Raw genomic sequence first — 144179 nt, 5'->3', positions numbered from 1 at the left:
CAACTCCTTGGCCTAAGTTAATGGCATCCGTAATTACTTAACTGTTTACAGTTAGACAATGATGTCAACAAATTGAGTGGTTAGTGGCCAATATTCTGGAGACATGCCTGAACCTGGACATAGCCCACAGCTGATTCCTCAGTCATGACCAAGGGCACATCAGAGAAAAATGACCAGATCTTTTTTTTTTAATTGAAGTATAATTGCTGTGTAATATTTTATAAGTTATGGGTATAATTTATAAGTCATGGGTATACTATATAGTGATTCATAATATTTAAAGTTTATAGTCCACTTACAGTTATTATAAAGCATTGGCTATATTCCTTGTGTTGTATAACATATATTTGTAGCTTACTTTATACCTAATAGTTTCCCCTACCCCTATATTGCCCTTCTCCCCTCGCCTCACCTCTGTCCCCACTGGTAATCACTAATTTTTTCTCTGTATCTGTGAGCAAGCTTCTTTTTTGTTATATTCTCTAGTTTGTTATTTTTTTAGATGCCACATATGTGATAACATATAGTATTGTCCTTCTCTGTCTGACTTATTTCATTAGCATAATGCCCTCCAAGTCCATCCATGTTACTGCAAATGGTAACATTTCATTCTTTTTCACTCCTGAGTAGTATTCCATTGTGTGTGTGTGTGTGTGTGTGTGTGTGTGTGTGTGTGTGTGTATTTTTATCTATTCATTTGTTCTGTTGATGGACATTTAGGTTGCTTCCATACCTTGGCTGTTGTAAATAGTGCTGTTAAAAACACTGGGGTGCAGATTTTTTTGAAACAGTGGTTTTGTATCTTTCAGATATGTATCTGGAAATGGAATTGCTGAGTCTTATGGTGGTTCTGGTTTTAATTTTTTGAAAAACTTCCATACTGTTTTCCACAGTAGTTGTACCAATTTACATTCCCATCAACAGGGTTGGAGCATTCTCTTTTCTCCACATCCTTTCCAACACTTCTTTTTGATGAGAGCTACTCTGACAGGTGACAAACAGCCAGATCTTATAGGGTAAATTCTTTCTTTCTTTTTAAAAAAAGAATATTTTTTTCCTGCAAAATTCCTTAAACTGCAGTAAATTTGATACTGCAGACCAATAGTTTAGCACTTGAATCACCCAGTCTCCCTGACTCCTATCTGTTCTTTCTAACAGACTCCCTGACCCTCATTTTAAATGTACGTCTATTCCTGCATTTTACAATGGTTCCTATAACATTTTGACAAGAACTTTACATCAAATGTGCAATTGAAAGATAACTGCTGACATCAGCATACTTAATAGATCTTCCTGAGCCTTCACCTTTAGGAATAGTCAGAAGTGTCTAGGGACCTCCCTGGTGGTCCAGTGGTTAAGACTTCACCTTCTGATGTGGAGGGTGCCAGTTCAATCCCTGGTCAGGGAACTAGATCCCACATGACTTGTGGCAAAAACAACAGCAACAACAACAACACCACAAACAGAATGTAAACAGCAGAAGCAATATTGCAGCAAATTCAATAAAGACTTTAAAAATGATCCACATCAAAAAAATCTTTAAAAAAAAAGTCTGTACCCAGTAGAGGGTCTTTCCCATTCCATGCGCTTTCTCCTATTAATGAAATGGGCAATGCCGAGGAGAAGGCTGGGGCCAGGATATTCCAGCCCCTGACCACCTGCCCTAGGTTTCTCCCTGTGTCTGCAACAGAGCAGCCACCTCCTGGCCCCAACAGCAGCCTCTTCCTGTGGGAATTGTTATTCTTTCTAAGGAAATGTCACCTTTCCTCTTAGTTGCCCTGTTGTCACTAAGAGACCCAGGGACCTCAAATCAATTTGGAAAAGGTAGGAATTAGCATACATCAAGTAAGACCGAGGAGAAATGACTGCCTGCATGAATGGGTTAAAAACAATCATACTGGGTCCCATATTTATGTCCTGCCATTTGTCAGACACTTTCAAGCCTCTACTAATGTTACTTTAAAAATGTCTAAGTGGAAATACTATTCCCAGCCTGCCTGGAACTTGAGCCTGTAGCCGAGAAGAGGTCTTCCCATTCTCCCAGAACAAGCAGACAGTTATTAATGGACATGCTCACCCAGTTCATGTACATACTAGCAGCTGTTAAAATTGCATTTGTACGGGATTGCATGAATGATTGATACGAGAACATATCCCACTTTGGCTAAACACAGGCTCTTATGATTTCATGACGACGCTTCCCAGAGTTCTAGCTTATAACAATCTAACTTTGAAAGCAGTCTCCTCTCATCCTGAGCTGACTGTACAGAAGAGGTTTTCCATCGAAACAATCTGACATCGAGAGTGGAGGGTCTCTGGCAGTGGAAAGAGCTGGAATTTGTGGCTGGGATTTCTTCAGCGCCTCCTGAGGCAGCTGTAGCCTGAAAGACAGGGTGCTATACTCAGAAACATTTTCTCTTCTAGTCTGGAGGTGGTTAGTTTTACTGCCTGAGGAGGGCAACTACAGAAAAGCAGGGCATAGAGGAAATCCTGATTGTCTTGCTTGTGCATATCCCCAAAGAGCATTCTTAATGCTCTTGAACTTCCATTCACTGACTTGAACTCATGTTCAAATATACAGCAGCAGCTCAGAGTGCCAGAGCTGGGTCAAGCCTCCGCTATTGTTGAATCTGCATCTATCCTGTCTTTGCTTTTTCCGGTACCATCTGCGCATCCCTGTCCGTAGTCTGTTTCACTTTGTTTTTGTGTTAGGGAATCTTAGTAGGAACTCTAGACAAATTGGTGTTGCAGGGGTGGGGGTGGGGGGTCTTCCCGAGGGGTGCCTGTGGTAAAGAACCTGCCTGCCAATGCAGGAGACACCAGTGGTCCACGTTTGATCCCTGGGTTGGGAAGATCCCCTGGAGAAGGAAATGGCAACCCACTCCAGTATCCTTGCCTGGAAAATTCCACGGACAGAGGAGCCTGGCAGGGTACAGCTCATGGGGTCACAAAGAGTCTGACAAGACTGAGTGACTGAGCACCCTGGACAAATTGAACACTGTTGTAGAGTGAGGTGACTCTTAACAGCTTTCTCTTCTTACCTACTTAGAAAGACATTTTGGAGAGGGAGCAGAGCAGAGGGCTTTGTTGTGTTATTGAGACAGAATTATTATTTTGTAACCTTCTTGCTCCTAAGGAAAGGCATCTTCGCTGGTGAGTAAAGAATTTTGTCTGTGGGATTTGGTACAAGGAAGGGCCCACTAGGGGGCGCTGAGAGCCTCAGGATAGTTCGTCTCTGTGCAGAGAAGGCCGGTTGCCAGCCCTGGTGCTGGGAGGCTTAAGAGGCTGGAGCTGCTCCTGGAAGGCCTTCATCTGTCTGTTAATGGGTTTGACAGAGAAGAGCGCTGCCAGCCCCGAGATGGGAGGGCGAGGAGGGGGATTCAGAGAAGGGAAGGGAGGATGGGCAGGAAGGATGATTTTTATAGGACTGGGGTGCTCCAGAGACCTTGGGATGTGATATTTTGGTGGACCATATTGGGAAGCAGGGAGGAGATAGGGAAGGAAACAGGTATGAGCTGAATTAGAAGACCAGGATGTGTGTCCCAGGTGCAGGAGGTCTCAGGCATCCTGTGGGCCTGGCTGTCCGGATCTCTCCAGGGTCCTTCCAGGCCTCTGCGTCAGCCTGCCACCTCCCTGATTTTTCTGTTGCTTTAGAGTCACAACTTGCCTTGCTCACGCCCTCCTCCTGGAAAATAACAATGACCATTTTGACTTCCATGCGTGCCTGACAGAAGCAGGACATGAAGATGGAATCACATGTAGTTATTAACTCCAGAGGCTCTGGAGCTGCTCCTGGAAGGCCTTCATCTGTCTGTTAATGGGCTTGACAGAGAAGAGCACTGACAGCCCTCTTGAGAATCACATGTAGTTATTAATATTATGGACAGTTTTGAGCCACAAGATGAAGAACAAGGAAGGAATTTTATTTTCCTATTTTAAAATGTTTGAAGGACTTCCCTTGTGGTCCAGGGGTTAAGACTCCATGCTTCCACTGCAGGGGGTATGGGCTAAAAAAAAAAAGTTTGAGACTCATAACAGTTGCTCTTTCTCTGCTGCAGGAACTGTTGTTAGCATCTAAAAAGGATGATACCAGTTCATCCTGGCAGCAACCAGATGAAGGTGTATTGTAGTCATTCATATTTACAAAAGTAAAATGACTCACCTGGAGTCACATGACTAGCAGGCAGTGGAGCCAAAATTATGACCCCAGATACTCTGACTTTGGAGCCTGCCCTTATGCAACTTACCAAAAATCAAAGTCAGTTTGGTGATGGAATTTGAATTTGAATTTAGAACTTTGAATTTGAATTGAATTGAATTCAAATTGAATTTGATTTTAGAACTTCCTGTTGTATCCTATCCACCACCATTCCACAGAAGTTTTTGCCTCAGAACCTCTTTGCAGTCTAATTACTGAAGGTTTTAAAGAGTAATTGTTTCTGTAGGTTATATTAGTCACCATTTACTGTGCTAGAAATTACAACTGAAATTCAATTATTTATTGGTTCATTAAAAATAATAGTAATAAACCCATTCATGTGTATAAAGAACATATTTTTACCAAAAATATCTAGTTTCTGAAATAATTTTAAATGTTAATAATAAATTTGTAACTATGTGAGGTGATGAATGTTAACAAACTTATTATATATGTATGTATATGTTACATTGTACATCTAAAACTAATAGAAAATTCCATGCCAGTTATATCTATTTAAATATTATGAGGAAATTTCAATTTTCTATTCAATATAAAGGTAATATTATTGATACAGAAAACTTTGTGATAATAGAAAAGCACAAAGAAAAGGAAAAAAGCAAAAATCCCTTGAAACCCCACCACCTAAAAGTGAGCTACAGTGAATGTCTTTTGTATAGTGTTCCAGTCTCCGTTAAAGACTATAAATTCCAGACATTGCGTCTTCCAGACATCAAAATAGTAACATAAATTTCACCAATTAAGAAATTCATACAAAATCAGAGTGGGATGTCTCAAGGCTAAGCTAAGACCTATAGGGGAAAGTGAGTGACTTTTGACCACATATTTCTCCATAAACAGGTTGGAATCACAGACCCATCATTTACAATCTAAGTGACCCTGAATTGGATAGGTTATCTAAATTCCCAGCCTCAGGTTTCATTTCTACAGGGAAGATAATAGTACCTTCAGAGAATTATAACTATAATTAAATAAGGAATGTATACAAATGCCTAGAACAGTATCTGGAATGTAAGTATTCCAAATGTTAGTATTATCGCCATGTTAAATGATCCTGAAACCCTATATATTCCCTATTAAATCATATGTTCCCTTTGGCTTTAATATCTGTTGTGTTGTTGTTGTTGTTTCTTAGTTGCTAAGTAGTGTTCAACTCTTTTTGCAACCCCATGGACTGTAGCCCGCCAGTTTCCTTTTTCCACGAGATTTCCCAGGCAAGAATGCTGGAGTGAGCTATCATTTCCTCCTCCAGGGGATCTTCCTGACCCAGGGATCAAATCCATATCTCCTGCATCTCAGGCAGATTCTTTTACCACTGAGCCAGGAGGAAAGTATATTGGCATGTTTATTGGTGTGCTTCATCTTAAATAATCAGGCAATTCTGGAGACAGCGATAACACCCATCTTGCTATGATATTTAACTCCAGAAGATCGTGTCTGTTCTAAGCATTATCATTTGTAGTTTTCTTCCCATACCAGAGTCTCTGATGAAGACATGGGTGTTGTGGATCCTCAAGTTGGGCAGAAAAAGATCTGCATTCCTCCTATCATTAACCTGTTATATGGGAGGTGAGGACATAATACATGATCTGTGTGTGAGGAAGGGACTGGTACTTGTTATTACTGCATGTCCATTAAACGGACAGGTCAGGGAAGCACAGTCTAGCTTTTCAAGCAGCCTCCTTCACAGACTGTAAATCCCTAAGGGTGGGCGACCAGAGCAGAGGCCAGGAGGACAGCCCTGTAGAGAAGTGGTTTTCTCTTTGTAAGGTATTCGCTTAGCAGGGACAATACTAGGAGAGTGAACCACCCTTTGTAAACAATTGTACACCTTGGCAGGCTGGTGAAGATTCCCACTTGTAACCTGCCAGCAAGATGAGGAAGAAAGGAGGAATGTTTCCCAAAGATCAGTTAATCTACCTAGTGGGTCAAGTAACCATGGATTGTTGCCACCAGTGTACAGACAAAAGTAATGAATCTAGTATTTAAAATTTTTTTTCAAATGTATTTTTAATTGGAGGATCGTTGCTTTACAATGTTGTGTTGATTCATAACAATGTCAATCAGCCATAATGTACACGTATCCCCTCCCTCTTGAACCTCCCTCCCACTTCCCCCATCCTATGCCTCTAGGCCGTCACAGAGCAGCAGGCTGAGCTCCGGGCGTTATACAGCAACTTTTCACTAGCTGTTTCACACGTGGTACTGTGTATATGTCAAAGCTACTCTTTTACTACCCTCTTCATCCCCCCTGCATCCACAATTCCGTTCTCTACGTCTGCATCTCTATTCCTGCCCTGCAAGTAGGTTCATCAGTACCATTTTCTAGATTCCATATATATGTGTTAATGCATGATATTTGTTTTTCTCTTTCTGACCTACTTCACTTTGTATAACAGTCTCTTGTGGATCTAATAGTTTTGAAAGAATTCCTAAATTATATTCCATTGTTAGCAAGCCAGTTTCTCCCTTTCCTGTACCATGATAGGATCTGTCATTGCCCCCAGATCTTTCCCTTTCTCTATATTCATTCCTTTTGCCCTGTGATTTTGCAGTTTCTCCCACGAAAGGGGCAGAGTGTATTTCCCAAACCTATCATCTTGTGTTTAGCCATGCAACTTGCCTTAGCCAAAAGAATAAAGTACAAGTAAGAGGATGCACCTAGGTCTTAAGAAGACTTGGGTGTTTTCACTTGCTCTCTTGTGATTCAGCCATTTCCATGGGAGCATGGCTCAGGCACGCCCTCTGGTCTGAGAAGGGGAGTGAGAGACACATCGATCAGTCAGCTAACTTCCTGCCTGCCCACAAACATGTGAGCTAAATAGATGCTCACAAGTTTGATGCCCCTAAGATATACAGTTGTTTGCTACACAGCAAGAGCTGATGCACTGACCCAGCATGAGGCTGCAGTAAGGAAACAGGCAGATATGATGACAAGAGAAAAGCTTGTTTCCTTCACTGGTTGAACGTGGGCAGTCAGAGAAGTAAGATGGGAGGGTCAATGTCAAGCTTCTTACTTCCTCCTTGTTCTTGAGTATGAGGGTTTGGAAGGGTGAGGTTTTGGAAAACCTGAGGATGTCAGGACCCAGAGGTCTTTTTTGCTGGGTATGGTATGGAGGAATCTGTCATACTGGATACCAGGGAGTTGTCACCCAGCTTTGGCAGCAGGAGATGTCTGGGCCACTGGCTGTGGCCTGTGGTGCTCCTGGCTCTCCCAGTCTTCATAAGTGTTTGATGAGGGTCTAGAACTTACTGCCTGCCACAGCAAGGGGCTGAAGAAGTCCGTGGGCTGACTGAAGACAGAACAAAGCAACCAGAGAGCACAAGAAACCTGTGACCAGAGACAGATAGCTGGGACCATGGTAATAATGTTCTCTCCCCCCTTAAAGCCAGAGGCCAGCAGCTCCCCAGCTGTGGTCCCCTGCAGGCCTGTGATCACCCAGGTGTCATACTGGGGAGAAGTGGGGTGGGAGGCAGTGCAGAGGCAAAATTTGCCACCTTGGGCATTTACCTGAAAGATGCTGGATCATCCTGAAAGAAATATCCAACTACAAGTGGCAAACCTTAAGTTTTCTCCTTGCTACTCTGGTATCGTGGGGAGTGCACTTAAGAAGAAGGTTAAGCCAGGGAATTCCCTGGCGGTCCAGTGGTTATGGCTCCATACTTTCACTGCTGAGGGCCCAGGTTCAATCCCACAACTGCAGCATGACAAAAAAAAAAACTTTAAACCATACATCAACGATATACATGTTAGTCACTCAGTTGTGTCCAACTCTACGACCCCAATGGACTATAGCCTGCCAGGCTCCTCTGTCCATGGAGTTCTCCAGGCAAGAATACTGAAGTAAATAGGCATTCCCTTCTCTAGGGGATCTTCCTGACCCAGGGACTGAATCCGGGTCTCCCGCATTGCAGGCAGATTCTTTACCATCTGAACCACGGGTGGCTCACGTGTCAACTATATTTCAATTTAAAAACTAAAAAAAAAAAAAAAGAGAAAAATAGTTTAAACCAATTCCTGAGCACAGTTTATTCTTTCTTAGAACTCCCTTCTTTATAATTCTCTGTTTTCTCCAAATGGTAACACATGGAGGGTTTTAGTTTGTAAAGCAAGCCTAAAATGCCATAACCCATCCAAGACTTCGGCATACAAACATTTGCTCACCGCTGCTAGTTAAAACGTCTTCTTTCAGCTGTTGCCTGTCAGCAGCTCTTTGCAGGCTGGTTTAAGTTGGACAGGACTGATTGTAAGGGAGGGCCGTGTGGTATTACCCATATGCTGTGTAACCGAAATTGCATTTTCATGGAGGAGGGAACAGGAGCGGGATCCCAAGTGGATTTCAGGTCAGTTCCTGATTCTCAGGCCAGTGTCCTATATCCAGTTTCCCCTCCCTCGTTTTACATTTCAACAAAAGGCAGCAGCGCCTTGCGATCCCAGAGTTTATTTGGCCAATGTCATCTGAGTATGCGACAGGGTGATTTGTGGTGGGAGAGATGTGTTAACTGGGCCCAAACTGCTATCCAATACCCCAGACGTAAACCACTTCCTGCGGGGTTGAAAGAGACTGAGGCTTTCGGAAAGTTTACCTTTCATTCTCCGAGGCCTTCCAATTTCTTGGTTGCAGCTGGATGTACTCTCACGTCAGAGGAGATAGATACCCTGGGAAAGAATAGGGAAGGCCGGCCCAGCTGGGGGCAGTGGGAGCAGGGGCCTGCCTGGCTCCCAGCTCTGGGGCAGCTCACGGGGTGCAGGAGCTCTGCCCTGGATGGGGGAGGACTCCTTCCTTCAGGAAGAGCCTTGAACAGCAAAAGGACCTCCCAGTTCCTGTATATTTTATCTCCCTAGCAAGCATCCTTTCACTAGTAGTTATCACAGACTGCCCATGTGGCAGCCACCAAGTCACACAAGACACTCAGGAGCCTTTTGCATTATTTCCTTGGAATTCATTTTCTAGGCAAAACATGTTTATATATGGCAGAGTTGCTCTGCTGTGCATCTGAAACTCTCACAGCATTGTTAATCGGCTATACTCCAATGTCAAATAAGAAGTTAAAAAATAAAAAAATTAAAAGTCACCTATAATTAAAAAACAAAGTAAAAGACATCAGCAATATTAGTAATTATACCAAATAAAATGAGAAGAAGAAAAAATCAGACATTGGAGATGAGCAGCGACCCCTACTTCCTTCTGCTGTGCTTCTTGACTTACGATCTGCTCTTGTTCTAAAATGCTTAGCTCTGTGACCTTCAAACCAGTGTCTTGGGTTTACATGTGATGGATAGAGTCCTTGTGACTTGTTCTGAATCCAGTTGAGAGCTGAAGGGATTTGTGAGAAATGCAGATTCTACTTTGAAGGATTCCCCTCAGGGATTGGGAAGGTGCCCTCATTGGCAGACAGGACTCTCCCTGATGGGGAGAGAGTTGCTGGCGGTGGGGGTGTGAGGGAGTTGCACTGGGAAGCATTTGGGTGACTTGCAGGGAGGAAATCCTGCGCAGCCGTTGCACGCCTGCAAATTTATCTCTCTGAACTACGGCCTCCCCATCTGTTCCAGCCTCTAATTACAAATGCAAGAAATAGCTAATTTGCAATGGCATCATAAAAAGGGGAAATATAAGTGATTTAAGAGCTGCTCTATGCTATGTTGTTCATGTTTTACACACTCCAGGCAAAGGGAAATTGTGCTCTCCTTGTGTTAAGAGAGTTCCCTCACATCAGCCAGTTTCTTATTTGGCTGAACTGTGGGAGAATTTCTATGAAGGTCTCAGGGTAGAGGATCCGGCCCCCAGGACAGGACACGCCCGATGTGATTGTGCCTAGGAGAGGAGGCTGGCCACTGTGGTTACTGTTTAAGGCCAGTCGTCTGCCATGATTTCTGGATTAGTTGAGCTCCCTGGGGAAATATATAATGTAGACATAGTGCTGTGAGTCTATCTTGGATCACTATAAATTATTTTCTTTCCAACTGTGCCAGTGATGAAATAAGGAGGGTTTCTCATGCATCATCTCAGTAAGGAGATGTGGAAAGGGACGTGCCCACACAAAGTCATAGGTGCGACTCCCTTTTCTTTCCTCCTCCCGCCCCTCCCCGTCGTTCTCCCCTACCTTCTGTCTCTGACGTTAGAAGACCTTGGAAGTCGCCCAGAGTGGCATCCATGTAGGAAAGAGGGAAGAGCTCATGGTTTGGAGTCAGGGGCTGTTGTGCTCCTGGCTCCCAGTGGGTATGGAAAAAGGGGGCCAGTGCCAACCTTGCTGAGCCTCACCTTCTCTTAGGTGTGGATGGAATGAGCAGCATCTGCTGTGCTTCCCAGGCCTCTGCAACCATCAGGTGACTCCCTCGGTGACAGAGCTTGATAAACCAGGAAGCACATGCAGGGGTGTGCCCACTGAGCCAGCCCTTTTATTAGGGAAGCGAGGAACTCAGGCTCCTGCAGTGCTCAGATGAGGGACTCACTCTCGCACTTGGTCCCTATGCTCACTCCCCCCCAGAATGGTGCTGACTCCTGGGGGAGGAGGCCGGGTGTGTGAGGGCAACAGGCTCTGGTGAGGGCCACCAACGCAAAGGCACGGTTTCTGAATGCAGCATTACTGACACCTGTGTTCAGAAGCAGCATTGCCAAGGGCTTAGAAACTGAACAAATCAGCTTGCTTTTCTGGTTCTCAGTTTTTCTCTGCTGTCAAATGAGAAGTTTGAACAAGATGCTTTCTAGGAATTCTTCAAGCTTTAAAATTCTATCTTTGTATTGATACTATATCAATATTATTGAATGTCGTGCACTAGTCTTTGATTTATTCACTGTAAATCTGAAACACACATTTGCTCTGGGATCCTTTGATTTCTCTAAGCATATTATGAATGTCATCTCCATCTTTAATGATGGAGAAATGAAGAAAATAAGTGTGAAAAAACTCTTTCTGAAGAAGTAAAAAACAACATATCCAGTGGATAATTCATATAGTGTGTGTCGGTTGCTCAGTCATGTCCTACTCTTTGTGACCCTGTGGACTGTAGCTCACCAGGCTCCTCTGTCCATGGGATTTTCCAGGCAAGAACACTGGAGTGCATTGCTGTTCCCTTCTGCAGGGGATCTTCCCAACTCAGGGATGGGACCCAGGTCTCCTGCACTGCAGGCAGACTCTTTATCATCTGAACCACCAGGGACACTAGTTCATATAGATGTGCTCTAAATAAGAATATTTGGGAGATGGTAGGAAAGAATTATTTTGACATTTGTTAAAGGGGTGAGGAAGACTTTATTTAAAAATTTTTTTTTAAATAATTTTATTTATTTTGGCTGTGCTGGGTCTTTGTGGCTTTTTTCTAGTTGTGATGAGGAGGGGCTGCTCTCTCGTTGCACAGCTTGGGCTCTAGGTGTGCAGGCTTCAGTAGCTGCGGTTCCCAGGCTCTAGAGCACAGACTCAGTCCTTGTGGTGCACAGGCTCTGTTGCTCAAAGGCATTAGGGATCCTCCGAGACCATGGATCAAACTCCTATCTCCTGCATTGGCAGGCAGATTCTTTACCACTAAGCACCAGGGAAGCCCTAAGGAAAATTTTATTCAGGACTATTGCAATAGAGGAGAGAGATTGGGCTTAACAGCAAATACAGTGATGGTTGCTGGGGGGTTATAGTTAAGTAAAGTGAGTGGATCAATGGATAGAAATTCCCTAAGAGGAGATAAATCAAGGGAGATTCTTGCTCAGTGCAGTTCAGTTCAGTCCCTCAGTCATGTTTGAATCTTTGTGACCCCATGGACTGCAGCACGCTAGGCTTCTCTGTCCTTCACCATCTCCCAGAGCTTACTCAAACTCATGTCCATTGAGTCGGTGATGCCATCCAATCATCTCATCCTCTGTTGTCCCTTTCTCCTCCTGCCTTCAATCTTTCCCGGAATCAGGGTCTTTTCCAATGACTCAGTTCTTCACATCAGGTAGCCAGAGTATTGGAGTTTCAGCTTCAGCATTGGTCCTTCGAATGTATATTCAGGACTGATTTCCTTTAGGATGGACTGTTTGGATCTCCTTGCAGCCCAAGGGACTCTCAAGAGCCTTCTCCAGCACCCTAGTTCAAAAGCATCAATTTTTCGGTGTTCAGCTTTCTTTATAGTCCAACTCTCACATCCATACATGACTACCATAGCTTTGACTAGATGGACCTTTGTTGGCAAAGTAATGTCTCTGCTTTTTTATATGCTGTCTAGGTTGGTCATAACTTTCCTTCCAAGGAACAAGCATCTTTTAATTTCATGGCTGCAGTCACCGTCTACAGTGATTTTGGAGCCCCCCCAAAATAAAGCCTGTCACTGTTTCCACTGTTTCCCCATCTATTTGCAATGAAGTGATGGGACCAGATGCAATGATCTTCTTTTTCTGAATGTTGAGTTTTAAGCCAACATTTTCACTCTCCTCTTTCACTTTCATCAAGAGGCTCTTTAGTTCTTCACTTTCTGCTATAAGGGTGGTGTCACCTGCATATCTGAGGTTATTGATATTTCTCCCAGCAATCTTGATTCCAGCTTGTGCTTCATCCAGTCCAGCATTTCTCATGATGTACTCTGTGTATAAGTTAAATAAGCAAGGTGACAATATACAGCCTTGACGTACTCCTTTTCCTATTTGGAACCAGTCTGTTGTTCCATGTCCAGTTCTAACTGTTGCTTCTTGACCTGCATACAGATTTCTCAAGAGGCAGGTCAGGTGGTCTGGTATTCCCATCTCTTTCAGAGTTTTCCACAGTTTGTTGTGATCCACACAGTCAAAGGCTTTGGTGTAGTCAATAAAGCAGAAGTAGATGTTTTTCTGGAACTCTCACTTTTTTGGTGATCCAACAGATGTTGGCAATTTGATCTCTGGTTCCTATGTCTTTTCTAAATCCAGCTTGAATATCTGGAAGTTCTCAGTTCTCATACTGTTAATGTCTGGCTTGGAGAATTTTGAGCATTACTTTACTAGCACGTGAGATGAGTGCAATTGTGCAGTAGTTTGAGCATTCTTTGGCATTGCCTTTCTTTGGGATTGGAATGAAAACTGACCTTTTCCAGTCCTGTGGCCACTGCTGAGTTTTCCAAATTTGTTGACATATTCACAGCATCATCTTTTAGGATTTGAAAAAAAACAACTGGAATTCCATCACCTCCACTAGCTTTGTTCATAGTGATGCTTCCTAAGGCCCACTTGACTTCTGGCTCTAGGTGAGTGATCACACCATCGTGATTATCTGGGTCATGAAGATCTTTTTTGTATAGTTCTTCTGTGTTCTTGCCACATCTTCTTAATATCTTCTGCTTCTGTTAGGTCCATACCATTCTGTCCTTTTTTTGTAGCCATTTTTGCATGAAACTTTCCCTTGGTATCTCTAATTTTCTTGAAGAGATCGCTAGTCTTTCCCATTCTATTGTTTTCCTCTATTTTTTTGCATTGATCACTGAGGAAGGCTTTTTTATCTCTCCTTGCTATTCTTTGGAACTCTGCATTCAAATGGGTATATCTTTCCTTTTCTCCTTTGCTTTTCTCTTCTCTTCTTTTCACAGCTATTTGTAAGGCCTCGTCAGACAGCCATTTTGCCTTTTTGCATTTCTTTTTCTTGGGGATGGTCTTGATCCCTGTCTTCTGTACAATGCCACAAACTTCCATCCATAGTTCTTCAGGCACTGTGTCTATGAGATCTAATCTCTTGAATCTATTTGTCACTTCCACTGTATAATTGTAAGGGATTTGATTTAAGTCATACCTGAATGGTCTAGTGGTTTTCCCTACTGTCTTCAATTTAAGTCTGAATTTGGCAATAAGGAGTTCATGATCTGAGCCACAGTCAGCTCTGGTCTTGTTTTTGCTGACTGTATAGAGCTTCTCCATCTTTGGCTACAAAGACTATAATCAATCTGATTTCAGTATTGACCATCTGGTGATGTCCATGTGTAGAGTCTTCTCTTGTGTTGTTGGAAGATGGTGTTTGCTATGGTGTGTTCTCTTGGCAAAACTCTATTATCCTTTGCCCTGCTTCATTCTGTACACCAAGGCCAAATTTGCCTGTTACTCCAGATATTTCTTGACTTCCTACTTTTGCATTCCAGTCCCCTATAATGAAAAGGACATCTTTTTTTGGTGTTAGTTCTAGAAGGTCTTGTAGGTCTTCATAGAACCGTTCAACTTCAGCTTCTTCAGCATTACTGGTAGGGGCATAGACTTGGATTACTGTGATATTGAATGGTTTGCCTTGGTAAGGAACAGAGGTCATTCTTTTGAGATATCAAGGGATATTCTCACTAAACCCACCCAACAGATTTCTTGCCAAAAGCAGGCTGGGTGATGAGATATCAAGGATGGGGAATGAGGAATTTGATTAGATTTCAAGGGTGAGGGGATTCTCGCTGAACTTAGTAGGATTTTGGCTACAACTAGACTAGGCTAAAATTGGGTTAAGGAAAATAATCTTTGTCAGTGGGAAGAAATAATCTAATTTCTAGGACAGTGTAATCTTTTTTAGGTGACTGTTTCAAATAATTATCCAATAATAAGTTCTCCATGGTTGTTTTACAAATAAATAATAGAGGCGGGAATGAGGGTTTAGTGGAAGAGTAAATTCCTGTTTGGTTAATAAGACGCAATCCTCAGATCCCTAGTTTGACGAATACTCATAGTTGTAAGTGGTTTGGAATCCTGGATTGCAAGACGTGGGGTGAAACTAAATCTGAATCAACCCCCAAGACTAGCCCAAACTCTACACTTCTATGAAAATAGTGGCCATTTCAATGGTTACTATGCAAAGACAACTGCCAGAATGTTTATTGTCTTGCTCATGTTCCCACCATTTTGTAGAGGATAAAATTTGAATAACCCTGTATACTATTGACTGGTGTTCAGAAAGTGCTAAGTGAATATCTCAGTGTAGACATATGTCACACGGTCTACACTGCATGTTTCAATACCCTGCCTTCTTCATTACTGATCCAGCTCCATGCACACTTAGTTAGGATCCTTGGTTTTGGAAGTTCAGTGACACTGATTATGAAACAGTTCAAAACAGGGAACATGTTTTCTTGGAACTTAATCCACTATTTTAATTCAAGATTTGAAATGCAGACAATTTTGAGAGACAAATTTTGAACTGGAGGGTGTCAGTACAGTGAGTATCTGTTATTGCCTATGCCCTCCATCCAGGCCTCTAGTTCCAGCAGAGTTGGGTTGGGCTGATTTTGGATCCAGTAAGGATGAGAAGGTAGGCACACTGTCCCTTCCTTCTAGGAGTTTCTGGTTAATAGGGGAACGCTGCTCTGAGAGAGAATCTCCCAAGTCTGTGAAAGAACATTCAGAACAGATGAAAGGTTAGCACCAACGGAGAGAAGTCAGAACATAAATCACCAACGGTCAAAGTCTAAGAAATGGTACAAAAAACATCCATTTCCCTCCGGCATCCTCAGGGTGGCAAAACCTTCCAGAGGCAAAAGAGGAAAATGGCAGAACAAAAGGAACAACTTCCTCCTGAAAAGGAAAATAATGTCTCCCATCACCTGCAAATACAGAGGAAGGAGAAAAGGAAACAAAAGAGCCTTTTACTTCTCATTTATATGCATGAGTAGAAGTAGGTCCCCCATCTTTCCCTTGTTTTCCTCCAAAGAAAGCAGTTTTCAAATTGCATTCAGAGATTGACTTTGCTGCAGAGATGCAGCTTTGTTTTATGCCATCCAAAATTAATTCTTTTCGATTATAACCCTATTTGAAGACAATGTCTTTTTAGCTATTGAACAGAGCTTTTGGAGTTGTGGTGGTTCTGTGGCTCTGTGGAGCAGTCTGCCAGTTTTGATGTTTGTATTTTCTTCTGTTCGTGTTCAGAGTGAAAGGGCCTCCTTAAGCTGTAAATGACGGGAAAAAGAATAAGCTGTCTGCTCTGATCCACAATCAGCATAACTCCAAGAGAGCGTTCTCTGCTTAATCCGGACATGATTAATTCAGCTAAAGTGGATTTTTCAAATGACTAAGAATAAAATGTATTCCAGTTGCTTCCTGCTAAACCATCCTCAGTTTGTGCTCCTCTCCGCGGACAGCAAAATGGGGGACTTCTAGAATTCTGACCTAGCATTTCCATAACACCTCAGTGAATTGGAGGAGCTTTCTGCGTAATTAGCATGCAAATGTGCATTTCCATGCAGAATGGCAGACAAGCTCTCACTCTCCTGCTGAGGGACTGATTTTGTTAGAGGGCCCCAAGAAGGTGTGTTTTTCATTAAGACATGCTTGCGTGACTATGAACACAGGGGTAAATTCCATCTAGGCTGTAATTGGGAAAGAACCTTATGAGAAATGAGTTCTGGCCCCACAGCAAGTCAAAATGTCTGTGCCCTGGATTGGTCTAACATAAACTGGCCAAAAGATGCACACTTCTCAAGGAGTGTTCATCTGGGGCCAGTTCTTGCTTTTTGCATATTTAAAATTTTGTCTAAAGGAATTTTTTTGAAAAGCTTCAGTGATTATTTGCAAAATAACTATATTAGGGGACTTTATTAAATCATGCAATCTCACTTCATTTATTATTTCTAAGTGGCTCCCATAGGGCAGAGGGAATAAGGCCTTTGTTCTGTCTTCTTTTTGTCCCAGGAAGGAGGTTCCCTGGAGACAGGACTGTCACGGTTTTCTCTGGCGACATTCTCTTCTGTAAACAGTTCTGCTTGGAGCTTCTGAAATGTATATCTTTAAGACCAGATGTCTAGCTTTCTGGTTTTGTTTGTGGGAAGACATTTTTCCTGTCGGGGGTGTGGGGACAGTGTGTGGCTGGGGTGACACATTCTGTCGTACCTGAATAAGACTGAGTAGGGAGGACTTCCCTGGTGTCTCAGACGGTAAAGAATCTGCCTGCAATGCAGGAGAGCTGGGTTCGATCCTTGGGTTGGGAAGATGCCCCTGGAGAAGGAAATGGCCACCCACTCCAGTAATCATGTCTGGAGAATCCCCATAGACAGAGGAACCTGGCAGGCTATAGTCCAGGAAGTCTCACAGAATCAGACAACTGAGCGACTAAACACAGCACAGGGAGGACTTAGCATCTTAGGCATCAGGGCAGCTAGAAGCTTCTGGGCAAGAAAGTGGCTGCCTGAAACTGAGTTCCGTGCCTTTTGAGCAAGGGAAAGCTGAGTTGGCTCTGAGATGGGGGTAGGAGTTAGGGGAAAGCTTGGTCCTTGAGGGGTGTCCTTGGGTGGGGGAGGAGGATGAAAATGTACCACTTCTTAGCATCCAGGATGATGGGTAGCATAATTATTTTTAAAATCTTTAAGGGGACAAGGGGTTTTCCAGGGGGCACAGTGGTAAAGAAACCACCTGTCAATGCAGGAGACACAGGAGATATGGGTTTGATCCCTCGATTAGGAAGATCCCCTGGAGGAGGAAATGGCAACCCACTCCAGTATTTCTTGCCTGGAAAATTCCGTGGACCAAAAAGCCTGGTGGGCTACAGTCCATGAGGTTGCAAAGAGTTGGACATGACTGAGCGACTAAGTACACACATAAGGGGACAACAAGCTAACAGTGATTAGTTGCCTCTAGTCATGGGACTGTGGGTGACAGTAGCTTCTTTATATATTGGTCTACATTTTAAAAGTTCTCTACATTTTCTACAGTGAGAATGTATTACTTTCAGAATCCTAAACACTATTTTTAAGGCTCTCAGTCCTGGCAGAGGGGTCAGGAGGAATGGAGCTGGCAGTTGCAGGAAGGTGCAGAGGCAGGAGTGCAGAGCTGGAACCCTGCCAGTGACTCCCCACACCCTGGCACTGCAGCATGGCAGGGGTGGGGCCATCCGCTCCCCACTGAGCAAATCTCCCATCCTCTGCAAGGTGCTCAGAAGGCCGCCTCTGCTCCTCAGCCAACCCTTGCAGGGCTGTGGGGCCTGCCTTCGCTGAGAGCTGCCCTTGACTGTGGTACCAGCTTCCAGCACATTGATTTATGGAGCTATTTGGTGTCAAGTAATTGCCCATCAATATCCTATTTATCACCCAGCTTGTCACGGGTTGTGGCTGCTATTCCATAAAGCCAAGGCCTCTGAGAAAGGGCCAGTGACTCAGAGCACAGCGAGAGGACACAGGAAATGTAGCACTTTCAAGTTCTTTTTTCCCCATTTGTTTCTTGCTGCTCAGCTCTCCCTTGAACAGGGTGGGGAGGCACAGCGGCTGCACCCAGGGCAGGGCGCTTGGAGTTGTGGGGAGACTTCTGAACGCCCAAGGCTGCCTTCTGCTGGGAGGAGCTCCCTTGACCCCACCCTTCTCCCCAATATCCTTCCTAAATAAGTGTGCTCTGTGTGTGTTGGGGGGAGAGGGGCAGATTAGGAACAAAATCTGTGTATTCAGCAGGTCATTACATTTTTTAAAGTCCAGATTAATAGAATGGAAAGGAATATATCAAAACACAAATACTCTAGCTTGATAGAAAAACGCTTTTCTTCTTTGCAGTAGTTTCCATACTGTGTAGAATGAGCGGGTATCTCTTAGAAACAAAATAATACACCTTATATATGTTCACTGATACTTGAAATTCCACAATTCAAGAGTCATTCACTCAGTTTCAAGTTTTTTATGATTTTAAAAATGCAGGTTCTCCTAGAAGGTGTCTTTTACAGCCTGGATGAGGAGTTCATTATTCTGAGAAGAAGGCTTCAGGGAATTGACAGGCCCTGGAGAGCAGGCTCTGATGAGGGGTGGGGGTGGGGGGCTAGGAGGGAAGAGTGGAAGGAAAGCAGCTTTCCTACCAGAGGGTTTGCCAGGGGTGCAGCTGGAGGTGTCAAGTATGAAGGTGGAGGTGCTCCCCACTTTGCAGGCAGTGCTGAATTCCTGGGAAGCCCAGCTGTTGTCTGGAGCCCTACAGGTCAGGAAACACTGGGCTTTCTGGGCCCTTGCCCTGCCCTTGAGTTTCACGGGTTCTGTCAAGGCTCTTGCCTCCTCCAGTCCTTACTCTGCAGGGGGGAGAAAAGGGAGCCAGAGTCTCCAGGTGTCTGACAACAGAGTCCCATCTCCTGACACTGAGTGATTAAAAGGGATTTTTCTTTTAAGAAAAAAGAAACCTTTTATCATACTCCTGGGGCTGTCAGAAACCACTGGAGGTTTTGCTAGTCTTGCTTTTAGATGCAAAAGCGAGAGGGCATGCCTGTTCTCACCCTAGCTCACCCTTACAAGCCTGGGTGAGGAGAGGAAGGAGGTTTTCCGGTTGGTCTGGGAGGTGTTTTGATGGACTGTTCTCATTATATCCAGGGCAGCCCTCACTGAATGAAAGCAGGCTGCGAATCATTTCTACCCACAGATTCCCCTTTCTATTGATTATGTCTGAAAATCTGGGTCCCTGGGCACAGCATGAACCAGCCAAAAAGGGTGAACGTTCATCTGGTGCTTTCTCTGTGGCAGGCACTGTTTTCCTTTCTGTCTTTTTTTTCCTTTTTTTTTTTACTGCTTTACGATTATGCATCCATATAATTCTCTCTGCACCCCAGTGAGAATGGAGCCATTGTCATTGCCATTTTCCAGGCAAAGAAACTCTGGGCCAGGGAGTCGCTTGCCTGAGACCATCCTGTCAGTGGGTAGCAGGGCCAGGCTAAGAACCTGGGTGTTCAGTGATGGCCTTTGATTATAACCATGACCCATACTCTCCCACCATTCTGTCTGCAGACGGTCATTTCAAATTTTGCTTACATCTGTGTGTAAGGTCTTAAAAAATAATTATAATGGAATACCCTTTCCAGGCATTATGCTAATTATAATGTGCCAACAATTTACATCAGTAATTAGGAGACTGGGGAGTGAGTGATTCAGTTGCTTGAGGAGAGGTGCAAATATTACTCCCTGTGGAAACCATATTCCCAAATCCCAAGAATAAAAATAGCATACCAACAAATACTGATGCCCACTGGAAGCCCGTCATCTAAATATTTTCAAGGTCCAAGTATTTTAGTGATTAAATATCCCAATGGCATAAATCTATAAAGACAAGAAAGTGGGCAAACCCACTCAAGTCAGCCCACTTCAGTGCAGGGGAAGAAAAAGCCTTTTCACACTACCTTCCTGGGTCCTCTAGCTTGGTCCCTATAAATTGGACTGACAAATGCAGATTAACAAAGGAAAGACATAGACATTTATTTTTTATATATTTTACTCTTTATTTTTTGTGTGCATGTTTCTTGGAATATTTTTTTCTGACAGCTCCAGTTATTGTGACAACTGTGTAAATCTTAATTGATAATTAAATTGAAATACTTGCTAGTATTTTAATTATAATACAATGGAATTATTTGTTAGTATAAAAATAAATATGGACAAATTTTTAAAGCTTAAAAGCAGACTACTGATCCTGAATTGAGTGGAGATGGCAAAACTAATATTGAGATCAGAATAGAAAAGAAAAGCAGAGACTGGGAAACAAATATTTTAAACTTCACTGTGAATGGCAATTGCAATTTGCTGCAGAATAAAACAAAGAAGTTTTCTGTTTTGTTTTTTAAAAAGATAATAGAAAAACAGAGAAAGTTATATCAAATATGATAAGTTCCTCCTCAAGTCAAAAAATAATTGACTAAATTTGTCACCTGCTATCAGAATTGAGCATCAATCAATAAAAATTTTAAATATTTTTAACAGAATCTGATTGTAATTTTGGCCAGCTATGAAATGGCTCAGATTCTTATTCATACATACATAGAACCATTTCTTGATAGATAATAAAATGAACTATTATTTCACTTATTGAAAATTTAAAGAGTGAGGAAACTACTAAAAGTGATAATTTACAAAAAGTGGAAGATTTTCAGTTAAGCTGGAAAACAATTGCCCATAGACTGGAAGACCTTTCTAACAACATCAAAGATCAGTTCATACACAATTGAAAATTTGCAAGGATTTTTTTCCCAGCTTTTAATGGGTTGGGAAATCTAAGAGACACTTGCCAATAAATATTTGGGTATATGTTGTCTCAAATTTGCAACAAATGTCAACCCCTGGCCTAAAGTATGGAACTTGTGGCATATATAGTTTTAATCTTTCATACACATTTATTTACTATAAGCCTTATGTTGCAAAAGAGCTTTCATAAAGAAATGAAGACACCAAAACAGGTGAAGCCTGAGAGTGTTCATACTAGGTTTGATGGAGACTAGAAGTTGTGGGGGAAAGGGTATGAGCTAATTGTGGGAAACTGAAAGTCCTTTAGTCGCTCGGTCATGTCTGACTCATTGCAACCCTATGGACTGTAGCCCACCAGGCGCCTCTGTCCATGGAATTTCCCAGGCAAGAATACTGGAGTGGGCTGTCATTTCCTTCTCTAGAGGATCTTCCCGGCCCAGGGCTCGAACTTGCGTTTCATGGACTGCAGGCAGATTCTTTACCACTGAGCCACCAGAGAAGCCTGAGGGAAAGTTATCAAGGTCTGTTTGTTCAGAGTCCTGTGAGTCCCTTGATCTTGGGAGATAAGGACTCTCCTTTCCTCCTGGTATAAGGAGGTTGCCTCTCACATGAGGTTCTCATGACTCCTTCAGGGTGATGGAGAAGGTCAGGGAGACCTGCCTGTACCTGCCATTTCTCAGGTTCCTTCAGCTAAAAATATTCAGTTTGCCAAGTTGCTGTATTTTGGAATCACATGTTCTCAGCCCTGCTTTCAGCAAACAACAAAGGTGAAATAATAAAACTTTAAAGCTGAAGGCATTCACAACCAAGACATTCTCAAATTTCCTAAACAGTTTAGTTCATGTATTTTAATTGTCTTTTTATAGACATGAACACACATTAAAACAAAAGTTTAGTTCCAATTTTTAAAAAAATTGAAGAACAGTTACTTTTAAATCTCCTGCTTGGATTAAGGTCTTAGTATCCACACTTAGCCTTGGATGTGAAAGCATGAGCTGAAGGAACACTTTGAGGTGCTCATCAAAGACTGACTCTGACCTTCTCTGGGCAGGTTTCTGGTTCATAGCTGAACTCTGTGTGTTTTTGCATCCTTCCTACATGGCCTCTTTGACAGTGGTGCCAACTGTACATGGTACACATGTTCTTGGTGCCAACTGAAAAATGATAACAGAACATGTCCTTGGAGGAGTCACTTTCCAGGACCTCTGACTCCAAGGGACCTGAGTTCAGTGAGTGGCAGGCTGAAGGCAGACCTGGCTTCTCTCCTGGGGTGATTTATGTTAAGGCTCTGGATCAGGTTCTCAGCCAGATGCCATCCCCCTACTCTCACCCAGCCCAGGCTGCTAGGACTGTGCCAATAACTCAATGGTGAACCTGAAACTAAGCAGACAGTCTGTATTAAGAGATTTTTCCATGACCCTCTTCATTTCTTCCTTTCCTTTCTGTGGGATTTCACATTCATGAGCATATCCTCTGAACGTGATGTTGTAATAGCATCAGACTAGGCGATTCTGAGTCCCAGGGTACTCATTTCATAAAGAACATGCGTCAGAAGAGAGCATTTGAGTTATTTATTTGTAAATGTTTTTAATTCACCAATAATGTTTAGTTATCAATCATGGATCCTGGGCCTGGAGAGGGCTTTCCTGTTGCTAAATTTTGTGCCACTCATTAAAAAAAAATTTTTTTTAATGTGGATCTTTTCGAAAAGTCTTTATTGAATTTCTTACAATATTACTTCTGTTTTATGTTTCGGTTTTTTGGCTGTGAGGCCTGTAGTATCTTAACTCTCCAACCAGGGATTGAACCCACACCCCCTGCCTTGGAAGGTTAAGTCTTAGCCACTGAAGCACAAGGAAGTCCCTGTGCCACCGCTTTAAGCCAGCTAGGATGCATGTGTGTGTTAAGTCGCTTCAATTGTGTCTGAGTCTACGCGACCTTATGGACTAGCCCACAGGGTCCTCTGTCCATGGGATTCTCCATGCAAGAACACTGGAGCGGGTTGCCATACCCTTCTCCAGGGTCAGCCAGTATAGGTTCCATATTGTTACTTCTGAGAGGGAGCCTGTTTCAAGAAATTCTTAGCTTCCTTTTTATTTATTTTTTATTCTATTAGCTAGGAAAGTTAAAAACTGCACAAGGAAAGTCTCCCTATCTCATTCAGCAGTTCATTTTTTTCCCTTTCATCCTAATTCTCAAAGAAGTAAATAATTACATACAAAGGATATAAACCAAGCTTTCTATTCTATAAGCATCTAAGGAACCAGCATATTTATCTTTCTTCCTATCTGTCTCTCTTTTATTTGTATTGATAAAAAGAGATTAATTTTTTTTCTAGAAAGCCAGACAAATGAAATCATACAGCTAGAAAATTCTGTATGCAAGATAATGACTATCGTTGATTTAGCAGATACATGACTTGATAATACAGATATAAATGCATTCATCTGGATTTTTCAAAGTTTTTCTAAAAGTAAAGACTGTGAAATGAAAGGAGAAGATAGGCACTAATTCAGATTTTTCAAAGAAAGGAGCCCATAAATAAACTAATTGGACTATCACTCGATTTGTATGTCAGATATGTAAGTACTTAGGGAACACTGTTTGTTTCAGCTGTTCTCATCACTATGATTAATGACTACTTAAAAGTGCTCGATTCCATTTGTATGCCAGCTGTTCTTGTGTAAAACAAACTGGGACTTTCTCAAGATAGAGTCAGACTGTCTGCAGAGCTTGGGAGCTGATACCTACCAGTTAGAAAAGGAAACGGGTGGCTCTTAGCTCATCCTGATGAGATCAGACCCAGATGCTTGTGACTGAAATATATTCCTAAAGTGGATGCTTGTTACTGGGGACTTGTAAAATCTAGGGCCTGCCCCATGTGTCGGTTCAGCTTAGTGGAAAGGTTGAGCCAATCGGGAGCTTTATGCATGGTTAGCAAGTTAAAAAGAAACAAAGTAGTCTTAACCGTACAAACTAGTATTTTCAAAGGGAAATATGCAAGATGAGCCTTTCAAAATCACAGACAAGCTGGACCAAGCAGCAGTAAGAAGTCATCAAGCTGTGGAAGTAATGTTATGTCCTTTCCCAGAGAAGTGGCCACACACAGATCACATCCTGGGGGTAGGCAAGGTGTTGGTGATGGGGGCATGACTTCACAATTAGAAGATTGTATATGCAGGATCATGACCATCAACAATTTAGCAGATAAATGACTTGAGAGTATAGGTATAAATGGATTCATCTGGGATTTTCAACATTCTTCTCAAAGTAAAGACTATGCAATCAAAGGAGCAGAGAGGCAGGGCTTCCCTGGTGGCTCAGTGGTAAAGAATCAGCCTGCCAATGCAGGAGACGTGGGTTTGATCCCTGGTCTGGGAAGATCCCACACGCCGTGGAGCAACTAAGCCCTTGCACCACAGCTATTGAGCCTGTGCTCTAGAGCCAGGTAGCCACAACTGCTGAGCCCGCACAAAGCAGCGAGTGAAACCCAGAGCTCTAGAGTCCGTGCTTTGCAACAATAGAAGCCACTGCAATGAAAAGCCTGCAAACCGCAACTAGAGAGTACCCCCTACTTGCCGCAACTAGTGAAAAGCTCACGCAGCAGAAAAGACCCAGCACAGCCAAAAAGATATAAATAAAATAACTTAAAAAAAAAAAAAAAGAGAGGCATCCTAGGGAATGATTTCAACCATGAACTTCAAAGACAGTGAGCAGAAATGCTCACCGCATATTCACTTCCTGTAGAGCAAGTTCAAAAGTAGCTGTGCGATCACTGACTGTACCCTCTGCATTGAAACGCAAAAGGGAGTCTGAGATGGGAGTGATATTCTTTACCACACAACGGCTTTCAAAAGAGTCCATGTGAAAATGAAAACCCTATTGTAGTCTTTAAGGTGAGTTAGTTTAAGACACAAAGACAGTCAGCAAATATTGTTCAGGCTGTCTCTGTGCAGGTCACTCTGCCTGTAAGGTGGATGCGAGGCCTAAAAGAGCTTTTTGTCTCATTGGGAGAGAACAACACTTAATAGCTAACAGTTGTCAAATGCTTACTATGTTTGGAGCTATACTGAATATGTCCATCCTCTTATTTATTCCTCAGAGCAACCTTATGATATCATTATTATAACTACATCCCCATTTTAGAGACAAGCGTGCCAAGATATTTGCTCAACATCTATTAGGAATGGCAGAAGCAGGATTCTTGCACTGAAGTCTCTCTGATTCCGAAGACCAGGTGTGGTCTCAGCTACTATGTGGTAGCCATGTGTATGAGGAAAGTGGCAGTGCCAGGCAGTAAACGTGAGGAAAAATGTTAAGATGAGTGTCAATGGCAGTATCATGGCAGGTCATCAGAAGAGTGAAGAGCATCTTGAGGAAGCTTAGGGAAAAAGGTGAGGCTTAATCTGAATTTGGATTTGAATTTGTAGTCCAAAGATTAGTAGGGTGATTTGAGGATGACTGCCATACATGGAACAACAGACTGGTTCCAAATAGGAAAAAGAGTACGTCAAGGCTGTATATTGTCACCCTGCTTATTTAACTTCTATGCAGAGTACATCATGAGAAACACTGGGCTGGAAGAAGCACAAAGCTGGAATCAAGATTGCTGGGAGAAATATCAGTAACCTCAGATATGCAGATGACACTACCCTTATGGCAGAAAGTGAAGAGGAAATAAAAAGCCTCTTGATGAAAGTGAAAGAGGAGAGTGAAAAAGTTGGCTTAAAGCTCAATGTTCAGAAAACTAAGATCATGGCATCTGGTCCCATCACTTCATGGCAAATAGTTGGGGAAACAGTGAACAGACTTTATTTTTTGTGGCTCCAAAATCACTGCAGATGGTGATTGCAGCCATGAAATTAAAAGACGCTTACTCCTTGGAAGAAAAGTTATGACCAACCTAGATAGCATATTGAAAAGCAGAGACATTACTTTGCCAACAAAGGTCCATCTAGTCAAGGCTATAGTTTTTCCAGTAATCATGTATGGATGCGAGTTGGACTGTGAAGAAAGCCAAGTGCCGAAGAATTGATGCTTTTGAACTGTGGTGTTGGAGAAGACTCTTGAGAGTCCCTTGGACTGCAAGGAGATCCAACCAGTCCATTCTGAAGGAGATCAACCCTGGGTGGTTCTTTGAAGGACTGATGCTGAAGCTGAAACTCCAATACTTTGGCCACCTCATGCGAAGAGTTGACTCATTGGAAAAGACTCTGATGCTGGGAGGGATTGGGGGCAGGAGGAGAAGGGGACGACAGAGGGTGAGATGGCTGGATGGCCATCCAGTCTGAGTGAACTCTGGGAGATGGTGATGGACAGGGTGGCCTGGCGTGCTGCGATTCCTGGGGTTGCAAAGAGTTGGACATGACTGAGCGACTGAACTGACTGACCGTACTTTCTCACTAATGCTCTTTTTGTGCTGCCAGAGAAAAGAAAAAGTTGGCTCATGAGTCACTGAGTTGATCTATTGTCACTTTTCTTGAAATAACATAGTTAGAATTGACTTTATACATGTTCATAAATTTTGTATCAAAATGTATCAATATCTCTGTTTTATAGATAAGAAATTCCATAAAGCCTCACATACTGGAAGAAGTGATGTAGCTGTTGGGAGACAATTCTCCCTGGATCTCCCTCTTTTCTGTCTCATGAGAAGAGGTTTCCTGACTACTCTTTGCTCTAGAATCTGTCTTCAAGGATGCTAGTGAACAAGCCTGGGAAAGATAGTGAAAAGGGTAGATGCTTCCTGCCCACATGAAAGTTAGGTTCTCTAACTCAGGGTTCCTCTCCCGGGACACACCCGCTGTGCTTGCTGTCGTCCACTGGGTCTGCCCATGGGACTGGGAGCAAGAGTGCCTGATGTGATACGCTGTCTCTGCTGCTTGCTGTGCAGGAAGAATAAAGCCCTTTGTCCCTGACCCGGGCATCTCATGTTTATGCCAACAAAAATGGTGGCACTTAGCTTGCAACTGGGGTGCAACCTCAGACCCTTCACACATCAAAGAGAGGGAAATTTATTTACTTTTTTAGATAGGTCAAATTTATCCTCACCCTTATTTTTTTCTGTTTTTTTTTTTTTTTTTTTCCTCATTGCACGGCATGTGGGATCTTCATTTCAGACTAGGGGTTGAACCTATGCCCCCTGCAGTGGAAGCATGGTTTCTTACCCACTGGACTGCTATCCTCATCCTTATTGAAAAATAAGTCTGCTGCTTTGGCATCCGTCAGATTACTATTAAGTAGATCCATCTTAGAACCCAGAGAAACCAAAGAGGACAAAATGCCCTTGTGAGCGTCTCTCTTTTACACTTATTCAAGGTGCCCAGAGCTTAGTCGCTTGGTCGTGTCCGACTCTTTGTGACCCATGGACTGTAGCCCACCAGGCTCCTCTGTCCATGGGGATTCTCCAGGCAAGAATACTGGAGTGGGTTGCCATGCCCTCCTCCAGGGGATCTTCCCAACTCAGGGATCAAGCCCAGGTCTCTGGCATTGCAGGCAGATTCTTTACCATCTGAGCCACTGGGGAAGGCCAGGGACTAGGTTAAGTCCAGTTCTCTCCACGTCCTTACCCTCAAGGTGCTCATCATCTAAAGCAAGGGTTGACGCTGGCCTGTGAGCCAAGTCTGGCCCACATCTGTTTTATTAAATAAGATATATTGTCTAGGTGTGATCGACCGGCTGCTTCTGTGCTACAATAGCAGAGTTGAGTTGTAATAGAAACTGTACGCTTTGCAAAGCCTAAAATATTTACTCTGTGAGTCTTTAAGGAAAATATTTGCTAACCTCTGATCTAAAAGAAGAGATACATGAAGAATGAAGAATGCCCTCAAATCATGCTAAAGACAGAGGTGTGAACAGAACATTGTGAGAACAGAATACAAAGCTATAAGCACCCACATGTACTCACATAACCTCCCCATTCCTCCATGCACACACACACATACGTGTCATTTACATGCACGGTCTTACTTCATCCTTGTAGCAGCTTTATTAGATTAGTAGCTTTATAGATTGGGAGCATCTCCTCTACAGACAAACTAGGTTCAGATTTAAAGCTTTGCCAATTACTACCTGAGTGAACTAGAGGTAAGTTACTTCTCTGTGCCTCACTTGCCAAACGTGGGTAATATCACCTATACATCAAAGGGTTCCTGGAAGGATTCAATGAAGGCTTAGAAGAGCCTCTGGTACATAGTAAACAACATGTAACTATTCATTATCATTTATCTCCATTTTCCAGATGAGTAAATTGAGAGACAGAGAAGTTGAGTAATTTTTTCAAAATCACATAAGTAGAAAAATATAGATGCAGAACTTATCCCCAACTCTCACTCGCAAACCTGGGCTTTTTGCCACCATTATTATATTGCTTCTCAATAATAAAGGCTTATTAAATTTATAAGGAAAATCACCACAGTAACATTTCTTTACCTTTTCCAACAATGCTATTTTTCAAATTGTAATTTTTGGCTTATTGGCTTATCCTACAGGTCCTTTGTACTGTGTGAGTTCTACCAGGGCCTTACTTGAATTTGCTATATTAATATATTTATTCCTGACACTTCAGTGGCTGTCCTTTCAAGTCAAGTATACTTTTATTATTAAAATAATGATGTTTCTGGCTTTAAAAGTATAAGTCTAAGCAAAGCTTTTGCTAGTGAACTATCTAAAAATATTCAGGTGATTTTAGATTAAGAATAGTACTTTTAAATACTAAACTCAAGTAATTGGATACTATTGTATTGCTCTAAAAAATATTCCCCCAAAATATGCCCTATGGTGATATTCTCCATTTAGTTTTCATAGTGTCAGTTTATCTTACCCGTATTATTCAACTGGGTTAAAACAAAAAAGCAAAAAAAAAAAAAAAAGCAAACAAACCACCAGTAAGTGGTTTATAGCCTTTCTGGGAATGGTTCTAAAGGGAAATGTATTTCCTGAAACTCCTTACCTCTTATCTCCAGGTATCTTCAGATTACTGCCTTTGGCAGATAAACAGTATGAGGAAATCTTGCTGAGAAATATGTTACTATTCAAATAATTTCATGTCAATAAAAAGCCAATATCCATTTGATTTGACGCATCATTTTGAGCTTCTAGAAAATATTTTCCATCACTGACAGTGCTGCTTCTTTGACAATATCTCTGAAACCTACTTGCTAAAAGTGGAGGACAGTTATTACCTAGAACCTAAGTGAGAGAGATAGCATACCAAAATCATACCTAAGATGAAAACAGGAATGTGTGTTTGGTCTGTACCAGACTAAAAATATGTCGTGTCCACCTGAACAACATCACGGTGGCTCAGCATGGAACTTTTCCCTCATTCCATTTTGATGTTTGGCCACTGGCTTATGAAAACTCTTTCCAGAACTTGCTGGGAGGTTGTTTTTCAAAAATGTTGTTTTCTATATTGCATTTGTCATCTGTATGAAGCTCCCAAAGAAGAATTCCCCTGGTCTTTGTTCCTCTTGAGAAGCTGCTCTGTGTTTCTATCTAGTGGACCCCGTCATCAGTCATGACAGCATTCCCCTCTGCACTGGCTGCTAGACAGTCAAAATTCCACTTACCTCTAACAAGTATGCAGGATTTTCACAGAATGCATTTTGAATTCTAAACTTAGTCTCAGCCTTGTCGAACTTTCTTTTCTATACTTACGCCTGTTGCTCATTTGTTTTTTATCTTGTTACATCTTATATATCTTTGTAATCCATCAAGAGAGACTTGGAAATGCTTTGATGGGTATGTATCCTATAATCTGTGCTCTGGTTCATGAAATTGGGTGATAAATATAATTACCACACCATTTGATGTAGCAACTTTATTTTGAAATAAAGAATTACACATTCTTTGAAATTACACATTGGTTCATACAGAATAATCTTCACCTTAATTCCTAAAATCAGAGTCACTTTTAAAAGCCGTTTAGTAAAATGATTAGACGGGTTGGCTTTAGACTTAAAGGCATGATGAGGAAAATGTTTATACTATATCAGATCCATTTTCTCTTGCCGTTTGGAATGTGTGCTTGCTCCCCATTTTGTGCTCAGTACTGACAAAACAATCTCTCCCCAAAGATTTACCTTATTCTTATATTTCAAAACTTTTCAGAAAAGAAGACATTTTTAAGTCACGTAAATTTGAAATCATATTTTTGTAACCCAGCATTAAAATGTGCAAAAAGCAAATCAGAATTTTTAACTGAAGGTATATTTCTAAGTCAACATAGACAAGTACCGTGTATGAAAATCATTTTTAGGAATATTTTCAATTCAGTGAAGTATACTAAACAGTGTTTTTAATGATAAATTTGGAAAAATATAAACCAAAAATTTTAGAAAGGAATTTGTGATACTAAAATAGATCTGCTGCTGCTGCTGCCAAGTCACTTAAGTCGTTTCTGACTCTGTGTGACCCCATGACGGCAGCCCACCAGGCTCCCCCATCCCTGGGAATCTCCAGGCAAGAACACTGGAGTGGGTTGCCATTTCCTTCTCCAGTGCATGAAAGTGAAAAGTGAAAGTGAAGTCGCTCAGTCGTGTCTGACCCTCAGCGACCCCATGGACTGCAGCCTTCCAGGCTCCTCCGTCCAAGGCAAGAGTACTGGAGTGGGGTGCCATTGCCTTCTCCGAAAATAGATCTACAAATGTTCAAAATATTAATACTCTTACTATATGGTAGTGAGAGGAGGTGACTGAAGACATGAAAGACCACTGACTTTATTTAACCAGGTCTTCCTGGAGTGTCCTGAACATGAAGCATAGCAGTCACAGGGCACTCACTTTTTGGAAACAGTAACTGTGGGCTTTTTACACAGGATTACCAAAGGGCAGAGATGCTCCTCAGGAGATGGGAGGGGTGGGGTGGGTTAATTTCAAGAATAAAAAGCTTTCCTTGAGCATAATATGATCTCATCAGACTGACTGCTTGCCAAAAGCCTGAAATCAGAAGCACAGCTGAGTCCAATCCAAGTGACCTCATTTCTACACAAGGAGAGCATTTCTAAGGTTTTTATTTAAAGAAATAAAATCCACGGGTGAACTTCATAGAAAGGTATATAATGCATTTCTTGTTTGAATCCCTTCTATGTTCATTTGGAAGTTTAGAGAAATCTGTAATGATCTGCCTCGCGACTTCTTAACTTTATCAGGGACCCTGGATGGAACATGAGGTCAACTATGTAAACTTCCAGGGGAGGGAGTGCCCCCATCACTCCCTTTCGGGATTCGCTCATCAGCTTAACTTCATTCCAGGCTCTGCCATACTCCCCGCGAACAAGAGAGCAGCCTACACCAATTTTATCAGCCAGAGCCTGTGGGAGAAAACAGGAGATCAGCCAAGAGTGAGGAGGGGAGGGGCGGAGAAAAAGGCTTGGTTGAAAGACCCACCTTGCTTGAAGGTGAAATATGCACTCCTGTAAAGGAAAAAAAAAAAGTGCTTAGAAAGGAGGCTGGAAAAATGTACAGAATTGTGACAGGAGTCGGTAAAATGTGTGAAGTTTCCTTGCTCCTCAGGATTCTGTGGACTCGAAACTTGTGTGTAGGTCCTGCTGGGAAGGGACATTTTTCAGGCAGGTATGCTGCATTGTATCAGCACAAGATTGATAATGTAATTGGAGAAAAGCTGTTCCACGGGCTTTCCGCACTACTGTGTCTATCAATCTTTCCATGCTCCTGGGCTGTTCTTTGGGTGTGAAATGCAGTGGGATTGAAGAGAGGGATCAGATTGGGGTGGGGTGGGAGGGACCTGTTTGTTCTGTGTGGTGTAGGCTGGTGGAGCCAGACCAGCAGAACTGTAAGCAGCTGGTCCTTGGGCTGCCTGCCACCCAGTCCTCAGGGATTGCTTATGTTCCTTGGAAGCTGTCTCTTCCTTCAATTTGTCCTGATTTTAAAAGCACTTTTTAAATAATCTGGAAAGTTCCTAGTCCCATCATAGGGAATAAGAGAGCTGGCTGGGTTTGAATTTCAAGTAACTAGCATCACCTTAAGGACATGACTCACTTCTTTATGCTTCTGTGTCTCCATCTGTGGGATGATAACAATGGTGTAACCACCTTCCTTGTCAGGTGGGTGTAAAGGTCGCCTGAACTCATGCTGTGAATGCTGGTACAGAGTACGGGCTCAATAAACGTTCCTAGTACCAGAAGGCAACGCTTGCGTTGATTCGATCATCTCTATATTTCTACATGCATGTCATTATAGTTGGGCATGACTAAGCGACTTCACTTCACTATGTAAAGACTGCTACCAGGGAGTCTTGGGTGAACCCAGATGATGGAGGCATGGTTGTTATTTTTAGGGCCTTGGATTCCATCTAGTCTGATCAACAGTCAATGGTAGCATAACAGTGTCTGGATGTTTGGTACTCCTGTGATATATAATAAAAAATATATATTTGGTCTTTGTCCAGTTCCTGGCAGAGGGCTCCTAAAACTCTTGGAATTTCCTAAGTGATGAGATCCATAAGGTGTCTTTTGTTTTGTGAGTGAGGTGACTTTTGGACCCTACCTAAGGATGGGAGCTGGTTGCCAGGAGAATCAATTCTGTGAGTGAAGGGCTGAAACTTTCACTCCTGCTCCCATGACCTCTAGGGAGGGGAGAGGGGTTGGAGGTTGAATCAATAGCCAATGGCCAATGATTTAGTTAATCACACCTATGCTATACATCGTTCATGAAAAACCCCAAACTCCTGGAGAGCTTCTGGGTTGATGAGCAACATCTTCAGAGAGCATGGAAGCCCAGAGCCTTTTTCTCACAGCCTGCCCTATGTGTCTCTCCTACCTGCCTGTCCCTGCTGCTGCTGCTGCTGCTAAGTTGCTTCAGTCGTGTCCGACTCTGTGCAACCCCATAGATGGCAGCCCACCAGGCTCCCCTGTCCCTGGGATTCTCCAGGCAAGAACACTGGAGTGGGTTGCCATTTCCTTCTCCAATGCAGGAAAGTGAAAAGTGAAAGTGAAGTCACTCAATCATGTCCTGCCCTCAGCGACCCCATGGACTGCAGCCTTCCAGGCTCCTCTGTCCATGGGATTTTCCAGGCAAGAGTACTGGAGTGGGGTGCCATTGCCTTCTCCGCCTGTCCCGGAGTTATACTCTTTTATACTAAAGAGTTATACTCTTTTATAATAAACCACTGCTTTAGTAATAATAATATTTCTCTACTTTCTGTGAGCCACTCTAGCAAATTAATTGAACCCAAGGAGGAGGTTACTGGAACCTTCAATCTACAGCCTGGTCACTCAGATGCACAGGAGACAACTTGGGCTTGTGACTGTCACCTGAAGTGGTGAGGGAGGAAGCAGTGGTGAGGGGGGAAGCAGTGGTGAGGGGGGAAGCAGTCTTTTAGAACTGAGCCCTTAACCTGTGGGGCCTGACCCCATGTCCAGGTAAAGAGTATCCAAATTGAGTTGAATTGTAGGACACCCAGCTGGTAGCAAATAATTGCTTGGATGTGTGGAACAAGCCCCTGATCCCCTTGAAATTGGTCCTAGGATCATTTTACACTCACAGTAGGGGGTCGACACACACACACACAAATATAATCTTTTCCAAAATAGTATTTAGTGATCTCTTATTCCATATCAAGGCACTTTAAATCACCAAAACACCCCTGTGGAATACTATCATATTCCTCATCTTTCAGAGAGTAAGACTGAGGTCAGACAGTTTTCCCAAGGTCACCATAAGGGTTGACCTAACATGAAAGCCATGGAATCTATCTCCAGAGTCTGAGTTCTTGTAGGACCTTAGTTCTCCAACCAGGGATTGAACCTGGGGCCCCAGCAGTGAGTGCACCAAGTCCTAACCACTGAACTGCCAGGGAATTCCCAGAGTCTGAGTTCTTAACCTCAGCTGAGTTGAACCTAGAAGTTTCTGTTTACTTCATAAAATGGGAAAAAAGGTCATTTGCTCATAGGAAGAGGTAAAGATGGAAAGGCTTAGGAAGGAGGACAGATGTGGGGACATGACTGCTGAGGAAAATAAGAAAAGTCCTTGGCTAGGAGCTGGAATAGGTGGCCAGGCAGCATGCGAACCGCCATCTTGGATCCTGAATTGGCGGTGGTGCACCCCACGGTCGTGTGCTGTAACCTGAGTGTCATCGTGGAAAGGGCAGGCAGGGTGGGCAGGCAAGGCAGAGGAGTGGAAGGATGGGGGCAGGAAGATGAAGGAAATCAGGGAGCAGGTTATAAGGTCTGTGGACAATTTATCTAGGCTGCCACGGGGGAAAGGAGCTGGAAGAAAATGGGGGAGATGAACAGTATGTGTAAGGGGATTGAACGATTTAGGAGGAATAGAGGGATGAGACATTTTACCAGTGAAAAATGTAAGAACCTTGAGTTCTGGGTCAGGACCCCAACATTTAAGACAAGGTGGAGGAAAAGACGTCTCCAAAGGAGACTGAGATGAAATGACGAGAGGACAGAAGTTACTGAGGAAAGTGGTGCAGAAGAAAGGGAAGGATCAATGACAAGTTCTCTGACATATCAAGCAAAAGAGACACTAGATCATTATGATCCTTGTCAGGAGGGAGCAACAGCCAGACTGCAGAGAGCTGAGGATAAAAGGGAGATCAAGGAGTGGAGATCACTCAGAATTTTTGACCTGGAATGAGAATTATCTTCAGACAGAAGCAGTGTAGTAGGTTTTGGCTCAGATAGGCATGGGTTCAAATTCCAGCTGTATCTCTGGGTAAATTCCTTGTCTAAGTATCAATTTTCTTGTCTTTAAAACAAAGGTAGTAGTTCCAGCCTTTGGCCTATTTGAGACTGTTGATAATTATGTTTATCTAATGCCTGGTATATAAGCTCAAGATGATGACTGTCATGTAATGGACTGTATACAGGAGTGGTTGTAGAGATAATGAGAAAAGATTTACATTTTCTCTTTAGATAGAATGGACTTAAGTTTGGATTTTAAAGGAGAAACAGCTGGCAGAGTGAAAGAGATTTAATATGGGAGAGAAGAACTGATAGAGCAGGAAATCCCAGGAAATAGGAAAGACTGGCATTTGGGCTACAAATAGGATTAGCTTGAAACTGGAGGCAAAATGCAATGAAGTTTGTAGTATTCAGGAGAAGGCTGTATTTTATACATTTAAATCTATGGTTCAGAAACCATTTTCTCAGCCCCTGTTATATTTCAGACACTGACTACAATGCAGGGAAAAAAAGATCGCCCCCTCCCTTTCACCTCTTCTGGCTCTAGTGTCCTCATCTCCGTGAATGATGCCATCATTTCCAGTGGCCCTGACCAGAGTCTGGAAATCATTCTCTTCTCATGCACCCTCTCATCCAACTGTCAGGCAGCCAGCAGCTTCTTCCAGTTTTGCCTCCCGTGTCTCCCTCTAAACTCACCACTCGTTTGCAGCCTCCTCCACGGCTTTTGTATCTGTCACCCAGACTTCTTGCTCCAGGGACCTTGCAGCTGGTCTTCCTGTCTCCAGTCTTAGCCACATTCTAATTCATTCCCTGTTCTGTAGCCTGAATGGTCTTTCAAAACCATGTTGCCACACTCCCCTTAACTTTCAGTGGCCACTCGCAGATTTTAGAATCAAGTGCAGAATCACATGGTGCTTTATTGTCTGGTCCTTGAGCCCATCCAACCCTTCCCTGCTCTTCTGGATCCAGACCTACTCTCCATCCCTCAAGTGGATCACTGACTCTCATACCTGTTATTTTGAATAAAATGTTTAGAACATCCATGTCTTTCCTTCTTTCCTGCTGGAGTTCTATGCAGCCTGTAAAACTGAGGCCACATATCATTTCCTCCCCTGAAACTTTCCCTGAAGTCACCTGAGAGCCCACAAGTCTGGCTTCAGACCCTCTCAAGTGCAGGGATTGTCACTTTATTATCCCTATATTCCCGACCTTGGAAGAGGCCCTGGTCTAGAGTTCAGTTCGGTTCAGTTGCTCTGTCGTGTCCAACTCTTTGTAACCTCACGGACTGCAGCACGCCAGGCTTCCCTGTCCATCACCAACTCCTGGACCTTGCTCAAACTCATGTCCATTGAGTTGGTGATGCCATCCAACCATCTCATCCTCTGTCATCCCCTGGTCTAGAGTAGGTGTGTCACAAATGTAGAATGAATATGCTTCTAACAGTCTGGTGAACTTACATGTGTGTATGTATATACACATACATATATACACCAAATATAAGTACATCTAAATGATAGTATTAGTATTACAAAGTTAATTGTTAGCAACTGGCTCTCTCCACAACGATGAAGATGAAACATTTTTACCTAATTGGAAATGAGGCAAAACATCTTAAATACCTTGAAAAGCAAAGCTCGATGGTAGAAGGTTCCTTTTTTGATCAGTCCAATTGGTACAACGTTGGATTTAAGTTGAAATTTTAGTTCACTTATATGAAGCTCCCAGCTGAAATCCTGTAGTTTTTCTTTTGGAATCTTACCGCCCATCTTTTCAGCCACATACCTGCATCAATTACAGTGAGATTGAATCAGTCAAGTTTAATATTTCACTGCCTTCTGTGTAATTATACTTGTAAAACATGTGTTTCCTCTGATTTTTGTTTTACTTTATGTATTTACTGTAAGTTAAGATTATGCTTGGGCTTCCCTGACAGCTCAGTGGTAAAGAATCTGCCTGTAATGCAGGAGACACAGGAAATGTGGGTTCGATCCCTGGGTCAGGAAGATCCCCTCATGGAGGGCATGGCAACCCACTCCAGTATTCTTGCCTGGAGCATCACATGGACAGAGGAGCCTGGTGGGCTAGAGTCCATAGGGTTGCAAAGAGTCGGACTCGACTGAAGCGACTAAGTGTGCATGCACACGCACACACACACACACACACACACAGTATTACACTTACTCTCTTCATATATAAGCTGAAATTCTAGCAGTTTCATTCAGCAGGAAAAAAGAAATGAATGCTAATTTTCCTAATGTTTATAGCAAGATACAGATCACTATCACATTACATTTGTATCAGCGCAGTTTTTGAATGTTATCTTACTGTTGGAAAGCATTTTCAAATGTTTGAATCTGAATTGTCCTGACATATGGTCCTTCTTTTAAGGAATTTAACCTCATCCAAACACATAGGACCACTGCATACCATTAGGTTCACAATTATTTTCAAGTTTTATCCTCCTCTTCTTTTAAATTTTATTATTATTATTTTTTTAATTTAGAGAAAGAGATATGCCATTTATGTAACACTGAAGTTAGAGGAGGGAGGAAGAGGCACAAAGGAAAAAATAAGTAACAATTACATGAGGTGAGTTGGACGTATTGTACTTTGCCTGAGAGTTTCTCCTAAAAGTAGGCTCTCACTGAAGATGTCACTCAGCACACCTGTAAAAATCCTCTGTCAACTGAGGCTACTACATCATGGAGTTAAGGCAGAATTGCACATCGTTAAAGAATTTCCTCTTGCTGTTTGTGGAACCAACAAAGAAGAGCAATGGTGAAAACCAAGAGAAAGGATTGGGCAGAACACTGACCTGAGCTGTCAGTCAGCCAGGTATCCCACTAGGAGCCAAATGCATGGGGATACATCTCTGTATCACTCTCTTGGTATGGGCTCAGATTAAAAGAAAAATGGGGGAATGATGAAAACGATTTCTGATAGGAACAAAGCATGAGGAAATCTGACAAATGTTGAAATGAGTTAAGTCAGAATCTGCTTGAGTCATCACTTCTCAAGGACACCAGGAAAACTTCAGTAGCCAAAAAAACATTCCCTTGCAGAGCCAGCTGACAAGGAGTCAGTGATCTGGCGGCTGTGTTTCTTGCAGTTGTCACATCCAGGTTTGGTGCCTGCAACTCACTTCTATTTGGAGAAGGTACAAGCTCTCACAGAGACTGCAGCTGTTGCACAAGCCAGGAGCTCACGACTGGCTGGTGTCAGTCAAGAAAGTGAGCCTCCATTTCCAGTAAGTCTTAATCCCTGTCAGCTATAAAGTCAAGTTCTCAGCCTTCTCTGGGTGGAATCTAGAGTAAACACTCTCATTTAGGAGGCAACCTCACTGGATTATACAGAGCGCTGAACCATCTCTTAGAATACCCACAATGCCAATTTAGAGCAATGTGAGACACAAAATATCGGACATACAACATAAAAATAGCGGATGACCATTTGTATTAGGAACCAACTTGTGAGTTTACAAATAATTCACAATAGGATTCCTTCATTTATAACTTCTTTGGAGTCACCCTGAAAGATGCTTTTCATGGTTTAGCAGGAGAAAATGACAGAGACATTTTTCTTTAAGTAATTTCTAGCTCCTAGTTCTGATTCTTGGCAGAAATATTATCCAAAATAGAAATGGAGGCTTTCTTTCCAAATCTTTGTGTTTCTGCTTCAGAGTCAGAGTGCTGTTTATTATGGTGTAGTTGTCTGAAAACTGGCTAGAACAATGCAAATCACTAACATCGAAAAAACATTTTTCAGAAACTGAAAATGCATATGTATACACAGACAGCTTACTTTGCAAGAACCTCAATCTGTTCCTTTATATTGGTGATGGGAAGTATGGATTTGGTCACTTCATACACATAAACACAGAAGTCAGGATCAGAGGGAGGGAACCATTCTTTCTCAAGGCTTCCTTCTCCAGTCAATTTGGGTGCTGCTGCAACCTCTTCCTCCTCCTTCACTTTTTCCTCTTCTTTTTTCCCTCTGCCTTTCCTTAGAAAATAAACAACAGCAAGCAAAATAACAGAGTGAATAAGCACTAACTGTGCTCTGAGTTAATCTGAAGAGCATCATGGGACTATAGTATTTGCTATATACCTCAATAACCATACCACCCTACATATTTTTCAAAGTTTCCATGGCAAGGAGTTTTACAGTCTCTATATTTGTGGGAGAAATTATTTTTCAAGAGAATACTACATGATTGATACATAGTATGAAAATCATATATTGCTTTTATGCACCATTTCTTATCAAAATATTTGGTACACTGTAGGTATGCAATAAATATTTATTGAATTGGGAAAAAATAGGTTGCCTCCTCAGGGAGTCTATGCCAGTTTTTTATCATCTCTTGCTTCAGCTGAGACCTTCTGCAAGAAGAATTTGGATCCCAATTTTTAGAACAATTACCCAACACATGGGGGCTTCCCAGGTGGCACTAGTGGTAAAGAACCTGTCTAAGAACCTGCCTGTCAATGCGGGGGACATAAGAGACGCAGCTTTGATCCCTGGGTTAGGAAGATCCCCTGGAGGAGGGCATGGCAACCCACTCCAGTATTCTTGCCTGGGGGATCCAATGGACAGAGGAGCCTGGAGGGTTATAGTCCACAGGGTCACAAAGAGTTAGACATGACTGAAGTGACTTAGCATGCACACATATCCAAAACATGGTAACAGGCAAAAAACAAAATAAGGATGGCAAGGAATTTTCATGTCATGCAGGGACAAAGACCTCACGCAAAGTTTATCTAGGGAAATGTACTTAGTTCTGTACTTAGGGAAAATAGAATATACTTAGTAAACAGTAAGGATACTGTTTACTCTCAATGAAAAGTTCCAGACTTAGAGAAGTTACTAGTTAACATAGAAATTTTTGTTTAGTACGGATGCAAATTATTTCCATTCAATGGAAAAGATACACCCAAAGATTACAATTTATTGTCCTGTAAGACGTTAGTCATCCTACAAGTTTTTAAAATGTAGCTCAGCAATCTTTTCCTAATATTCTTTAGTTAAATTGGATATAAATATATATATTCTCAAGTGATCTTTTCCCAGTATTAACATCTCACTAATTCTCTCATTATTAGTGAGTTGAACAAACAATGACTGGAGTTCTCATTCCAGGTAACAGGGAATAAGTACACTTCACCCTGTCTCTCCTACTGAATACAATCCTAAAACCTGGACAGGGTACATGCAATAGCTATTTGAAAACTCTGAAAAGTAATTCATAGCAGAAAGATCAGAAAAGACCAACATCTGAATGACTACTGAACTGATGGTGAGCTTGTCTTTTAATTTTCCTCCACTATTCTCCAAGCTGAAGTAAACATCGCCCCAAGTCTGGAAGTGGGCATCAGCGTGTAGAGAGAGCTCAAGAAATCTACTTGAGAAATGGAGGAAAGCCCTGATTTTGATCTTTTTCTTATTTTTATCCATTCTCTTGTGCCCCAGCCCCTAAGGAATCTTGTGACGGCGGTGGCAGTGGTGACATTCAGGTCCCTAAGAATCTAAAACTGCCTTATTCATGCCCAGTCCTCCTGCTGTTTGGCTGTGGATATGGATGCTGTCATGGCAAGAGTGTTGCAGCACAGGGTAAATAATGTTTTTTTTGGCTTAAGGACCAAAAGGGAAGCTCCAAGGAACCAGAACAGACAAGTGAGGTCATGGAGAGGGAGGAGCTCAGGAAAGCAACCCTATAAAAGTCTTTATGAATTCCTAGGCTTATTCCAAGCTGTGTGTGCATAGTTCTGACCCTAAATAGCACATACATAGATTTTGAAGATGGAACTATAGTGTAGACCACTGCCCAAGTCCCAAATGGATCTTAGCTGGCACACATGCAGGGCTCATCCAAATAGCACCGCAAAGCCTTTGAAAATGGGGCAAACCGTAGATTGACAACTGGCTGGAATTTGAAGACTGAAAGCAACTGGGGCGACTGACTGCTAAAACACACACACAAAAGAAACCTTCTTCTTAGAATGTGCCTAAGACCCATAAATAAGAACTGTAGGACTTATAACATATTGCAATCTAATTACTCAACATACGAAGAGCCAGGAAAATCTCACCTCATATGGGAAAAGGCCATCAATACACATCAATGCTGAGATGATACGGATGTAAAATGTTCCAACAAGTAAAACACTCTTGAAATGAACAAGGAGTCAGAAAGTCTTAGAAAAAAGAAGATATAAAAATAGAATTTGGAGCTGAAAAATACAGTAACTAAAACTTAAAAATCACAACTCTCTGAATAGGATTCATAGCAAAATGGAGATAACAGAGAAAATAATCTGTGAACTTGAAGATGTGTCAATAAAAATTATGTGATATGGATAACACAGAGAACAAAAGATTGAAAAAGCAATTGACAAAGTCTCAGGGACTTGTGGTGCCATAAAAAAAGCTAATATTAGTATCATCATAGAGTCAGAAGAAGAGGACAAAGAAGGCAGTACAGGAAAAAAATGGAATAAATTAGAGCTGAAATGGTTTCCCCAATTTGGTTAAAAACATAAATCTACATAGTCAAGAATTTCAGTGAATGTGAATAAGGCACACCCAAAGAAATCTACTCCAGACACATTGAAATCAAACTACTGAAAACTAAAGACAAAGCAGATGATATGATTGCCCATGTAGGAAATCCCAAAGAATCTCCTGAAAAACACTCCAAGAACTAAGAATTGAGTTCATCAAAATCTGAAGATGTAAGAACAACACACAAATCCATTATGTTTCTATATAGTGAAAACAAACATGTGGAAACCAAAATTAAAAAAAAAATTTGGAGCACTCACAATTATGCTAAGAAAATGAAATCCTTAGGTATAAACTTCTCCAAACATGTACAGGATTTGTGTGCTGAATATTAAAAAGTGTTGTCAAAAGCAATCAAAGAAGATCTAAACACATGATGACACGTCCTGTGTCCACAGATTTAAAGATTCAACATAGTAAGATATAATTGTCCTCAAATGGGCTCAAGGTTTAATGGAATTCCTGTTAAAATCCAAGCAAAGTTTTCTGTAGGATAGAAAATCTTATTCTAAGCTGTATATGGAAAGGCATAGGCCTTAGAATAGCTAAATCAAATGTGATGAAGAAAAATAATGTGGGAACAATCAAAAGTGATTGATAAAAAGTCTTACTATATAGCTACAGTAATCCAGATAAAGTGATACTAAGGGAGAGACATGCAGATTAACCTAACAGAAGCCCCAACCCACCACAGGTATACTCAACTATTTTGACAAAGTGAAAGTGAAAGCCACTCAGTTGTGTCCGACTCTTTGCAGCCCCATGGACTACACAGTCCATGGAATTCTCCAGGCCAGAATACTGGAGTGAGTAGCTGTTCCCTTCTGCAGGGGATCTTCCCAACCCAGAGATGGAACCCAGGTCTCCTACATTGCAGGCAGATTCTTTACCAACTGAGCCACAACGGAAGCCCAAACCTGTTGTAAATTTCTTTTCTTGTCATGTCCTTGTCTGGTATTGGGATTAGAATAATGCTGGTATCATGAGCTGGGAAACATTCTGTTTTCTGGGAAAGATTGTGTAATTCAGTTCAGTTCAGTCACTCAGTCGTGTCCGACTCTTTGCGACCCCATGAATTGCAGCACGCCAGGCCTCCCTGTCCATCACCAACTCCCGGAGTTCACTCAGACTCACGTCCATCGAGTCAGTGATGCCATCCAGCCATCTCATCCTCTGTCATCCCCTTCTCCTCCTGCCCCCAATTCCTCCCAGCATCAGAGTCTTTTCCAACGAGTCAGCTCTTCGCATGAGGTAGCCAAAGTACTGGAGTTTCAGCCTCAGCATCATTCCTTCCAAAGATTGTGTAGAGTTGGTGTTAATTATTGAAATGTTTGACAGAATTCACTAATGAAACCGTCTGGGTCAGGAAATTTCTCTTTTGGGTTTTATGAAATCAACTTTTTAAAAAAATACATGATTATTTTAGCATCTATTTCATCTTTAGTAAGTTGTGATAGTTTGTAGTTTTTGATGAACTGGTCCTTTTCATCTAAGCTGCTGATTACAATTCTCATAGTAGGATTGACATAGTTATTGACATTTTTTAAAAGCCAGCCTTGATTTCATTGACTTTCTCTGCTGTTTCTGTTTTAAATTTCATTGATTTCTCTTTATTATTTTCTTCCTTCTAATTGTATTGAGTTTATTTTTCTAGATTCTTGAAGTGAGAACTTAGATTATTGATTTACAACCTCTCTAATACATTTTAGTGAAATAAATTTCAATATCAGCATTGCTTTGGCTGTATTTTCATTCAATTCTTTGTATTTTTAAATCCTTTTGAGACTTCCTTTTGTCCCAGAGATTATTTAGAAGTGTATCATTCAGTTTCCACGTTTAAAGAGTTTCTTCTTGTCTTTCTGTCATTAATTTCTAGTTTGATTCTATTATGATCAGAGAGCATATTCTGTATGATTTAAAATCCTTAAAATTTTTTTGCTATGCTTTATGACCCAGAATATTATAAATGTTCCAAATGCAGCTGAAAAAATGTGTTGGTGATGAAATGTTCCATGATATGTCAATTAAATCCTACTTATTTTGCTGTTGTTCAAATCCTTTATTTCCTTGGTGATTTTAGGTCAAGTAGTTCTATCAGTTGCTCAGAGGGGCATGTTGCAGTCCTCAACTACAGTTCTGGATTTATCTATTTCTCCTTTCTGCTCTATCAGTTTTTGCCTCATGTATTTCGAGGCTCTGTTGTTTGGTGCATATATATTAGATTATTATGTCTCCTTCATGGATTAATTTTATTATACATAATGTCCCTCTTTCTCTCTAGAATTTTTCTTTACTCTGAAGTCTACTTTAATACATATTTGAAAAGCCATTTACGCTTCTTAAAAAAATGAATGTTTACATGGTATCTCCTTCCAACCTTTCACTTTCAACCCATCTAGATGGATAAATTTGAAGTGAGTTTTTTCAAACAGCATGTAGTTGAATCATAACTTTTAAATACACTCTGCCAAGATCTGCCTTTTGATTTGTTCTTTTCCTTTGTTTTTCTTTTCTTGCCTTCCTGTGGGTTACTTGAACATTTAAAAATTATCCATCTTGATTTATTTATACTGTTTGTGAGTGTAGCTCTTTGTATTGGTTTGTTGTTGTTATAGTAAGTACTATAACAGACATATTATATATTACGTATCACAGTCTGCTGGTATCCACATTTTATCACTTTGAGGGAAATATCACATCCATGGGAAGTCTCTTTACTTTATCCACTTTTAAATATAATTTTCTTGAGTATCAGATATTATTAAAATTTTTTGTTTCAATCATCAAATATAATGTATAAAAATAAAACTCATGAGGAAATAGTCTATTGTATATACCCATATTTCAGTTTCTTCTTTCGTCCTAATCCTTCCAGATTCTTTCAGCATTTTCTTCTCTTTGGAAGAACTTCCTTTAGTTAGCAAATCTGTAAGGGTAGGCCAGCTAGCAATAAATTGTTTTCCTTCATCTGGAAATGTCTTTATTTCCCCCTCTTTATTGCTGAAGGATAGAGAACACATGGTTGGTTCCTTTAGTGCTTGAAAAATGTACTGTTTCCTTCTGAGAGACATCTGTGCGTGCCTGTTCAGTTGCTCAGTTGTGTCTGAACTATAGTTGCAAGTCCTGTAGCCTGCCAGGCTCCTCTGTCCATGGGGTTATCCCAGCAGGGAAGACTGCATGCAGTTGCCATTTCCTCCTCCAGGGGATCTTCCCGACCCAGGGATAGAACCCATATCTCCTGCAGCTCCTGCTTGGCAGGCAGATTCTTTACCACTGAGCCACCTGGAAGCCAATCATTCAAGTAGGTGTTCCCTACAGGTAATCGGAATTGGCACCTTTATGAAGTCTGGATTCCATGACTCAGGTAGGCTTTCCTGGGTGGAGCTATGTCATACGAGAAAATCGCATCCTATGCTATGCTGGCAGAGAGGGAAGAAGGACTGGGAGGGAAGCCTGTGTGTGACTTCTGTTAGCCATTGTTTATGTGTACCTTTTTCTTGCTGATCTTGCAGTGTATCTTTTGCTATAATAAATTTTAGCCATGATTATATATTTGAAAGTCCCCAACTGGAACTAGGCTAGTGTAGACAGGTAGATCTCCTAAATTATGTATTCATAAATAAGGGAGTATTCTGTTCCACTAGCAGTAAATTAGGGGTGGGAATTACCTTTAAGTAGTATTTGAAGCATGGGGGGCAAGGGAGATCAACTCAAGACCATTTGAGTTTTGTTTTTAATTTGGAGGGGAAAAAAATACAAAAATAATCCAATTAGCTGCTATTGGAGAATTACACAAAACTCTAATCATAACAAATACTAAAAAAAGTTTTATATTTTTTAATTCAATATTTTGATGATTAGTGACACTGAGCATCTTTTTACATGCCTATTGGCCAACTACATTTCCTTTTTGGAAAAAATGTCTATTCAAATCTTCTGCTCTCTTAAAGTCAAATTGTTTTACTTATTTGTTTTTGTTACTGAGTTTTATGAATTCTTTGTATATTTTGTATATTAACCTTTTATTGGATATATGATTTGCATATGCTTTCTTCCGTTTAGTAGGTTACCTTTTCATTTTGTTGATGGTTTCCTTTGCTATGCAGAAACTTTTTAGTCTGGTGTAGTCCCAGGTGTTTATTATTATTATTTTTTGCCTTTGCTTTTTAAGTTAAATCTAAAAACTTATTGCCAAGGCTGAAGTAAATAGCTTATCATCTAAGTCTTTTTCTAGGTGTTTTAGGGCTTTAGGTCTTACATGCTGAGTTAATTTCTGTTTATGGTATAAGATAGTCGTTCAGTTTCATTCTTATGCACGTCCAGTTTTCTGAGGGAAATTATTTTAGAACAAAAATGTTTTAGGACGTCACTGTGATGGGAATCAAAATGATTTAAGTACCAGAAATGTTAAAGTTTATAGGCTGTAAAGATCTAAAAGTTGCCGAAGATGAACAGACTGGAAGGATATGCATTTCATATCCTTCTATATGGAGACAGAAGAACATGCTTTTAAGTGTGTATAATAAACTCACGTGCAATCAAATTAAATATTTATGAAAACCAGTCTGAATAAAAAATATAGTATAGATAGAACTTATAATTCCTTTCATGAATAGGTATAGTAAATATTTAACGTAAGGAGAATGATCTTTACAAGGAAAAGCTTTGGAGGGCATTAGACATGTTGGTTTCAGTGAAACCTAGGTAAGTATCGAGAGGGTGTCTGAATAAACAAGAAATAAATTAATCACCTCTCCTAGGAGTGTTGCGCTACAAAACAGAATGCAATTAAAACCTCTGAATACAGAAATAAGATGGTGGCTGGTGACCGAATGAGAGTCTCTTGCTCAATGATTTTAATTTATATGATAATAGTATTCATCAGGAAAAGGAAATCCAGGTTTTCACTTTCCTTGTCTGGCACCTCACACACAGCTGTCTCCCGTTTCTTCTTTCCGCTCCCTTTCAAAACTTCAGCCAGTCTGTGAGTCTGTGTTTCGTGATTCTTCGCCAGTGTTACACAGAAGAGATACAGACTGTACCTGATCGTTGTTATGCTTTAGAATTAAAAGACAGTCTTGGAACTGCGGCCAGGTTTGGTCCCATGGCAAATCGGAGTCACATATAAGCTACAGTTATGGGTGAGGTGGTAATCAAAAGAAAGTCAAGGTAGATAACAAAGCAATTGCGAAAAGGCACTGTGCAGGTAGAGAGAGAAAGAGAGGGAGAGAGATGAGCAGACCCTACTGTTATTGACTTAACTCCCAGCCTCTTGCATGTGCTGGATTTGGGGGGTTCTTCTCATCCCTACAAGGCTGGAGTGGGTTTGGGCTCCTTGCAACTGGTTCATCCAGCAGTACTAACATTTGTTGAGTGTTTACTCTGGGCTGGGCTCTGCTCTAAGCCCTTTACATTATGTTTCTTAACTCATTTAATCTCTCAACATACTATGAGGAACAACACACTGCAGGGTTTTTTCTCTCCATTTTACTGATGAGTGAATTCAGCCAGAGAGAACCTATGTGTTCAGGAGACACAGTTTCTAAGTGTGGACCTTTTCCTGAAAAAGTTCACGTTTCTATTCTCTTGAATAAACACGAATGCCTTAGGTATGCTAACCAAGCACTGTACTAAATACTGGGGATGGAAAGAGAAATTATTTGAGTTAGAACATGTTCTTGTCCTCAAGGTGCTCTCAGTCCAGTGGAGGAGAAGCAAGAGAAGTCAAGAGAGGAGAGAAAGGAAACGGAAGAGGTGGGGAGGTGATAGGCAGGCAAAAACGATGAGGGCTGGGACAGCAGGAGCAGATCAGAAGCAGAGACCAGAGCAGTGAGCCAGAGAGACTGACAGAAGAAAACAAAGGCAGAAATTGAAAGCACAAAGCTCTGAGGTCTGCGGAGGAAGGCAGACAGTTCCTTAGGAGACCTCAGGGGACAGTCTCAGTTTAGAAGGTAGATGCTCAAGTGTTTGTGTGTGCACCAAATAGCCTCTAGCACCCCAGTGGTTCTGAAGGGCTTAAGCCAACTCTAATTGATGGGTCATGGAGTGGGGCAGGAGTTCTGAGTAGTTTTCTGAATAATTCAGGAAAGAGCTCACATGAGAAAGAATATGCATAAAAGTATGTCAACATGTCAGTCAGTCAGTTCAGTCACTCAGTCGTGTCCGACTCTTTGCAACCCCATGGGCTGCAGCACACCAGGCCTCCCGGTCCATCCCCAACTCCCGGAGTTTACTCAAATTTATGTCCATTGAGTCGGTGATGCCATCCAACCATCTCATCCTCTGTTGTCCCCTTCTCCTCCCACCTTCAATCTTTCCCAGCATCAGGGTCTTTTCAAATGAATCAGTTATTCACATCAGGTGGCCAAAGTATTGGAGTTTCAGCTTCAGCATCAGTCCTTCCAATGAATATTTAGGACGGACCTCCTTTAAGATGGACTGGTTGGATCTCCTTGCAGTCCAAGAGACTCTCAGTCTTCTCCAACACCACAGTTCAAAAGCATCAGTTCTTCAGTGCTCAGCCTTCTTTATAGTCCAACTCTCATATCCATACATGACTACTAGAAAAACCATAGCTTTGACTAGATAGACCTTTGTTGACAAAGTAATGTCTCTGCTTTTTAATATGCTGTCTAGGTTGGTCATAACTTTCCTTCCAAGGAGTAAGAGTCTTTTAATTTCATGGCTGCAGTCACCATCTGCAGTGACTTCGGAGCCCAAAAAAATAGTCTGTCACTGTTTCCACTGTTTCCCCACCTATTTGCCATGAAGTAATGGAACACGATGCCATGATCTTAGTTTTCTGAATGTTGAGTTTTAAGCCAACTTTTTCACTCTCCTCTTTTACTTTCATCAAGAGGCTCTTTAGTTCTTCTTTGCTTTCTGCCATAACGGTGGTGTCATCTGCATATCTGAGGTTATTGATATTTCTCCCGGCAATCTTGATTCCAGCTTGTGCTTCTTCCAGCCCAGTGTTTCTCATGATGTACTCTGCATATGTTAAATAAGCAGGGTGACAATATACAGCCTTGTTGTACTCCTTTCCCTATTTGGAACCAGTCTGTTGTTCCATGTCCATTTCTAACTGTTGCTTCCTGACCTGCATACAGATTTCTCAGGAGGCAGGTCAGGTGGTCCCGTCTCTTCCCATCTCTTGAAGAATTTTCCACAGTTTGTTGTGATCCACAGTTAAAAGCTTTGACATAGTCAATAAAGCAGAAATAGACGTTTTTCTGGAACTCTCTTGCTTTTTTGATTATCCAGCGGATGTTGGCAATTTGATCTCTGGTTCCTCTACCTTTTCTAAATCCAGCTTGAACATCTGGAAGTTCACAGTTCATGTACTGTTGAAGCCTGGTCTGGAGAATTTTGAGCATTACTTTACTAGCGTGTGAGATGAGTGCAATTGTGTGGTAGTTTGAGCATTCTTTGGCATTGCCTTTCTTTGGGATTGGAATGAAGACTGATCTTTTCCAGTCCTGTGGCCACTGCTGAGTTTTCCAAATTTTCTGGCATATTGAGTGCAGCACTTTAATTCCATCACCTCCACTAGCTTTGTTCATAAACAGCATTTAAAAATACATGGAACCATATTATAATGGTTCCAGCCAAGTCAAGAATGTGGTCCTGTTTCCTTTCCCTCTTCTCATTGCTTCTTGAAGGGTCACAGGTTTCTGTGAGCAAGATGGGAAGGGGACATGGAAGTACAAGGCAGGGGTAAGGAAAGGCTTACACTCCAGTCACTGCAGCTCACCACCTGCAAAGGCAGCCACCAGGGGAGGGTGGAAATGTTCATTTTCGGTTGATTCCTACACATGGCTAGACTTTTAAAGGGCTGACTGGAGACTGCTATTTGCATTGTGATTTGTGAATTAGTGACTGTAGGACTTTACAGGGGTCAGAGTGCCCTGAGTTCTCACCCAGAGGCAGGAGAAGAAACTCCCTCTGGGTAAGTTTTAAAGAGACAACAAGAGACACAAATAAAGGTAATTTTAATTACACTTTGTGAGTCCTGCTTAGTTCTGTATCTTATCCCATGAGAAGAGCTTCCTAGTTAAAAGCCGCCCTTCTCTTTCCCCAACTCTGTCTGTAATTAAAACTTGATGGGATTACAGTTAGAAGACTACAGTAAGGTGTTTCCTACCTTGATCCTTTCTCTTTAGTGGTGCTTTTGCTAACAGCTGTATTGCGTCCTGAAGCGGGTTCTGATTTCTCTTCAGTGGGAGATCCAAATCCAGCACTAAAATGAAAACTATTTTCTTTTGTCATTTGAAAAAGCCACGACCAATGTCAATCATATGAAAAGAACAATATGCTACATTTGCAAGACATTTCATAGGTTATAAGGCATTTTCACTTCCATTTTATGTTTTGATTCCAATCAACAAGAAGAAATAGGGCACCAGGCATTATTCCATCTGCAGATAATGGTGTGAAGCCTGATCATAGACCTTGAGTCATGGGTTCACAGCAGACAGAATGTCAAGCCAATTTGCCTGGTTTTCATCCTGAAATTGTGTGACTGTCAGAAGAATAAAAATTAAGCTGCCAAAACCTAAAATCTAAATTTCCTTTTTACTCCCAAATTCAGGGAGAGAATGACTTGAGTGTAGACAAAACATCATTTTCTTACTTGGTCTTTTCTTTACTTGCTCTTCTTAAAGAAGATGAAGAAGAAATACTTCGTCCATAACCAACGTCTGATGACTTATCTTCCGTAGATGGAGGTGGAGAACTAAAATTTTACATATTTGAAATTATGTACAAATTAAAATAATTTGTCAACATTAACTTTGTCCTACAAATAGATTTTTTTCTGAAAAATCATATTTGGAGCTGACTTTTAACAGTGACACATTATTTTAATAGCATAAAGGAGAGGTGAAGAAAAGATAAAATGAATACTATAAAGCTTTTCATGACCTAGAACTGGAAATAGTTTTTAAGATGTGTCCCATAAAATGTATAGCTTCTACTGTTTTTTATTTTATTAGAAAAATTGAGCATCAGTGGTATTCTTGCATCTAGTTCTGGAGATTTGTAAACATAATTCATCTTGGTTTGCTCCTCTCTGTTTATACCTTCTTCAGTTACTTGATGTTGCCAGAAGGGTAAGAATCCCTGACTGCAGAAATACATGTGGAATTGAGTGGTAATGTGGAGTCAAAGGAAAAACTATGGTGGTGACTATTCCGTGGTCTTTACTATGTTAGGCTATGAATTTACAGACCAGTATTTACTTTCATGGTGGTGCTAGACAGAGGAAGGGATAAAAGGTACCATACTGGGCACCTTTATGTATTCACATGATGATAGACAAAAATTTTGCTTCCCCATATCCCTGCTCCCCCCAAAGACTCACACATCAGAAGATCTACTGTTAATTAAGAGTATAGCACGTTGGTCACTTGGTTCTTGTAAGCAGAGATCCTTCAAAGGCAAAAGTTTGGTGCCAGGATTTATCTGTAGGTAGTTTAAGAATTGAAAAGTAATCTCTGCATGGGTTATATATTTTTAAAAAGTATATTGATATAATAGGTTCTCAATTATTTCAAGTATCTAATTTCACACACACACACACACACACACACACACACGTAGAAATAGGAATCTGAAGCTTGTGGATGTCTTGTTTTTGGGCAAAATATACTCTCCAGCACCCTCCGCTCCTCACCCCAGCCCTGCAAGTCTCTGTAGCTTGATACTCAGCTGTTTCACACCATAATGATCAGACTGGCTCGTGGAAGTATTTGAGTTTGAAAATCCACCCACATATATAAGGGAGAGTTTATTGTCTGTAACAGTAACTAATTACTCTACAGATCACCAAAAATGTTGTGAGGATGACTAAAAGCCAACTAGATGAAGCCCTATACTAGCAATTTATCAGCCTGGTGAAAAGGTTTAGACCAGATCACCTTGTGAAGTCCTTTTCTAATCAAGTAATAGATAATTCTCTTAGTCATGATCCTTTTAAAGTAAGACAGAGCATGTCATTCTTCTGTCCAGAACTCTGCTGTATTTACCCATTTCATTCATTTCGTCCTTGCAATGATCTACAAGCCCATCATGAGCTCCTGCCTCTGTGACTTGGTCTATTATTCCACCCCTGCTTGACCCAGCTCATGCTACACTGACTTTGCTGTTTCCTTAAATGTGCCAACTGTGTTTACTCCTCATGCTTTCTGTACCTCCACCTATACAACTCCTTCTCCACGGCTAAGTCCCTCACCTCCTTCAAATTTTCGCTTGGATGTTACCCTTTCAGTGGGGCTACCTGACCTCAATGCCAAATTATGACTGTCAACCCCAGGATCCTCAGCATGATAGAGCCCCTTGGTCCTTCTTTGCTCTCCTCCCCAGCCACTATAGTGGTTCTCACTTCCATCATGTGATACAATTTGTGAGATTTACCGTTTATTATCTGTTTCCTCTCACTGGTACCATGGGAGAAAAGATCTTTGTCTCATTTGTTCACTGACATATTTAAAGACTAAAATATCAGAAACAATTTAGAATTAATCAGAGCAGGGGTTCCCAACCTCCTGGGCTGTGGACCAGCATCCTCTGTCAGATCAGCGGTGGCATTAGATTAGAAATAATGTGCACAATAAATGTCATGCCCTTAAATCATCCCCAAACCATCCTCCCCTATCCCTGGTCTGTGGAAAAACTGTCGTCCGAGAAATTGGTCCCTGATACCAAAAAGAGTGAGAACCACTGAATCAGAGAGTTCTCCTTCATAAGGAAATTGTCTCATTGAGTTTTGGGGGTTTTTTGTTGTTTTTTTTAAAACTCATGAACACACATATTTTCCATAGTTTTTCACCTGTTCCATGGCAACATTTTTCCAACAAGTGCTCTTTGGTGGTTTTTCTGCTCTTTCCCTCATTTTTCTTAAAGCATCTTTGTACTAATAATGTGGCACTTGTTCTTTTAAAATTACTCATCATTGAATGAGAGCAGTAATTTCTCAGTGGTTTGTGTGTGTTCTGGAGGGTATGGTGGTGGCAGTGCCAGGAAAAGCAGAAGGGAGAGATAAAGTGTTAGGCTAGCTGTTCTGATGACTCAGAATGTCTCTAATTCTGTTACCATGATATAGCATTTCCTGCAAATATGGCTTAATTAGCTGTGATTCTTTTACAACCCTGTGTCCTCTGCTTCTTTGAACCAAATTGATCCAAGAAGGTTGCTGCCACCAGCCCTGCTCATCCCAGTTCCCCAGGGCCTGTCCACCCAGCCCCTGCAAACCAAGCACACGATTTTTGAACGTCTGAGTTGTCCATCCCCTCAGGAAGCATGGAGTCTGGATGGTGCTCTCTGAGATCAGCTACCACTCCTGTCCGTCTCTGTGCTTTTCCCCCTTTCGCATTCTTCCTTCCATATAGCTTCTGCTTGATCCCAGGGACTTTTAAATGTTTGAAATCTGCAGAGCATACTTGTTTCCTACTTCTGCCTAAAATGGGATTTGTAGGTTTTTAAAAATTTCTCCATTTTCCTTACTGCTTTTGGTTTCCAGAAGTAGAAAATGCTGATATAGACAGTAATGTCAAAAACTCTTCAAGATTCTAATGTTTAGCTTCCCATTTCTTTCAACATTAACACTGAACTGAAATCATAATCATAAATGCAGCTAAGTAAAAAATAATATTATTCTGCATTACATGTTATAATTCAGTATTTCAATATGGCTTATTTCAGTGAGATTACAGTTAATAAAATGAAGACTTATATTTCTATTGTTAACATTATAATTGACACGGAGCCCTAGAAGCAATATAAAAGAAGCTGATTCTTTTTTATTTTCTCTGAAACTTGAGACTAGCATTAGCAAGCTAATTTAAGTACAAGTAATTAAAATCTAGTTAAAACTGTACACAAATGCAAAATCTTATAGCGAGACAAAGTTTAAGGATGAACTTCTGATTCCCAAGTTTCTGTCTATAAAAATAAAAATTATGTCAGGTGGTTATAAAATTGCAATGTAATGGCATCATGATGAAAGAACTGATCACTATATACTAAAATACAAATTAGTGCTGCCACTTACCCGACCATAATCATAGAATCCATCACTAATTATGTTACTTGATGACAAATAGCCAGTCTGACTGTATTTCAGAGACAGGTAGTTGTTGAGCAGTTTGTTATAAGCGGCCTCACTGAATTTATTTTTTCGACTTACTGATACATTAATTTCTTCAAGGATTTCTAAAGCCCTGTCAATAAAAGCAAAAATGACATTATTTGCCTTATATAAGCAATCTAACATTAAGTTCCCATTTATGTACCTTACACTAAGATCCTGAGTTGAAGAACTGGGATGGAAAGGTTAAAACCATCCCACCCATTTAGATAAACTAATCCTGACAGAATTATAAAGACAAATCTGCCCTTTTTGAGAACATATATACCATGTAGTAACTTACATTCAAACAATTTGAAAAAGACACTTTCAGAAGAAAAACATTGTTCATTTAAAGCAAAAATCAGTATTGGATTCCAGTTTTTTTCAGCCAACCAGGTGATATATGCAAAGAATAAAAATGGTTAGAAATAATATAAACTTGTCTGTGGAACCTTAAAACCCTACTGACTGTGGTGCTAAAGGCAAGTGACTCACCGGCTGTTCGTAAGGAGAACCAATGCGGTGAAGCTACTTAAAGGCATAATTGTAGTGGAAAAGTTTGGGGGGACAGAAAAAGACAGATGACAGTCATGGCTTGACTGTTTAAATTCAGTCTTGAAAGTTAAGAGAGCAAACCAGGGGACAGTGAAAGAGGAGCATTCATCGAGATGAAAAAGTGGAAAAGAAGACATTGAAGATGATTTTGCGGAGGTGGTGAGGGAGGTCTAGGACCCCGCTTCTGCAGGTGGTCCCTTCAGAGGGACTGTGACGCACAGAGCTTCTGAATGATGCCCAGCAGCCTGAGCATGGGCATGGAAACTGTTGGACCTTCCTCCGGCCTGAAGAAAGTGTGTGTCCTTGATCTGAGCCAGACCCTCCAGGCCATGCCACCCACCCGAGCCTGCACAACTCCACGGCCATGGGCTCGTCCCCGGCACAGACCATCACGGCCCAGCTGGCGTTCCTCCGGACCTCCTCATTCTTGGAGCGCAGGAGCTCTACCAGCGGCTCCAGCCCACCTGCATTTCTCAGCTAGAAGTAGAAACCAGAATTTTACACATTAAGAGTATAGAACATAAACATTTATGCTTAAGAAAACTTCATTATTTGATTGTTAAAAGGGTGTTGAGTATGTAAAAACATTTTAGGATGTGTCCACATTTAGACTTATTAAATTCAGGGGTAAATAATCGATTGCAAAAACCTTAAGAGCCCAGTTTTCTGTTCAAAATCAAGAGGCCACAGTAAAGTAATTGAGGGAGGGACTTTCCTGGTGGTCCTGTGGCTAAGATTTTGTGCTCCCAATGCAGGGGGCCTGGGTTTGGTCCCTGGTCAGGGAACTAGATCCCACATGCTGCAACGAAAGTGAAAGTGAAGTCGCTCAGTCTTGTCTGACTCTGCGGCCGCATGGACTGTAGCCTACCACTCTCCTCCGTCCATGGGATTTTCCAGGCAAGGGTACTGGAGTGGGTTGCCATTTCCTTCTCCAGGGGATCTTCCTGGCCCAGGGATCCAACCTGGGTCTCCTGCCTCATAGGCAGACGCTTTACTGTCTGAGCCACCAGGGAAGTCCAAAGCCAACTAAATAAATAATTAAAGAATGGATATTTTTAAAAATTTCTTTTATTTGGAGAATAATTATGATACTGTGATGGCTTTTGCCGTACAACAACATGAATCGGCCACAGGTATACATGTGTCCCCCGCACCCTTAGGGAGGTCATTGTGATTTTACACAGGGCAGAGATGGGGCAAAGAACCTGTCCTCCTTCCCCTAAAGTGCAGTGTCCCACGTTCGTTTGCTCTGCTCCTCACCACTGCTGGTGCATCTGGCCCTGTAGTGGACAGAAGCATGGGCTCCCAGAGATGCCCTTGTACCCTGGAGGGTTCTGGCAGATGTGGTTAAGTTAGGGATTTGAAGATAGGAAGATTGTCCTGGGTTATCAAGTGGACCCAATTTAATTACAAGGGCTCTTATAAGAAGAGGGAGATGAGAGTGTGAGGAGTAGGGAAAGGAAATTTGTAGAAACAGATATTGTAGTAATCTGCTTGGAAGATAGAGGAAGAGGCCACAGCCAAGAAATGCAGGTGGATGGTCAAAGCTAGAAAGCGTCAGGAAACAGTCCCGTCAAGTCTCCAGAAGGATCAGAGCTCTGTTAATATCCTAACATTAACCCATAAGACCCATTTTCAGACTTCTGACCTCCCAACTGTAAGATAACAGAATCGTATCTGGCCACCTGATACGAACAGCTGACTCACTGGAAAAGACCCTGATGCTGGGAAGGATTGAAGGCAAAAGGAGAATAAGGCAGCAGAGGATGAGATGGTTAGAGAGCATCATGGTTAGATAGCATCACTGATGCAATGGACAAGAATCCGAGCAAACTCCGGGAGATAGTGAAATACAGGGGAGCCTGGCATGCTGCAGTCCACAGGGTGGCAAAGACTCAGACACGACTTAGCGACTGAACAACAACAATTGCTTTAAGCTGCTGAGTTGTGGTCATTCTTACGGCAGCAGTAGAAAACAGACATGGTCTCCAAAGCCGGGCAGGAGTAACCAGTGCAGGCAAGTGGCACCCGGGGCACCAGACACTGTGACCAAGCCAGCCGTGTGGCCAAGGCAATGCTGAAGCAGTTCTCCAGAGGAAGACCCATTTTATCATTCATATTTCTTCAAGGAGTGAAAAAGAAAAAGAACCAGAAGAGAATCGGGGAGGACTACACTAATTACACTACTAAAAGGAATCACTCATGTATAAAATTATTCAAATCGGGGGGGAAGAAAAGATTTGACAGAGCGCTTGTCTCCCTGTCTGAAATGTAATACTGTGCTATCTAAGCCTGGAGGACAAAGGAATATTCTACAGGTGTCTCTGTGTAGTATTTGAAAACAGAAGCCCTTATGAGACATGATCCACTTCCAATCATGTTCTTCTCGAACACAGGGGCTCTGATGGAGATCACACATTAGCACGAGTAACTTGGGCAGCTTTGACAAGTTTACTTGAAGCATCTCATGCTTAGTAAGCCACATTTCTGAACATCTTTATTTCTGAGTATAATACAAGATTGCAATCTGACTCCGTGTGCTCTTTTGGCAGATATCTAACTCATTTATGAATTTCTCCACTCATTCCTCCATTCATTTATTCATCCACTCATTCATTCAACAACTGCTTACTAAGCCTATACTGTGTGCCAGATATATATCAATGACATGAACACAGGAAAGGGAAACCTCAGTTCCCTTCCCTAAAGCCTCAGGGAGTTTATGGTCTTACATGCAAAGGCTAATGCAAAACTGAGTTCAAGGAAGGCATTATCAGGGAGTGGTGGAATCACAGAGCAGAATGTTTGAGGCCCTGTTTGAGGACTGAAGGCAGGCCTCATGGAGGACGGAATGGCTGAGCTGGATGTTGAAGGAGAAACAGGCATTTATCAGGTGGACAGACATGAGCAGAGACATCAAGGAGGTATAAATAAGAGAACTGAGCATGCTGACAATCACAAATCGTATGGCATTTCTAGAGCGTAGAGTTACGGCTGGGAGGTGGGTTCAGGATTAGGCAGCACAGGTGGATCATCAAGTCTTTACATAACTGTTCCCGTGGAGAAGTGGCACACCACCGGGGACTTGCAGTGATGTGATGAGGCTCATATATTGAAAGGTCAGTTCGGGGACTTACTTGGTGGTCCAATGGCCAAGACTTCACTCTCCCAGTTGCAGGGGGCATGGGTTCAATCCCTGGTCAGGGAACTAGATCCCACATGCTGCATCTGAGAGTCCACATGCTGCAACTAGGACCCAGGGCAGCCAAAGAAATATGTGCCAGTGCCGAGTCACTCAGTCGTGTCTGACTGTTTGTGACCCCATGGACTGTAGCCCACCAGGCTGCTCCGTCCATGGAATGCTACAGGAAAGAACACTGAAGTGGGCAGCCATTCCCTTCTCCGAGGGATCTTCCTGACCCTGGGATCAAACCTGGGTCTCCTGGATTGCAGGCAAATTTTTTACCGTCTGAGATGAATACAAATGAATTGAGTCAATAGGAACAAAAAAGGGGGGTAGGAAAAACATCTAAGAGACAGAGGAGATTTGTCAGTTGTCTGAGCAGGCAGCACTGTGTGGGGCAGGGGCTCTGGGCTGAGAAAGATGTTTTCTCACAATGCTGACTTCCCGACCAATCAGCTCTGCTTTACACACATTAAGTCTTTTTAGCCCCATTTTCCTCCTCTGTAAAATGGGGATGACAAATGTACCTATTCCTTTCTCAAGAACTGGAGTATAATTGCTTTACATACTACATGCATTACATATAGTTGGTTTATTCTATTAGTTTCAGGTGTACAACATAGCAATTCAATATTTTTATAGACCATACTCCGTTTACGCGAGTGCTCAGTCACTCCCTTTCTTGGCTGGATGAGGTCAGTTTGTTTCCCAACATCTTGCATCTCGAGGGACTTAATCGATGGATGCGGCGAAACACTTCAAAATGTTTCAAATGAATGCAGGGGTAGGCACCGACCAGAAGACCAGAAGAAGGCGAGAAGGAAAGTGACGCAAACGCTCACCTCTGTGCGGGCCTCCGCGTCACACGCGGTTGCAGCAACGGTGAGGGCGGCTTTGCTCTGCACGATGGTGTTGGCCGAGTGCAGCGGGCCGAGCAGGGCGTGCATGACGTCGTGGCTCTGGATGCCCAGGCGCAGGGGCTCCTGCATGGCCATGTTCGTCAGCACTGTGGCCGCATTGGCGATGGCTCCGTCTCGTTTGCTGGACAGGGTGTTGATTAACGCGTCTATACCATCACCTTCCGCAGCAGCTCTGGGTCAACGAAGGAGAAATGAATGCTCTTCACCCCACTTCAAAAACTGATCTTTGGAGCGTACAGCTAAGCTTATAAAACAAACGAGTGCATAAAGACAATTTTAGAAAGAAATTAATTTACCCGGGCAATGAACCTGGCATTGAAGCGCTGGGGATTTAAATGGAGTCTGGGGGCGGGGGGTAATGTCAAGTTACGAATGAATTTAAATAATCCTTTCCCTACATCTGCAGCTTTGGGTTATAGAAAAATGCATGATTGCTTCTTACAAACTCTGCTTCAGCTGTTCATTTCTTAATACTTATAAGTATTCCAATTCAATAGTTACTGAATTCTATTAAAATATTTCTAACCAGTAAGAAAACAAAGCTTAAATAGGAGGAATGAGTGAACATGGAAATTTAAGATCAGATTCTTCAGTTTGTCTTCTTTTTAAATGAAGCTGTTAACTGTAGGTAGATGTTAACACGTTTGAAGGCAGCAAATCATTTTGATGGATGAATGCTGCTTTTATAAATTAAACATCAAGATTCAAGTCATGATATTGACAAAAAATTTTAGTAATAATGTAGGCATATCCAGTTGTTAAATTTCCTATTTCTAGTATAAGAAGACTACCATCATCCATTAATATATTATTAACATTTTCTCACAATTAGAAATCCTAAACCTTCTTATAAAAACACTATACTTTCTATAGTCCTTGCTTTGTAATCACTGAAAAAGCTCATAAAAGAGTATGAATTAAAAAGACATAATTTTAATGAGTGAAAGATTATTTAATCTTAAGCTCAAAGGTTCTTTAATGTTTGGAGTTGTTTCAATTATGATGTTTCAAGCAATAAGATATATAGAGCATCCTGGTTTTAAAGGAGGACCCCAAATTGTATTAAAAATCTGTTTAAATCATCATGGGAATAGAAGTAATCAAGACAATAAAAGTACACTTAAGACTCCAATAATACTAACATCTCTTTCAGGTTATATTTGACACTTCAAAATTTTAGGATCATATTAATAATCAAAATTGAAAAAAAAAAAAGAAAAACTGAGGCTACATAGTTTAGCTCATCACCCTGCATTCTGTGAGTTTAATTTGGCTTTGTCACCTAAATCTGCTGATGGTGAAGGAGAATTGATGTGTTAAAACAGAAGTCATCACAGTTATTCATCAGAGAGCAGAATACACATATGGCCTCAATAAGGAGACTGGTAGCTCTAGGTGAAAGGAAGCTGTAATTAGGCACAAACTAGCTCTGAAGGAGACTCAACTGCAGCCATTGGGCAGGAACGGAATGACATCATTCTGGAGAATGAAGGGCTCCTCGGTGTTGACCTTGAAGGCAGCTCCCACCCCTGGTTTATATAAATCCATCCAGAAAACACACTATATTGATTGTCACCAAGGCAAAGCGAGCACTCAGTTCCATGTTTCTCCTCCTCCAGTCCCTGGTGTCTATTTAACCCTCTGTATCATCTCCCAGTCTTTCTCTGGGAAAGCATCCTTTAAAATTTGGTTTGATGACAGGTGACCAAAATTTGGGAGGAAGCCCAAGAAAAACATTGACAGGAAGGCCCTGCATCTCACTATGACAGACTGAGGGACAGCATTTAATTTCCTTTCCTCAAGTACAAAATAAACACTCTTAAGATTATTTCACATTACATCTCTCTCCTATTATTGACATCGTGGTCATTTGATTTTATGAAGAAGGGAAAATTTGAGGCTCTAATATAGTCTAAATTTGGTGGAACTTCTCATATTCAACTTATAGTAAAAATTGACATAAAACTACCAGGAGTAATTTAAAATTATGCATATCTTCTAATTAGTATATGCTTCTGGTTGTTCAGTTGCTAAGTTGTGTCCAACATTTTGTGACCCTGTGAACTGCAGCACACTGGGCTTCCCTGTTCATCACCAACTCCGGGAGCTTGCTGAAACTCATGTCGATTGAGTCGGTGATGCCATCCAACCATCTCATCCTCTGTCACCCCCTTCTCCTCTTGCCCTGAATCTTTCCCAGCATCGGGGTCTTTTCCAATGAGTCAATACTTTGTATCAGGTGGCCAAAGTATTGGAGCTTCAGCTTCAGCATCAGTTCTTCCAATGCTTAAACCTCAAAATGTTTTGTTTCCTTTGACTTGTTTTTCATGCACTTAATGTAATCCATTCCTTAAACCAAATACTTTGTGATTCTTAATCATTATAAACACACCTTGGTTAAAATCTACTTAGTGGTTTTAGATGTTTACTTTTTAACACATCTTGGAGTGTAAAGAAAGAGCACACAATGGAATCCATGAGAGAAGCCAGAAGTATTTTAGGTAAATGCATTTCAATAAATTCTCAAAGGCTTTGTCTTTTGTGTGTATCAGGGAATTTACAGAAAATTTAAGTAAGTGCATAGGATCATACTCCATCATTTTAGTTTCTCTAGTTTATGTTTTAAAAAAAAAAAAAAAAAAAACTCCTGGGTCATGGAGACACAGGGATTTTCATCAGGCGTGCCTCTGCTCTCAGTCTTTCTGCTTGGATTTTGCTTCTCTCTTTCTCCTGTACAAAAGCATGTCTGGCCCTGGTTCATTTATACTCTACCTTCTGCTCTTTCTTTCCTCTTTATGGAGGCAGTAAAGGGAAGTACATTTTTATGTACTAGCTGTTTAAAAAGCTCAAAGATTCTAGACACAGTGGAATATAGCATTTACTAAATTGAACATAACTGCCAGCACCAAATCATACATGCACAGCTGGGAGAGCAATGTAATATAATGTAGACATATCTGCCCATAATTTGCTATGTGCAGCTCTAAGTGCAAAATGCATAAATGAGATTAAATTATGATATGGAAAATCAAGCTATTAGTCTTAAAAAAAAATAATTTCAGTTATAGAAATGGAGTACAGAATTTGTACTTAAAAAAAGAAGAATTGCATTAATTTTGTGTCTTTCAAACCAAAGACACCATGTCTTATTTCCCCTGTGTCTAACATATACACAAGCCAAATCCTATCCTATTCTAAAACACATTTTTAGTTTCCTAGATGGAACAGCATTATTCAAATAGATAGGATAGAAGTCAAACTGCTTTGTTACAAAATACAGAATTACAGGGTCATCTGTAATGACCTGAACAATCTGAACGTATTTTCTGATATTTACTATCATTAGTCTCTATCCAGTTGGACTTTAATCAAATAAGAGTTTAAAATGTAAATTGAAAAGTTTAACCAAGCTAAAAACCCATATATGTAAATAGAAGTGAAGTTTGACATGTCATGTCTGTCAATTTATTACCAAGTCCTGACTATTTCCCTCCTCTATATTTCTCAAATCCCTCCCTTTCCTCCATCTCCATCTCTCCCTCTGAATCCAATCCAATATCCTTTCTTATGGATTGATGTAAGTTCTCTCCTAACACACTTTCCCCCTCATCCACTCCAACCTTTTCTCCATCTTACAGTTAAGTGATTTAATATATATATATACACATATATTTATACAAATATTGATACAAAGATACATATATTTATTTGGCTGCACTGAGTCTTACTCACCACACATGGGATCTGCTTTCTAAACCTTAGTTGCAGCACATAGGATCTAGCTCCCTGGCTAGGGATCAAGCCTGGGCCCCCTGCGTTGGGAGCACCGATGCAGGTAGACCACTGGTCCACCAGAGAAGTTACTGACGTGATTGAAATGGTTTTACTTTTATACTTTAATTGGAGTATAATTGCTTTACAATGTTGTGGTAGTTTCTGCTGTATGATGAAGTGAATCAGCTATATGTATACATCATCCCCTCCTTCTCGAGCCTCCCTCCCACCCCTTGCTTCCCATCCATCTAGGTCATCACAGCATGACCATGAGCTCCCTGTGCTATGCTGAACATTCCCACCAACTATTTGCTTTGGCACAATGGTAAAGAATCCACCTGTCAGTGCAGGAGACACAAGAGAAGCAGGTTTCATCCCTGGGTCGGGAAGATCCCCTGGAGTAGGAAATGACAAGCCACTCCAGCATTGTTGCCTAAAAAATTTCATGGACAGAGGAGCCTGGTGGGCTACAGTCCATGGGGTCACAAAAGAGTCAGACACAATTGACTGTCAAACCTCATCTCCCAGCTCATCCCATCCTCCCTGCCCCACCTCACGTCCACACATCTGTTCTCTATGTCTGCATCTCTATTCCGGCCCTGGAACCAGGTTCATTTGTACCATTTTCCTAAATTCTGCATGCATGTGTTAATATATAGGTATTTGTTTTTCTCTTTCTTAGCCATAAAGGGGAATGAAATTGGGTCATTTGAAGAGATTTGGGTGGACTGGAGTCTGTCAAAACAGAGTGAAGTAAAGTTACTTTTTAAATAATATAATCATATTTCTCTTCTACTTAAAGCTTCCACCATTGCCCATTGCTCAGGATAAAGCCCCAGATTTCATGTGTCCTCTGAAGTTAAGCATGAGTTGACCCTGTCTCCTTCACCCTTACGCTCCCTGTCACCTCTCCCTGTTGCTGCATCCCAGCCAGGCCTTTCTGGCAACCTTGCCAGGCTCCGTGTCACCTCAGGGTGTCCTCACACTCTGGTCCCCCTGCCTGGACATTTCTTCCCCCAATAATTCCCATTCATCTTTCAAAGTTCAACACTAACATCTCCTCCTCAAGGAAGCATTTCTTGACCCCCAAACTAGGTCTTGGAGAAGGCAATGGCAACCCACTCCAGTACTCTTGCCTGGAAAATCCCATGGGAGGAGCCTGGTAGGCTGCAGTCCATGGGGTGGCTAAGAGTCGGACACGACTGAGCGGCTTCACTTTCACTTTTCACTTTCATGCATTGGAGAGGAAATGGCAACCCACTCCAGTGTTCTTGCCTGGAGAATCCCAGGGATGGGGGAGCCTGGTGGGCTCCCGTCGGTGAGGTTGCACAGAGTCGGACATGACTGAAGCGGCTTAGCAGCAGCAAACTAGGTCTTTTTCACATAAGTTCAGAGCATGGGTTTGCTAAACATAAACGTTTCTTTTTGTTTAAAAAAAATGAGATTTGGGTACAAACGTTCACAGTCAGAGAATAGTAACCATCTCAAAATATTATTTCTTGGCACATGTTATGGAAAGGAATTCAACACAAAGTTTTTTTTGTATTAAGTCCCCAAGCCCCACAGTGAAAAAGCACTTACAGCAAGGGCGCTAAGAATACTAAGGAAAAATGCATTTGCACAAGTAGCGTCTATTTTATGCCTCCTTGTATTTACTATGCTGTTTCACGTCTGTGTGCCTTTGCACTCATGCTCGCTTTGCCCCAAATGCCCTGCCCTATTTCTCCCACACCTCTGCCTGAGGACCACTAGCTCACCCTGCAAAACCAGCTCACTTGCCCTTTCCTGGGTGAAGTTATCCACATCCATTACTGCCCCTCCTTATTAATCACCCTGCCTCTGTGTCTGCCTGGTATCTACTTCTCAGCCAGGCTGCGAGTCTTTTTATATCCCCAGTGCTGAGAAGATCAATATATTTTAATTGACTTGAATCACCTCAAGGGGAGTGAGGAGAACCTCTTGCAGGTGTTGAGAAACAGAGAGGGAAAAGTACTCAGCTCAGTTTTAAGTTCACAAGAAGGGAGAGGACTCAGTAGTATGCGGATCTCCTCTTGAAAGCAGGTTATTTCCTCCTCACCCCTGGGCTTCTCTAATTATACAGTGAAATCATTTTTATAAGAAGTGTAATAGAAGAATCTTGCGCTTGACACAGTGTCTTTGGGATCTGCTCCTTTCAGGTATCAAGGGATGTGGATATTCTGTCTTTGCCGACACGGTGGACTGTTTATTTGGGCTCTGTCATCGGAGGACATGATTTGGTACCTCTCGGATGTTGATTCTTGCTGCTGTCGGAAGGCTCACATTTAACCCATCTGCAAAGGCTGGTTACATGAATCAAGGGTGACCTTGGGCCGCACGGAAAATCTGTTTAACAGAGCCCACATACCGGGGAATATGTGGAACCCGAAGGAACAGATGGTAATATTGGCAATCAGAACCTTGTTTGTTAACAGTGATTACAACCATTCCCACCAGCACGGCTTTTCATATGTCTCCGTGAGGTTTGTCACACCAAAGCAAGACATATTGGTGGCAGGCACGCTGCGAGCGGGGTGGGGAGGTGCATGTGCCCCAATGGCTGGGGGCTGGCGAGTTTAATTGCGGGTTCCCGCGAGTCTATACAGGTGTGAGGCGGGTGGGGCGCGGGCCACTAAAATAAACAGATCTCCTGGTTATCAGAGCCAGATTTGGAATGCTGTGAACAGGATTCCTGACTCTCATTCCAGCCAGCTTTTCAAAGGTAATGACCCGAGAAGTCGAGGGTGTTCGTTAAATTGATCGATTTCTGAGTCCCAAACAGCCGTCATTCCGAGGCAGCCCCACAGCTGCAGAAGACAAAGAAATGTGCCCCCCAACTCTGGCTGAACCCCAGAATTGACAAAAGTAGCCAAGAGATTGTCTCTTTTCAAAGAAATATTTAAAGACATTTATCCTGTAGTAAGGGACAGAATCATGATTAAACTGCAGGCAAAAATCTTAAAGAATGTAAAGTAACATTATTATTAGACTGAAACCCAGCCATAAAAAACAAACGGAGGAAGCTTTGCATCCTATAGCAAAATAAGGGGGAAAAAATGCAAAATAAAATTTTTAGGTATGTGAAATCAAATTGTTTCCATCATACCGAGGTGCCCTAGTAAGTATGATTTGGGGGTTTCCAGGACATGCTTTTAACTACAGTTGCTGCGACATCACGATTTTTCAAGAGAAAACTGCTACTCAAAAGGAGTCGAGTACACCCTAATCCAGCTCCTCCACAGAGAACACGCAGGGTTTTTGTTTTTTGGTTTTTTTTTTTTTTACCAATTATGAGGCAGTCAGTCAAGGTGCAGGGAAATCAAATGTAATTTTCTTACAAGTGACATGGAATCTTTATTGACCTATCTGTTCAATCAGGATACCTCACTTCCGTACATGCCACCTTCTGTCTCAAAAAGCTGCAATGCCTGCCAATAATAAACTAGATGCCATCAGGAAAGAACAACTGTCTTCATTTAACATGGCTGACTTGTCTCCTGATAAAATAGGAATAATGGTCAGGGTGTTAGAACATTCATAATAAGTGGCTTCTGCAGCTACCAAATGTTTCTGTTTAGCCTGGAAGTCAATCTGTTTACATATCTGGATGTGATAGGGGCCACAATCCCAAAGTAATTAGAGATACCACGTTTTTTATTTTCTTAACTAAATAATAAGGATGCTGAAATCTCTAGAGTGACTGCACATTAAAAAAAAAAAACAACCACTGGCCATTGCCAGGACTACCCTCAGCTCATCAGCTCTAATGTTGCTTCTTCGGAGAGACCCTCTTTGATGAGCTGTGTCATTCCTGTGACTCCTTCCACAACCCTGTTGTCGTGCATGCCCCTCTCTATGATATCATGCTGTTTTATTTAATCCATACTGTTACTGCCTCTGAAATTACCTTAAAATTATTCATGTGTTGTCTGTCTTCCTGTCCAACCTGTAAGCTTCATGAAAACAGTTTCATGGAACCATTGTCATGTTCCCTACTGAACCCCTACAGCCTAGAGCAGTGCCTGGCACACAAAGAACACCCAAGTAACAGTGAAATAATTTACACAAGAAACCAAAATTCACAGATAAGAACTTCCTTAGCCTTTGGGATAAAATGATAAAAGTGGTAAAGAGTGATCCCATCTATTCCTAGTGGAAATTTGTGTTCCAGGCTCCCTGGATCAAGGGTAATCACTTGGATGTGCAAAATAGAATTCAGATTCCATTTTTATTTTGTTTTTGTTTTATAGTTAAGAAAGATTAAAATGTAGTGAGAGAATTGCTCAGGGAGCAAGTCAATCAACAGAGACAAAATTAAAACCATGGTGATCTGACTTTTAGTTCACTACCTTTTTTTTGCAATTATTAATATCTTGAGCTTTGAAAAATATTGTACTTTCAAGGGGGGAAAAAAAAAAGCCAGCATCTATTTGGTTTACTTCATCATTCCTTAGGAAATGAGAAATAAGGGAGACCATTTTGATGCGCAGCATTCTGGGAAATTTTTACTAACCTTTGAATACTTTTTTTTTCTTTTTCTTATTCTCTTATAAATAGAAAACAAGGGTGAGGAGGAAGTGAAGTGGTAACGGGGAAAGAAACCTGGGAGAAAGGTGGAAGGAGGGAGGAAGGAGGGGGGGGATGGAAACTCACTTCTCCAAAGGTGCCTTCAGTCTGGTGGAATCCAAAGAGACCAAGAAGGCAGAGGGAAACATTTTGGTGGGAAGATTTGGAGAAGCTCAAACTCAGGGAGATAGTGAGCAGGAAGCAGAGAAAGAAAACTCATGAGCTTTCTCTGGATATAGGTAGCCGACTGGCTCGGCGTATAGTGTCCATCCCACCTCTGTGACCTTGAACAAGGACTGTGCTTCTGTTTCCTCATCTGCAGAATGGACTTGCTACATCACAGGGAACTTTTCAAAGATTTGCTGATACATTCCAAGTACTTAGCTCAGTGCCTGGCCACACATTCCAACTATCACCATCATTTCACCATTGCTCTCAGCATCATCATCACCACGTCACCATCATTATTACAGCATTACCCACGCCTGCTGAGTGAGCCACAAGGGCAGAGATTTTCCTATAATCCTGTCTCCGTTTCTGGGATCATGGGAAAATAGCGTCCTGTTTGCAAATTTGCATCTATGTATGAACTTTTCATTTTCAGACAACTTTTCAGCTAGACAGTCAAATCTCCAACCTCTGCAGGGCTGGAGCTGAAGCAATTTCCTCAAGCCTCACCCCCAAGTCTTTGTTTAGGCAACAAATGAGCAGTGAAAGCTGTTTTCAGAGGGATGGAAAATCATGGGGAAAATTAATATAAAAAGTCAAGGATGAGTAAAAGTGGAATTTATGTAGGTATTAAGCTATCCAAACTGTTTGAAAATTTCCTCTTAAAGTCAGTTACATTGGAAATTAAGCCTGAAAGAGGTACCAGCAAATTTAAAATAAGGTTATGCAAATGTCAGTCTTTGCTCTCCAGGTAATAAAAGCAGGATAGATAATTTTCTAATTGAACATTTCATGGGATTCACCTAGCCTCAACTGGTAGCTAATAAAATTCAAACTGTTTGTGAAGGTTGACTAGGCATCAACTGACACAAAATGGGGATATGGAATTGACTTGTTTCATTGCAAAATCCAGCTTTTCATTCTATATACTCCTTAAAATCAAAGGTGTTGATCAATATACAGTTAGCAGAGAAGAAATCTATGTGCTAAGGTGGGTAGAAACAGAAAGTATCCACTCGGTAAACTTCGACGGAAATAAGGAAAGAATACTACGTAAGTTTACCATGAAGGTGCCTCCCATATATTTTATCTGTCAATTTCAGAAGGCTTTTAAGATAGTGAAGAACACTTTAAATAAGTTTTTGGAGGTATCATCCTGAGTACAAAAATCTGATACATCCTTACTACAAAATTGAACTTTCTAAAAGGAACTAACTCAAGTTGTCTTGGAGGATTCTCATCTTATGAGCATTTTAATTCAAAGGAGGTAGCACCTGACAATAAAGTGATATAAGTAAGAATTTTAAAACCAAATAATTTCTATTATTCAAAGTCAAGACCAAAAAATTCAGCTCTAGAGTAAGTACCATAACAACAAGATTAATTTATGTCAGTTAAGTGTATTATATTTATCCTATATGGTTATGTAGCACAGGTGATATTCAGCCACCAGGACAATGAATGTGTCAAAATATTTTGAAATGACTTCACCTTAAAAGGAGACAAAGACAAGCATCTATTAACACACAGCTAGCAATAGAATATTATCTCTTTAAAAGCACCACAATGGAATGCTTTCCAGATCACAATCTTTCAATAATGTTTTAAAATATTATTTTAAACACACTGAAGAATATTTCGGATTAAGTTGGTGAGCATTTTCACTAAAATACAGAGCAAATCTTCCATTACCTTTTCTGCCCCTCCCCCAACATCTGCCTAAACTGCCACTAGGGGTCAGTATGAAGACACAGTTCCTCCACTGGTAGAGGAAAATGGACTGCGGAAAACCTTTTCGGTGAAAAGCCCTAACAAAGACCATAACCGCACAGCTTTAGCATTACCAAGCCCACCCCATACATCAGGTCTGTAAAATGAGTTTGCATTTTTCCGGAGACTACATTTTAATGTTGTAAATCACAGTGGATTATTTCTATGGTCAATATTTCTTTGATTTAAAAAAATGAGTATTGTAAATGACAAGATTACTTATTCCTAAGTGAATCTGTGTGGATTGGTCAAGAAGTATGATCTAGAACAGATGTTAAAGTTTATTTTGAAAGGGTGATGGTATGCATCTCTAGCCATCTGGGAGATATATATATATATATCTTCCTGGAGGGGAATGGCAATGTGGAAGTGAATCTTGTGATGTTTTGCCAACTCCAAGAGAGGCGTTTTGTCCCCTCCTTTGAAATGACCATCATCATTCATTGCACTACAGCCTCAAGTGCACAAGAAAATACAGTACATCCCCTACATAGGAACCTTCAAGTTGTGAACTTTCAAAGATGCACACATTTCCAGAGAAAGGAGGGAGAAGACGTAATTGAAGAGCTGAAGAGATTCACGATGCAGGAAATGGCAAGAGGGTTTTATTTGAGGAGACACTGTTTGCTTTTGAGACACAAGACCCAAATGTTGAACGGTACACAAAGCTTGCAGCAGCCATTAGGAATGCAATCCAGTGCATCAATGACAAGAGAAAAGGCAACTACCCAGACATCGCTGGATCCTTTTTGCAAGAGGGTAGATAGAATTGAATCCAGCAAGGAACCAAAACCCGGGCCATCAGCGTCAGGCATGAATGAAACTGCAGCTTGCCATCCGTCTCCTATTGCTGATGACCATTCAGCTTTACCATCTCCCACCTCCCCTTCCTCCTCCAGTCTAACTCCTTGTGCCTGTTCACTTGATGCCAGTCCCTGTGTGCCAGGCATTGTAATGTACTCCTGTACTTTTCAAGGTGCTGTGAGATCAAAATTGTTTTACTTTTTGTTTGTTTTTTACGTGCTATTTGTGTGAAAAGTATTATAAACCTATTACCGTATTGTACTATATAGCCAATTGTGTTAGCTGGGTACCTAGGCTAACTTTGTTGGATTTATCAGCAAAATGAACTTATAAACAAATTGGACTTACAAATAAGCTCTCGGAATGGAACTCGTTTGTATGTAGGAGACTTACTAAAGAGTAGCACTAGTCTATACTTAAATCTGCAGAATAAAAGAAAGTAAAAGAAATATTTGTAGAAATAAATACATAAGTACACTACCTTCCACTAACCCTATTTAACTGGGGTGGGGGCAGATTTTTTAAAAAGCTTTGAAAAGTGGTTTCCAAACACTAGAGAGATTTAACATTCTAAGGAATTATGTAAAGTCAGGCCCTTCCCTGACAATACTGAATGGATAGAGATTGGGTCATTGTGAATAAATGAAGTGCTGTGTTTTCTTGATGTTTTATATGTAGCACATCTTTAAAAGATTTTCTCTACACATTACATGACTTTCTTAGGCATCTTCATGCATGCTTGGTCACTTCAGCCATGTCCTACTCTTTGTGACCCTATTGGCTGTAGCCCACCAGGCTCCTCTGCTCCATGGGATTTTCCAGGCAAGAATATTGGAGTGGGTTGCCTTGCCCTCCTCCAAGAATATTGGAGTGGGCTGGGGATCTTTCCAACCCAGGGATCAAACCCAAGTCCCTTCTCCTTCACTGGCAGGTACGTTCTTTACCACTAGCGTGACCTGAGAGGCCCATCTTAGGCCTAGTACCCTGATAAATAATTCTACTAGATATTAAAATGATTCAGTCACTGCTTTATTTCTGTGTTAGTGAAGAGAAATATGAATACTGGTAATACAGAACGACAGGTCATCCATATAGAATGAGGACACTGAAAAGTTCCCAAAGCACTCAACATGCACAGCTGTGTAATTCGGGGGCATTCTGTCTCTTCCTGGAGTCTCTTTGGAGTGTTCTCCCTACTCATCCCCTCATTTCCTCTGTTGTGGTCCTGACCACAGGTCACATGATAGCAGGATGGTCCCTAGAGGAGAGTTGTCTCTGGTAGTGTGGAAGGCGGCAGTGGCCCAGCAGTCAATCAAGAAAAAGAAAAAAGTTTTTTTAAGTAAGCACTATATATGCTGCCTTGAGTCACTGCTGTTGTGGGAAGGGCTATTAAAAACAAAAAATAGGGCTTCCTTGGTGGTCCAGTGATGAAGAATTCATCTTGCAAAGCAGGGAACACCAGTTCAGCCCTTGATCTGGGAAGACCCACATGCTGAGGGCCAAGTAGGCAGTGCGCCACAACTGCTCAGCCCGTGCTCTGGAGCCGGTGATCCACGACCAGAGAGGCCGCCGCAATGAGAAGCCTGCGCGCTGCAACTAGCGCGGAGCCCCACTCCTGACAACCAGAGAACCCACTCGTAGCAATGAAGACCCAGGGCAGCCATAAGTAAATTAAACGTTTAAGACATTACAAATAAGGAAATGGAGATAACAAGCTCTCCAAGATTTAAGGAAATCACCCAGTTCTTTATGGAAACACTATGAAGTAAATATGAAGAATCAAGAGTGAGTTAGTATGATCTATAGATATACAAAGGCACCCCACTCCAGCCCTCTTGCCTGGAAAATCCCATGGACGGGGGAGCCTGGTGGGCTGTAGTCCATGGGGTCGCTAGGAGTCGGACACGACTGAGCCACTTCCCTTTCACTTTTCACTTTCATGCATCGGAGAAGGAAATGGCAACCCACTCCAGTGTTCTTGCCTGGAGAATCCCCGGGACGGGGGAGCCTGGTGGGCTGCTGTCTATGGAGTCACACAGAGTCGGACACGACTGAAGCGACTTAGCAGCAGCATAGATATACAACAGAGACTTGATTGAGCATTTTCTATAGCAAAACCATAGTTTCAGCTGACCTCTCTATGAACGTTAAAGTAATTGTAGTTATTACTTTTTATAATTTAATCTTATTCATGTTTTATTTCTTCAAATAATTGTATCTTTTGAAAAATATCTAATTGGCAATCACATTATTTTCTAATCTTTTCATTGTTTACCAGTATCCAAAGTTTACTCACTGTTGGCATTGGGAAGTGAAAAGCACTCAACGCTTCTCATTCTTGGAATAACTGAAAAACTCTAATTCTGATCAGATCCAACAGATGGCAGTGATGCTATAAATTAATAGTTTAAACTATTTTAATATAGAGAATCTGCCCCTCAGGAAATGTCAACCAAGAACAAATGCTCTCGGTAGTTACATAAATAATATAAAACTTTGATATGACTAATTGGATTTAAGAAGTACAATGTAAATATGTAGTTTAGCTTAAATAGTACTACTTTCAAAAATAAACAACTTTCTCCTTTCTAAAAAGTATTATAAATTGAGAATTGTCAAAAAGATTAACAATGAACCAAAAAAGGATAATCGTGTTCAAATTAACTAACTGGATTACGTTTTTAATGCTTTTTAAAAATTTTACTTATTTATTTGGCTGTTGGGTCTTAGTTGTGGTATGTGGGACCTACTTCCCAACTAGGGATTGAACGTGGGTCTCCTGTATCAGAAGCTCAGAATCTTAGCCACTGGACCATCAGGAAAGTCCCCTGGATTACATATTTATATAAAATTAATTGTTGTTTCTCTGTTTCCATTTCCACCTATTTCTTTCTATGGCAGTTGTTTTAACCTCACTTGTTACTTATTCACTTAAAAATGATTTTACTTTTTTTCCTCCCATCACTTTAAATAAGTGACTCTGGCTCTTCTTGTCCTTTTTTCCTGTACCCTCAAATAGTTATTTCTATTCTTATTCATTGCTTTTTGTCCACTTTGAGTGACCTTTATTCTGCAGATAATACAGAATGGAAAGTATGGCCAGAAGACTCTTAGAACTAAGTTGCTCTCCACTTTGTGAGTGAAATTGTGTGAAAACAAACAACGCAGTAGAGATGATCACTTTCTATTTTAAGCTATCAGCACTGGTTGATACCAGACAGATCTTCTTTCACTGTCATTTTCCTTTTATTGTGTTGTTGGTGTGTGCCCACTCCCCCACCCCACCCCCAAAATGCTGTTATGGGATGGGGACTACTCTAGATGCTTGCTGTGTGTCTGAGTTAGACAGACTCACTGGGAGCTGGTCAGAGAGCAGAATGCATGAGCTGCGTGTTGCTAAGAAAACGCTAAGAGCTCTGAGAAAAGGGCAGCAGGAAAGGAGGATGGAGAAGGTATGTGGGTGGTGTGCTGCGACCACAGTGGTCACCATCGGCCTTCTTGGGGTGGCATTTGGGCAGACTTGAGGGGGTGGGGAACTGCGTGGTGGGCATTCATGGAGTAGAAGAACATTCCATACAGAAAGGATGGTCATGCAAAAGGTCTAAAGCAAAACACTCCTGGGAGGTGAACGAACTTCCAGAATAACTTTATTGTCTATTTTACTCGTCATCATTTTACTCCCTGACATTGGCTTGTTTGTTTATAAGTAAAAGGGTTTGTGTTTGTTGAATTATTTTTTAAATTACACTTTCACTTATCCATAACGCAAAAATACCTGGAGACTTCACATATCCAGAACACACATGAGAATTATCAGAAAAGAAAGAAATGGCCTGTGAGGACCAAAACACCACTTAGAGACGTGGCCTCAGGTCCTCCATTATTGCTTTTATATAAAATTTGATAAAGCTAGGTTACCTGGTATCCAAGCTTTACACTGGCTGAAAAGAAGGAATTTGAAGAGAATGTTGGCAGGGTTGGCCCTACCCATCAACTCTAGAGACAGCAACATTAACACTGCCAGCCTGCGTAAGGAGTCAATAAAATGTATCAGCCCAAAGGTGCTCTACCTGGAGGCTATCCTCAGCAACTGGGCAAGCACCCACCTTCCCTAAGAGGCCTGAGTACACTACCATGGAATGTATGATAGCCACTTACTCAAAATGATAACCACAGTGCATCCCCTTTCCCCTCCCAAGTTTAATGACCATACAATCAGAAATTTGGAAGGGGAGGATTTTAGAAGATTTTTATTCAAATTCATTATATATTTTAAAGAAACTTTATTGATTATAGAAGTAATTTTTCAAGTGTCCAGAAGACTTTATCTAGGAAACCACATTGATAGACAATAACAACTAGCCAAGATCTTTTGGTAGCAATTAAAGTCATACTTATAATTAAAGTTGAACATCTTCCACAAAGAGGTATGGGTGGTCTGCTGGTTTGTCACTGCTACCAAATTTCTCATCATCATATTTTTATTTGTCTCTGTTTTGGGTTCTTAGAACTTTGACATTCATTCATTGTCGTATTTTATTACATTTCAATGTGTTTTCTTTTGGAAGAAAGCAAGATGTGTGCAAATCTGAATTCAGGTATTTTAGGTTATAAAGTTTTATGCATATTATAAAATTATGTTTTTAGATTATAAAAATACTTTGACTTAAAAAAAGCATTTGTCAATTTTGCAAAAAAAAAAAAAAAAGTCATCACAAAGTATGCTCCTCCTTCCTCCAGTTGGTTTTCATTTTTTACTTTAGAAAATTTTGATTTACCCTCAACATACATAAAGGAAATTATACCAGCATCATATGTTGTCATAACAAGCAGTGATCATCTAATTCATGAGGTGAGTCTCTAACTCCAGAAGGTGCCCTGAGTTTAAGAATTAGAAATCCATCTTAGGCACCTTGAGATATGAGTGTAGGGGAAGGGGTTACATTTTAACAACAAAACTGGAATTCTCAGCCCTTCACTGCATTAAAAAAAAAAAAATTAGGCTACCAAATATCAAGTATCCCAACAGCTACTAAAGGTACCTGGAAGACATCAGCTCTGGGTTTTTGCTTTCTTCTCTTACTATTAATACTTAGATGTGGTGGAAAAGCGACTTTCTAACTATTTCAATTCCAGTTACCCAGCAGCCGAGCCAGGGACTCAGCCTTCGATCCTACAGTACATTGCTAAGAAAGGGGATGAAATGGACTGTTTTCAAAAAGTGATACTGGAAACACCCATGCCAAGTTTGATATAATTTTTAAAGGTGATTTGAGTGGGTGCTACAAATAACCAATCATCTTTGTGGTCTCTTCTGTTGTAGTTAGCTTAGAAGACCCAGGAGACTGCCTAGAAGGATTGACAGTGGGGCTTGCTTGTTTTCATTCCTTTCGATTGACGACAGAATCTTTTTCAACCCCAGTTCTCAGCATTTGGCACAAACAGGTCAAATCTGACTCTGTATCTTTCTCAAAACCATTAATTTTCAGTATTTTTTAGCTCAAAAAGTCCGAAGTAAAAGCTACATAGACCTCAAAAAAACCATAAAACCACTTTCATTCAGGTCCCATTTCCCTTAGCAGACAGAACATGATAGGTTAAAGAAATAACAGCAATTAAAATTGATAAGAAAAATTAAGTTACAGAAAGTAAAGTTGATTATCACAGAAGAAAAGTCAGGCACCGTCTAGTCCTAATTGACCTCTCTGTGGACAAAATGGAACTATATTGGCAGATAACAAAAATTTGATAAATGGAAAATTGAGAGAAAATCTGAAGGCAGCTTCTTTGAGTATTACTTATCATCCTGATTGTCTAGGATGTTATATAAAACTGTGAAAAGAGGTAAGCCAGGCAGTCTCACATCAAATCAAGACAGCTATACACTCTAGAGGCTTTTTAGAGTATTTTAGATAATATATAAATCTAAATGCACTGGAGAGTGAAGCGTTTTGGTGTCACTGATAAGATTTTTGCACTAGCGGGACTATACTGGAAAAATCACTGAGTAGGCTGTTCTCAAATTGCTGCTTACTATGACCTGATATTCGAGACATGTGTGTGCTTTCATGCACGTGATGATGCACGCTGAATTTAGGAAATGATTGTGTCAAAGATTGTAGCTCTTAAAGGAACACAGTTTTGCTTTGATGCTTACGCATTTTGGCTACATTTTTCTTGGGCATTGTTAGATTTTGAGTCTTTCTGTCAAGGTCTTATAAAAATTTGTGTGTGAGTAGAGAAAAAGAAAGAAAGGATAAGAGACAGATGAAACATATGATGGGGTGGAGGAGGATTTATTTCAAATAAGGAAGGGATAAGTTTAGCAGCAGTGCCAGAAAACCATAATATGTGAATGTTAAAAACTGACGTAATGACATGGTTAATTTTATGGGTCAACTTGACTGGGTTAAGGGGTGCCCAGATAGCTGGTGAAACATTGTTTCTGAGTGTGTGTGAGAGAGTGTTTCTGGAAGAGGTCAGCATTTGAATGAATCAGTAGACTGAATAAAGATTCCTCTTTTCAACGTGGGTGGGCATCATCCAATTCATTGAAGAACTATATAGAACAAAGAGCCAGGGCTTACCAGGTGGCTCAGTAGTATAGAATCTGCCTGCCTATGTAGGAGACGCAGGAGACACAGGTTTGATATCTGAGATGGGAAGATCCCCTGGAGGAGGAAACGGCAACCCACTCCATATTTTTGCCTGGGAAATCCCATGGACAGAGGAGCCTGGCAGGCTACACAGTCCATGGAGTTATAAAGAGTTGAGTCATGACTGACTACACACGCACAAAGGAGGAGGAAAGGTGAATTTCTTGAGATGGGGCAACCATCATCTGCTTTTCTTGGACATCAGTGCTCCTGGTTCTCACACTGGGACTGACCATCACTACCATCTTTCCTGGCTCTCCAGGTCACAGATGGCAGATCCTGAGACTTCTCAGTCATCATAAGCTCATGAGCCAATTCCTATAATAAATTCATTACACACACACACACACACACACACACCCACACACCTTCCATTGGTTCTGTTTCTCTAGAGAACCCTAATACTCATACCATATTTAAGGAGGGTAAATAATTGTTTTTTACTCTTCTTTATTTATTTAGATTTTTCATTGAGGTTGTATTGGTTTGTAACATTATCCAAGTTTCACATGTACATTATATTTCTACTTCTGTATACACTATGGTGTGCTCACCACTAAAAATTTAGTTTCTGTCCATTACCGTACAGTCGATCCCCTTTACCTATTTTGCATTCCCCCTGCCCCTTCCCCTCTGGTAACTACTGCTCCCCCCTTTTTTTTTTTTTTGTATCTTCAAGTTTGTTTCTGTTTGGTTGGGCTGTTCATTAATTTTGGTGGCTAGTTTTTTATATTCCCATAAGAGAGAAATCAGATAATATTTGTCTTTCTCCATCTGACTTATTTCACTCAGCATGGTATCTTCAAGGGCCCACCCATCTTATTGCAAATGGCATTAATCACTTTATTTATGAAAGTTGCCTTCTAGAAATTCTTATTGTTTTATAAGCAACCTTATCATCTGTAGAGGAAATAGCGAGCCTTTGGAGTCCAATAGATCAAGCTTTAATTTCCAGCTCCTCTATTTGAATGAATATGTGTACTCAGGAAAATTAGGGAAACCTGCAGAGCCTCTGTTTCCTCAATTAGTAGATGGATTATCTCGACAATTAAAATTTTAAATGAATATAAATTACATGCCACGGTGTTTGGAATACAGAGGATGTTCCTTATCAGCCTTTTTCCATAGGTATTTACTGATAATATGTTGTTTTCAATGGACTTTTAAAGTATTTCTCGATTTTATCTACTGTTTGTCCTTTTAAAAACTGATTCTTTAAATTTTTTTTTCTTGATTTACCAATATTTGTAGAATGTCGTCTTTAGTATTTCCCAGCATTATCCAATTTTCTTTGTTCTGGAACCTTCTACAAGGCTTAGCCTCTTACCTGCATCAAATGTCCCACCCATTTTCCCAACAAGCCCAGAAACCCTCAAGATTTTGTGATGTTTTTGGAAAACAGGCCTATCTGCTGACTCTTATTTTCATAAGGGTTCCTAAGGAATAACCCAACATAGAAGCATCTGAAAGGATATGTAAACTGCCTTGAAAGGCCTTGAAAGGCAGGAGATTACAATGAGCTTATCTTGGCCTGTTAAATATCAGTGCTGAATGAGTTTTTTTGTACTCACTTCGCATTAGCAGGATTGCCGGTGGTCAGATTTGCCAAGGCAAGGGCAGCAGCTTCCCTCACTTCTTCGCTGTCACTTTTTAGCAACTGAATTAACTGAGGGATTCCTACAGAAAAAGAAAAGTAAAATGTGACTTTACAGATATCCATGTGAACTAGAATATGGCAGCGTAAACATGTTCAATGGAGAAGGAAATGGCAACCCACCCCAGTATTCTTGCCTGGGAAATCCCATGGACAGAGAGGAGCCTGGTGGGCTACAGTCCATGGGGTCGCAAAAGAGTTGGACACAACTTGAGAGACTAAATAACAAAAACAACATCTTCAAAATGGCTTTTTCCAGTGTGCTTACCTTGATTATTGAAAAATTCTTTGCTGCCCGAATTCTCACACATTGCCGAGATAGCTTGGGAAGCGGCAATTTTAGTTCCATCGTTTTCAGAACCCAAAAGGCTTACAAGACATTTTTCGACTTCTAGTTCGTGAAAAAGTTTTCTGTTTTCAGCTTTCATAAACCAAAAGGGGTAAAAAAAAAAAAAATCAGCATTTTGCTACAGAAACTGCAAATAAAAAGACTTCTCCATCCAAAATTATGGGAATTCAAACTATTTGTTAGCTTTAATTATAGTCTAAGCTAAACAAAATATATACCTATTCAACCTTTAGAACATAGTGAATATGGAAAATGAATTATGGGTATTGCACTTTTTTCATAATCTCTTGTATGATATCAATACTATGGCAGAGAAAATTCTGTAATAAGAAAGAGGCAAGTTTCAGACTTAGTAAGAACTTACTTTCACCAGTCATGTGCTGTATTCACACACGCTGTCTTCTTACTGAGCACAAAACCTGTTTGTTTTAAATACAAAGCCCCGTATTTGAAAAACGCCTAAGATGTACAAACCTGTGAGCTAAATGCTCGAGAGAAGAGCAGAGAAAGTAAAAACGAGTAATAAAGTGTAATTCCAAGTCTTAAGGAATTTATAATCATCTTTTTTCTTGTTACATGCTGACATAGCAAAAATGAAAATAATTGCTAAGTTGCCATAAACATAATATAAACATAGCACAATTCTATCCAAAGACAAATAAAGTACCTATCATGATATTCACCCCACTATAAAACACTAAATCGAAAACCAAGGTATTCTTAATGTTCTTTTTGTTCCTGATGTTTTTCTCTCAATTTAGTTTGATTTTCTAATAAGTGACAGCCTCATTACTATACAAAACAAATACTACATTGAATTTAAATTCAAAGCAGTATTTAGAGTATAGAATATTAAACAATTTTTTGTTTTGTATTCTACATTTAATCCTAAATAAATTACTATTTATTAAAAGCATATACTAGGCAATATTTACATTAAATCAAACTCATTTTTAATGCTATAATAGAAAAAAACAAGTTGGAAAAGAAATAGTTTACAAATAATTTCTTGCTAATTACAGTTTCTTAGAAAATTTTGTCATAAGTTTGATTCTCATTAATAGATTGCCAGGAGAAATATCAACAATCTCATATATCAGATGATACCACTCTAAAGGCAGAAAGTGAAGAGGAACTAAAGAGCCTCTTGATAAGGGTGAAAGATGACAGTTGAAAAAGCTGGCTTAAAATTTAACATTCAAAAAACTAAGATCATGCCATCCAGTCCCACCACTTCATGGCAAATAGTAGGGGAGAAAGAGGAAGCAGTGATAGATTTTATTTTCTTGGACTCCAAAACCACTCCAGATGGTGACTGTAGTTCAAAAGCATCAAATCTTCGGTGCTCAGCTTTCTTTATAGTCCAACTCTCACATCCATACATGACTAATGGAAAAACCATAGCCTGGACTAGATGGACATTTGTTGACAAAGTAATGTCTCTGCTTTTGAATATGCTGTCCAGGTTGGTCATAATTTTTCTTCCAAGGAGCAAGCATCTTTTAATTTCATGGCTGCAGTCACCATCTACAGTGATTTTGGAGCCCCCCAAAATAAAGTCTGTCATTGTTTCCACTGTTTCCCTGTCTATTTGCCATGAAGTGTTGGGACCAGATGCCATGATCTTAGTTTTCTGAATGTTGAGCTTTAAGCCAACTTTTTCACTCTCCTCTTTCACTTTCATCAAGAGGTTCTTTAGTTCTTCTTCACTTTCTGCCATAAGGGTGGTGTCATCTGCATATCTGAGGTTATTGACCTTTCTCCCTGCAATCTTGATTCCAGCTTGTGCTTCTTCCAGGCCAGCGTTTCTCATGATGTACTCTGCATATAAGTTAAATAAGCAGGGTGATAATATACAGACAATATACCAAAAGAGAATATTTTGGTAGAAAAAAATGTTGATATTAACTTAGATTACATCGACATGTAGAATTAATTCATTACTTGTGCATATTTTAATTAACTTTTTTCCCAGAGATATCTTCAGAAATTATAACAACTAGGTTTCCACTTTTAGGTTAATACATGATTTGTCTTCTTTCAACAATAGTTTTTTAAAATCGCCCTTTTTCCCAGTGTCATGGTCAGATGTCACTATCTTTGCAAATACTCTTTGGGCCTTTGTTTGTCTGATACACAGATATATGCCAAGCAATCTGACCATCACTGGCACAAGGGAAGTCACTAACACTTCTGTTCATTTGTCTTAAACCAATCATGAACCATGTCCTGTAATCCTATCATTTTAATCCCTTGCTCCTTTTATTTAAAATTGGAATTCCGTCAAGCCATAACTGTTTCATTAAAAAGCTGTGATTAATACTTAAATCTCAAGTATGTGTCCCCTAAAATGTTTTAACATATATGTAGTCCTTATTAGTTTTCCCTGAATAACCAAGATCTCAAACTTTTCCAGAATCTTTAACTTAAAATGCCAGGTGTACAGTTAAGACTTCCATTATGGCACTAAATCAACTATGCTAAACAGAACACTCTGAGTGGATTCCATCAGGAAAACTGACCAAAAGAATTGATTTGAAAAGACTGACTTTGGAGTATGTGGTTGTTGCAAAAAATAAAAAAAAAACAACAGTGTATATGCAATTATAGGAACAATTTTTTAAAAATAATTTAAATACTGTGGGCAATTAGTTTCTCAACCCTGCTGGGAGTGTTCTCAAAATCCAGCTGTGTTCACCAAACCTCAAAAGTGCTAACTGCAGTGTGGCTATAATAGATTTAAAAGATGAATTAACATATTAACCAACTACCTTCTTTGAATTGCTACACTGAGAAGTATTTACATTTTAATTACACTGATAATAAAGATGGCAAGGTAATTATATTACTAATAGAACAATGTCCTTTAAAAATAATGGTCATTCAGTATCACTAAGATAAAAAGCATGAGGTTTTGTATCTGAAGATAAATCTGTATGTAATGATACTTTTCTTATCCATTCTCAGAAGTTGCTAGTGGGCCACCTGTGCTCTTGCTGAGATGTTAATGCCAGTTCATAAACCTCATGGCAACATGGTAATTAACGCCTTCCTCCTCCTGGTGCTAGGTCAAAGGCACACTGATTTAGGGGTGCATGTTAAAACTTTACTCAGCAAACAAAACTTAAAGAGTGTGTATTATGTGTTTTTGTTTGAACTGTGTTTTTGACATCCAGTGATGATTCTAATCCTAACCCTAGTCTATAAAAGATTTTTTGATGATGATGGAAAGTAAAAAGAGAATGTTATAAATGAATAGTGATCATTACATTGTTCTTAAAAACAGTATAAGGAGCAAAATTTAAAAACCTACTTATGAATGGAGTTAAGAAAACATGTTGGACTACATCAAAATTTAAAACTTCTATGCATCAAAAGATACAATTAATAGAGGTAAAAGGAAACCTACAGAATCGAAGAAAATATTTGCAAGTCATATTTCTGAGAAGGAGTTAATATCTAGAGTATATAAAAAACTCCTACAATTCAATAACAAAAATTTAAACACATTTAAAAATGGGCAAAGGATTTGAATCGACACTTCTCCAAGATGTTTTAAGTGGCTGTTAAGCATATGAAAAAGATGCTCAAAATCACTAATTATCAAGGAAATGCAAATCAAGACAGAGAGCTACTACTTCACGCCTGTTAATATTAGTATATACTTTTTAAAGACAGAAAATGCCAAGTACTGGTGAGAATGTGAAGAAATTGGAAACTTTGTGCCCCATTGATAAGACTATAAAATGATGCAGCTGCTATGGAAAACAGTATGGCAGTTCTGCAAAATAGTAAACATAGAATTACCATATGATTCAGCAATTGCACTTCTGGGTATATACCCCAAAGAATCCAAAGTGGGAACTCAGAGAGATGTTTGTGCATCTATGTTCATAGCAGCATTATTCACGGCACCCAAAAGGTGGAACCAGTCCGGTGTCGATTAATGGATGAATGGATCAACAAATGTGGTATAAGCATACAATGGCATATTTTTCAGAGTTAAAAAGGGAAGGACATCCTGACACATGCTGCAACATGAATGACCCTTTGTTAGCGGAAACACTGACTGAAAGCGCCCACCCTGCAGGCACCATAGTAACTGTTTCTGTGAGTTATTTTACAACAGGAGGTTCTCATAAGGAACATGGAACTAACAAGCCACCACCAATTGGAAGAATTCAGGAAATGTCAAAAGGAGACACCGCATGTCCCCAGAATCCTTCTTGCTGGCATCCATCTTGACTGAGCAATGTGTAAGCCCCCAGAAAGGACCCCGAGTCAGAATGATTGGCCAGAGACAACCCAGAAACTAATCCCATCACCATAAAACCCGAGCTACGTGGCAGAGCAGTTCTCTTGGGGTCCCTTACCCTGTTGTTCTCCATTGGGGTGCCCCTTCCCAATAAAGTCTCTTGCTTTATCAGGATGCATGTTTCCTTGGATACTCCATTTCCAGGTATTAGATAAGAGCCCACTGTTGGGCGCTGGAAGGGTTTCCCCCTTCTGCAACACCATGAGGACATCATGCTGAGTGAAATAAGCCAAGCACAAAAGGACAAATATTGTATGATTCCACTTATATAAACTACGTACAGTCAAACTCACAGAGACAGAAAGAATGGTGGATTTCAGGGACGACAGGCAGGGAGAAGTGGCCGGCAGTTATTGATTCATGGGTACAGAGGGTCAGTCTTGTGAGATGAAGAGCCCCTGTGGTTGGATGGTGGTGATGGTAGCACAGCAATGCGAAGGAATTTAATATCACTGGACTGTACTCTTAAAACTAGAGGTAAAGAACCCGCCTACCCATGCAGGAGACATAAGAGATGCAGGTTTGATCCCTGGGTCGGGAAGATCCCCTGGAGATGGGCATGGCAACCCGCTCCAGTATTCTTGCCTGGAGAACCCCGTGGACAGAGGAGCCTGGCAGGATACAGTCCATGGGGTCACAAAGAGTCAGACACAACTGAAGCGACTTAGCATGCATGTACACTTAAAAATGGTGAAGATGGAGAAATTTATACTACGTGTATTTCACAGTTTTTCAAAAAGGAATCACTTTCCTCTCCTTTTCCTCAAACCTGCTCTTCTTTTCCAGTTCCCCATCTCTGTGAGTGGCACCATTCGATGTCCAGCTGTCCAAGCCAGAAACCTGGCCTTGTCCTTGGCACCACTTTCCTTTCCCCCCCACCCCACACAGTCATTCAACAAACCCATATGGACCCCCCCAGGGTGCTGCGGGATCTTGTGGCAAATGCCTCCAAGTCTATCTCGACCCCCATGGCTCTGTTTCAGGATCCCTTCTCCTCTCACCTAGGTCACTGCAGCAGTGCCCTTTCCCAATCTTTCCATGAATGGTTGCACACACATCTAATCTCTTCTTCACTTTGTAGCAAGAGTGCTTGTTCTTTAAAAAGTGAAAAACTGCAGTGTTCCCTCCCTCCTCTGTCATTTGAGTGGCACTTCGTTGCTATGAAAATAAAGTCCAAAGCCCTTAAACTTGGTTCGTGATGCCCATTAGCATTTGATGCCTCATTACAACTCCAGCCTTAACTCTGAGTTTCCTGCTACTTTCTATTCACTGGCCATTCTGAAAACTTCAGTTCTGAAACTTACCACATTCTGTCCCTCCCTGACCTTTACACACTGTTCCTTCTCAGAGCACTGCCGAGCCTCCCCAACCCTACAAGGACCTTCTTTGCCCAGCCAATTCCCATCATCCACTCTACATCCTACCTAGCCTGTAGATCATTTCTTCCAAGAAAGCTTGTCTGATCCAAGTCTGTGTTAGGTGACCCTCCTAGGGGATCTTCGTTGCCCACCATCAAGCACATTCAACACAGCATTACGATTGTCTGCTTACTTGCCTTCCTTGGATTTGTTGACACAAACTGGGGGCTTAATGAATCATTAATAAACAAATTCATCAACAGCTCCAGAGAGGCCGTAGCTCACTCACAGACACATCCCTAGGTCACTGCAGTGCCAGGAGTGTTAATTAGTAGTAGAACTCAAACATAAGAGCTCTCTATCCGGTGCTCTTGTCACAACCGTATCACATGAAGGGTAATAAACCCACCAAACTCACTATCACAAGAGAGACTACAACCCAAAGAGACCCTATAAAAAATTTTAGATTTGACATTGCCCGTGTCTTTCCACTGGGCTCTTGTCTGGTCTCAAGTAACTAAGGAGCCCTGGGATAGACAGAGAACAGAACTGACCAGGTATGACAAGGCCTGAGTTCCTTTAGGGAGAATTCTGAACTAAGCAATTTTGCCAGCATTAATTTTATGGTCTGTCTTTAGAGTAGGCCTTTATGATATAACTCATGAGGTCACTCTCTCTATTGACTTTGTACTGAGCAGTGAACTTCAGCATACTGCATTAAAACTGGGCTTTGAAGAAATCCAGTATGGGTGGAAAAGGAAATGTTCCTCATAATACACACATGGACATATATACAGATGTGAGTATATATGTTTAGAATATAAATCACTTAAACCAGTCAAAGCTGTCATCATTTATAAGAGGAGTGATGTGGAAGGGGAAAATAAAATCACATCCTTTATTAAATAAAATATGCCAAATATACATAAATTGAAACAATAATTTCATCTTCGGTGCTCATGATGTAATTAATCTCTCATATTTTACAGGTTTATGTCAACATAGCTTGCCAGTGAAATGAAAAGTGTATTTTGTATATAGTATGAGCATATTATTTTTCATAGCTATATTACATGGCACAGTCAGACTCCAGCTGCAACTCAAAATTACTGTATAGATATCATTCCAAATGTGGATTTATTGAAATGACATTTTCAGGATCACAAACAGTGCATGCATTCTGTAAAATTTCAAAATCAGGAGAAATCAAGGCTTAAAACTTAATTGAGGAAAGAACTGTTTTTTAAAAAAGGTATAATTAAATCACATTGAGTTTGTTATATCCTTGGTGAAGCAATCTCTATTTTCACTTATGGACATTGTGATGAATTTCAGCCTTCAATATTAAGTATAGCACTATCCTCAAAGGACCATTTAAAAGCAGACAAATACTATTTTTAGTACTAATCAGAATCAAAAATACAGGAGGAAATCGGTATGCTTAGTTTATATAAAATGAGACATACCGTCATAAGCGGCTTTAGCAATTGCTCTTGCTGCGTTCTTCTGAATTTCAGGAATTGTAGAGTTTTCTGCAAATGACAGGAGCTTCTTAAGACCCCCTGTTTGCTGAATCAGCACCATAGTATCCATATCTTCAATGCAGTTGGCCACCACAGAAAGAGCTTCTATGTGAAGGTCATTCAATTCCTAATGATAAAAGCAAACACAATTTTAGAAAACTGTAGTAAAAGCAATTCACACTTGCCAAATCTTACTACAAGAGGGAACTCCGATCAGTCAGAATATAATATAATTAATTTGGTTGTGACAGAGGCCCAAGGAAACAGTTCTGCTTATTAATATAACATCACCCTCCCTAAGCATTTTTCTCATCTCTTCTCATTTCCCCTAGTTTAAAATATTTTATAGATAAAAAATAATTGCTGGAAACTCCCAGTAGTGGCATCCCAGTGAAGTTGCTCAAATAGCCTTTCATCGACAACAGCTTTATTTTTTTAGTTTTTTTTTTAATTGGAGTATAATTGCTTTACAATGCTGTGTTCATTTCTGCTGTACAATGACAAAAATCAGCTATATGCATACATATATCCTGGACAGCAACTTTAAAATCTAAAAAAAAAAGTGGTTTTTGAAAGAGCAAACAGAAGCTGAAGGGAAGTATATTCCTTAAAACCTCCAGTTGGTAGAAGGAGTTATTGTGAGTGTGTGACTTTCTTGCCTGAGGAACCTCCAGTGTCCCCACAGCAGTGGAAAATTGCAACCTTATATTTGAACAGTTAGAAATGTAAGGTAGAAATCCTTAAAGTGAGAAAAACACGGGAAGGATGCTCCACCACCATGGTATTCTATACGGCATTGCTTCACAGCAAGAGAGGTGGAGCAGCGAGCACAGGGGCACAGAAGTCACTGGCCTTCCCAGGGCCCCACCAGCCTGAAGCAGCTGGCTTGGTAAAGCGGCCTCTGGAAGACTCTGCTACAACTGGAACTGAGCACAGGGCTGTTTGTGCTCTGAAACAGCATCCAGTATATGGTGCTGTTGCTCCCATAGCACAGTTCATGGGTCCAGGAACCAAGGAGTGACACGGTAGTGGCCCCACTCACTATTACCCATAGCGATTCAGTAGCAAAATTTCTGTTTCCTGTACCCACAACCATAGGCTCTGCTGATCTGCAAATCTTAGATCCAAAGTGATGGATACTTCCACCCAGAGACACAGCAATGAGTCCAGTCCACTGAAATGAAATGACAGCCACCTGGTCTCTTTGGGGGCCTCATGCCTCTGAATCAATAGGCAAAGAAGAGAGTTACTGTGTGGGTTGGGGTGACTGATCCCAACTATCCAAGGGAAATTGGACTGCTCCTCCACAATAGAGGTGAGGAAGAGTGTGCCTGTCATACAGGGAGTCTCTTACATCATCTCTTTGGTAATACCATACCCTGTGATTAAGGGTGATGGAAAACTATAATGATCCAATGCAGGCACAACTACAAATGGTCCAGACTCTTCAGGAATAAAGGTCTGGGTCACCACGTCAGGTAAAGAATCAAGACGAGCTGGGGTACTTGCTGAGGGCAAAGGGAATATGGAATGGGTATTGAAAGAAGGTAGTTGTTATTGACACCAACTACAACCATGGGATCAGTTACAGAAAAGAGGACTGTGATTGTCATGAATATTTCCTTATTTTGTTATGAATGTGTGTGTGTGTGTGTATGAAATATCTTTTTCTTCTCTCTCTTATCTCCTCAGGTAACATGAGCTGTACTGATTTTATAATATAGTATTTTTAAGGTATTTTATTTTTTTAAATATTTATTTCTTTAGCTGGCTGCACCGGGTCTGAGTCACAGCACTTGGGATCTTTGTTGCAGCATGTGAGATCTTTATTTGCGGCATGTGGGATCTAGTTCCTTGATCAGGAATCAAACCTGGGGTCCCTGCGGTGGGAGTGTGGGGTCTTAGCCACTGAACCAACAGGGAAGTCCCTGTAATACACTATTTAAGTGTAGGGGTAGTTTTATATCTTAGTATTTAAATTATGGATGTGAAGGAGAAGAGTAAACATCACCCAAGGACTTTATACCTTCTCCTCTGGGGAAGGGGACAGTGTGTTTTTGGTTGCACACAGGACAGTTGTATCATGTTAAGTGGAAGCATGATCTTTTATTGTTCTTATTTGGAGATTAATGACTTAGGAGCTCTGTATGGATGCCAAATTGACTAGAGATGGATTTGTGATGGTTAATTTTTTGTTTCAACTCAGCTAGGCCACAATATCCAGATATTTAGTCAAATGTTATTTTAGATGTTTCCATGAATGTATTTTTTAGATGAAATTAATATTTACATCAATAAACTCACTAAAGCAGATTACTCTCCATCATATGTGGAAAATGACTCTTCTTGCCTTACCCTAGAGAAAACTAGAGCAGACAAAGGGCAGAAGACCAACTGCAGGTGTTTGAAGAGAAGACCATAAACAAAAATTTAAAACTCTTAAATCTTCTAAATCAGAAGATTAAAAAAAAATTATTTTAGAATGACCACTAGCATTCGTCTGATTTAATCATGCTGGTAAACTATGTAGCAATAAGCAGATTAGTTCGTTATACTTAGTATCATGCTTAAATATAATAAAAGTTCAATTTAAAAAATATTCCATAATATGCGTTTATAATAACACTTAGGAGAGATACATCTTCTCATAGAGCATTGAATAAAGGTTACAGGTACCTTAGTTTCTAGGATCTTAATAAGCTGATCCACTCCTTGATTTTCTCTTAGCATGGCCCGGGACACCTTATCATTTGTAATAACAGCTAAGGTTTTGAGAGTCAACAACTGAATAATTGGATATTCTGACTTCAAGAGGTCTAATATAGGAGGTATGGCATTTAGTTCTTGAAGTGTTGCTCGGCACTGAAAATCCTGCCAGGAAAGACAAATGTTTAAATAAGTGATTTTTAAAGCTAAATAGAGTCGCAAGAATAGAGACACTCTATTTTCTAACAAAGAACATAAGTTCCCATCTTTTACTCCAGATTCATTTCCAAAATAGCTCACAAACAAATATAAGCAAACCCTCCACTGACAACACCAAAATATTCGTATTAGCCCTACAGACATTGTCAGTAATAGGAAATACACATGATCCAGAAGCTTCTGATTTCTCAGAAGCTACTGTTTCTTTGGTTTTGTCGTTGTTCAGTTGCCAAGTTGTGTCCAACTCTTTGCAACCCCATGCACTGCAGTACGCCAGGCTCCCCTATCCTCCACTATCTCCATTTCCAGCTTTGCTTTCCTCTATCCATCCCACAACTGGCCCCTAATATTAAGCTTTCTTCGGACATAAAAATTGTAGGTTGTTGCTTATTATGGGTTGAATAGTATCCCCTCCAAACGTGTTGAAGTTCTAGCCCCTAGAACCTCAAAATGTGACCTTATTTGGAGATAAGATTGTTGGAGATTTAATTAGTTAGGATAAGGTCATAGTGGAGTAGTGGGCATTTAGTGGTGTCTTTATAAGACCAGTGTCTTTATAAGAGGAGGAGAGAGAGCCAACAGAGGGAAAGACTGCAATGATGAGGCTGCAAACCAGGGACCGTCAAGGATTCAGAGCTGCTGTCAGAAGCTAGGGAGAGAAAAGGAAGGATTCTACCCAGAGTCTGGGACAGCACAGCCCTGCTGACACCTTAAAGTCAGAAACTCAGCCTCTAGAACTGGGAGGGAAGAGATTCCTGGTGTTTTAAGCCAGTCTATGGTACTTCCTTACAGCAGCCCTAGGAAATGAATACACTGTTATTAACTAGTACTTCTGTTATGAAGAAAAGGGGAGCTAAGTCTTATTAAGGAGATTTAGGATGAAACACACAAACACATCTGCAGGATTATTTAGGCCCGTAGGACGAACAACAGTCACCAGAGAAGGGACACTGCTGCACTTGCTCTTCAGTAAGGGTAGAGGTAACACCAGGGGGTATCCAGCCACATGGGAAGGACACGCAGGGGCCAGGAATTCATGCTTTTGGGTGCCTTTTGTGATGAGTCCCTTTGTCATCTTCTGTTGTTAATATATATTTTCTCTAGATATCTGTCTTTCAATGAACCCTCCCTCACCTTTGCTTCGATATCTCTTCTTTCACATTCTATTGATGGCTATTTAAAATGATGTTTTATACTTGCAGTTGAACTAAGGTTTATCAAATGTGTGTGGGAATTGTTCAGAAATCTGAGCAGGAAGAGAAGCAGAGAAGGCTGTCCAAAGCAGCCGGGAGCTGACCTGCTGGCGATGTGAGGGTGTGCCTGCTGGGTTGGGGATTGAGAGGCTGTGGGGGAGGGGCCAGAGGACAGGACAGGTGCAGGCGACGGGGTAGGGGGTGGGAGTAAAGGAAACCAGCACGTTACAAAGGAGAGTAGCATCTTGCAGATGTGAGCAATGAGTTTTGTTCAGCAACTCACTAGGTTTTCACCAACAAATGAGCCTAATCCAAAATCTTAGTAAACTGCATAGGGTGCAATATAGGGTACAGCCCATTGGACCACCAGGATTAGATCAATAGGTAAGCCCAGGTCAAAACTAGTTCAACACTAATATTAGATTTCCTGTTTTGGAAGAAACACATCTTACCTAGCATAAACCCACCTTAGTCTGCAAGCCATTCTATTCTTTAAAAATTAGGTTATGATTCTAAAATGCCCTTTCATGGAGGACAATTATTTTGTGGAAAGTGAAAGTATCAACACTAAACTTCATTTTATTTTATTGAATGATAACTACTAAATAGTACTGAGATGAACTGATGAATCAAAACGGGGGCATTTTAATAAGCTTTTTCCTTTTTTAATGGGAAAATAAATTCTATAACCAGCTTTTGTCAAAACATGTTTTTAGAAGTTAATCTCACCTGGACCAAGTTGTAAATGCACTCAATAGAATTTTTCTTCACATCCGGGTCTGGGCTGCTTAGCAGTCTGATGAGAGGCTCTAATCCACCTTGTTCAAATATTTGCACTTTGCTGGTATACTCTACAGACATGTTTGCTAGGCAAAGACTAGCAAATTCATGGATAACGACTTCTTCTGTGTATCAAAAACAAATAACACAAGTATGTAAAGGCTTATTCAACCATTATTTTAAAGCACGCTTTGAAAACCAAAGCTCCACAAATCTTACTTTGGTTGGAGCCCATCTTAGTTTGAGAGATTTTAATGAAAATTCACAGTTGGTGTTTCATAAACTATTTTCAATAGACACTTTAATCAGAAGTGGATAAGAAACCATTCCCCATTTTTTACATAGATGTAGGTTGCAGAGTTACCTTCTGGAGCCAGCCGAGCAATCACAGAATTCACGACATCTAACTCTCTTAACAGTTTTTTAACATCATCTGCAAAAGAAGAAACAGAATATTAATGTTTAATAGTAATAATAATGGCAATGTCTGTGGAATAGTTCTTTATGAGATAGGTTCTAATATTACCTAATTTTACAGATAAGAAAACTGAAGCTCAAAATCACACAGCAAGTAAAAGGCAGGCTAGGTCTGTCTGACTCCAGACAGACTCTAGCCCATGTTCCTTGATTGCTCAGTTGTCCTACTTTCCAAAACACTAGGAAAGATAACCATAAATGTTCAAAAGTGCCTAGAATACCATCAGTAAAGTTGAATTACTGTGCCCTACACTTGCTTATTATGTAACAGTAATTTTTTGGTTTATTTGGGAAGATACTAAAAATATTTTAAAATTTAGATTTTTAATAAACTAGTTCAATTCAGTTCAGTCGCTCAGTCGTGTCCAACTCTTTGCGACCCCATGAATCGCAGCACGCCAGGCCTCTCTGTCCATCACCATCACCCGGAGTTCACTCAGACTCACGTCCATCAAGTCAGTGATGCCATCCAGCCATCTTATCCTCTGTCGTCCCCTTCTCCTCCTGCCCCCAATCCCTCCCAGTATCAGAGTCTTTTCCAATGAGTCAACTCTTTGCATGCGGTGGCCAAGGTACTGAAGTTTCAGCTTTAGAATCATTCCTTCCAAAGAAATCCCAGGGCTGATCTCATTCAGAATGGACTGGTTGGATCTCCTTGCAGTCCAAGGGACTCTCAAGAGTCTTCTCCAACACCACAGTTCAAAAGCATCAATTCTTCGGCGCCCAGCCTTCTTCACAGTCCAACTCTCACATCCATACATGACCACAGGAAAAACCATAGCCTTGACTAGACGGACCTTAGTCAGCAAAGTAATGTCTCTGCTTTTGAATATACTATCTAGATTGCTCATAACTTTTCTTCCAAGGAGTAAGCGTCTTTTAATTTCATGGCTGCAATCACCATCTGCAGTGATTTTGGAGCCCCCCAAAATAAAGTCTGACACTGTTTCCACTGTTTCCCCATCTATTTCCCATGAAGTGATGGGACCAGATGCCATGATCTTCATTTTCTGAATGTTGAGCTTTAATAAACTAGTACAGAATGCCAATAAGAATTAACCTCAGCCTTTTTCATAAGTACATTTTGTATTCATTCCATTTGATTATCACAAATGCTAAAAGTGCTTAGATATAAAAAAGTGCTAGTTTTAAAGTTCACTTTTGTCCTATTTATAGGAGCCTAATTAAAACTAGACAATTATGCCTCTATTTCTTTCTTGCTCTCCTTACCCCCCTCTTTTTCTTAGAAATAGACACGGCTGTTACTTCAGTTTTGCAGTTTCTCTTCTTGGTTGATTATCTTTTCTGTCAGTCAAAATTAGCATTACCAGAAGTTTGGAAAAGTTCACTTTGCAGTACCTGAAGCATATGGTCTAGGGGATTAACCACTGGATATATATGCCTTTTCTTAGACACCTTTTCCTGTGGGATTCAGTGATATAGCTGTTTCTCAACCAGTCAAAAACTTCTTTCTCTCTGTTCTGTTCAAAATGACTCAAAGAAGGCTAGTGAACTTATGTACGTGAATAGGCTTTCAGTACAAAAGAATACTTGAATTTTGGGGAAGTGTAGGAAAGACATTCTATGCTCTTAGATTAATTCTTAGTCACAATTTTTTGGTTGCATAATATTCACCATCTAATTTACTCTTGATCATACATGCTCTTTTACATCAACCTTTTTCCTAAGACAGCGAGCTCTTCTGATTGCCTAAAGTAATGTAGAGTCTGGGTTTACAAGGCTACTTCTCACAAGGATCCTGATGAAAGCTCCCTCTTTAGCTGACTTAATTAAATGAGTCTCGGTTACATTAAACTAAATACAGCGCTAAGACTTCGCCTTCCAGTGCAGTGGGGTTTGGGTTTGCTTCCTGGTTGGGCAGCTAAGGTCCCACATGCCTGCGGCCAAAAAAACAAAACGTAAAACAGAAGCAATACTGTAGCAAATTCAATAAAGACTTTAAAAATGGTCCACATTAAAAAAAAAAAAAACTTAAAAAAATAAATACTAGCTGGAAGGTAAAAGAAGATAGAAGCTCCTGTTTGATAAAAAGGTTTAACAAAGTAATTTGAGTGCCTATGTTGGATGGCCCAGGCACGGCACAGGCACATAGCTCAATCACTCTAGCCAAAAAAAAAAAAAGAATTTATTTGAAACTGCAAAAGGGGAAGACAGTTTTCATAGCAAGCCTTTATCACCTGGAATGTTGGAACATTCTGTTGGTTCATCCACTATAAGCATGTGGGAAAGCATAGTGAAGTGAAGTCGCTCAGTCATGTCCGACTCTTTGTGACCCTGTGGACTGTAGCCAGGCTCCTCCATCCATGTGATTCTCCAGGCAAGAATACTGGAGTGGGTTGCCATTTCCTTCGTGAAGATACAAATTTCTGAAGAATAATCAGTTATTTTAAGACTGTCCAAAGATGATGATTTAACCATGCAGCTTCAGAGGTATATTTATTTATATATTAGTCTGGAAACGTGACTTCATTTTAGGTCAAATGACCAGTTGCTTTTTTTTTTTTTTTTTAATTCCAAGTCTCCTTAGACACATATGAAAAGTGAAGCAACAGTTATTAATATAATATATAATAGTGTTGGCTCTCTTAGCAAAAAAGGAGGTTCACAAGCACTTGAGGATGTGGTGTGTTTTGTCCATATCACCAAATAGTGCAAATAGAAAATCAGCTAAAGTGAAAGTGTTAGTTGCTCAGTCGTGTCTGACTCCTTGCAACCCCATGGACTGTACCCTGCCAGGCTCCTCTGTCCACGGAATTCTCTAGGCAAGAATACTGGAGTGGATTGCCATTCCCTTCTCCAGGGCATCTTCCCGACCCTGGAATCAAACCTGGGTTTCCTGCATTGCAAGTAGATTCTTTATCATCTGAGCATTAACCCCAATAATTGTTTGATTTTTTCACCTACTTCATAGAATCATAGAATTCAGTATACTTGAGACTCAAGCACTCAGTGGAGACCTTGAAGACAGCCAAGCTCTTTCCATGATTAAGCTTTGTAGTTGCAGACTGCATTGGTCCTAGCCCTGATTACAGCCTAGTCAGCCAGCTTACAGATTGTGGTTTGACAGTTCTAAAAGAGCCATCTCGGTTCTCTGCTCCGAGAGGAAGTGCCAACTGTAGCTTATGCTCGACTCCTGTTTGTTTCTGATAATTGGAACTTTGTACTTAGAGGTTACATTTTGTCGCTCACAGATGGGCCACTCCTGGAGAGGTCATGAGGTCACCTTCTGGCTTGAGTTTAGTACCACTGGTCTCAGGAGAACCCATTTGACGTTGGCTTGCTTTTTACTTACTTTGGCCTCAAGTTTGAGACTACGCTGTGCGAAAGAGGAAGGGGCCGTCCTCAAGGATGTGAACTTGCCGAGTGCCTTCATCCGAGGCAGGAGTTGGCCCTGCAGTTGGTCCACAATAAATGGGGATAATTTTGCATGGCAAAGAGATTACAGTAATTGTCTTTATGATAGGTACTGATTCCTTGAACATAAACTCGAACTCCAAAATGAATTATGCTTCTCTGCAGGTTTAATGAAATTTCTGAGGTTGCTGAAATTTGCGTATTTGTTTTTCCATTCAAGATCTGCTGGTGAGGGGAAATACCTGACTGGTTTCATTACTGGTTTATAAATGAGTAAATGGATATTTATTTCTGTAAAAAAATAAAAAATAAAAGCGCCATCTCATTTAGCATCCAAATGTAAGAGTATTTGTAACATTTGGGGGCCACAGACTCCTTTAGAAACTCATGAAATTCAATGTAAAAACCTGCTCAGAAAAATCTGCAAATGAATTGTAGGGTTTCACAGATGATAAATTCCTCATATAATGGAAAGAAAAGAATACTAAATAAAATCAATAGAAACTAAGAACATAAAAAAGAGGGAAAAAAGTCACAGAGACCTAGATATTTCATTAGAAAATGTAAGTATAAACAAGAATTTATAACTCTCCTTTCTCCCCCAAAATCATTTAGAAGGGCAGCCTGACTTAGCATGGACACTAATGTTAAAGATCATAAGAGATTTAGTGAATAGAAAATCTACTGAACTATTAGAGAGTAAACTTGTAATTTTAGCTCTCATCTCAGTTCTGCTACTAGCCATCTGCATGACTTTGGGCAAAGAACCCAATCCTTCAAAGAACCCTTTTGTGTTTAAAATGAGTTGCACATGAGGCATTATGAAGCACCTTTGGTGTATAAACTCTGTGGTGTGTACACAGAACAAAACAGGAGAAATTTAAATATTTCTCCTTTTTTGTTGTCTATAAATAATGTAATATGCCACATTCAATATGGCAGAATTAGTCTACCTTAAACCCCTAGAGATGGATTTATAGAATAAATAAACTTAAAATGAATCCCTTAAGGTTACATTTAAACAAGGATAATGCATCAAGTGAGATTACTTGATTATGATTTTAAAAGCAGATACTTACTATTAGAAGCCAGAATTCCAAATATCATAGTAGCATTTCTTCTCACAATTTTGTCTTCATGGGTGAGTAGCTTAGTTAAAGGTTCCACAGCTCCAAGCTCAAGGAGGGTGGCTTTATTTTCCTCACCTACCATCACAGGTAAAATAAAATCAGAAATGGATAGCAATCGCATCAAAATTCTTCCTTGTGTCATTCCAGTTTATTTGCCATTTGCCTTTCACATTCCTCTGCTTCTACACATATTTCTCTAGAATAAACTTTAGAGCAAAGGTATCCTGGATGCTTGCTGGTCTCCTTTCCCTGAAAGTTTACAAAACTGGCCTCCTCCTTTGGGTCTTAGCTCATACTTCACCTCCTGAGGGGTCTCCTCTGACCATCCTACCTACTGTCATCAACTACATACCAGTCTTTCTGATTGCTCTTTTCCCTGCTTTATTTTCTCCATACCACTTAACGATCTCCGTGATTGTTTGCTTCCTCTCCTGTAACTTGACTTTCCATGAAGACAGATAACCTTTTTGTTCTATTCTTTCATAACTGCAGTGGCTAGCGCAGTGCCAGGCATCTAATGGGCACTCAGTAATACTTACTGGCATAATTCATTATGAAAATTAACACAGAGAATCTCCACCTCAAGTTCAAGTGTGTGTGGTGGACTTTAGGGTGTTCATTTTTCACCCAACAGGTTCGCCTGCAGCCATCATGGCTACGGCAAGAAGCCCCAGAACCAGAAGGTCACTGAAGGCCAGCATCGAGCCCAATTGTAGAAGCAGATTATCCATACCCCATAAGTGGGATATTATTCTGCAAAGCCTGGAATTAATGTTTAGGTCCTGATTAATTTCAGCTTTGCAATTTCTCCAGCTATGAAGACACATATTTCATTTTCAAAATTAATTTAAGAGGAAAGTATTTCTTTGCCTCAGTTTTCTCAGAAAATGAAGATATTTTCTACCTGAAGTTACAGGTTCATTCTGATAACACCTTTCTCAAAACACAGACTGTATCTTCCTATAGTCTATGGACTTGCCTTGTGTCTAAATATTTAAATTTGTCACTTCAAAAGAATATGTTGAAATATGCATTGTTGATACTACAGAAATCCTTCTCAAATTTTCCATAATTTTGCATTTTATCGAGGTTCTAAAAGTTAATTTAGATGAAGATATTATGTAAAAAAAAATTTTTCCCCCCAACTGTGCCACAGAGCATGTGGGATCTTCTCTCTCGCCAGGGATCAAACCTGAGCATCCTACATCAGAAGCATGGAGTCTTAACCAATGGACCACCAGGGAAGTCCCAAATAAATTTTAATTGAAGGATAAACTTTAGGATACTTAAATAAACGATGGCTTCATAGAATCAATGGAGAAATATACCATCTTTTACAACTTTCTAACAGAATTTTTGTATAATTGGTATTATTTCTTCCGTAAGTGTTTGGTAGAGTTCAGCATTGAAAACATCTGGACCTAAGTTTTCTTTGTGAGATATTTAACTACAAATTTCCATTTCTATAATAGATAAGGGGCTGTTCAGGCTATTTATTTTTCTGTTGTGAGCTTTGAGAGTTTATGTCTTAAAATGAATTTGTCCAATCCATCTGAGTTGTAGAATTTATTGGCTTCATATTGTTCATAATATTTAATTATCCTTGTAATATATGTAGACGCTGTAGCAATGTCTCCTCTCTCATTCCTCATATCAATAATTTGTCTTATATCTTTTTATTTATCAATCTGATTAGACATTTTTATTATTCTTATTCATCTCAAAAAACCAGTTTTTAATTTTATTGCTTCTCTCCATTGTTTTCCTGTTTTCTATTGCTATTTCATTGATTTCTGCTCACATGTATATTATATTCTTAACACTAATGCTTGGGTTTCATTAGCTCTTGTTTTTCTATTTTCTTAAAGTGGAAGCTGAGAGATCATAGATTTGAGAAACCTTCTTGTTTTCTAACAGTCATTTGGTACAATAAATTTCTAAGTACTCTTTTAGTAGCATCCTACAACTTTTTATATGCTGTGTTTTCATCTTCAATTTGGATTTTCCTTTTGATTTCCACTTTCATTCTTAGGTTATTTAGAAGTATGTTATTATTTTCTAGCTATTGGGTGATTGTTCAGAGTTCATTGTGTTATTGATTTTTAATTTAATTCTAATATGGAATAGCATATATTTTGTATGATTGGAATTTTAAATTTATTAAGGCTTGTTTGATGGTCCAGAATATAATCTATTTTGATAAATGTTCTGTATGCACTTGAAGAGAGTGTATACTCTGATGTTCTTAGAGTGTTCTAAAAATATAAACTAGGTTAAATTCATTTGTATTGCTGTTCAAATCTCTTATATCCATATAGATTTACTATCTCCTGGTTCTTTCATTTATTGAGGGAAGAGTATCAGAATCCTCAGGTATAATTGTGGATGTCTATTTCTCTTTGCATCTAGCTTCATATAATTTGAAAATCTGACATTAAATACTTAACACAACTGTTTAGGATTTTTCATAGCACATTGATTAATTGGTCCCTTTATTATTATTACAAAATGGTCATCTTTATCTCTGATACCATTCCATTTTTGTGATAGTAACATAGCTACTTCAGCTTTCTGTTGATTAGTGCTAGCATAGGGTATCATTTTTCCTCCTTTACTTTCAAATTATTTATTTCATTATATTCTAAGTGCATTTTCTGAAGGCAGAATGTAGTTTAGTCTTGCTTATATCCAATAAAACACCCTGTCCCTGTTAACGTATACAGACCATTTTCATTTAATTTCATTATTGATATGGTTAGGTTTAAATATACCATCTTGTTACTTATCTCGTATGTGTTTCATTGTTTTTTTTTCTTTTCTTCATTTCTGCCTTCTTCGTATGAATTGAAATGTTTATGATTCCATTTTATTCCTTTGTTGGATTATTTGATATCGTTCTTTTGTTATTTTCATGGTTGCATTAGGGTCTGTAGTATATATCCTAGCAGTCTTCTTTCAGGTGGTAGTATATATTACTTCACATGCAGTACACTTATATAGTATACTTCCACTTTTTTTTACCTTTCTACCTTGGTTCTGTTGTCGTATATCTTACTTTTACATGTTTCAGACCGCACAATATATGATTATTATTTTTGTTTAAAATAACTAATTTGTTTTTTAAGTGATTCAAATATAAGCAAAAAAAACCTTATATGTTACCATTTCTAGTGTTCTATCTTTATTCTTCTTCCACATTTTCATCTGGTATCATTTTCCTCCTGCCTGAAGGACCTATGTAATATAATTAGTAGTGTGGGTCTCCTTGCAAAGAGCTATTTCAGTTTTTGAACGTTTGAAAGACTTTATTTTACTTATGATTTTGAAAGACATTTTTTCAGGGTGTAGAAATCAGGTTGAAAGTTTTAATTTTTTTTAGTACTTTAAAGATGTTGCTCCACTGACTTTAATTTTAAAAATTTACTTATTTGTTTATTTGGATGTGCCGGGTCCTAGTTGCAGCATATGGGATCTTTTAGATGCAGCATGCAAACTCTTAGCTGTGGCATGTGGGATCTAGTTCCCTGACCAGGGATCAAACCCAGGTCCCCTGCATTGGGAGCACAGAGTCTTAGCAACTGGACCACCAGGGAAGTCCTGAGACTTTCCTTGTTTTTGATAATTGGAGAATGTCCCTGAATTGGAGTTTGATTTAAACAATCATATTTAGACTGAGTCTCTAGGTTGGGGTCAAATAGCAGAAGTGAAGTACTCTTTTCATTCTGTCAAGGGCACATGTTATCTCTGTTGATGCCGATTTTGATCACCTGGCAGAGGCAGGGTCTGTCAGCTTTCTCTGCTACACACTTTCCCCCAGGTGTCCATTGTGTGCTCTTTGCAAAGATGTCCATGCACAGCCCCTAAGGAGTGGGAAGAGTATCTGCATAAACTGGGATTCTTCTGCACTGGAGATTTCTCTTTTCTCTCCTGTTTATTTACTTATTCAATCATTTTTTAATCTGTATAATATTTTTCTTCTTCAGGCTATAAATCTAGTATTGCATGTGTACATGTGTGCTCAGTTGTGTCCAACTCTTTGCAAATCCAGGAACTGTAGCCCACCAGGCTCTGCTGTCCATGGGATTTCCCAGGCAAGAATACTGGAGAGGGTTGCCATTGCCTTCTCCAGGGGATCTTCCCTACCCAGGGATTGAGCCTGCATCTCCTACATTGGCAGGTGGATTCTTTACCACTGAGCCACACAATCAAGATTGCCAGGAGAAATATCAATAACCTCAGATATGCAGATGACACCACCCTTATGGCAGAAAATGAAGAGGAACTAAAAAGCCTCTTGATGAAAGTGAAAGTAGAGAGTGAAAAAGTTGGCTTAAAGCTCAACATTCAGAAAACGAAGATCATGGCATCTGGTCCCATCACTTCATGGGAAATAGATGGGGAAACAGTGGAAACAGTGTCAGACTTTATTTTGGGGGGCTCCAAAATCACTGTAGATGGTGACTGCAGCCATGAAATTAAAAGACGCTTACTTCTTGGAAGAAAAGTTATGACCAACCTAGACAGCATATTCAAAAGCAGAGACATTACTTTGCCAACAAAGGTCCGTCTAGTCAAGGCTATGGTTTTTCCTGTGGTCATGTATGGATGTGAGAGTTGGACTGTGAAGAAGGCTGAGTGCCGAAGAATTGATGCTTTTGAACTGTGGTATTGGAGAAGACTCTTGCGAGTCCCTTGGACTGCAAGAAGATCCAACCAATCCATTCTGAAGGAGATCAGCCCTGGGATTTCTTTGGAGGGAATGATACTGAAGATGAAATTCCAGCACTTTGGCCACCTCATGCGAAGAGTTGACTCATTGGAAAAGACTCTGATGCTGGGAGGGATTGGGGGCAGGAGGAGAAGGGGACGACAGAGGATGAGATGGCTGGATGGCATCACTGACTTGATGGACGTGAGTCTGAGTGAACTCCGGGGGTTGGTGATGGATAGGGAGGCCTGGTGTGCTGCGATACATGGGGTCGCAAAGAGTCGGACACAACTGAGCGACTGAACTGAACTGAACTGAACTGAGCCACACAACTGTTGCCGATTTGATCCTTAGGAGCTCTTTCAGCTCCTGTGACATTTACAATTTTTAAAACTGCAATAAAGTCTTCGAAATGACTGTTCTACCCTGACTGAATTACTCTTTAAGACTAGTGTAGGAACATAGGGAGATACATTATTTTCAGGTGATGAATTTAAATGATATTCTGGTTGTCTAAAAGAATTTATGAGACAAGAAGTAAGTTAAAGACTAAGGAGAAAAGTGCCCATTATGTAGTAAATATTTTAAGAAACTAATGAAATAGAAAGATAAATTGAAAAAATCCAAACCTTTCAAAGCAAATCTATAAATGGCTTCACATGCTTTAGCCAAAATTTCTTCTTCGGGAGAATTAAGCATTAGTACCACGGTTGCGACTTTTTTGCTTTCAACTGTTAATGGATCAAACTGAAAGGCAGAGAGAAAAATATCATAACCACATATGAATTTTAAAAAGCACATAAAACATGAATTGTGTCTTCAAACTTAAGGAGAATATAATCTTACAAAAAGGATGCGGTCACTGCCCACAAAGTGCGTTGCAAAATTTTTTTTAAAAAATCTCACTGATGGAGAGTTGTCAACATTGCTGGCCTTGAAATTCCTGGAGTATGGAGGAAAAAGCAAAGTATTTTGGAACCTGGTGGTGTAGTCTGTCATTTTAGCCCTGGGAAATCAAAAAAGTTACCTAAGCTCTTAGAATTTCAGTTTCCTTCTCTGAATAATGGGTATAATAATACCTGTTGTGAAGGATTAAGGAGATTAGAGATCATCTATGTAAAGCATTTAGCAAGTTGTCTGGCACATAATAGATACTCTTTAAATAACATATCTTAGTATAATTCTTCATCAATACACAAGAATCCTTGATAACCTTCTCTACTGGATACTCTGGCAGTCTCAGTGATCAGTACCTACTTTCTAACCACTACACCATGAAACAAGTAAAAATTTAAAGAAAGCAGCAGATCACCAAAGGTAAAACTGGATCAAATCTGGAGCAAGGAAAAGGTTATATAGTACAAATACAAAGTATAGGACTGTAAGAAGTCCTGTATCCTGCTGTGAGATCCTGAGAATTCACATTTAGCTGAAATGAACAATAATAAACTCATGAACCCTATGGATTTTCTTTGGTCAAGGAGAAAAAAAATTATTACACTGTTTTCTTCCATTTCCAGAGACCATGGAGAAGGAAGTTCTGTTTATGTTAAATTTTAAAAAATTGAATTTCAATGATTTAGCTGTTTCTTCGTGTTGACCCTTTCTAAATGGACATCTTAATGTGTTTTCAGTTCAGTTTAGTCACTCAGTCATGTCTGACTGTTTGTGCCAGGACTGCAACAAGCCAGGGCTCCCTGTCCATTACCGACTCCCGGAGTTTACCCAAATTGTGTGCATTGAGTCGGTGATGCCATCCAACCATCTCATCCTCTGTCGTTCCCTTCTCCTTCTGCGTTCAATCTTTCCCAGCAGCAGGGTCTTTTCAAATGAGTCAGCTCTTCACATCAGGTGCCCAAAGTATTGGAGTTTCAGTTTCAACATCAGACCTTCCAATGAACATTCAGAACTGATTTCCTTTAGGACGGACTGGTTGGATCTCCTTGCAGTCCAAGGGACTCTCAAAAGTCTTCTCCAACACCACAGTTCAAAAGCATCAGTTCTTCAGTGCTCAGCTTTATAGTCCAACTCTCACATCTATACATGAATACTGGAAAAATCATAGCCTTGACCAGACAAACCTTTGTTGACAAAGTAATGTCTCTTCTTTTGAATATGCTATCTAGGTTGGTCATAACTTTCCTGCCAAGGAGTAAGCGTCTTTTAATTTCACGGCTGCAGTCACTATCTGAAGTGATTTTGGAGCCCCCCAAAATAAAGTCTGTCATTGTTTCCACTGTTTCCCCGCCTACTTGCCATGAAGTGATGGGAACAGGTACCATGATCTTAGTTTTCTGAATGTTGAGTTTTAAGCCAACTTTTTCACTCTCCTCTTTCACTTTCATCAAGAGGCTCTTTAGTTCTTCTTCACTTTCTGCCATGAGGGTGGTGTCATCTGCATATCTGAAGTTATTGATATTTCTCCCGGCAATCTTGATTCCAGCTTGTGCTTCATCCAGCCCAGTGTTTCTCATGATGTACTCTGAATATAAGTTAAATAAGCAGGGTGACGATATACAGCCTTGACATACTCCTTTCCCTGCTTGGAACCAGTCTGTTGTTCCATGTCTAGTTCTAACTGTTGCTTCCTGACCTGCATACAGATTTCTCAAGAGGCAGATCAGGTGGTCTGGTATCCATCTCTTTCAGAATTTTCCAGAGTTTGTTATGATCCACACAGTCAAAGGCTTTGGCATAGTCAATAAAGCAGAAATAGATGTTTTTCTGGAACTCTCTTGCTTTTTCGATGATCCAGCAGATGTTGGCAATTTGATCTCTGGTTTCTCTGCCTTTTCTAAACCCAGCTTGAACATCTGGAATTTCACAGTTCATGTGTTGTTGAAGCCTGGCTTGGAGAATTTTGAGCATTAATGTGTTTGGGGATGTAACAAAAGTTGATGTTTGGTTTTGAGTAGAAGATGGAGAGAGAGATTACTCTGAATAAGGAGACATAATTGTGTGAGGTGAGAAGAGTAGAGAAGACAGAGAAGATGGCAGTTAGCAATGACCTGAAAGAACGTGGCTAGGATAAAAATACCTCTTGGAGGGAAAATAGCTGTTGGATTTTAGGGCAACATTATCTAACATATGAATTGAAGCTGTTATACACATAACTTATATGTGAAATTTAAGTTAAAATGCAGAAATCAAACACCAGGAAATTAGGAAAGCCAAATAGAAAATGCATTACTGTTTTGGTTTATTTTAATTAGGGTCGTCTATCAAGTGAGATGACAGTATAACACTGTAAAGATCATGTAGTCTTTTCAAAACAATTATATATTACTCAACACTCACTTAGAATAACGATGATACTTCTAGCTCCTATTTAAAAAACTAATTATCCCTAATAAAAATTATTAAATCTTCTAAATAATAAAACAAATTGAAGCTGAAGCTGTTATTTGCACATGTCTAACTGTACTAGAGCTGAAAGAGTTATCAAAGTCTCAAGCCTCTTAGACTCTTTCTGGAAGACAGATCATCAGTAAATATCTGCTGTGTGCACCAGGCTTACAGGTCCTTATGGATTCCAGTGCCATGAACCATTGAGAAGAAATGGCCTCTAGGAGAGCCTAGAGCCATGGCTAGTATGCTGTATGCAGCACCAGCCATGAATATAAGGGCCTGGAATTTCACAGAAATTTAAGGAAGAGCTTCTAAAAGTACCTGGAGATGAGGCTTGAGAATTATTTTGCTGCTGCTGCTAAGTTGCTTCACTCGTGTCCGACCCTGTGCGACCCCATATATGGCAGCCCACCAGGCTCCCCCATCCCTGGGATTCTCCAGGCAAGAACACTGGCGTGGGTTGCCATTTCCTCCTCCAATGCATGAAAGTGAAAAGTGAAAGTGAAGTTGCTCAGTTGTATCAGACTCTTCACGACCCCATGGACTGCAGCCCACCAGGCTCCCCCGTCCATGGGATTTTCCAGGCAAGAGTACTGGAGTGGGGTGCCATCGCCTTCTCCATGAGAATTATCTTAGTTAGGTATTAAAGGGTACCCCAGAATTTCAGAGCACTTGGGGTCATCACTTGCTCACTAACATTTTTTTTTCATATTAATATGGCTGCACCAGATCTTAGTTGCAGCATGAGGAATCCTTGATCTTAGTTGGGGCATGAGGGATATTTTGGTTGTGGCATGTGGGATCAAACTTGGGCCCCTTGAATTGGGAGCATGAACTCCTAGCCACTAGACCACCAAGGAAATCCCTAACCACATCTCTTTTAATCTGAAAATTTGGAAGTTGGATTATATCTCTCAGAGCTCTTCCAAATATATAATTCTAGGATTATATGAAGTACAAAAACATGGCAAGACAATAAATGTTGCTTTGGGGAAGGGAGAATTCATTTGAACTGGGGTAGATAGAGAAAGGTCTGTAGAGGTGGTGGAATTTTACATGTGATTTGAAGAATGGATACAACAGGGTAGGATGAGATAAGGAGAAAGGACATTCTGTTGGAGGAAACAACACCAGGAAGGTTTAAAATGGAAATGAATGTTGCATTTACGGTAGATAAAATAGGAGCTTGACTAAGAGGAAAATATGTAATAGGAAGCAGAAATATTATTGAAAAATAAGGACATATAAGGCCTCAGCAAATGACCTAGATCTTCCTCCCACCCCCAACACTCTAATGGGATTAATCAGCACAGTTCAGAGGAAAGGCTTGTGACTCAAGAAATTTCAGTTCAGTTCAGTTCAGTTCAGTCACTCTGTTGTGTCTGACCCTTGGCGACCCCATGGACTGCAGCATGCCAGGCCTCCCTGTCCATCACCAACTCCCAGAGTTTACTCAAACTCATGTCCATTGTGTCAGTAATACCATCCAGCCATCTCATCCACTGTCATCCCCTTCTTCTCCTGCATCAGGGTCTTTTCAAATGAGTCAGCTCTTCACATCAGGTGCCCAAAGTATTGGAGTTTCATCTTCAGCATCAGTCCTTCCAATGAATATTCAGGACTGATTTCCTTTAGGATGGACTGGTTGGATTGCCTTGCAGTCCAAGGGACTCTCAAAAGTCTTCTTCAACACCACAGTTCAAAAGCATCAATTCTTTGGTGCTCAGTTTTCCTTCTAGTCCAACTCTCACATACATACATAAATACTGGAAAAACCATAACTTTGACTAGACGGACCTTTGTTGGTAAAGTAATGTCTCTGCTTTTAAAAATGCTATCTAGGTTGGTCATAACTTTTCTTCCAAGGAGCAAGTGTCTTTTAATTTCATGGCTGCAATCACCATCTGCAGTGATTTTGGAGCCCCACCCCCCAAATAAAGTCTGTCATTGTTTCCACTGTTTCCCCATCTATTTGCCATGAAGTGATGGGACCAGATGCCATGATCTAGTTTTCTGAATGTTGAGTTTTAAGCCAACTTTTTCACTCTCCTCTCTCACTTTCATCAAGTGGCTCTTTAGTTCTTTTTCGCTTTCTGCCATGAGGGCGGTGACATCTGCATATCTGAGGTTATTGATATTTCTCCCAGCAATCTTGATTCCAGTGTGTGCTTCATCCAGCCAGGCGTTTCTCATGATGTACTCTGAATATAAGTTAAATAAGCAGGGTGACAATATACAGCCTTGACGCACTCCTTTTCCTATCTGGAACCAGTCTGTTGTTCCATGTCTAGTTCTAACTGTTGCTTCCTGACCTGCATACAGATTTCTCAGGAGGCAGGTTAGGTTGTCTGGTATTCCCATCTCTTTCAGAATTTTCCACAGTTTATTGTGATCCACACAATCAAAGCCTTTGGCATAGTCAATAAAGCAGAAATAGATGTTTTTCTGGAACTCTCTTGCTTTTTCGATGATCCAGCAGATGTTGGCAATTTGATCTCTGGTTCCTCTGCCTTTTCTAAATCTAGCTTGAACATATGGAATTTCACAGTTCATGTATTGCTGAAGCCTGTCTTGGAGAATTTTGAGCATTCCTTTACTAGTGTGTGAGATGAGTGCAACTGTGTGGTAGTTTGAGCATTCTTTGGCATTGCCTTTCTTTGGGATTGGAATGAAAACTGATCTTTTCCAGTCCTGTGGCCACTGCTGAATTTTCCAAATTTTCTGGCATATTGAGTGCAGCACTTTCACAGCATCATCTTTTAGGATTTGAAATAGCTCAACTGAAATTCCATCACCTCCACTAGCTTTGTTCATAGTGATGCGTCCTAACGCCCACTTGATTTTGCATTCCAGGATGTCTGGCTCTAGGTTGATGATCACACCATCATGATTTTCTGGGTCGTGAAGATCTTTTTACATAGTTCTTCTTTGTAATCTTGCCACCTCTTCTTAATATCTTCTGCTTCTGTTAGGTCCATACTATTTCTGTCTTTTTTTGTGCCCATCTTTGCATGAAATGTTCCCTTGATATCTTTAATTTTATTGAAGAGATCTGTAGTCTTTCCCATTCTATTATTTTCCTCTTTTTCTTTGCACTGACTGATGAGGAAGATGTTCCTATCTTTCCTTGTTATTCTTTGGAACTCTGCATTCAAATGGGTTTCTCTTTCCTTTTCTCCTTTGCCTTTAGCTTCTCTTCTATTCACAGCTATTTGTAAGACCTCCTGAGACAACCATTTTGCCTTTTTGCATTTCTTTTTCTTGGGGTTAATCTTGATCACTGCCTCCTGTACGTGTCAGGATCCTCTGTCCATAGTTCATCAGGCATTCTGTCTATCAGATCTAATCCCTTAAATCTATTTCTCACTTCCACTGTATAATCATAAGGGATTTGATTCAGGTGATACCTGAATGGTCTAGTGGTTTTCCCTACTTTCTTCAATTTAAGTCTGAATTTGGCAATATGGAGTTCACGGTCTGTGCCACAGTCAGCTCCCGGTCTTGTTTTTGCTGACTGTATAGAACTTCCCCATCTTTGGCTGCAGAGAATATAATCAGTTTGATTATGGTATTGACCATCTGGTGATGTCCCTGTGTCGAGTCTTCTCTTGAGTTGTTGGAAGAAGGTGTTGGCTATGACCAGTGTGTTCTCTTGGCAAAACTCTATTATGCTTTACCCTGCTTCATTTGGTACTCCAAGGCCAAATTTCCTGTTACTCCAGGTATTTCTTGACTCCCTACATTTGCATTCCAGTCTCATATAATGAAAGGACATCTTTTTTGGGTGTTAGTTCTAGAAGGTCTTGCAGGTCCTTCCTAGAACCGTTCAGCTTCAGCTTCTTCAGCATTATGGGTTGGGGCATAGACTTGGATAACTGTGATATTGAATGGTTTGCCTTGGAAACGAACAGAGATCATTCTGTCATTTTTGAGATTGCATCTAAGTACTGCATTTCAGACTTTTTTGTTGACTACGATGGCTACTCCATTTCTTCTAAGGGATTGTTGCCCACAGTAGTAGATATAATGGTCATCTGAGTTAAATTCACCCATTCCAGTCCATTTTAGTTTGCTGATTCCTAAAATGTCGATGTTCACTCTTGCCATCTCCTGTTTGACCACCTCCAATTTGCCTTGATTCATGCACCTAACATTCCAGGTTCCTATGCAATATTGCTCTTTACAGCATCTGACTTTACTTCCATCACCAGTCACATCCACAACTGGGTGGTGTTTTTGCTTTGGCTCTGTCTCTTCTTTCTTTCTGGGGTTATTTCTCCACTGATCTCCAGTAGCATATTGGGCACCTAACAACCTGGGGAGTTCATCTTTCAGTATCCTATCTTTTTGCCTTTTCTTACTGTTCATGGGGTTCTCAAGGCAAGAATACTGAAATGGTTTGCCATTCCCTTCTTCAGTGGGCCACGTTTTGTCAGAACTCTCCACCATGACCTGTCCATCTTGAGTGGCCCTACATGACACGGCTCATAGTTTCATTGAGTTAGACAAGGCTGTGGTCCACATGATCAGATTGGTTTGTTTTCTGTGATTGTGGTTTTCAGTCTGTCTGCCCTCTGATGGAGAAGGGTAAGAGGCTGGCTTATGGAAGCTTCCTGATGGGAGAGACTGACTGAGGGGGAAATTGGGTCTTGTTCTGATGGGTGGGGCCATGATCAGTAAATCTTTAATCTAATTTCCTTTGATGGATTCAAGAAATTTAAACTTTGCAAATTTTTTATTCAGATGTGAAAAAGATAGGTTCAGGCATTTTCAAACTCAAGCATATCAACTGTAATTTCAAACATATTGCTCATCAAATATTCCAGCCAAGGTTGGGGAGGACAAAATAGAAACACAATAGTGGCATATCAATAAATTGATAAAATCAATAAACTGAATTACGGTGATCTGAACTCTAAAGAAAGGATTTCTAAAGTAATGATGACATGATAAGAAAGAAAAAGTTAACAATGCTTGAAATTAACATTCTAGATTTTTTTTTTTCAACAAAACTCAGGTAAAATTTCATTGATTTTATCCTGGAATTTTAACCTTTTTTTTGTTAATTGACTGTTTCCCCATTTGAGTGTATTAATAAACTGCCTTGAGGCCTGATCTATATGCCCAGGATGTAGAGGAATACTTGACTTGTGTATGGTATGTACCCAATATTTGCCTGATAAATGAATGATTTTCTTCAGGCAGGGGGTTATATTATTTCTCTATCCCTATTACCTAGAACAGTACCCTGGATATAGAAATACTCTGTAAATCCCTAAAAAGGAATATATTAAAGTGCCTCTGGAAACTTCTTTTTTATGCTTGTGGCCTTGAAGTGCCTTCCTTGTGTGTTGTACTGTCTGTTGATGCCAGAAAAGAGATTTCAGATCTGAGGTTAATGAAGTCATCAGTGGGCTCCAGGGACAGCTTGTCTCTCTGAAATTGTGGGCAGAACTTTTGGTGTGCTTTCTGCAGGGAGAGAGTCCATAGTCATCCATTCTATCCTCATGAGGCCCCCTGACCCTGCGGCTGAACCCTTGAGAATCACAACCTCAGATCAGCTTTCACCTAAGACAGTGCCCCTAGCATCCTGAATGGTTACCTTCCCTTACATTTTCGAACTTCCTCTTCAGAAACTTCTGATATTTCAATATTTTTAAATTTAATTTTGCAAGCATGTGAATGAACAGACTATGCTGAAGTATGGATTTGTCATGATCTCCATGGAATGACTACAGTTCTCAAAGGAGCAGGGTATGTGGAAATACCTTTAAACATCTTTTAATTCTCCTTCCGTGGTTCAGAAAACCACGTGGTTTAGTATTTCGTCATATCTTCTGGCTGTCCTTAAGAAAAAGGTGATGGGGGTACAAGAAGCTTAAAAGGAAGTTTGAGACTGTGAGAATTATCATCGTAAGAGCTGTCAAAGAAGAAATATCAATGTTTGGCAGAGAGCAGAGAAACTTGGCATGACATGCATTTCTCCTACAGAGCCTGCAGCGCTATAGTAATCTTTTATTAGAAAAGGCGCCGAGAATAAGATGATAGCTGTAACAGAATGCCACATGACTAAATAAATAATCCTGTGCTGTAATTACAGATTCCATCTGCTTTCCTGTGAGGAACTCATAGCGAGTCACCAACAAGCTGGTTGTGAAATCATAATTTCGCGCTCTGTACAGAATAAATGATGAACCAAAATTATTTACAAAGAGGAGGAGAGAAAGGGAAACCGTTTTGGCTAAGCTTTGAATTTTAAGTCCAGTCAATTAGAGAAGCCTTGGACTGGGAGAGATGCTTTTCTATCTCTGTTAAGGAAACAAGACCATTTAGGATAAGACTGCCCAACAGAAGAGCACTGATGGAAAGATCCCGATCCTGTGTTGTCTATGTGGCTCTTGAGCACTTGAACTAATGTGACTGAGGTACTGAAGTTTTCATTTTATATTGTTGATTTTCATTAATACAATTTCAGTTATTTAAATGTAAATAACCATATGTGGCCACTAGCTTCCATGATTAGACAGCACATGTCTAAAAGAACATACAATTATAAAGCTGAACTCAGTGAAAAGAGATAAATCATGACAGTTGAGTGATTTTTATGGCGCCAGCAAGTGCAAATAAAAGGCTTTTTTGATTTCTTTTGGAATGTGTTTATAGAGTCAGTGGTCGCCAATCATGAGGAGCCAATTGCCCAGGAAAAGGGAGAAAGATAAACAGAAGGAAGCCGACTACACCACCCTGGCACAAGCTTTTAGTACAGACTCTTTAAACATCAGTTAAAATCTGCAAAAGGGTAAAGGTTAAAATGAAAAGTGCTAAAATAGCCTCTCGTTTGCTTTACAACCTCAGTCATTCTGAGGCTGGTGGAAAGGTCCAGAAAAACAAGCCCCAGGAGACATCCCTTCTTCCACGGAACTGGATTTGGTTGCCCAGGTAGGAGAGCAGGTTCTGCTATTGCTGGTGCCTCTGATTCAACACCCACCAAACTTGGTTCCCACATGCACTTAACCAGAAGAGAAGGCGTTGACCCCTTAACATAGATGTCTACTTAACTTGATACTTAACCACTGATATTCTAGAGCCAGATCACAGGCTATGAGTTTAGATTCTGTGGATTCAGTTGTCTCTGAAATGTAAGAGAATAAAATTTCTACGCTCTTAAACTCAGAGAGACCCGACCATAAATCATAATGGCCATGGTCTGGGCATCTGGGAACTTTAGCGGCTGGCTGGTCTTTCAAAACTGACATCCCTGCCTCTTCAGACAGGTTCAAGCAAACCTCAATAGTTCTGTAGGGTGATGGACAGCACCCTCAGGCACATCATGAATAATCACATGTACCGAGTTCTTACCTAATGCCTGGCACTGTTCTAAGCCTGTGATTGATCTAACCTTGCCCCACTGCTGTAAGTGGTTATGAAGTGGGTATCCCATGAAGTGGACATCATCACATCCTCACTGAAAATACAGAGGTCAGGAGATTTGCCCAGATCACAGGTGGTGGGTGATGAAGCAAGGATTCAGACTTTGACAGTATAACTTAGTCACAGAATATCACTGTTGTTATTGTTCAGTCACTAAGTCGTACCTGACTCTTTGTGACCCCATGGACTGCAGCACGCCAGGATTCCCTGTCTTTCACTATCTCCTGGAGTTTATTCAAACTCATGTCCATTGAGTTGGTGATGCCATCCAACTATCTCATCTTCTGTTGCCCTCTTCTTTTCTTGCCCTCAATCTTTCCCAGCATCAGGGTCTTTTCCAATAAGTTGACTCTTCTCAACAAGTGACCAAAGTATTGGAGCTTCAGTTTCAGCATGAGCCCTTCCAATGAATAGTCAGGGTTAATTTTCTTTAGGATTGATGTGTTTGATCTCTCTGCTGTCCAAGGGACTCTTAAGAGTCTTCTCCAGAACCACAATTTGAAAGCATCAGTTCTTCAGTGCTCAGCCTTCTTTATGGTCCAACTCTCACATCCATTCATGACTACTGATGCCCTACCAAATATTGCTTACTACGGTCATTTCTGCTAATAATTCTTTCATGCACGCAATCCACAGAAAGTCTGCTTTTTATTAAAGCATCACAAACAACCTTTCAGCCAGACTTGGAAATGATTTGTGAAAGCAGAATATAGTTGTATTTGTTATTCAACCCATATCTTCCCCACATCAAGGCATCTTCTCAGCTAGTATTCTCCTTTAGGAGAAGAAATGGAAAGCAATAAACCGTAAATGCACATATGAGTATATGCTTCGACAATGAAACTACTAACAAAAGCCAAGGGAGATTTTAGTTTTAACCTTATCACCGAACATCCTTTTTTTCCATCCCCATTACCCATCTTAACCAGTAGATGAAAGATTAATAAGAATAAAAATCTTTGGAAACAGTGTTTTAGGAGATATAAAAGAAGAAAACTGCCATGGCTTGACAGGAAAAAGTTTATTTTCTCAAGCAGTTATATATCCCTCTTTTAAATCTGATTTTTCATCTATAATTAATACAACAAACCCTTCACAGACTTTGAAGAGGTATATCTTGGAACAAATTCCAAGTTCAGATAGTTTAAACTGTGCTATAGTGTTTTGAAATAGCCATAAAATTAAAAGACGCTTGCTCCTTGGAAGAAAAGTTATGACCAACCTAGACAGCTTATTAAAAAACAGAGACATCACTTTGCCAACAAAGGTCCGTCTAGTCAAAGTTATGGTTTTTCCAGTGGTCATGTATGGATGTGAGAGTTGGACTATAAAGAAAACTGAGCACTGAAGAATTGATGCTTTTGAACTGTGGTGTTGGAGAAGACTCTTGAGAGTCCCGTGGACTGCAAGGCAATCCAACCAGTCCATCCTAAAGGAAATCAGTCCTGAATATTCATTGGAAGGACTGATGCTAAAGCTGAAACTCCAATACTCTGGGCACCTGATGTGAAGAGCTGACTCATTTGAAAAGACCCTGATGCTGGGAACAATTGAAGGCAGGAGGAGAAGGGGACAACAGATGACATGGTTGGATGGCATCACCGACTCAATGGACATGAGTCTGAGTAAACTCCGGGAGTTGGTGATGGACATGGAGGCCTGGCGTGCTGCAGTCCAGGGGGTTGCAAAGAGTCGGACATGACTGAGTGACTGCACTGAACTGATAGTGTTTTGAAGCATTAGAATTTATAACATAGAAAAGCAATTAGGTATGTAATACTGCTCTATACATCTATTTCTGCTTTATTGACTATGCCAAAGCGTTTGATTGTGTGGATCACAATAAACTGTGGAAAATTCTGAGAGAGATGGGAATACCAGACCACCTGACCTGCCTCTTGAGAAATCTGTATGCAGGTCAGGAAGCAACAGTTAGAACTGGACATGGAACAACAGACTGGTTCCAAATAGGAAAAGGAGTGCGTCAAGGCTGTATATTGTCACCCTGCTTATTTAACTTAAATGCAGAGTACATCATGAGAAACGCTGGACTGGAAGAAACACAAGCTGGAATCAAGATTGCCGGGAGAAATATCAATAACCTTAGATATGCATATGACACCACCCTTATGGCAGAAAGTGAAGAGGAACTAAAAAGCCTCTTGATGAAAGTGAAAGAGGAGAGTGAAAAAGTTGGCTTAAAGCTCAACATTCAGAAAACGAAGATTATGGCATCCGGTCCCATCACTTCATGGGAAATTGATGGGGAAACAGTGGAAACACTGTCAGATTTTATTTTGGGGGGCTCCAAAATCACTGCAGATGGTGACTGCAGCCATGAAATTAAAAGACGCTTACTCCTTGGAAGGAAAGTTATGACCAACCTAGATAGCATATTCAAAAGAATCAGCTTTATTAACATAAAGCCAGAGTAGGGGAAGGATGGAAGGACCCTCAGGATAGTCAAGGACCACATGCCTTCAGCAGTCCTCAAGGCTGTGGTGACCCAAGGAAACAAGAGCTAGATTTTTGTTAACTTGAGGATTGGAATTGTTTCTCATTCCTTGACTGTGCTCCTCAAAGATTGGAGTAGAGAGGACAATACCAGCAAGACATTATAAAATTATGAAAGGTGTATTAGACAAATATGTCTATTTGTTTAATAGTCCCTTAATTCTAATTTTAATCAGAAAGTATTTGTCCTCAAGTTCTGTGTTCATGACTCCACTTTCTGGTAACAGGATGTCAATAGTGCTATTTTGCAGTAAAAATAAGGGTAATGCAAACTAGATGCAATGATTAAAACAAGAGAATTTAGAACATTTGAGCATTATGTCCAAAGGAGAGTAGCCAGACCAATGAACTTCATCAGGAGACCACACTGACCATCTCTGCAAAACTTTTCTAGACCTGTGCCGATATGTTATCTGTACCCTTTGTGGCCAGCTACATTGAGGTATCATACATAAAAAGTTACATAGGAGTGTGTGTGAGAGAGAGAGAGAGAAAGAAAGAGAGAGACTCCAAAGGATTCTGGGATAACAGATCTTATTTACTGAGTGTTTACTACGTGCCAGGCACTGTGAATTTCATGTATTCTATTTCATTGTAATTGATAGAGCGACCAAAATGATTTGGACATGACAAATCTCATTTAAGAGATTTTTTAAAAAAAGACTGAAATAACTTGGCCAGATTTAGCAACTTTACCAAAATAACAGAGTTTATGAGAGGCAGACCTGGGACAGAGCTCACATTTGTAACTGCAATGTTCCAGTGTTGTCGGGAAGACTCCTGAATTAACATCAAGGTTCCTTCAGGCTGTAAATCTTGTGGGTCTGTTGACTATACATACTTTTTTCCCTATTCACATTTTATTTGAAGAAAACCACACCAAATGTCTGTTCCAAATATGATTTTAAATTGAAAATTGTCCTAGGACATTTTTAACACAATCTTTCAGTAGTTCATAAACTTTAAAGAGAAATGATAGAACCCTGCTTTAATTTTTTTTTTATTCAGGATTGGGAGCTTGTATACACCCGTGGTGGATTCATGTCAATGTATGGCAAAACCAATACAGTATTGTAAAGTAAAATAAAGTAAAAATAAAATTTTTTTTAAAATTTTTTATTGTAGCCTTTTTTCCTCTTTTTTTTTTTTGACTGTGCCTGGTCTTAATTGTGGTATGTGGTTAGATGCAGCATGTGACTCTCAGTTGCAGCATGTGGGATCTAGTTACCTAACCAGGCATGAAACCCAGGGTCCTGTGCATTGGGAGCATGGAGTCTTAGCCACTGAACCAAGGGAAGTCCCTATTATAACATTTTAATTTAAATATTGTGATCATATTCCCATGCTATCAAACATTAAGTGACATCATTTTATCAAAATGGAATAATTTACTTAACTAAGTTTTTATTTTAAAACAATTTTGTCACTTCTAATTGTTTACTTCTGTGATCACTACTGCTATGGAAATAATTTTTCATGTAACATATGCTTATTTACCATGACCACTTTAAACCATCTTACATCTTCTAAGATCACCTCATCGCAATTGCCAACCTGTTGGACATTAAATTTATTGAACCTTGCTTTTAAAAGGGAGAGACAAAGGTTCGTGTTTTGAGGAATGCATTATTCAAGCACTTGAAAGAGAAAAAGGCGATGAACACAGACTTTTCTCTCCATAGGACTGGAAAACACAGGACTTCTGATGTCCAAATGCTCATCTAAAGACAACCGTACATACATACCTAGTAGCTATAGCATTACTTTCATTCATTTTTAAAAAATCTACTTAGATAATTAACATCAATGAGAGACTGGCAAGTGTAAATTTAAAGTATTTGAAAAAACAAACCAAAACTATTTGTTCATTAACTAGGCTTATAAACATGCCATCCACATACTGGAAAAGCTAATAATTACTCTCTAATTGTGCTAATTATGTAATGACAATGTTGTAAATGTTTGTTTACATAATGTTAGATTTCTCTGACTAATCTTATCATTAGTCAGACTTTGGACTTCTGCCACTGTGCACTCATGTATATACTGGTACATGCCAAACTGTTTCAACAACTTATTTTTAAAACTGGTTAACATGCTGCTAGTATTCAAATCAGAAACTTACCACATCCTTGGGAGGGGGCTCTGCTTCCTTCTTTACCTTTTTACCCATTCTGGAAAAAATGCCACAAATGGTTAACATGTCATCTGTACACTGTATATGCACAAATCTCTGTTACCTACATACCTAGGAGGAAATGTACTTCTTCCTCTAAATTTTACCTAAAAAGAGACTATGCAATACACAACTGCACATACACAAATATGTTTTCTGCATCCCAAGCTTCACAATTTTAAAGGAATTTATTGATAAGATTGTTGGGCATTAGTCCTGGCTTCCAGTTTAGAAAGAAGAATACATTAAAGACATAAATTTTACTTACATAACAGGTAATGATTTACTACACTTATAGCTCACCTGTATAGGGTTTGGGAGATTAAACGCAAATTAACTTTGAGATCTGCAAGAATGTGCTGTCACAAAAGGAAGGGATTTTTGTCTGCTTTCTTGCACTGATCTATCCCAAGCACCTAGAACCATGCCTGCTACATACTGACCAAATGACATAAAAATCATTAACTCTGTTGTTTGTAACTGATTATTTTCTGAATGGTGTCTGAGATCTACTAAGTCCAAGTGAACATCTGTGTCATTTTCCTAGATAACAAAATGTTTTCTCTAATATATTCTATATCTCAATTTTAAAAAGTAATTGAGAATCTGAAAAGATGAATTCTAGGGGAATTGGGGGTACTCCTTGCAAAGACCCTTTCCCACCTGCCCTTTTATGTCCAGTCTTGTGAAGGACAAAATTAATGGAACAGTATACATACTTGATATACCACAGAGGAGTGACTCCACCTGGGTACAGAAAACTTTCCAAGATGCTGGTGGTGACTGTTAAAATAACCCATTTCTCCAATGAGAGTTTGTGGGGTTATGTTTGATATTAGGGCAACTTCAGATGGTATATTCTAGCCCAGGTGTCCCCAGCCTCTGGGATCTAATGCCTGATGATCTGAGATGGAGCTGATATAATAATAAAAGAAAAGTACACAATACATGTTAACACACTTGAATCATCCCAAAACCATTTGCCCTATCCTGTCCTGGCTTCCATAAAACCCGTCCCTAGTGCCAGAAAGGATGGGGACCACTGTAATCTAGTCTCAAAGAAATTACTATAGTCTCAAGAGAAATTCTGGGAAGTAGGAAACCTTTGGAGAGAATCTACAATGTCAGTGTTAGTTCAGATGGCTCATCAAGGGACAAAAGCAACTCCAAGCACTAAAGACACTGAACATAATTGATTACATATGTTTAACTGTCAAATGTTCACAGAAATTCTGACTTCTGAAAGACATCTATTCCAGGTCCCTAACTTCCAGTCACGAAAATTTCAAGATCTTTGAGGCCCTGGGGAAGCCTATGCTGGGATGCACTACCTCACACTATATCTAATATGTTAAAACATTAAAATACACCCATATCCCCTACTGACTATAATTTTCATCATTAAAAGTTTTGAAAATTTGCATATGAAATGACTCATCTGTTCGTACACCTGGAAATTATTGCAAAATGAGAAAATTATTTTATTTTCAAATCTAATATTAATAAAATACAATATTAATTTTTGAATTTTCTTTTCATTTCTTAGGACCAATAGTTTTTTTCATATCTCTGACATCTTTCTCAGATACTTGAAAACCACTCAGATCCTAGACTTGCACTTATAATGTTTCAGGCAGACACACAGACTATTCTGGACAGATGAAAATCTTTCCTATGATTTCTTTAGGAAAAAGAGTTTCCATACCTCTTTATAACCAATTCCAACATATAGCAGTCTTTGCTTTACAAAAGAATTCCTTATGAATAACATTCAAGAAGCAATTAAATTACACCTGTAGAAAGTTACTTGATGTCAACTGATTTTTCACTTGGGAACTTATTTTTCCCATCTTAGGAGAGTGAATTTGAGTAACTGCATACTGAAAAATACAGAGGCTGTAGTAGTTTAAACATACAGGTTTACAGAGATAGAACTTTTCCTCACCAGCATGGTTAAGTAGGAAGCATTTCTTTTTTTCTTTTTTAACCGTTTTGGGTATAATAGTTAATAGGGGAGAAAATACACAGCTGAGAGAGTCCGGGGCAGTGAATCCAAGAGATGACTCTCAGATTTTTTTTTAATTTGTAAATTAAACATTTCATTTAAAATCAACATGATGCAACTAAATTACCTTGTTTTATTCTTTAAAGCTACTGAGATGTCAACTTAAGAAAATAAATCCCTTTGATTTTTGAAGCAACCTAAACCTGTTTTTCCTATTTTACCACTTCCCCATTGATTTTTATTGTGCTAAAATATATAACACATAAAACTTATCCTTTTAATTCCTTTTAAGCTCATAATTCCATGTCTACTGTTTACGCATACAGGTATCACATTTTCAATACAGAGAATTTGGGAAAAAAGGAAGGGCAAATGGAATTTTAAAAAAAAATCACTCAGAAATAAGCTCAGGAAGATCAGCACTGTTTTGATATAGCTCATTTTGGTGTGTATTTTCTATAGTGATTTTACCTTCCTACTTGGATTTCTATCTGCAATTCTCAACTTACCTTCCCGGGGGCATTTTCTTACTAAATTCTCAAACTAACAGACAAGTTCTTGAAATCTCAGTCTCCATTTATTGCTTCAGGCATCCTCACTGGATCAGCATGCCATTTAAAACAAAATTTTAAAGCCCATCATCCAACCAGTCCCTTATCGTTGAGCATTTGTTTTCAACTTTTTGAAATTATGTGCAGACTGCAAATGACCAGTCTTACAGGTAAAATTTTCATCCTCACTTACACTTGTTTATTTAGTTTAAATCCCTAGCATAAAATAACAGGGCTAAAAGGTATGAGCTTCACGGCATTGGACATGAAAACAAATCTGTTTTGAATGTTCATAGTTTTGATTATTGGAATCATTTTTTCACGAATTTACTGATTTTCTTCGTGAACTTTCAGCCTTCTGTGATCTTAAACGTTTTCTAACCAGATTTATTTTGAGAAGGTGTAGAACAACTGAGGACCCACTTTTTGAGCTGCTCAGTCAAGTAACGGAATCTTAGACCCTCAGATACCCGCTCTGGACCTCAGTTTTGTCACCTGTTGAATAGGAAGCTGTTGGCACGCTTATGAAATCCACTGGGTCCCCACCTTGGGCGGATCTCTGGGAGGTCTTCCCTCAGTTGCCCCGGATGCTCCTACACACGGGGCACTTTCTCTTTCCCCAAGTCTTGCTGGGGCCTCTGCCCTGGGCCTCTCCAAACCCCCAGGATAGCGGTGCAGCCGCCCAATCGCCTTTACCTGCAGGGAGATCCAGCCGGGCAACGGCTCCTCTGATCTGGCGAACAGCACCAACCGCCGCCAGCGCGCGTCTGCCAGTCCGCTGTTGTGACTGGTTGCTAGGCGACAGGGAGCCGCGCCTGCGCAGTTAGCGCCCGCGTGCGCCTGGGCAATGGAAACGCCAGCTTGGCTGCCCCATATCCCAGCCGCGGTTAGAGGTGGGTACCTGAGAAGCCATGTGCATCCTAGGTGACTGACTCCCAGCCTTTGGGGGCAGGACAGGCACTGGGCATCCTCCCCTTCTAGTTGTTGAGAGCCAGCCCTAGTGACAACGAAATCGGGAAGCAGGGCCACCTCCGCTTCTGACCAGAGAACTGGCTATGATTCACACACTCGGAGGTGCAGGTGCCTTCTCCCAGTCAAGCGCCTCGGCCAGAGTCTCTGCGAGGTGACTTCCAAATGCCATCTTCATAAAATGCCCTTTGATTGACCTTAGCAAAAAAATCCCATCATCATAGCAAATTTCCTTCATGCTCCTTGAAAGTCAAATCTCTTTCTCCATCCCACTTCCCTGGGAACAACTGATCTGTTTTATCTTCCTTTAATTTGCATTTTTATGAACGTCTTGTATATGGAACCACACAAAGCACTACCATTTCCGTCTGGCTTCTTTAATGTAGCAAATGCTTTTGAGATTTGTCCATGGTGTTGCATGTATCCGCAGTTTGTTTCTGTCGCTGCTAGCATTGCACTGCCTGGATGGACCACATCCATTTGCTGGTTGATGGACATTTGGGTTCTTTACAGTTTTGGACTATTATAAATAAATATGCTCTAAACAGTTATACACAGGTTCTTGTGTGAACATATGTTTCTCCTTCCTTGGGAAAATACCCAAGAGTATAATTTCTGGGTCTTATGCCATGTGTATGTTTGATGTTACCAAAACTTGCCAAACTGTGTTCTAAAGGAACTATGCTATATTTGTATTCCCATCAGCAATGAGTCAGAGATCCATTTGCTTTATGCCCTAAAACACTTGGTATTGTCAAGCCTTTTAGTTTTAGTTACCCCTTTGGTTATGTAGTGTTATCTCCTTCTGGTTTTAATTTGAATTTCCTTTATGACTAATCATGATAAGCTGATTCTCCATACTTGTTAACCAACCATTTCAGTATCTTCTTTTGTGAAGTATCTGTTCAAATATTTTTCTACTTTTAACTGGGCTGTTTGTCTTATTATTGAGTGGTAAGAATTAACTATATATTCTGGATGTTGCTGTTGTTAAGTCATATCTGACTCTCTTGTGACCCCATGGGCTGTAGCTCGCCAGGCTCCTCTGTCCATGGGATTTCCCAGGCAAGACTACTAGGATGGGTTGCCATTTCCTTCTGCAGGGGATCTTCCTGACCCAGAGTTTGAACCTGGGAAGGCCATATATTCTAGCTACAAGTTATTTATCATATGTGTAGTTTGGAAATATTGTCTGCCCTGGTCCAGGAAAATGAAATTTAGAGACCATAATCTAAACATTAGGGTTGCTCATTGCTGCTGAGTTGGTCATTCCTTCTAGGCCTTCTCAGAAGCCTGGTGAGGCTCTGAATTCAATACATTCATAAACTGGAATCCAGACAATGGTTGTAAGAGAGAAAATGTCATTGTTTGTCTGTAGTAAGCACTCTTTGGTTCTCTGGCCATGGCTTCCACTGGGATCTTAAAGTTGTCATTTTCTGTCTCAGAATCACTAAATATATTTAGAAGTATTTCACCCACTCCACATCCCTTGCAGCCCTTTTGTCCACCACACTGTGCTATAGCAGTAGACCCTTGGTCTATCAAAACTGTCTCCAATAGGTACTTTTTTTCTAGGAGACCACAAGTGACTCCCAATAAGACATCCTCTCAAAATAAGCAAATCTGCCATTTTCAAATTCAGTCAAGTCAACCAACTAGTGCAAGATTTATATCTTTGAGCTTCTAAGATCAATAATTACTTCTGGTTTCAATTACTGTGTCATTTGAGGTTCCATTGCAGACAACACATTCTACTCTAGTTAGCAGGGAAGTAGAGATTTAGAGAATTGGTTCTAAGAATGGACAAACAGGTTCTAGGCTTAACATTCAGAGATGACTTTCAAAGCAATACTGCGGAGCATAATTCACAGTAACTATGACATGAAAACAACTGAAGAGTCCACTGACAGATGAACAGATAAAGAAAATGTGTATCTGTGTACAGTGGAAGATTATTCAGCCATAAAAAAGAAAGGACTCCTGCCACTTATGCCAAAATGGATGGACGTTGAGGGCACTATGTTAAGTGAAATGTCAGACAGAGAAAGACAAATATGATATGATCTCACTTATAAGTGCAACCTGAAAGCATTAGAACTCATAGAAACAGAGCAGAATGATGATTTCCAGGGGCTGAAGGACCCTGGAAAATGGGAAGCTATTGGCCAAAAGGTATAAATTTTCAGTTATCAGTAAGTTCTGGAGATGTGATATACAGTATGATGATTATAGTTATCTACACTGTATTGTATCCTTAAAAGTTGCTGGAAGAGTAAAGCTTTAATATTCTCACCAAGAGTTTCTGAGCTAAAAGAAGAACTGAAATTTTGGGTGTAAGTGCTGGTATAAAATAATTCTTTCTTTGCAAGTTTGAAGGTTGGTTTGTTAGCTTAAAAAATATATTAACCAAATTTTGAGCATCTTAATGAGCCTGGTCCAAGATTGGAAGGACCACAAGAAATATTATAATGTACACTGCCAACATTCATGAATTCAAAGGAAAAAATGATCACTCACTGATGTTTAGCAAGTGTTAGAATTGAAATCCTAAAAAAATGAGTGAGATGAGTAGAACAGTATCTTTCTTCTAGAAGAAAAACTTCGTTAAAACTTTGAAATAATACGAAAACATTTTAAAGGATTAAATATCTATTCATTATTGCAAATTATTTCAATGTTACATTTGTCAAAGAAAGTTGAGTTTTAATGCTTAAAAATTATAAACCTATGAAGTAAAATTTTGCAATATTAAAGGTCAGATTATTTGATAAAGAGCAAAAAAGCAGTTTTTATTCACTGAAGAAAAAGTATCATCTATTATTCGCTGCCTTTTCTTATGTAATCATAACTATGCTGACCAAGGTATGAAGAACATGAAAGGTTTAGATCAGGAAGTACATATAGCAGTTTCCAGCTACAAATCAGAAGTGTGTGTGTGTGTGTGTGTGTGTGTGTGTGTGTGAAATATTTACAGGAACAAATGCAACTTTTCATTGAAAAGTTATACTAATATTTCTACTAATTTTTTCTTATTGTAAATATGTTAAATATACATAATTTGATAATTTTTCTTCACCAAGCCCCATATTGACTCATTATTTTCCAAATCTGCTATGTTGTAGAAAGGTTTGAGAACCACTGATCTAAAGTCTTCTGACCCGCCCCATGTTGGACTTACAGGATTTTGTCCCCAACAGTCTGGGTCCAGTAACTTGACATTATCCATATGTGGAGAACTCATCAAATAAGTTTGTTAAACAGTTTATCAATATAATAAGAGCTAGTCCCAGCTCCCCTAAATCAGTGGACTTTCTTTCCTGGTATTAAGGTACTTGAGTAACAAATTAACTATCAGAACATTGTAGGTGAATAAAAATGAGGACTAGGGGAGATGAGAGATCTTGATGGATTTTTCCTACCCTATCAGAGTCAACAATTCTTTTGCATCTGGGTTACTACTGATCTTCAGACTGAAGCATTTTTCTCCCCTGGTCTCTGTTATGGCTAACATAGCTATTTCCATAGCTACTAGACATTTTGTCTTCTCATATTATGTATGTTTAAAAATCAGTGTCTTGGGAATCCTGGAGGTCCAGTGGTCAGAACTTGTGCTTTCCCTGCCAGAGTCCCAGGTTGGATCCCTGGTTGAGGAACTAAGATCCCACAAGCCACGTGGCCAAAACAAACAAAAAAGTAAAACAAAAATCTGTGTCTTTAAGTATTGTGATTGTCATGCTTCATCCATAAGTACTGTGGTTTTGGAAATTAATTAAACCTCATAACACCATTGAATCTCCCATGTTAATGACTTGAGAGTCTTGGCATAACAAACTTCATCTGACTCAATAGAAATATTCTAGAAAACATGTTTTTTTAAAGAATTTTTGAAATCTAATTATACTTTAAGAACATTGAGAATTCACTATTTAGAGAAATCTGAGGATGAATCATTTTATATAGAAAAAGAAAAGAGACCTTCAGTAAAAGAAAGCAATTCTCTGTTATTTATCTCTTAAAGTGAAAAGTGTAATACATCTATAAAATATTAGGTAATTTATCATAATATGTTCCTTTTAGTATATTCTTTGAATTCATTTCCACTTAAATTGAATTAGATAGTTGGTTGTTGTAAATCAATTGAGTGTGGTTAAAGATAAACACTAAAAATGTAAACTTCTATTTGTAATATTCAGTTCAGTGTTAGCAGTGTAAGGAAACCCAGAAACAGTATGGTAACCCTTCACCTTTTCTAGGGTTTACACATAGATAGTTTGCCAACATGTACTGTAAATAGTTGCTATTTTTCTCCACAGTAGACTGCCACAAGGCAGTTTCTTCTACCACATTGTGTTATTTAAAAGTTATCTGCTTTTTTGGCTGCTGTTCAAGGGAGTTCTTTGCCTGTAAATCCTCTTTATCTCATGCTAGGGCTGCAGAGAAATCTTGGCACAATTTCAGTGCATTTGTCTTGTTGTACCAGAGGAGAAAAACATGAAGGGCCCCAGAGACTGACACTGTTCTGCAAATGGTTGTGAAACAGTGGGGAACCCTGTTGGCCATTCAGAAGGGTAATGCTACTAAGCACCCACTGCGACAAATAAGATCCCCTCATGGGAAAGGCAGCCACGCCATAAAAAAGATCACTGAAAAGCTCAAAAGATAGAGTTTCAAAGTAAACATCACTCATTGTGTACTTGAGTTGAAGCCTTTAAAATCAGCTTAACTTCATGGACTGGTTCCATATGTAGTAGTCATTCAGTTCTTAGTCTGGTTTTTACATTCTTGGACTCTGAACTCAAGTTTCTATAATTTGCAATATGGAGATATCTGCCTATTTGTTAGAGGTTAGAGGTTTAAGAGGAAAAATAGGATGCATCCCACTTAAAGAAAGTCTGAGACAACTAATCCATTGAGATAACATCTCATTCTGTGAAGGATGCCCCAGAACGGTTCCTCCACCACTGCTCAGCACTCTACATGAAATGTGTTACCTGCACCTGTAAATACACAGTAAGAACTGCTGTCAGAGCAACAGCTGGACATGAAGACATTTCCCCTAGTTGGCTTCTGGCACTCAGCTTGTATTTTAAAAGAAGTTGAACAATTGTGTCTGTTTAATGAAGGATCCCTTGAACTGAGAATAAGTGGGTTAATCTAAAATACAACCCAGATCAAGCTCGCCAGAATAAACTACATTGAACATAATGTGGTTTGGGGGCTCCCCAAGAAAACCAGTGCATTAGTAGGAGAAGTTCTCTGAGCTTGCCTCTTGGCTTGTTGTGGTCCGCTGTAAAGTTAGTACTTTGAGACCAGGCTGTTGGGTCTGATCCTTCCTTGGCTTTCTTAACCAAAGTAGCCAGAGATTTTAGCTAGATCATGATGGTAAAGAAGGCAGAACACCACAGAATTGATGCCTTTGAACTGTGGTGGTGGAGAAGACTCCTGAAAGTCCCTTGGACAGCAAGGAGATCAAACCAGTCAATCTTAAGAGAAATCAACCCTGAGTTTTCACTGAAAGTTCTGATGCTGAAGCTGAAGTTCCAGGATTTTGGTCACCTGATGCAAACAGACAACTCATTGGAAAAGTCCCTGATGCTAGGACAGATTTAAGGCAGAAGGAAAAGGGGGCAGAAGATCCATTCAGAGGATGAGATGGCTTGACAGAATCATCGATGCAATGAACGTGAACTTGGGCAAACTCCAGGAGTTGGTGAAGGACAGGGAGGCCTGGTGTGCTGCAATCCATGGGGTCGCAAAGAGTCAGACGCAGCTGAGCAGCTGAACAGCAACATGACCAATACATGATTATTGTGAGAAAAGGAGATCTAGCTCAGGCTTTTCCAATGGCAGCTGGTGACTGTGATCTTGACTGAAGAAGTGTTCTTGGGCCTGAATTTGGGAGGCCTTCCTTATTTGGAAGGCTGAGCCACCTGCATGGATCTGGCTCCAAGGCAGGAGAGCTAATAACTTTACAGAGACCATAGCTTCATAGAGTTTCACAGAGACCAAAACTAGCTCCCACAATTGGGCAAATGGGTAAACCAATTTCCTGTAATAAATCTCTTTGTACATAGGGATATAGATATCTCCACTACTGGTCCTGCTTCTCCACTTCCCTAACTGATACACTGGAATACTTCTATCAGTTCATAAATGGTCTTTTATAGCAGTTCTTTCATTTCCGGCTGTGGTTTTAAAATTTTGGACCTGTCTGCTTTCCATACTTTAGAAGAACCTCATAGGTTTTGTTCAACTGTTACTCTTATTTTCTACAGTAGTTATGAATTTACTGGTTTATTATATTTATCTTGTCTTATTTCTAGGGGTTGGGAGGCATAGAATAAGGCTTAGGTGTGAGCTTGATCTGTTATAACCAAATCCTTTCTTAGTTATTTTTTCTAGATAAAGTGTCTGGAGCCATTTTTTAAAAAAGATTTAGAAAAATATCATCATTACAGTTAAGCCTCCTTAGTTTAGTCAATATACATTTGTGAAAAGATAAATATAGAAAACTTGAAGGAAAAGAGTGAGGACATAACTTTCTGCATCTGAAAATGACTGAGAGGCAAGTTGATATAATATCAGACTTAAAGAACTTTCACTACATTCTCAAAAACAGACTTGAATTTCTCCCTATTTAGGGGAATATTCTGCTTAAATAGCAAATATCTTCCTATCAGAAAATTTTATTATCTGATTTATCTTAATTCTTTCATGTCACACTAACATAAGTTTGGTTTTATAGGAGAAAAAACACTGGAAAAACTATCGTATGAAATTCTGAACTTTCAAATTAACAAAATTTAACAAAGGATTGCCACACAATAGACTTCCTACAGTAATCTAAATTAGCATATCAATTGTTAGAAAAATGAGCTAGAAAAATGAATTTAGCCCAACTTAATTCTTACATGAATTAAGCTGAATAATCTTTTTTCTTTACTAATTATTATTCAACTTTTGAATTAATTTTTATGTTCTTTTTACACTATGACTAACATCCAAGGATAAGGTATATGAAGCACTTTAAGCTGTAAATTACCAGAAAAAGGTAAGGCGAAATTATTGTAATCTTTGGTTTAACCAAAGTGTACTATATTGGTCATTGTTTGGGAGTATATCTGGTAATATTAAGTCTTCCTTGCTATACCATGAAGTTTTAGCAGCTGAAGATGAAATAAAGTGTGCTGATGGCATTTGTAGACTAAAATCTCCCTAAGCCCTGATTTGTTTTTTCTTGGCCTTTCACCTCTTTTAGTAGGAAAAAGAATGAAGCCTGTTTGTTCTGGGCACCAGAACTAAGATCTGGCACTGCCAGGTCTAAGATGCAGTGCAGTGATGAAACCATTTTTGCTTCATTGACTACACTAAAGCCTTTGAAGAATACCCGACTACCTTACCTGAGAAACGTGTATGCAGGTCAAGAAGCAACAGTTAGAACCGGACATGGAACAACAGACTGGTTCCAAATTGGGAAAGGAGTATGTCAAGACTGTATATTGTCACCCTGCTTATTTAACTCATATGCAGAGTATATCATGCAAAACGCTTGACTGGAGGAAGCACAAGCCGAAATCAAGACTGCTGGGAGAAATATCAATAACCTCAGATATGCAGATGACATCACCTTTATGGCAGAAAATGAAGAGGAACTAAAGAGCCTCTTGATGAAGATGAAAAGAGTGAAAAAGTTGGCTTAAAACTCAACATTCAAAAACAAAGATCAGGGCTTCTGGTCCCATCACTTCATGGCAAATATACAGGGTAAAATTAGAAACAGTGACAGATTTTATTTTCTTGGGCTCCAAAATCACTGCAGATGATGACTGCAGCCATGAAATTAAAAGATGTTTGCTCTTTGGAATAAAAGCTATGACACACCTAGACAGCATATTAAAAAGCAGAGACATCACTTTACTGACAAAAGTTCAGATAGTCAAAGCTATGGTATTTCCAATAGTCATTTATGGATGAGAGGGTTGGACCATAAGGAAAGCTGAGCACTGAAGAATTCATGCTTTCGAACTGTGATGCTGGAGAAGACTCTTTAGAGTCCCTTGGACAGCAGGGAGATCAAACCAGTCAACAAGAGACAAGTCTGGCTTTTGTCCCTGCTCTTAGGAGCTAACTTTTATACCCTTGGAATGTCCCAAGTAATAGGAATGTGTGACCCCTCAAACCACATCTAACAGTTTGTGCTAGTAAATGACTCGTGGTGGGCATTCTGATAGGTTATGCTAAGAGATGACTCAGTGTGGGGATTCTTAATACATCAAAAGTCTTGAAGTGAGGACTGTCCACCCTAGAGGAACCAATCAGATGATTAGAGGGTTGGGACTTTGAGCCATGTGATACTCCAAGAAGGGGAGAGGGCTAGAGATTGAGTTTAACCCTGTGGGCCACAATTCAATCAACTTGCCTGCTTACTGAAGCCTCAATAAAATCTCTGGACACCAACGTGGACATGGAGGCTTGAATCTGGAGCCCTCTCAGTCCCAGATTCTGTCACATGCCCCTCTTACTTTGGCTGGCTCTTTGCTATAATAAAATTGTATAATTGTAATTATGTGTATAGTACTTCCTTGAGTTCTGCTGAATCATTCTACCAATTTATCAAACCTGAGGGAATCTGTGGGGACCCCTGTATTTGTAGGCAGCTAGAAGTGAAGGACTTCCCTGGTGGCTCAGATGGTAAAGATCTGCCTGCAATGCGGGAGACCTGGGTTTGATCCCTGGTTGGAAAGATCCCCTGGCGAAGGAAATGGTAACCCACTCCAGTGTTCTTGCCTGGAGAATTCCATGGACAGAGAAGCCTGGCGGATTACAGTCCATGTGGTCACAAAGAGTCAGACACAACTGAATGACTAACATATATATAAATGTGTGAAGTGAGGGTAGCTCTAAGAACCCCCAAACTTCTGGCTGGTGTCAGATGTCTTGGGGAGACTTGGTAGTCTGGGGAACTGTGCCCTTCACCTTGAGCTGAAGTGGATGGACTTAAAGATTTGCAGGAGCTGCAAGCCAAAGGATTTGGTGATTGACTGGAAGTTGGAGTATGGTCATGGGAGGTGTCATGGATGACTCCCAGGTGTCAGACTTGGGCAACCACTTGCCATTTGCTGAGTCAGAGAACTCTGGAAGAGACTAGGTTTGTCAGGGAAACAGCCCAGGCTCAACTGGACTTGCCACATTTGCGGTACCTATAGACCATGTGTTTGGAGGTGTTTACTATGAAGCTGTATTTATGTATCTGAAGCTCAGAAGAAAAATCTGTGCCATGGGTATATAGATATAGAAGTTGTTGGTGTATAGAAGGTATCCGAATTCACGAGAATGATAAGCCTACCAAGGGAAGAATGTGCACAGAGAAAAGTTCTAGTACAACTTTAGCTATGTACTCTGCTTAGATACAGCAATCCTTTAGAGTTTTATCAGGAAGTAAAGGCTAAGGTGGGACCAAAGGTAGGTGGAAGAACCAGAGAAAGTAGAACGTCATCATTTCTTCTACATGTGTCACCATCTTTCTCTCCTTATTCTCCTTCCTCCTCAGGCTGGAAGTTAAGGAGGGTTGTAATGGAAATGGGTGGGTTTTAGGCATTGTCTGTGTTTATCTGGCGATCAAATTCCTGCTGCCATTGAAAACTGCCTTCACAGAACTAGATCTCCACTCCTTTGGCTAAATATAAGCAGCAACTATGTGGCTACCTGGAGAAGGCAATGGTACCCCACTCCAGTACTCTTTGCCTGGAAAATCCCATGGATGGAGGAGCCTGGTAGGCTGCAGTCCATGGAATCCCGAAGAGTTGGACACGACTGAGCACCTTCACTTTCACTTTTCCCTTTCATGCATTGGAGAAAGAAATGGCAACCCACTCCAGTGTTCTTGCCTGGAGAACCCCAGGGACGGGGGAGCCTGGTGGGCTGCCGTCTCTGGGGTCGCACAGAGTCGGACACGACGGAAGCGACTTAGCAGCGGCAGCAGCAGCATGTAGCTATCACTGACTCTTTTTTTCCTCAGTCTGTTCATGTTTTTACTTATTGTTAGTACAGAGTGGCAACTCTCAAGTTTCTTCCATGAAGAAGTAGAAAATAAAAGCCCGCTTTCCCCTACTGTTACTGCTCTGCACATAGCTAGCAGCTGAGGAGCCACTGTGAATGCAGCGCCATTAGCTAAAGTTAGTTTACACTAGCGCTCACTCCTTGTGTTGTGCATTCTCTGAGTTCTGACAACTGCGTGATGACATGTATCCACCATATTAATGCTATCATAAAGAACAGTTTTCACCACCCTGAAAATCCCTTGTGTTTCACCTACTCATCCCTCCCCCAATCCCCTGGCAGCCATTAATCTTGTTACTGTCTCCACAGTTTTGCCTTTCCCAGAGTATCAAACCATGAAACGACATGGAGGAAATTTAAACGCATGTAGCTAAATGAAAGAAGCCAATTTTTAAAAGCTGCATACTGGCACTTTCCTGGTGGTCCAGTGGCTAAGATTCCGTGCTCCCAATGCAGGGGACCCAGGTTTAATCCCTGGTTGGGTAACTGGATCCCACATGCCACAGCTAAAAAGTTTGCATGCTGTAACTAAAGATCCTGAGTGCCACAACTAAGACTGGGTAAGGCCAAACAAATAAATAATAAAACGTAAATTATTTTTAAATAGCTGTATACTATGATTCCAGTTAGATCACTGACCTTTTTTGTGAGGTGAAAAGAGGTGTTAATTAACTAGATGGAGAGGACCCTTTCATAATGTAGACATCTATCAAATCTCCGTGAAAGTAAAAGTGAAAATCACTCAGTCGTGCCTGACTCTTCGCGACCCCTATACAGTCCATGGAATTCTCCAGGCCAGAACAGCAGAGTGGGTAACCATTCACTTCTCCAGAAGATCTTCCTGACTCAGGGACTGAACCCAGCTCTCCCACATTGCAGATGGATTCTTTACCAGCTGAACCACCAGGAAAGCTCAAGAATACTGGAGTGGGTAGCCTATCCCTTCTCCAGCAGATCTTCCAGATCCAGTAATTGAACCTGAGTCTCCTGCATTGCAGGCAGATTCTTTACCAGCTGAGCTACCAGGAAAGCCCATCAAATCTCCCTGATGGACACTTTAAATATCTTAAAATTTCATATGTCAATTAAGCCTCAACAAAGCTGAATTTTTTTAAAAAAAAAAGTGAATTTAGAACTCCCATTATTTTGTCTTGTGGTTTTCTTTTCTGGGAAGTGAGGGGATCTATTTTGCACATAATTATTAAGATTGTATTAACTTATTTTATTACTGAATGTTTGAATGCCCTCATTCAAGTGGGCAAAGAGTATATTAGAGATACTCAATCAAACAGCAACTTTTCCAAAAGTCTTGTGGGGAATTAGCAAGGTTTCATTCCCTGGCTGATCTAGTGTTGCCAACCCACTTCCTGGCCCTGTTGATGATACGGACTTCCATTACATTCAGATACATCAGGGGTTAAATCATTTTCTGTGAGATAGAACAAATGATACAACGTGGAATCCTCAGCCTCCTTCCCTCGACACCAATATTATAAAATGATTTCACTCTCTTCAGAATAGGTTATGACAAAACAGTCGCTAAGCTATGGAAAGACTGGGTTTTCGCCAATACCATTTTCTATCTTTAACTGCTTAAATAGCTCTGTGGTCGACCGGCTCTCATTATGCTCTTCATTTGTCAGGTGCTTGAAAATAGCCTAGACACTTTTTTCTCCCAAAGAAAGGCACCCTGCCGGGAAGGATGTGCCAGGAAGAAAGAGAGAGACATTAGGCTCACAGCGGGAGCAAGGCCTTCTATTTCCTGGGAGAGTCGTTTTGATCTGTGCTGTTGATAAGACTGCTCTCTGCTTGGGAAGAGCCTTTAAGGTGGCAGCTCTCTTGTCCCAGGCAGAAGGTCCTAAAGCAGAGGACAGAGATTCGTGACTGTTGTTTTGTTTTGTTTTTTTAATATACTTTTATTATTTATTTATATTTGGCCGTGCTGGGTCTTCCTTACTGCGAGGGCTTTTCTCTAGTTGCAGGGAGCAGGGACTGCTCTTCCTTACACTGTGCCAGCTTCTCACTGTGAAAGTGAAAGTGAGACTCACTCAGTCATGTCCAGCCCCATGGACTGTAAGCCTTCAGGCTCCTCCATTTATGGAAACCTCCAGGCAAGAAGTACTGGAGTGGGTTGCCATTTCCTTCTCCAGGGGATCTTTCAGACCCAGGGATGGAACCTGGGTCTCCTATGCTGTGGGCAGACTATTTACCATCTGAGCCACCAGGGAAGCTTTCTCCTGTTGCGAAGCACCAGCTGTAGGGCACGTGGGCTTCAATAGTCGTGGTTTGTATTCCCAAGTGCCAGAGCACTTGGAGCTCAGCTCAGTAGCTGTGGTACATGGGCTTAGCTTCTTTGAAGCATGTGGTATCTTCCCGGACCAGGGATTGAACCTATATCTCCTGTGTTGGCAGGCAGATTCTTTACCACTGAGCCACCAGGGAAGCCTGAGATCTGTGATTTAACCTCTTGCTTGCCCATATTTGCTTCCCTGCATCCATGCTTATCCTCTCCTTGACCCTTTCTGTGCCACTCCCTACCCCTAATCTGGCTCTAGAAAGACTTTACATCTATAAATCTCAGAGGTAGCCTTCCAAATTTTTTTTGTTTCCCAGAAAAAAAATACATTAAATGCTTGAATGCCTGCTCTGGCCTCTCATGCTCCTCGTTACGCCAAGTATTTCCAGAGCATATGTTGTATACCCAGTTCTTCTTATGCCAAGAGAAAATTTTGTCTGATCAAAAATGTTTACGGTATTCACAAACTCCATGAAAGTTGATATAACTGAGAATAATTTTCTCATCATTACCCTACTCTCATATGTAATGGCCATGTGAAGAAAAAAAGTATATTAAAAAGCTATCTGAGTCCAAATCATCTTATAGTTGAAACTAAAGGAGAGCCCGGACAAATATAGATACAGCCAATTTTTTTTAATGTAGTCAGGGATGTTCTGCTTTCTCAAGCTTGCTTTCCTGGCATGATCCCATGAGGATTTCTTCATATTTGAGAGAGTCCATAATCCAATTCGTGGCCACAAATGACAATATCCTCAGCACCCAAGGATTGGTTTTCAGCACATCAGCAATATCTCTTCCTGGTTATATAGGTAGGTCCAGTTCAGGGAGAGAGGGAAGGAAAACAAGGTCTTCGTATTTGTCTTGATATTAAAAGAAGCTCTAAGGGGATCATGAGGGACTTTCTGTGGTTTTCTTAATGTTCCATCTCATGATCTGGACTTTAGTTAAACAGCCATGTTCTTCATGAAAATGCACTTGGAATTTGTGCGTTTTTCTGTACATTTTATGTCAATAAGAAGTTTAGTTTTTAAAAATCCATTCATCTAATCTGCTTCCAAAAGTCTGAGAAGCAGATATCCAATCCTTGGCGAATCTACCAGAGCTGGGCAGAGCTGGGCTGTCCAGTGTGGTGTCCACCAGCCATATGTGGCTGGTCCAAGTTGAGGTGTGCTTTAAGAGTGATATACACACTGCATTTCAAAGACATAATATGAAAAAAGCAAAATATGTTATTAAAATTTTATATTGATTATAGGTTACATTTATTTGGCTAAATAAGATATATTATTAAAACTAATTTGACCTGTTTCTTTGTGCCTTGTTATATGGCTGCTAGGAAATCATGTATGTAGCTCGCACTATATTCTCTTAGATAGATTCTCTTAACTTTCCCGCTGGGCTGGGTATGGGATCAGTTAATACAGATCTTGGCTTCGCCCACTCATACTTAATTTTTCCAATTCCATTGAAATATCACAGAATATTTTATGTTCTAGGAGGAAAAAGAATAATTATTTACTTTGATTTGTAAATTTGGGTTACATTTATACACATTGTACTTGGCCTTTTAAAAAATTAACACTCAACTGAATTATGAATTAATAACAATGAATAGTGTAAAATATTTTCAAGTTAGAAATAGTAAAAGAAACACATCTAATATGGGCACATGTGCAGAATCAGTGTTCAGAGAATGATTGTCCAAACCACCATGGCTAAGGGAAATAAATACATCCTTTCTTGGGTTTATAGTCTTCCCCTTTGTCTGCTATTTCTGCTTTCTGTTGGGCATTTTTTCAGGATTGATATTCAAGCTGTGAAAAGCATTCTTCCATCAGCAGAGTCTGGCACAATGGCAGGCTCTTCAGATAGCAGGGTTGGCATTTTTTAAATTCACGCTGGATTTGTTAAGTGGTTTGCAGCTGAGAAGCTGGATGCACTGACTTTCCACTGTATGAATTTTAAAAATGCCCAAAGACAAGCATCTCCTGAAGAATTAAGATATTCTGTGGGCCATGTAATCAGCACATTATCAAAATATATGCTGTTTTGATTATTATAGTAATCTAAAAATTGCTAATTATATAATAGCATGCTAACTGAAATGTAATTGCAGACAATACATTATTTGATGTGTGTTACTGTTATTGGCAAACTCTGGGACTTGTTACTGATTATTCCTGGGCAAATCGAAATTTGTCCCCAAAGTTTTAGACTCAGTCAAGGCTAGACTTAAGCGGTAAAGTCAAGCACTTAAGCAGGCTTAGAAAAATGACAGTTTTCTCCCATGAGAGTCACTGGGGAAACATCTATCAATGAAGGATATGAGAAAATTGGATACAGTAAGCAAGAGCGAGGAAGATTGGCAGTAAATGCATTCTTCTCTTTGCGCCTTTCTCCCCCTTCACCTGTTCAGTCCCACTGAAGGAGCTCGCAGTTAGAACTTTTGTTCTTTTTATGTGTAACAATAACCATTTTTTAAAGTTTTTTTTTTTTGAGGTGGACCTTTTTTAAAGTCTTTATTGAATTTGTTTCAACACTGTTTCTGTTCTGTGTTTTGGCTTTTGGGCCACAAGTCATGTGGGATTCCCAGCTTCCCGACTAGGGATCAAACCTGCACTCCCTGCGTTGGAAGACAAAGTCTTAACCACTGCACCATCAGCGAAGTCCCTGACACTAACCACTTTTACATTTCATGTTGTTCGGTCACTTGGTTGTGTCCGACTCTTTGTGACCCCATGGACTGCAGCACGCCAGGCTTCCCTGTCCTTTATCATCTGCCAGAGCTTGCTCAAACTCATTGTCCATTGAGTCAGTGATGCCATCCAACCATCTCATCCTCTGTCATTTCATAGCCATTGGAAAAACCAAAGACTCGGCATTGGTAGGACAAACTTACTCTTTGAAAGCAGCTGGACTATCAAACAAATTTCATTTGACATTGCATTTGACGCAAGGATTGCTCTACCTGTGTCGCTGTAAACAAGGTGTTCAGAACAAAAAGAGTGGGCAAAATAAGAAAAGGAGGGAAAGGGGAGGAAACAGAGTCTGTCAAGTAGGGGAGGGAGGAGGAAGGAGAATGGAATGGTGCATCTTCTGGAGGTCATGAAAATCACTGAGATGAGTTTATCTGATGTTTTATCTAAATGGTACTATCAATTGTAAGCCCATCCAAATTCTTTGGAAATGTTTCTGACTGGAAAAAGCAAGTAGAATAATAAAATACCTGTAGTGAAGTAGTGCTGATAATTGGACTTTGGAACCTCTTAGGTTAGGAAATTCAAATGTATTTTAATAATAGCAACTCAGAAGCCGTATCTTCCAGGCTGCCTCCCCAACATATATTTCTTCTTACCATTGTTCTAACAAGACCCCAACTTTCCCAGTAGCAAGGTTTCAGTTCAGTTCAGTCGCTCAGTCGTGTCCGACTCTTTGCGACCCCGTGAATCGCACCACGCCAGGCCTCCCTGTCCATCACCATCTCCCGGAGTTCACTCACACCCGCGTCCATCAAGTCAGTGGTGCCATCCAGCCATCTCATCCTCTGTCGTCCCCTTCTCCTCCTGCCCCCAATCCCTCCCAGCATCAGAGTCTTTTCCAATGAGTCAACTCTTTGCATGAGGTGGCCAAAGTACTGGAGTTTCAGCTTTAGCATCATTCCTTCCAAAGAAATCCCAGGGCTGATCTCCTTCAGAATGGACTGCTTGGATCTCCTTGCAGTCCAAGGGACTCTCAAGAGTCTTCTCCAACACCTCAGTTCAAAAGCATCAATTCTTTGGTGCTCAGCCTTCTTTATAATCCAACTCTCACATCCATACATGACCACAGGAAAAACCATAGCCTTGACTAGACGGACCTTAGTCGGCAAAGTAATGTCTCTGCTTTTGAATATACTATCTAGGTTGGTCATAACTTTTCTTCCAAGGAGTAAGCATCTTTTAATTTCATGGCTGCAATCACCATCTGCAGTGGTTTTGGAGCCCCCAAAAATGAAGTCTGACACTGTTTCCACTGTTTCCCCCTCTATTTGCCATGAAGTGATGGGACCAGATGCCATGATCTTCATTTTCTGAATGTTGAGCTTTAAGACAACTTTTTCACTTTCCTCTTTTACTTTCATCAAGAGGCTTTTTAGTTCCTCGTGACTAACCTCACCCTCAGCTCCAGGATGAGCCCTGATTGGCTTTAGTAATTCAAAATATCCTATTTCTTATGAGAATTATTTAAAATTTTATTATTTTGGCCACACTGAGCAGCATGTGGGATCTTAGTTTCCTGATCAGGGATTGAACCCATGCCCCCTGCACTGGAAGCTCAGAGTCTTAACCACTGAACTGACTGAAAATTTTCAAGATATCCTATTTTCCAAGCCACAGGGCTTGGTTCAGGAATAGATATGTTATCCAGCTGGTGCAGTGAGATATAAGAAGAGATGTTTAGGAGCTCTCTGTGCAAGAATTGTGTGAACTTCCTATAAGGGGCTTGCCCTCACCCCAGAGAGACATGATCAAACTAGCAGTCCCAGTTGTAGCTGGCAGAAGTCTTGAGACCGTTACAGGAAATGCCCTGAAAATGAAGCTGACTCTATGACACACACAGAGGAGACAAAATGGGATCCTTGATAGCATCTTCATTTGGTAAATCAATTTTTTTGAGATACGTATATTGTATCAAATGCACCGTGTGTGTGTGTGTATATATATATATATATATATATATATATATATATATATTCTTTTAAACATTTTATTTTGAAATAATTTTTAGGCTTATAGCAAAGCTGCAGAAGTACTCAGACTTCCCATAGGCCTCTACCCAGCTCCCTAATGTTACTACTGCTTAAGAGGTTATAATTTCTATCTTTAACTTGTCACTGTCCACCTTCAAACAATATTACAGCATTTCACACAGAGTGTGAGTCCACTTAATCCCTTCCTATCCTTCGTGCTCTTATCATCATACACTTGATTTCTCCACGTGGTGAAGACCACAGATATGTCCTCACTGATTTTGTCTTGCAAAGTCAATTATTTTTTGAATAAGCAGAAAACTCATTAATATTTGCTCACATATTTACTCTTTTCAGTATTCTTCATTCCTTCATGTAGATCTGAGTCTTTATTAGTTTTATTAAGGATTATCTTTCAATGGCCTGGAGAACTAATTTTCTTTAATATTTTTTGTAGTGTGGTTTTGCTACCCATTAATTTTCCATTTCTCTGTTTGCTGAACATTTCTTTATTTTTGTCTGTCTTTTTGAAAGATATTTTTCCTAGATTTAGAAACTCCATGTTAACATTTTCCATCTTTAATCACTTTAGAAATGTTGTTGTCTTCCAGTTCGCATTTTTTCTGATGATTCAGTGATATATATTTTCTTCCTATATGTAATGTCTTCCCACCTCTTATCCTCATACTAATTTTTTAATTTATTATTTTTTCAAAATATTTATTTGTCTGCATCGGATCTTTAGTTTTGGCATGTGGGATCTAGTTCCCTGGCAAGGGATTGAACACAGTTCCCTGCATTGGGAGCATGGAGTCTTAGCCATTGGACCACCAAGGAAGTCCCCCTCATACTGCTTTTAATATTATATGTTTATCATGGTTTCTCAACAATTTGGTTATGATTTTTTTCATTTGATTTGAAAATTTGGGAGCTATGATTTTTTCAGTCATCTTTTTCTTCAGATGACTTCTGTTTCCCCCTTTTCCTTCTTTTTCCATACTCCAGTTACAGGAATCTGGACCACCTGATATTCACTGTCCTACAGGGTGTCAACACTTTGTTCCTTCCCATTTTTTATTTCCCATTATAGTTTGTTACAAGACATTGAATATATTAAATAGTTCCCTACTCTGTTCATTTTTTTTTCCTTTTATTCCTCTTCTTGTTTCGGTTTGGGTGGTTTCTTTTTTCCAGTGCTTTTAAGTTCATTGATCTTTCTTTCCCCCTGAATGTCTAATCTACCACTAATATAATCCAATAAATGTTTTATTTTATATGTTGTATTTTTCACCTCTGAGAGATTCCATTTCATTCTTTTTAAATATACTTTTTTTCTCCTCACTATGTTTCTGCTTCCTGTTAGATACTTGAACATATTTATAATAGTGGGTGTTAAAGGCATTTTCTGCTGATTCCATCATTGCTCTCATTTCTGGACCTTTTTCTACTTTTTGCCCCTTTATTGACTGGTTTGCTTATTGGGTGCTGGATATTGTGAGTTCATGTTGTTGAGTATCTGAATTTTTTTTCTTTTTGTGAAGGGTGGTAAGCTTTGTTTTGATTACAGGCAGTTATTTGCAAGTCAGTTTCACCTTTTGAGGCTTGTTTATTAGCTTTTTTCAGGTATGTCTAGAGTAGTCTTTAATCAGAGACTAATTTAATTCTACTACTAATATGTAACCCTTCTGGAATCTCTACCCATTGCTCCAAGTGTTCAGCATGGTCTTGGCATTCTGCAAAGTCAGAACCTGAATATCTCCCAACCATGCATGATGCCTGGGAATTGCTCAGCTTATAAAATGTGCAGATTTACACATTTCTCTGTCTCTGTCTCCCACATATCCAAGTTTCTCTGGAAATCTGTGTCTGCTGGTTCTCTCTCTGAACCCTGGTCTGAAAGAGGCTGCTAGTTCCCAAACATGCCATCTCTGTTAAGATGAGAAGCCTGCCCCACAGCTTCCAGCTTCTAAGCCACGTGATCTCCATGCCCATCCTGACAAATAGATGCTTCATTCCTGCTTCTTCCCAAATATGTCAGTTCCAATTAAGTAGTATTGTTGGAACTTAGGGTCCCTGGTGGCTCAGATGGTAAAGAATCTGCCTGCAATGTAGGAGACACAGATTCGATCCCTGGATTAGAAAGATCCCCTGGAGAAGGAAATGGCAACCCACTCCAGCATTCTCGCTTGGAGAATTCCCTGGACAGAGGAGAGAGTCTCTGGACAGGACTGAGTGACTAACACTTTCACTATCAAGTCATACCTGGGGCCCTGGCTCGTGCTTTGCTTTCAGTCTCTGAATGAACTCAGTCTTTGGGGGAAAGACTTTTACTTCTCCAGCTCTGTCCCTTCTCTCAAGTACGTGTGGTTCACCATCCCCAGACTATAAAGAGTTTGTTGTCTCTGCCCATGATTGACTGAGGTGAATGGACATCCATGAATGTTCCTCCACCAGGTGTCCCAGCTCTCACCTCCCTGGACCTGCTCTGAAGTTAATACATACGGGAATCCATGCAGGTTGAAGCAGTTCTCGACTGGAAGAGGTCTGTACATCTACAGAGTTGGAATGTACTGGGATCAGCATCTGGGAAGGTAACTTCACTCTCTCCATGGGTTCCTAGATTATCTAAAAGCAAACAAGACTCACCACTCAAGGGAATCCATTTCTTCCTGAGCCTGCCCTACCCATGAAAAAATTTATGTTTTTCCATTAACATTCTTTTGACTTTATTTTTTTCAAATGAATGCCCTAACTTTTTAGGCACAGAGAGCATTCACAGCTTCCCTGCCCAGAGTTACCCAACAGTGAAGCTGATCTGCTGGATACACCCTGTGTACGTACTAAGTCGCTTCAGTCGTGTCCGACTCTTTGAAACCTCATGGACTGTAGCCCGCCAGGCTCCTCTGCCCATGGGACTCTCCAGGCAAGAATACTAGAGTGGGTTGCCATGCCCTCCTCCAGGAGATTTTTCTGACCCAGAGATCAAACCCGCCACATCTCTTACATCTCCTGCATTGGCAGGTGGGCTGTTTATCACTAGCACCACTGGGGAAGCCCTTTGAGAATCTCAGATCCAATTACTTCTCCAATTCTGAGAGAAAGAGGCAGATGGACCAATGATAGGGGAAGGAAAACCCTAGGGTGCAAACACTTCACAAAATATGTCAACAACCTAGACAAGAGGATGACCTACTTTATAGTTAAAATTTTTCCAATATGTGAGTCACAGGACTTCCCCCACCCTTTTAAGCTTCTTTTCCAACATAATTCTATTAAACATACTGTGTCAAGTGACAACCCCCAGTGGTAGATGATAGTATATTTCTGTCAAGAGGGAACTGTTGTAATATGGTTGTGTTCTACAAAGCTGGAGATATGATTCTAATTACCTCATTTTTCTTTTACTTTCTTTTACTCAGTGGCACACTTATCACTCCAGATCTAGATTCTCTGTGGAAGGAACTGATATTGTGCTCCAGAGTGATTTTCTCTGCTTCTCTCTACCTTTATCTTGGTAAGAGGCAATAGTTTGTCTACAAAAGTGTGTTACTCCACTATTACATTTTAGAAACCAAGACCTCTTAGAGATGTCTAATATGTATCACTTGCTTTCAGAGCTGTTTTATTCCTGAGGGTGAAAAAAAAAGAGAGATAGCTGACCTAGGCCCCTGGCTAGCTGACAAAACCCTAACTGATTTTTCTTTTCTTAATTTAAAAGATGGCAAAATGATTTTTCTTTTTTTAATTTAAAAGAAGGTGATTTATCTGTGATGAACGGTCAAAAAATAAATGATCAGAGGCCATGTACAATCAATTTTGCCCAAGTCTGGGTGAAGCACTGGACAAGCACACAGACTGCAGAGGCTTGAATCCTGGCTTTTAAACTGAGTTTATGTCTAACTGTAGGCATCATATTTTCTCTCTCTGATCTGTAAAAGGGAATAATAATTTCTAACTCACAGATTTGTAGGGATCATGTGAGAAAGGTTTTAGATGCATCTGTTACACAGTATTCATTTTTTTTTCTGTTAGTTTTTATTATATGTTTCCCAAAACATAAACTGTCCTGAAGACTCCTGTGCATGTGTGCTAAATCCCTTCAGTCATGTCCAACTCTTTGCGACCGAATGGTCTAGAGTACGCCAGGCTGAAGAACAACCTTATACTAATGCTTACAAAGCTTAATTTTTATCCTTTGGGGCAATCAAGTTGATGAAAAATGTGCAATAAAAATATTTGACATACAATTTTTAACTGATTTTAACATTAGTACTGAAATAGAAAAAACGTTATATGTCGACTAGAGAGATACTTAGAAAATATTCAAAACCAGAAGAAACCATGAAGTATTATTTTAAATGTTTTATTACAAATTTCTGCTTTGTTTTATTACAAAGGGAAATAAACATGAAAAGAGCAAATCTCATTCATAAACATTTGCCCAGAGACAGCAATATTTAAAGCAGCAATAGATAACTTTATCAGAAGTTTTGTGGAGATTTTTTTCCCACTGACTTCAATTATGATTTCAAGAAAAAAAATTAGTAGTATGTCTTAAATTTTGTTTCAGGCCTATTCTATTTCAAGTTCATGCCATCTGTGTTTAAGACTGCTAGACCCAAATAACCATCAATAGTTACTTAGGAGCCAGAAAATAAACTATGGTACATCCACACAACAAATGTCTACAGTTGAAAAGGACTCTTTTGTGCTAATATAGGAAACCTCACCCTAGTATTAAATGAAAAAGTGAAATGTAAAACAGTGTAACACCTTATACTGGGTGGCAAGTATATAAATCTGTATCTGTTGTGTGCACAGTAACTCATACAGGAAGAACACAGAAGAAGCTCCCTTGCTTCTACTATGGAGGAAAAAAGGGTGGATAGGCACAAAAATAGGAGAGCTATAAGAATATAGCTGTCAAAGACCATGAAAATGACAGGAAAAAATACTATTTAGTGGAAAAGAAGGTTCTGGAGAAGTACACACAACATGATGCCATTTTTGAAAAACTGCAAGTTTCTGTGTTCATAAACACAGAAATATGCAGTGGAATTTTCACCAAAATTGTATTTCATGGTAAAATTTCAGGTCATTTTGGCTTTCATAGTTATACTTTTCTAAATAATTTGAATATTTTTTATTTAAAAACAATAAAATGGGACTTCCCTAGTGGTCCAGTCGTTAAGATTTAGACTTCTGATGAAGGGGGTGCCTGTTGGATCCCTGTTCAGGGATCCCACATGCCTCAGGGCCAAATATCCAAGCCAAAAAACAGAAACAATGTTGTAACAAATTCAATAAAGACTTTAAAAATAGTCCACATTAAAAAAATCTTTAAAAATTAAAAAAGTTAAACTATTAATAAAGGCTGATAAAAATCCAAAAATTATAGGCAAAAAGAAAAAAAAAGCAGGAGAGAAAGAAAAGAGAATGGAAGAGGAGATGAGAAAAAAGTGTGGCTATAAAAATTCACGTCTTCAACTCCTTCAAGGGTATGCTCACATTTCCCCTTGTCTGATCTCACCAGTCTATTAACAGTGTGATCTGTACGCCTCTGCCTACCCATCTGATCCCCCTTATTCAGTATTTCTGTTTTTCCATAGCATGTATCACCTTGCAGCCCAGTATTTTAACCTATTTGTTTCAGTTCAGTTCAGTTCAGTTCAGTTCAGTCGCTCAGTCATTGTCCGACTCTTTGCGACCCCATGAATTGCACCACGCCAGGCCTCCCTGTCCATCACCAACTCCCGGAGTTCACTCAGACTCACATCCATCAAGTCAGTGATGCCATCCAGCCATCTCATCCTCTGTCGTCCCCTTCTCCTCCTGCCCCCAATCCCTCCCAGCATCAGAGTCTTTTCCAATGAGTCAACTCTTTGCATGAGGTGGCCAAAGTACTGGAGTTTCAGCTTTAGCATCATTCCCTCCAAAGAAATCCCAGGGCTGATCTCCTTCAGAATGGACCGGTTGGATCTCCTTGCAGTCCAAGGGACCCTCAAGAGTCTTCTCCAACACCTCAGTTCAAAAGCATCAATTCTTTGGCGCTCAGCTTTCTTCACAGTCCAAGTCTCACATCCATACATGACTACTGGAAAAACCATAACCTTGAGTAGACGGACCTTTGTTGGCAAAGTAATGTCTCTGCTATCTAGGTTGGTCATAACTTTTCTTCCAAGGAGTAAGCATCTTTTAATTTCATGGCTGCAATCACCATCTGCAGTGATTTTGGAGCCCCCAAAAATAAAGTCTGACACTGTTTCCACTGTTTCCCCATCTATTTCCCACGAAGTGATGGCACCAGATGCCATGATCTTCGTTTTCTGAATGTTGAGCTTTAAGCCAACTCTTTCACTGTCCACTTTGCATTTAAAGAAGCCTGGCATTTAGGAGATGGTCTATCAGTGTTTGTTGAGTGAATAAATGAGGTCTCCACTGAAGGTTGGTGTTCCACTGAACTGAACAATACAACTTGCTTCACTGAGTGACATCCTTGTTGCAGAAGGCTGAGAGTTTTCCTCACTTTGAATTTGCAGTTCAGCACACAAAAACATAGTTTGTTAAGTCTTTTGAGAAATGGTTCAAGGATAAGAAAGTTTGTAAACACATTCTGTACATTCTCATAAGTCACTAAGGAAGTGGTGGTTGAGTTTTCAAACAAGAAAATTGAGTCACCTGTTCCCTTCTTTTTCATTCTGTATTCCGTGGTTCCTATCATCTTTCTTTTATTTTCTTATTTGAGATGAATTTTGTTCTTGTTGTGAGAGGGACCTTAGCAATATGAGGTCATACAGTGGGGGATGGGTATAGGATCTGAATGGGCTTGGGGCTGGAAATTGACACTTCAAGAGCAGTGGTCCTGTGTTTCCCTGGTGGTCCAGTGGTTAAGAGTCTACCTTGCAATGCAGGGCCCACTGGTTCGATCCCTGGTCCAAAAAGATCCCACATGCCGCTTGGCAACTGAGCCGGTGCTCCACAACTACTGAGCTCATGTGCCCCAGTTACTAAAAAGCCCGTGTGCCCTAGAGTCTGTCCTCTGCAACGAGAGAAGTCGCCTCAGTGAGAAGCCCTCACACTGTATCTAGAGAGTAGCCCCCACTGGCTGCAACTAGAGAAGGCCTGAGCCTAGCAACGAGGACCCACTGCACCCCAAACTAAGTAAATAAATATGGTTTTAAAAGAGCAGGGGTCCCCAACCTCTGGGATCTGATACCTGATGGTCTGAGATAAAGCTGATGGAATAATAATAGAAATAAAGTGCACCTAAAAAAGATACAAGAATAAGAATGGTTGGGCAGAAGGAGTCCAATGTGAGGCTCTTGAGAGAACTTAGGAAATGTTCTGAGTCATCATTTTTTAAGACACGTTTGCAGAATATAAATTCCCACAGTTATTAATACATTTTATGTAAACAAAAAGTGTTCTGTATTCAAATCAGTTAAAGAAACACCGAGTTAGATGGCGTTTCTTTACCACAAGACTTCCCAGAGTCTTTAAGACGCTGCCATAAAATGTGAATCTCCAAGAGGAGCTTTTCTTTGCAGCATTTCCCTTTTCTCTCTTTCTCTTTTTCTCCTGGAACCCATTTCTCTGCAGATCACCTTGCAGGACAACTCTTCCACTTGATAGAGGGGGCTGGTTAGAACTGGTCCCAGGTTTCTGCCAAGCAGTTTGGGGTTCATATCAGGGCTCCAAAGCCAGAGGGTCAGGGTGAGCCTAATCCTCCATGGAGTGGCAGCAGAGCAGAGTGGACAGGTGGACTTGAAAGCCAAATAGATCTGGTTTGGAAGGCTCCCAAGACCACTTTTGAGTTGGGCAGTTTGGAGCAAATGACTTAATCTTCTACGGTCTTGCATTTCTTCCTCTGTGAAATAGGCCTCCTACTGCCTAGGGTAGTGGTGAGGAGTTAAATGAAATTATTACAAAGCACTTAGCATAATGCTCATCAAAGTAAAATTTCAATAAGCGGTAATAGTTGTATTTAATTTGGGGAAGGGTCTAGGTTTTCTTCTTTCTTTGGTCATCCTATGTGACGTATGGGATCTTAGTTCCCCAACCAGGGATTAAACCTGAACCTCCTGCATTGAAAGCTTGGAGTCTTAACCACTGGACTGCCAGGGAAGTCCCAGGGGTGGGTCTAGGTTTTGTTTGTTAGTATTGATGTTCTTTAGACTGTTCCAGCTCTTCACTGGGGTGCAGTGTTTTGCAACTCAAGGGGCATCCCCATTTCCAAATTTCTCTCTTGACTTGTGGTGTCTGCAGTGGCAGAAATCATTTCAGATCCCCCCCAGCCCCCGGCCACAAACAATGGGCTCAGGCTATTGCTTTCCTCCAGATCTGATTGGAGAAGCTCAGGCCCGGGTCCTGGTGAGCTTGGGAGTGAAAAGAGGCAACACCTCCTGCCAAGAGATGCTGCAGGAAGCTGTTGCTCACAATATCTTTATTTCTTCTTCCTTTATCCT

At 40.3% G+C, this 144179-nt stretch overlaps 1 protein-coding gene across 1 annotated transcript; it reads right to left on the bottom strand.

Moving 5' to 3' along the window:
- Positions 1-31191: 31191 nt before the first annotated feature.
- On the bottom strand, positions 31192-117630 carry ARMC3 (armadillo repeat containing 3). Its single transcript, XM_052651144.1, has 19 exons — positions 117617-117630; positions 115052-115100; positions 100263-100380; positions 94875-95000; positions 90308-90376; positions 89893-90068; positions 87722-87916; positions 84989-85172; positions 77769-77921; positions 77418-77523; positions 58013-58262; positions 54327-54463; positions 53354-53522; positions 50666-50766; positions 49937-50038; positions 49448-49543; positions 38545-38745; positions 36363-36525; positions 31192-31401 (listed from the first exon to the last, which is right to left on the bottom strand). Exons 1-19 carry the CDS (start codon positions 117628-117630, stop codon positions 31192-31194), a joined length of 2619 nt encoding a protein of 872 aa, XP_052507104.1.
- Positions 117631-144179: the final 26549 nt, after the last annotated feature.

This window comes from Budorcas taxicolor, chromosome 13 (genome assembly GCF_023091745.1).
Source record: "Budorcas taxicolor isolate Tak-1 chromosome 13, Takin1.1, whole genome shotgun sequence".
In the NCBI taxonomy this organism is placed as follows: Eukaryota; Metazoa; Chordata; class Mammalia; order Artiodactyla; family Bovidae; genus Budorcas; species Budorcas taxicolor.
This window is presented reverse-complemented; position numbering and strand designations above follow the sequence as displayed.

Excerpts from the sequence above, each read along its gene's own strand:
- ARMC3 (XM_052651144.1), bottom strand. Across the intron at positions 54,464-58,012 it reads ACGCGGAGGCCCGCACAGAG|CTGAGAAATGCAGGTGGGCT; the intron begins GTGAGCGTTTGC and ends TTCTACTTCTAG. Across the intron at positions 53,523-54,326 it reads GTGGAGTTGTGCAGGCTCGG|GGCTTTAGAAATCCTTGAAG; the intron begins GTGGGTGGCATG and ends TTTTATTGACAG.